At 43.6% G+C, this 142061-nt stretch overlaps 5 protein-coding genes, 1 long non-coding RNA gene and 1 other non-coding gene across 20 annotated transcripts in view; 3 read left to right on the top strand and 4 right to left on the bottom strand.

Annotated features, from left to right (window-relative positions):
- The window catches only part of KIAA0586 (KIAA0586 ortholog), a 71652-nt gene extending 24682 nt beyond the window's left edge, over window positions 1-46970 (bottom strand). Inside the window, exons 1-30 of one of the 8 annotated variants that reach the window (XM_053394249.1) lie at window positions 46952-46970; window positions 42367-42722; window positions 41523-41605; window positions 40706-40775; window positions 39762-39828; window positions 38040-38205; window positions 37403-37639; window positions 32398-32563; window positions 31115-31291; window positions 29756-29876; window positions 28319-28469; window positions 26744-26785; window positions 25663-25779; window positions 24511-24734; window positions 24267-24339; window positions 23906-24061; window positions 22355-22529; window positions 21303-21482; window positions 17647-17834; window positions 16787-16870; window positions 15913-15996; window positions 11925-12109; window positions 11356-11474; window positions 9025-9215; window positions 7804-7960; window positions 6476-6707; window positions 4130-4371; window positions 2144-2220; window positions 765-899; window positions 425-596 (exon numbers count right to left, since the gene is read on the bottom strand). In XM_053394249.1, the coding sequence (XP_053250224.1) occupies window positions 425-596; window positions 765-899; window positions 2144-2220; window positions 4130-4371; window positions 6476-6707; window positions 7804-7960; window positions 9025-9215; window positions 11356-11474; window positions 11925-12109; window positions 15913-15996; window positions 16787-16870; window positions 17647-17834; window positions 21303-21482; window positions 22355-22529; window positions 23906-24061; window positions 24267-24339; window positions 24511-24734; window positions 25663-25779; window positions 26744-26785; window positions 28319-28469; window positions 29756-29876; window positions 31115-31291; window positions 32398-32563; window positions 37403-37639; window positions 38040-38205; window positions 39762-39828; window positions 40706-40775; window positions 41523-41605; window positions 42367-42694 (4399 nt within the window). In that variant the 5' untranslated portion in view covers window positions 42695-42722; window positions 46952-46970. Of the gene's footprint in view, window positions 1-424; window positions 597-764; window positions 900-2143; window positions 2221-4129; window positions 4372-6475; window positions 6708-7803; window positions 7961-9024; window positions 9216-11355; window positions 11475-11924; window positions 12110-15912; window positions 15997-16786; window positions 16871-17646; window positions 17835-21302; window positions 21483-22354; window positions 22530-23905; window positions 24062-24266; window positions 24340-24510; window positions 24735-25662; window positions 25780-26743; window positions 26786-28318; window positions 28470-29755; window positions 29877-31114; window positions 31292-32397; window positions 32564-37402; window positions 37640-38039; window positions 38206-39761; window positions 39829-40705; window positions 40776-41522; window positions 41606-42366; window positions 42723-45540; window positions 45658-46951 lie in introns of those variants that run through there. The other 7 variants (XM_053394758.1, XM_053394429.1, XM_053394595.1 and 4 more) reach the window with 7 other exon arrangements.
- On the top strand, window positions 45834-50300 carry TIMM9 (translocase of inner mitochondrial membrane 9). 6 transcript variants are annotated; one of them, XM_053396261.1, is made up of 4 exons: window positions 45834-45940; window positions 47447-47510; window positions 48935-49030; window positions 49719-50300. In XM_053396261.1, the coding sequence occupies exons 2-4, from the start codon at window positions 47472-47474 to the stop codon at window positions 49851-49853; spliced, it is 270 nt and encodes an 89-aa protein (XP_053252236.1). In that variant the 5' UTR covers window positions 45834-45940; window positions 47447-47471; the 3' UTR covers window positions 49854-50300. The 6 variants fall into 6 exon arrangements, with proteins under 6 accessions (XP_053252236.1, XP_053252151.1, XP_053252499.1 ...); XM_053396176.1 differs by lacking the exon at window positions 45834-45940 and adding an exon at window positions 45965-46082; XM_053396524.1 differs by lacking the exon at window positions 45834-45940 and adding an exon at window positions 46002-46087.
- TOMM20L (translocase of outer mitochondrial membrane 20 like) lies at window positions 50238-55951 on the bottom strand. Its single transcript, XM_053396054.1, has 5 exons — window positions 55794-55951; window positions 54609-54652; window positions 53254-53335; window positions 51467-51609; window positions 50238-50424 (listed from the first exon to the last, which is right to left on the bottom strand). The coding sequence occupies exons 1-5, from the start codon at window positions 55924-55926 to the stop codon at window positions 50380-50382; spliced, it is 447 nt and encodes a 148-aa protein (XP_053252029.1). The 5' UTR covers window positions 55927-55951; the 3' UTR covers window positions 50238-50379.
- Window positions 55952-59740: 3789 nt separating this feature from the next.
- Window positions 59741-117206, bottom strand: ARID4A (AT-rich interaction domain 4A). Its single transcript, XM_053396736.1, has 25 exons — window positions 117017-117206; window positions 116692-116761; window positions 114825-114935; window positions 113311-113376; window positions 112316-112406; window positions 103514-103593; window positions 103327-103421; window positions 101531-101663; window positions 98107-98186; window positions 96435-96511; window positions 93448-93614; window positions 79266-79338; window positions 75903-75997; window positions 75685-75782; window positions 74012-74240; window positions 73183-73427; window positions 71147-71344; window positions 70057-70141; window positions 69704-69905; window positions 69166-69228; window positions 67290-68420; window positions 64993-65097; window positions 62984-63196; window positions 62683-62865; window positions 59741-61625 (listed from the first exon to the last, which is right to left on the bottom strand). The coding sequence occupies exons 2-25, from the start codon at window positions 116695-116697 to the stop codon at window positions 61522-61524; spliced, it is 3930 nt and encodes a 1309-aa protein (XP_053252711.1). The 5' UTR covers window positions 116698-116761; window positions 117017-117206; the 3' UTR covers window positions 59741-61521.
- A 2032-nt stretch (window positions 117207-119238) lies between these two features.
- LOC128417745 (uncharacterized) lies at window positions 119239-126191 on the top strand. 2 transcript variants are annotated; one of them, XR_008331550.1, is made up of 4 exons: window positions 119239-119342; window positions 122313-122585; window positions 124583-124665; window positions 125930-126191. It is a non-coding gene; the product is annotated as an uncharacterized LOC128417745 (long non-coding RNA). The 2 variants fall into 2 exon arrangements; XR_008331542.1 differs by having other exon boundaries at window positions 119240-119342; window positions 122310-122585.
- A 2757-nt stretch (window positions 126192-128948) lies between these two features.
- Window positions 128949-141069, bottom strand: PSMA3 (proteasome 20S subunit alpha 3). Its single transcript, XM_053395922.1, has 11 exons — window positions 140948-141069; window positions 136654-136736; window positions 134144-134267; window positions 133739-133840; window positions 133525-133598; window positions 131871-131946; window positions 131443-131508; window positions 131011-131057; window positions 130156-130223; window positions 129586-129650; window positions 128949-129123 (listed from the first exon to the last, which is right to left on the bottom strand). The coding sequence occupies exons 1-11, from the start codon at window positions 140966-140968 to the stop codon at window positions 129079-129081; spliced, it is 771 nt and encodes a 256-aa protein (XP_053251897.1). The 5' UTR covers window positions 140969-141069; the 3' UTR covers window positions 128949-129078.
- A 270-nt stretch (window positions 141070-141339) lies between these two features.
- TRNAK-CUU (transfer RNA lysine (anticodon CUU)) lies at window positions 141340-141412 on the top strand. Its single transcript has one exon. It is a non-coding gene; the product is annotated as a tRNA-Lys (tRNA).
- The last annotated feature ends 649 nt before the right edge of the window (window positions 141413-142061 follow it).

Here is a 142061-nt window from a genome sequence, read left to right as displayed (position 1 = left end):
GGGTCTTGGTGGACCACAAGCTTAACATGAGTCAACAGTGTGATGCAGAAGCAAAAAATGCTAGCGCTATTCTAGGCTGCATCAACAGAAGTATAGTGTCCAGCTCAAGGGAAGTAATAGCACCACTCCATTCTGCCTTAGTAAGACCACACTTGGAATACTGTGTCCAGTTTGTGGCACAACAATTTAAGAAAGATGTTGACAAGCTGGAACATGCACTGAGGAGGGAAACCAAGATGATCAAGGGTCTGGAAAGCAAGCCTTATGAGGAGTGGTTGAAAGAGTTGGGCACATTTAGCCTGGAAAAGAAGGGACTGAGAGGAGATATGCATTACACAGCTAATCAGTAGCCGGAGACGTTTTCAAGCAAATTCTGTACTCTATTTAGGAAACACCGAGAGAAAAAATATTTTTAAACTTGCACCTGCAACCCTGTCATATTGTCCCGGAGATGTTGCGCGCTGAGGTGGCTTTTTAGAAACCCGTCTGCTTGGCTGGTCCATGTAAACGCCACGTCCCATCAGGATGGTTTCTGCAGATTCCGTCAGCTTCGGCCGCTGCCCCTCGCTCAGTTCCCCAGCACTGTCACTTGTGTTCTGGAGTAAAAGGGAGAGAAACAGAGGTGAGGGAAGGGGGGGGCAATATTCCATCCTTCTAGCAATCATCCAGACACCCCACACCCCACCCACTCTAACAAACACCCCACACAGAGTGGAGCATGGGATCACAGGTGTGATCTGTTCTATTTTGAGAAATGAACATACCTCACTCCGACAGATCTCTTCCTGGGAAGCAAGTGGTGCTTGGTTTAGTCTTGAGAAAAGGGCGAGGACCGGGTCCTTGTGGTATCCTCTGTGAGGTCTGTGTAACACTTGTCCTTCGCTTGGAGGATCAAAATCCTGAAAGATGAACAATGGCATACTTTAAAAAAATAAATGCATAAAACATAGTCAAACCTCGGCTCCCAAACTCTGAAAACCCGTAAGTAAATGCTGCGGTTTTCGAATGTTTTTGGGAACCCGAACGTCCGACGTGACTTCCGCTTGAGTGCAGGAAGCTCTTGCAACCAATCGGAAGCTACACCTTGGTTGTCGAACATTTCGGAAGCCGAATGGTTCAGTTCAACAACCGAGGTTTGACTGTAAAAGCATTCATTACTGAGGTCAGTCACTCTTCTGAAGCCTTGGGAGACTCTTTCAGTGACACAGCAGCTTAGTGCATAGGGCCACCAACACACTTTGTGCTGCTACAATCATCATCATCATCATCATCATTAGTGTTCCACATATAGTCCAAGGTGATGTACAAAAATCCTGAAGGAGTGTTTCCACCCCCCATCGTTCAGCCCAGACGCTGAGGTCCAGCATCAAGGGCCTTCTGGCAGTTCCCTCATTGTGAGAAGTGAAGCTACAAGGAACCAGGTAGAGGGCCTTCTCGGTAGTGGTGCCACCCTGTGGAACGCCCTCCCGTCAGATGTTAAGGAGATGAGTAATTATATAACATTTAGGAAACATCTGTTCTTCTGTGGTGCCCCCGTCTGCAAAACTCCCCGCTCCAAGATGTTGAATCGCCTCTATCTTTATTTTGTGTTTCACCAGCAATTCACCTTTCTAAGCAAGTTTTTGACCCTGTTGATTCATTGTGTTGCTCTTTGTGCCATTGTTTTTAATTGTGGCAGTTTGTGTTTCAGTGATCACTGTTTGCTCCTCTATGTCTAATCCACTTTGAGTGGCGACTGTGTGAATGCAGCGACTCTGCCTCCCCGGCTCCTGTCTTGCTGCCGCTGCAATACTTAGAAGAGAGAATTATGTTTGAACCTGAGTTCATGGTTGGTCTCTCATCAACCCATGAGCAGCAAGCCAGAACAAGACAATGGGAGGAGCAGAGGAGGTGTGTTTTTTGATGATGAAGATGATGATGATTATTTGATGGGAGTACCAACAAACTCACTCATCCATTCACTCTTAGCTTTGGTTTGGCTTAGTGATATGCACAAAACTCAGCCACTGCCTCTGACCAAACCGGCCCATTTGTCTATCTGGACCAGTTAGAGGTGGCTACCTGGGGGGCACCCAGTTTTCTGTTGCCACCACCCTGAAGACCCCATCAATTTTGGCAGTGTCTAGTTAAATGATTTCATTACCATCTCATGGGCATCATGAAGAGTGCTAGTCATACTGTCACTTAGATTTGGAAGAGACAGTCCTCCTTCTGCAAAAGCTGGAAGGAAAAACATAACAAACATGCACTTACACACGGTAGGCAGACACACAAATCCATTCCACTTGCAAAATAACGAAATAGGAGGTTAAAAACAAGGACTGAAACAAGTTTTGGCACAGAGGGTTCCAAGCTTTCAGGTGGTAGTGGGGGAGGTTCTCCCTACCTTTCCCCCTCCTGCATTTATTTTCAGGCCACGGTGCAGTTCTTCCACCCCACAACTTCTCTGCTTTCCTTCGGGTGAGGTCACACCGTAAATGCAATGACACCACAGCATTACACAGCCAATCAGATCTGGAGGCATGAAGGGCTGGGCGACAGCGGTTTTTAAACATGGTGGTGTATCGTCAGCCAAACATCGCGGTTTGGCGATATACTGCGGTTTTGAAAAAAACAAGATGCATTGGTCTCTGCCTGCAAGACATCGGGTGAAACTGCCCCAGCTCTCACCTCAAGAGGTGAGACAGCTTCACCCAGGCTCACGGGCTGGGACAATGCACCTTGTTTGTGCCACTCAGCTGAGGGGAGGGAATGAAAGCTTACACCAAGAACAAACTTAGTTGGTCTCTAAGGTGCTGCTGGACAATTTTTTTAATATATTCCTCCCAGATGAGACAGCCCCAGCGCTCTTGCCGCTCGTGTACGAGTGAGCAGAGCATCAGGGTTCCTGTAAGTACTCACTATGGGGAACGGCAATCACGCTCCCCTCACCTGGGCAGTTTCACGGAGCCCCCACACTGCCGCCCATGGACTGGGGGCTCCTCTAACTGCTCGACTGAGGCAAGAGCAGCTGCACACTCCTCAGTTGGACAGTTTAAAGAGGGAGGAACAAGCTGCTATTGGCTTTCTCTCTGTGTGTCGTATGAGGGCAGAGTGGGATGGTGGTTCTACACTAGCAATATATCGCTGAGTGGAACCGCTACCGCTCTTGACTCCCTCCAGCAGACGCTGCTAGGAGAGGGACCCAGGAGCCCTGACGGTTTCACCAGCGATATACCACTGAGTGAAGCTAACATCCCGGTCAGCTCCTCATACCGGTCCTGGGCGATAAATTGATATATTGCCCAGGCCTAGTGGCATGAGAGTGTCACTGATGGCAAACAAGGCAAACTGTTTTGCTCCAGCTCTGAAATAGTCAGTGTTGTGGTGTAAGGGAAGAAATCATGCATCCCCATTGCAAAAAGATAATGCTTTGTTTTGCCAAGCTGAAAGAGTTTAATTAATTTAAAGCAGGGGAACATTTAAACAAGATAGGCTTCCTCTCCCTTGTAGTAAGGTAAAGGGACCCCTGACCATTAGGTCCAGTCGTGGCCTACTCTGGGGTAGCGGCGCTCATCTCACTTTACTGGCCGAGGGAGCTGACGTTTGTCCACAGACAGTTTTTCCGGGTCATGTGGCCAGCAGGACTAAGCCGCTTCTGGCGAAACCAGAGGAGCGCACGGAAACGCCGTTTACCTTCCCGCTGGAGCGGTACCTATTTATCTACTTGCACTTTGACATGCTTTCCAACTGCTAGGTTGGCAGGAGCAGGGACTGAGCAACGGGAGCTCACCCCGTCACTGGGATTCGAACCGCCGACCTTCTGATCGGCAAGTCCTAGGCTCTGTGGTTTAACCGACAGCGCCACCCGCGTCCCACAAAGGAAAGTGCTGGCTCCCAAATCAGACCAATGATGCGCCTAACTCAGCATTGTTTGAACTCTTTGGAAGAGGACAAAACATGGGACATTTCTGCAAGCAAATCAGATTCCCTGCCACTGAGCTATGGGCCCTTCCACATGTTCCATAAATCTTGCAAGGTCACCCTCGGAGCTCTCACACTATTAAGAGGGGATGTATTCGGTCTTGGAACAATTAGAAAATCAAAAACAAAATGCTAAAGAAAGACAAAGAGCTGGAAATAGCCTCACCTTTTGCCGCCAGCAGCTGTCCATAACTGTACAGAATTTCTCCTTCTGAGATCGGCCTTCCCGCAGTCTCAGTCTCCGTGGCGGTCAGACTGCTCTCCTCTGTGGAAAGGCCAGAACTGGGGGTGTGCACAGAAGGGGATGGAGCCCTGGGCTCCTGCAGGGGCGGTTCGTGGGGCTCAGTTGGCTCAGGAGCTGGCAAGACCAAAGTGTCCGGCTCTTCGTGTTTGGCCACAGACATTATGCTAAAAATGACAAATAATAATAATAATGCCACACATTACTAACATTGCTTAAACCTTCGCCAGTTTGTCAAAAATGTCTTTTCGGTCTTTAATTTTACTTGTCCACAAAATGGTGTTTTTTTATGATCACACTTGTTTGGGTGACATTAAAGGGTAATTTGTTAGGATATTGATGTTCCGTTCCACCTAAACAGATGTGTGGAGCTGTTGTATGTCGCATGTTGGTTTACATTCCAGCACAGTTTGCTGGGAACTTCCATTTGTGTATAGCTTTTGCCTTATGCTTCTTGCTCTTAGACATGAAGGAGAGCTGACATGTTTTCTTTGTCTTGATCTATGCTGAATAAACTGCTTGTAAATATGCTTTACATATGCCTCTGTCTGCCCTTCCGTTGCGAAGAGTTAATTACTCTGCTGATTAGAGTGTGCTCCAGCTTCTGAAGAGTTCTGAATAATAATAATAATAATAATAATAATAATAATAATTAATAATAATAATAATAAATTTTATTTATATCCCGCCCTCCCCAGCCGAAGCCGGGCTCAGGGCGGCTAACAACAATAAAACAATACAAAAGTACAACACAAACAACACTCTAAAATCATTCATTATAAAATTAATTAAATTCAAGCCACTGGCCACCATTGGGCCAGAGCTCCGCGAAGATTGCCGAGGGAGGGAGTCAGGCTGTGCCCTGGCCAAAGGCCTGGCGGAACAGCTCTGTCTTGCAGGCCCTGTGGAAAGATGTCAAGTCCCGCAGGGCCCTAGTCTCTTGTGACAGAGCGTTCCACCAGGTCGGAGCTGCCAGTTGCTGTCTGATGCTCTTCCAAGGACCGGAGATCGCCCGGCTACCGGCCAGTGGGGGCCTGCGAATTGCCCCCATTTCCTTGGATGCATCGAAACATAATCAACAGTCAATAAAATAATGCACAACCCACAGACACTCTGGCTGGATCGGGGCAATTCATCTCAGCTCTCTCTTCTGCTTCCTTGCCAACCATACCTGTTCCCTCTAAATAACAACTACTCACCACGCCCACTTCAGGTAATAGTGCCAAGAGGACAACTCCTTCCTTGGCAAAAAACCTAGCTAGCTAGCCTCACAGTGCTTTATGGGTGAATCACTGTTTAATTACGTACCAATATTTCACTGAATGTTTCTTGATAGACTCTCTTTTTTACTGATACGTTTCATTTTTATATAAGAATTTAATATTAATAATAGTAGCATTTGTTCATCAACTTTCCACAAAAAGGCGACTCAAAAGAGGACTTCTAGAGCCATAAAACGCACAAGGCTGACAAACATTTATAAGCAAACACAGTGGTAAAAAGGATAGAACCTAAACTGCCCAGGTGTGCACCACAAAAAGGCCTCTGAATGCCAGTTGCTGGGTATCACTAGCAGATCAGGTCCTGTTTGCGAGTTCCCAGCTGGGATCTGGCTGGCCATTGGGAGAACAGGATGCTGGACGAGATAGGCCATTGGTCTCATCCGGCAAGCTCTTCTTATGTTGTTAATCAACCCAAAGCCAGGGGAAACAAGAGTGTCTGGAAGTTGACAGTAATAATAATAATAATAATAATAATAATTTATTATTTGTACCCCGCCCATCTGGCTGGTCTTCCCCAGCCACTCTGGGCGGCTTCCAAAAAAATATTAAAATCCTCTAATACATCAAACATTAAAAGCTTCCCTAAATAGGGCTGCCTTCAGATGTCTTCTGAAAGTCTGATAGTTGTTGTTCTCTTTGACATCTGATGGGAGGGCGTTCCACAGGGTGGGTGCCACTACCGAGAAGGCCCTCTGCCTGGTTCCCTGTAACTTGGCTTCTCGCAGGGAGGGAACCGCCAGAAGGCCCTTGGCGCTGGATCTCAGTGTCCAGGCAGAACGATGGCTCCAGGAGTGTTAAAATGTTGTAGTCATAGATTTTTCTTTTTTAGCAATCTTATTGTGTTTTATGTAAACCACTACGGGATTTTGCATATTAAGTTGAATATAAATATTAGTAATAAATCAATACTTCTCTTTATTGCTGCAGCTAAGAAGCTTGTAAGAGGAAGATTAGGAGGTGATTTTTTGTCGAGTGTTACACGACTCACAGAGCTGCGGGGCGATAGCTCCCTTCTTCTTCACTCTGCAGGCTGGGCTTCTCTTCTTCCAGAGGAAGCTCTGCATCTCCCCAGGGGTTCGGAGGCGTCTGCCTTTCCACCACTCCTCTGCCTGGGACATGCTCGGATACAGGAGGGCTCGGCGTGGCTACTCTGGGCGGTGAAGCCACAGGGGTGACCGCAGGGGTAGCCACTGGGCTGATGGCGGCTCCAGCCTTGGATCCTACAAAAAGAAGGGATAAAGAAATGCCAAGCCAAGCTATGTTGCTGCAGCAAAAGAATGTATGACTTTTCCCTGCAAACATTCTGCTTGCTGCATGGAGCAAATATACACTTGACAGTCCAGACTGGTCAATAACAAATTAATAATAATAATAATAATAATAATAATAATAATAATAATAATTTATTTATACCCCGCCACTTTGGGCGGCTTCCAACCAAATATTAAAAAACAATACAGCATCAGACATAAAAAACTTCCCTAAACAGGGCTGCCTTCAGTTGTCTTTTAAAAGTAAAATAGTTGTTTATTGCCTTGATATCTGCTGGGAGGGCGTTCCACAGGGCGGGTGCCACTACCGAGAAGGCCCTCTGTCTGGTTCCCTTTAGGGCTTTAAAGGTCAGCACCAACACTTTGAATTGTGCTCGGAAACGTACTAGGAGCCAATGAAGATCTTTCAGGACTGGTGTTATATGGGCTCAGCGGCCACTCCCAGTCACCAGTCTAGCTGCCGCATTCTGGATTAACTGCAGTTTCCGAGTCACCTTTCAAAGGTAGCCCCACGTAGAGTGCATTGCAGTAGTCCAGACTAATTGCTTTCTGTTTCTATTCCCGATTGCTTTGAAGTTCTGAAAGTTCCCAGAGTGTGGTTCCAAAGTATGCCAAATCTGATTTCTGTTTTTGATGGAATTACAAACTTGGTGGATCAGAGAAATGCTGTGGACATGATGTATCTCGATTTCAGTAAGGCTTTTGACAATGTCCTCCATGATATTCTCGAGAGCAAGCTGGTAAAATGTGGGCTGAACATTTTCTGACTCTAAGATTCAATGATTCTACAATTCTATTATTCTATGATTGATCCCTTCCCCAAACCTAGATACACAGAAGAATTACTAGAATAATTTTGATAGTTCATAGCAGAAGAGGCTTGTGTTGTTGTTTTGGAGGGTGGGGTGATGACAACACAACTCCCAATATGCCAATCAATCAAGAAAGCTCTTTCTGGAAAATTAAAATACACCATGCTTGAAAACAAAGCTGATGAGTGTAATTAATTTAGCAACTTTTCTACTCTGATAACCTGTTTTGATACCTGCTGCTGTTAGCTGCCTCAGATCAGTATCTCCATCAATTTCAGCTACAGACAGAGAGGACTCTGGGGTTTTTACTGGAGACTGTTCTTTTGGAGGAGGGGGGGATGGAGGAGGTGTGGCTTCAGGTGTGGCTAGTGGAGTGGACAGTATTGTTTCCTGGAAAAAAAAACACACAAAGGCAATTGAAAGAAAGTAGTAAAGCTGTTAGAAAATATTCCCTCCACCTTATTTTAAATAATCAAATCTGACTGGGAGAGAAAGAGCCAGGAATTCAAAGCTTACAGGACGTAGGATTTCTGCGACAGTGAGAGCACAGTTCAAGGGGAAGTGAGATGGAATATTGATTGGACTTAGTCTAGCTTGCAAATGTTTCTGAATCTCAAGAAAACCCACAAGCAATAAATAAAGGACATGTGCTTATTCTTATGGTTAATAAAAGCTTACCCTTTAGAATCAAAACACAAACGGAGCATAAATGGTATTGGGCTACATGCAGAATGTGTATGGGTCAGCCTCAAGCTGTGCCAAGTATTTTCAGTCTGGGCTGATTCTGGGTGAATGCTATTTATTTTTTTCAGGAATTTTTCAGTCTGAAATTCTGGGTTTTAAACAACAGTGCACCGAGGGCCCTATATTTAGCAATTTAGTTGTCAACCGGTTGTCTATAGACCCACCTTGCAGCAAGTCCACTTGCCCAGACAACAATTTCTTCTGGTCAAACAAATGGCCAAACTTGTTGCTGAAGTCACTGTCTGACATAGGAAGTGTGCACCTTGGCTCTGGAGCACACACCAGTAATGCAAAGAGTGACTCTGGGAATGTGCAGAGTATATTTCTGCCTCGCTTAGTTCCCAGCCAAAAGAAAACTGCAGTGTCCAGGTCAGGAGATGTAACTTCCAGGCTCATTTCAGTGCTGGCAACAGATTCAGAAGTTGCACACCATCTTTGCCAAATAGGGTCAGGAAGACCAGAAAGCCTCTTATTTCAAACTTTTTGTCACTGTTGTTTACATGCTGCAAGAAGCAAAATGCCAAGGGTGGTATTCAGCTAAGTTTTACTCAAGAGTAGACCCACTGAAATGAATGAACTTGACTTGGGTCCATTAATTTGAATCAGTCTATTCTGAATAAAACTTAGTTGAATACCATCCAATTATTACAAATAAATAAATAAATTTCCAATTCCTAATCACAAATCCCAAACAAAAAGAAACAAGTCACCTTTTCTGGTAAGGGTGTTGTGGTTTGAGGAACAACAGCAGCAGAGGCTGCCTGCTGGCTTTCGCTGTCACCCAGCATGACGGCAACTGTCTCAGCAAGAGCTTCATTCACAAAATGTCTAATAATGTCCGAATCCACTGGGAGACCAGCGTCGACAAACAGCTGAAACCCCCCGGTACCTGCTGCTTCAACTAAAGATAAACCAGAACACAGGCAAGAACCAAATATTAAGGCTTGTATACTATTTTTTTTGACAAAGTAATAATCATAAATAAGTAATAATAAAAATGGGCACCCCACCACTAAGACCATTCCAGTGTAGCTATCCAACCTCCCAAAATTTCAACATAGCTTGTGATGGTTTGACCCCTTTCCGTTTTAACAGTATAAATTCTACAAACACCTTCCATAGCTCCTCAAAATGGTTTCTCCTGCGTATCCCCCATCTTACCTTAAAGGCACATGTTAAGTTATCATTAATAGCTATATCCCACACCTCTTTATCCCATTCTTCCATTTTATATTCTGCTTGAAAAATGGATCCACACGGTCAGGGGGTGGAGCAGACAGAAATCAAGACCCTCTGCATAAATTTTAAGTGTATTTTTCTGTTTGTGCTAGAGTGACATTTGGATCCAAGGTGACGTGCTTGTGTGGCAAAAGCAGGCCTTGATTTTCAGATTCCTGGCATGCAGAAAAACTTCCTTTTCTTTAAAAAGTATGCTACTTCAAGATAAGGCAAAATCATGTATGATATGGATAGAGAGAAGGAAGTTATTCTTCCTCTTCTATAATACTTGAACGTGGTGGTCACCCACTGAAATTGATTGGCAGTGCATTCTTTTCTAAAATCAGGAAGTACTTCTTTATACAATGCCTAACTCACTCACAGGGACGTGGGTGGCGCTGTGGGTTAAAGCCTCAGCGCCTAGGACTTGCTGATCGAAAGGTCGGCTGTTCAAATCCCCACAGCGGGGTGCGCTCCCGTCGCTCGGTCCCAGCGCCTGCCAACCTAGCAGTTCGAAAGCACCCCCGGGTGCAAGTAGATAAATAGGGACCGCTTACTAGCGGGAAGGTAAACGGCGTTCCGTGTGCTGCGCTGGCTCACCAGATGCAGCTTGTCACGCTGGCCACGTGACCCGGAAGTGTCTGCGGACAGCGCTGGCTCCCGGCCTCTAGAGTGAGATGAGCGCACAACCCTAGAGTCTGTCAAGACTGGCCCGTATGGGCAGGGGTACCTTACCTTTAACTCACTCACAATGCCTAGTTCACTACCAAGAGATATGCTGGTCTACCTAGGCCAAAGAGGGCCTTTGGAGGCCCACCAGCAGCATTCTGAATCTGACCAGGAAACTAACTCCCGTATTTTTTAGGACGTACCAGACCATAGGATGCACCTTGTTTTACAGGGGGAGAACAAGGGGAAAAAATTCTCCCCCTCTCTGTTCAGCGCCCCTTCAGCGAAGTGGCAGGAGAAGCAGAGCCCCTTCCATTTCTCCTCCCGCTTGGCTGAAGGGGCGCTGCGCAGCTCTCCCTCTCTGCTGAAGCCAGGAGAGTCTTGCTCTCCCGGCTTCAGTGAAAGGAACCCGAAGCCTGCAGAGCACAGCGGGAACTCGTGCTGCGCTCCGAAGGCTTCAGGCGGCTATCCCTGAAGCCTGGAGAGCGAGAGGGGTGGGTGCGCACCGACCCCTCTCGCTCTCCAGGCTTCAGCGAAAGCAACGCGAAGCCTCCGGAGCGCGGAGGGAGTGTTCCCTCTGCGCTTCGGAGGCTTCGCGTTGCTATTGCTGAAGCCAAGGAGCCTGCATTCGCTCCATAGGACGCACAAACATTTCCCCTTAACTTTTGGAGGGGAAAAAGTGCATTCTATAGAGCGAAAAATATGGTATATGTCAGCCAGTGGAGTTCTGTTAGTGCTGGAACAATATGAACCAACACCACGCTGCTGTGTTCCTGAAAGCAAACTCCAAGCACAGAGCACATGTTCAGTGGACCCTACAATTCCCGCTGGTATTCTTACATTATTATACATAATAAGAATACTTTGCTGCATTGAGTTTATCTAAGGGGTAGGGTAGGGTAATTACTTGAAACCTAAAAAAGGGGAGGGAGTGTTAAGGTCGAGAACTCTGTGGGTTATTTTTTTGACCCGGCTTGAGCAAGTGTCTTTAAACACCTTTCTCGGTTGAGCTAAACCAAAGCAAGGCTCTAATCTCAAATCAGGCTATGAAGAACATTCATTTTCCTTGGATCAGTCCACTTTCTGTAAATACTTCCCTCCATCGGGGGTTGGGGAAGCGACAAAGAGAGAGAAATATTGCAGCTTTTGCTTACCGATGTCTGAGGATACATCTTGGTTGTCCTCGCTCTCTGATGAGCTTATGTTGGGCACTGCCTCTTTCTGGGGTGGAAACATCCCACTGATGATTCGTGCCATTACTTCCTGCTCCACCCTGGTGGAATAATGATTTCTATATTTAATGCACCTGTCTTTACGCTTTTTATTCCAAATACAGAAGAGCAGAGTTAGAAGCCTTGGCCTGCAGGCTCCCAGCATCCAAATGAGGCAGCCACCTCCCTCTGCCTAATGGAAGGGCTGGCCCTGCTGCAGCCGATGGGAGTTGCAGGTCAACAACATCTGAATGGATTGTGGGGGACACCAGCTTAATCCCTTACGTTGTGTGGCTAACAAAAACCAAGGCCAAGTGCGTGTAACGGGGTTCACCCATTCCTCCCTCCATCACGGCCTTCACAGCCCAAATGCAAGACCATGAATTTCTAAGAGCAAGGATCTGTTTTGCACAGGTTGCTCTGTAAAACGCCACACACATGGATGGTCCTATAGAGCTAATGACATTCCATCAGCGCATCACCATTGAACAACGCCTGCTCTGGGAACTCACCAGCCAACCAGCTTGTTTTCCAGGGTCTCCCGTTTTTCTATGATCTCATCCAGAATGTCTGCTGTGGGCTGAGGAGCAGCAGGTGGAAAAGGAGGGCCACTGTATTTTGGAGAAGCGGTGTCTCCTTGTCTGTTGAAATGTAGGACCGGCTCGGAGAATTCCGGGACATCATCGTCTCCTTCGTCCTAATGACAACAAAGGCTAATTTAACACTGCGCAGCCAGGCAGTATTTCAGTACACCTCCATTAGCAATCAATTTCATTGAGTTCAGGGTCCAGCACGCTCGACATTCAGAAATGTTGGCAACAATGCTGTGTTTCAGAAGAAGTTATGCAAATTTCAAAAAATGGCATACGGACTTATTCTGCATAGCAAGGCACAACCACAACATTGTAGGCAGCTGAGTGGGTCTGGGGACTCTCTAAGTAGCACTGACGGCAATTTTTTAGAACCAGATTCCAAGATCCATAAAGGTTCTTTAGGCAGGGCCAGAAGAATTTTTGACTTCAACCTTTGACCAGAAGCCCCTTGAAAGCTAAAAGCACCTTAGAAACTCTTTGAAAATACTCATTTCAAAAAAAGTGGTTACCGCCTGGCTTTTAATACTCCTGTTCACCAAAACCAACCACCACCACAAGCAAAATCAAGGAACCAAGTCCTCCTGGGCACAGAAAACCAGGCATGTGGTTCTCTGAATCACTGACAAATATTTCTATCCAAATTTTCTGTTCTAACTATGCTTCGTTTACTTTTATTCTTTTTTTCGTCCTTTATCTTGATGCAGAGCCTGCCCTATCCCTCAAGCTCACAGCAGGTAATGTTTTTATACTACCTCTGCATTCACAAGCCCTGCAAGGTAGGGTTTCTTAGCAGCCCCATTTTGCAGATGAAAAATTGAGATGGCGGGCAACTTGCTCCAGGTCACAAATTATTCCATGTCAGAAGCAGAACTTCCACTGGCCTTGACCAAGTTCTGCCATCTCAAGCGTTGCTTCTAGAGAAAGCATCTATTCATATGCTGTGTTGGTGCACACCCTGCAACTCACCTGGATTTCTGCAACAAATTGTTTTCTGCACATTAAAATTTATGTTGCATGTGAATGTTCAAGTTCTAAAAAAGTGTGTACAGTATTTGTGTGTGTGTGTGTGTGTGTGTGTATTCACAGACATAAGTACAGTGGTACCTCGGTTAAGAACTTAATTCGTTCTGGAGGTCTGTTCTTAACCTGAAACTGTTTTTAACCTGAAACACCACTTTAGCTAATGGGGCCTCCTGCTGCCGCTGCACAATTTCTGTTCTCATCCTGAAGCAAAGTTCTTAACCCGAGGTACTATTTCTGGGTTAGCGGAGTCTGTAACCTGAAGTGTATGTACTGGCAAACATTTTCTCCCCACTGGAACAATGGTATTCATAGTTATCTTTCATTCTGACAGCAAATTCTACCCAATATCCAACTACTGGACAGCATTTCTCCCCATAGGTTTCGTTTGTGTTTCTGTTTCAATGAAACTGTCAGTGAAGAACTGAAAAAATAACACAGAGGGCTACTACCCTTAGTTTATATATTTTTCATAAATAAAAAGTGAGTATTCTGCCAAACACTTTGTGGGTATTTCCTTTGTGTGCATGTGCTCTCAACAAAGCTGTTATGAGGCTTTTCTTCTGATGTCTCAAGTATTTCTCCCTTCAAGTATTTATATGCTTTCAGATTAAAGTTAATCCTTCCACATCTTCAGGCTCATCGTTTAGGCAAACCCAAGCCAAACATGTGCTAGAGTTGGAATGTTTTTGTGGTCGAACATTAGGCCAAGACTTCCAAGGATGCAGGATGAAAGCAACGTCTGAGAAAATGGGAAAAAGGATAAGGGGCAGGAAAAACCCCCCGCCTCTTGCTCACATCTAAAAAAAAGAGAGACGATCCTGGTGTCTTTTATTGCTGCTTCATAAGCACAAGCTGGAAATAAATGACCAGGAGGATTCACTTTACTTATTAAAAAAGAAAGGAAGCATCTCAAATGAGAAGCGTTCTGGCTTCTGACACAGCTGCAGCTTAGGTAAAAGAGTAGGAAATATTACATCTCCTTCCCAATTAAGAAAATAAATGAAAAAAAGCAAACTGCAATAATTCAACACTGCAGTTATCCAAAGCTAATCTCCAATTGTGCATTGCTGAAACTGTTGTCACGACAATGATGATACAAAGTGAAATTGGATGGCCAATTGGATGATACACAATGAGGTTGGATAGACAGCATCTGTCATGGATGCTGTAGCTGAGATTCCTGCATTGCAGGGGGTGGACTAGATGACCCTTGGGGTTCCTTCCAACTCTATGAATCTATGAAATACAATTAAGATAGCTTTTTGCATTTATGAATAGCAGGATTACAGAAACAGTTTCATTAATAGGTGGCCCAGAATCTCACTAGCCAATGCACTTCTCTAAATCTTAACTCAGGGAACATATTTTGGGGAAAGGAACATGGAAATTCAATGGTGCACAGAAGTTAGGACATTCACAGGATTGTGATTAGTGATGCTTACATCACCTTGTCGACAAAGGTCTGTTTAGTTAAAGTTATGGTTTTCCCAGAAGTGATGGATGGAAGTGAGAGCTGGACCCTAAAGAAGGCTGGTCACTGAAGAATTGATGCTTTTGAATTATGGTGCTGGAGGAGACTCTTGAGAGCCCCATGGACTGCAAGAAGATCAAACCTCTCCATTCTGAAGGAAATCAGCCCTGAGTGCTCACTGGAAGGACAGATCCTGAAGCTGAGGCTCCAATACTTTGGCCACCTCATGAGAAGAGAAGACTCCCTGGAAAAGACCCTGATGCTGGGAAAGATGGAGGGCACAAGGAGAAGGGGACGACAGAGGACAAGATGGTGGGACAGTGTTCTCGAAGCTACCAGCATGAGTCTGACCAAACTGCGGGAGGCAGTGGAAGAAGAAGAAGAAGAAGAAGAAGAAGAAGAAGAAGAAGAAGAAGAAGAAGAAGAAGAATAATTTGGATTTGATATCCCGCCTTTCACTCCCTTTAAGGAGTCTCAAAGCGGCTAACATTCTCTTTTCCCTTCCTCCCCCACAACAAACACTCTGTGAGGTGAGTGGGGCTGAGACTTCAGAGAAGTGTGACTAGCCCAAGGTCACCCAGCAGCTGCATGTGGAGGAGCGGAGACGCGAACCCGGTTCCCCAGATTACGAGACTACCGCTCTTAACCACTACACCACACTGGAAGACAGGAGTGCCTGGCGTGCTCTGGTCCATGGGGTCACGAAGAGTCGGACACGACTAAACAACAACAATAATAACAAGGGGCTGTGAAAAAGCAGCCAAGAGAGAAGGAAAAATCAGGGATTGGATTGTGCTCAGCATTGGTAGCCTTCTTTACTCTCTCTTTTCACCCTTGATAGCAAACAGAAAGTGGAGGAGTCTATGCCATGCTTGGGGGCTTCCTCTTCCATTCCAGCCCCTCAAAAAGATCTCCAGATGCACGAATTGCTGGATTTCCAACTACTCTGTGGTTTTCTGCGATGCTTTTAAGCTCCATGTGGTGCAAAATTAAGTATGGTGGTTGCAAGCTGCCTGGTACAAGCAGAGTTTGGTCTTGCTGTGCAAATCCTGTGGATTTGGTTGCACAATACCTTTTGTCAAAGTCTCCTTGGCCTCTAATTTCCTTGTTCCCGCCTCAGCCTTAGCAGCAGTTTACACGGAGCGGCAGGCTTTTACAATAAGAGGGAAGCTATACAAAGAAGATTTGAGGTGAAACTCCAAAGAAGCAGGACAGAAATCAATAGGAGCATTGCCACCGGCTGCTATAAATGAGGGCTGATTGTTTCTTTAGAAGTAATTTTCATGTTAGTGAATTAAACATTTATCAAATCAGCTTACTAAGAAAAATTTCCAGCGGGTAACAATGGTGACTCTTAAAAAATAAATATCACATTTTCTCCCCTGCAAAGTGAGAAGCTATTGGAAAACCCACCTGACTGACACCAGTAACATCGATGAAGTCGGCACCAGGAAGTTTCAGTTCTTCGTCCTGGGACAGACTGCTTTCTGCAGTAGCCTAAAAAAATACAGATTAAGTGAACCTTGAGATTTAGTAGAGGAAAAGAATGCAAAAAGCCACAACGACCTTCTTGCGACACTGAAAGAGAGCAGGAAAGTAGAGTGGGGAGGCTTGTATCTTGGCACCAGTCACCATCCACCCACCCACCAATATAAATATGAATGGGTGCAAGAGGAGAGGTGCATTTGGAGTCACCACCGGGGTGGGAGACAAGCCTGCTTTCCCCAGCACTGGAGACCCCAACCACTAAGAATCAAGCCTTTCTTGGTCATGCAGGATTGAATGTTGGAACAAGAGATGGCAATCAAGTTTGCATCCTGCCCTTCCTCTATAGAGTTCTCCCATCCCAACAGCCAATGGGACTTAATATTGACTTTAGAGACTTCCAATCAAGCCTTCATCAAAGTATGTTCTGAGGGACTGGCAGTGAGAGGAGTGTCGGCATATAAAAAAGAACCAAATGACAAAGTGCCTTGCATAGGTGCCCACAAAATATAAACCAAGTTCTTCAAGTTTAGCCAGCTACAAAATTTACTGTGCTATCCTTCAAATTTAGCCAGTTACAACATTTACTGTGCTATCCTTATTCCTGGTTTCTCAGCTTCCAAGCAAAGCAGCCGTGTGAGGAACTGTCTTGGGGCAGTGCTCGCTTCGCAAGAAATTTGCCGCATGTGAAGCGGCCATTCGATGCTAAATGTTCTCAACAGCAGCCATTCCAGACCTGTTTCCTGTGATAATAAACTGGTATATTTATGTATCAGAAACTAGCAAGGGTGAATTCAAATACCTGTATCACCTCCTTTGGAAAGGAAATCTGGTTGACGCTGGTGCTGTCGCTTGAAATACTGTCAATGTCAACATTAGGCAGCACCTGGAAAGTAAAAGCCCACAGATTCAATGTAGTTTCCCATCTTCTGAAGTATCAGGAGGACATGAACCAAGCTTCCGATGCAGTCTTTGTCCTCTCTATGCCATGAAATGCTCAGCCTGTGGCATTCACCTGATTTATTATTTACTCAGTTTCTGGACTGCCCTTCATCAGATTCTGGGGAAACCCAGCCAGATGGGCAGGGTATAAATAATAAAAAAATAATTATCACCATCATCATCATCATTACTGCTTTAACCTATTTTTTTAAAGAAAAGGATGGAGCCAAACTACTGGGTGTGTGGAAGTAGTACATATTCCAATATTCTTATTTAAGTTGCTGACCCCCTAGCACAAGGCTGGGGAACCTGAGCTCCCCCCCTTTGTTGCGGGACTTCCAACTCTCATCAGTCCCAACCAACCACCATGGTGAATGGTGGGGAAAGATGGGAACTGTGTAGCCTATGCCTGCTGTACCAGTTTCAGTTTGCAGTCATGAGGACTAGAGCCTTCGAGTTGCAAACTGGATTGTCAGGAAACCAACAAGCTCCCAGCAGTTACTTTAAAAGGTGCACCTGAGGTTCTGCTTGGCCCTTTGAACCTCATAAGCCGCTGACTTTTAAGCTCTGATTTAAACAAAAACCCACAATCTATACAAACACACATTTTTCTGACCACGAAATAAAACAGATCTCAATGCTGAAGTAACCAGACACAGAAGATGGAGGAGGATCAGGGTTAAATTCATAAAGGCAGCTCTTGCCCTTCTTGTTCCATACCTGGACAGTCAGTTTGGGAGGGTCTTTTTTCTCCGATTTCATCTCTATTATGCCAATGTTGGGCTTCTTTGCCTTTGGCTGTGGTTTCAGGGGAGCAGGAGGAACAGAGGATGTCACAGTAAGAGGGTGAAATTCGCCTATGCTTATTCCTGTAGGCTGAGAAGAGATGCTGTTGATTTGTTTTTGACCTAATGTAAGTGCAAAACAAAAGGAAGGAGAGAACCACCTTTAACAAATCCTGAGCCAGGACGCAAATTATAAACAAAAGAGAAAACTGAACATGTGTAATGATCTATAAATCCAGCCAGCCAGACATAGACATCCAAATACACACCCTTCTAGTAACTGCAATGCTGTATTTCATACCAGACCAACAGTAAACTGCCTGTAACACCTACCCAACCTGTTACTTTCCTCATTTCTGTCATAAAGATCACACACACATATGCATGTAGCCTTGGAAAAAATGTGTGAAGTTTTACGGGCCGCCTGCTCATTTACTACAGAGCCAAGCTCAATATCCTTGTATTTATTTGCAAAGCCCTGAACCACGATCTGAACCCTTATGTTCCAGCTTGATCTCTTATATCATCTGTAGGAGCACTGCGGTCATCCCCAGTTGGTGGGGCTCACTTAACACTGACACAAAAACGAGACAGTAGCGTTGTCAGCCCTGTCCTGTGAAATGCCTTGCCAACAGAGATTTGGCAGGCACTTTCTGTCTTAACCTTTCAACATTTGCTGAAAACATTTCTGTGCTGCCAGACATTTCCTGTAACAGTTAGATGATGATATGTAATCTTAAATATTCATGTGGTTTTTATTGTGTACTATATGTATGTAATTACTATAAACTGCTTTGGTTTTTTAAAAATGAAGTTTCAGAATACAGTGGACCCTTGAGTTACGTTACCTTCGGGTAACGTAACTTTTGGGTTGCGAACGCGGCAAACCCGGAAGTGTATACTTCCAGGTTTTGCCGTGCATGCATGTGCAGAAGTGCTCCATTGCGCTGCGCATGCAGAAGCGGTGCCTCTAGATGTGGACTTTTCGGGGTACGTACGGACCGTTGGAACAAATTAAGTTCATATCCGGAGGGTCCACTGTACAACCATTTTTTATAAATAAAAATATAGGCACAGGATGTGGGGGGAAGCATACAAAAGGAATCAGAGACTCCCTCTCTCAGACCACTGCATATACAGTCATACCTCTTGTTACGTTCAGTTCAGGTTACGTCTTTTCAGGTTGCGTCCCATGGCAACCCGGAAGTACCGGAAAGGGTTACTTCCAGGTTTCGCCACTTGCTCATGCGCAGACGCTCAAAATGACGTCACATGCATGCGCAGAAGCGGCGAATCGCCACCCGCACAGTCGCAGGTTGCGTTCTGCTCATGTTGTGAATGGGGCTCCGGAACGGATCCTGTTCGCAACCAGAGGTACCAGTGTAGAATCGTAGAATTGTAGAGTTGGAAGGGATCTAACCTCCTGCAATGCAGGAATATGCAGCTCTCCCATATGGGGGATCAAACCTGCAACCTTTGCATTGTCAGCACCACACTCTAAGCAACTGAGCTATCCAAGCATGCCTATACACTAGGAAAAAGGGTGAACCAGCTATAGTTTGACTTTAGAACCTAAGAAGAGCCCTGCAGGATCAGACTGAAGGCTCATTTCCCTGAGCAACTTTGTGGGAAGCCAAAAATCAGGACCTGAGCGCAACAGCACTCTCTCACCCATGCTGCCCTGCAACTGTCTCTGAACCCTGGAGGTACTAAATAACATCCTGGTACTGCGCCTTAAGCGTGATTTACCGAACCAAGCATGTTCAGGACTGGGTCTACTATTCTTTCACAAACAGTTTAACAGGCTTCAAACCTGCTGCAGTTTTCCTAGACCTGATTTCTCCTAAAAGCACGAGCCTGAATATCAAACTTCCCCACTGTTTTGTGAGAATTTCTTTACTACAGTGACATCTAGGGATGGTAAAAATAACTACAGTGAAAATAATAAAAGTTACATAGGGGGCGGGGACTCCATATCTGTATGTACACACATCCCAGTGAAACAGCCTCAAATGAAGGTAACAAGTTCATATATACCCTGATGAAATCTGAATTGGAAGCAACTGACCAGGGAAGAGATCTTAAGATTAAGATGGAAAGTTTGGCGATAACATCTGTTTTTACAGCATTTCGCCGCCCCCCACAAAAGGTGGTGGGGAGGAAAAATCCATGATAGAAATTATGAGGAAAAGGAGTTGAAAATAGCAATAGTACTGTAATAGCCTCAGACAAACCTATGATGCAGTTACATTTGGAATATGGTCTCTGCATCTCAAAAAAAGAGAGAGAAGACACTGGAGTTGAAAAGGGTGCAGAAAGAGTTTAACCAAAATTATCAGAGTGATGGAGCAAGACTCCTAACTAGGAATGGCTGCAACAGTCTTCACCAAAGCTGGTGCTTTGGGCTACAACTCCCATCAGCCCCACTCCCCATGGCCATGCTTGTGGAAGCTGGCGAGAGCTGTACAGTGGATGCTCGGGTTGCAAACGTGATCCGTGCGGGATGCATGTTTGCAACCCGCAGCGTTCGCAACCTGCAGCGGCGTGTCTGAACACGCACAGGTTGCAATTCGATGCTTCTGCGCATGCACGGCCGCTGAAACACGGAAGTAACCCGTTCCAGTACTTCTGGGTTTTGGTGGTCCGCAATCTGAAGCGGCTGTAACCCGAGGTATGACTGTAGTCTGAAACATCTGGAAGGCATCGGCTTGGGGGAGGCTAAGATACAAGATCTGGAGTAAAAAGAACCCACTGATGCATCATAACCAAGTAATCATATGCAGAACACACACGCAAATGACTGGCCTCTTTAATTTACGAAAAGGGTGAGGAAGGCAACATACTATGAACAGCATAAGGGAAAAAATGTTTTCTGTCTCCTATTAATGCTAGAATGTGGGGTGCTCTGGTGAAGCCCAAAAGCAGGAGATTCAGGAAAGACTGAAGGAAGTGCCTCTGTGCAACACACATCTCTCTCTCTCTCTCTCTCTCTCTCACACACACACACACACGTATAGAATTCATAGGTGGCAGAACTAAAATGGGATTAGACAAGTTCATGGCAGAGAAAGCCATCAATGGCTTTTGATATGGTATCAGGACCAGTATCAGCTGCTGGAGAAACAGCAAGGGAGGGCTACTCCCTTTTGTCCTGCTTATGGGCTTCCAAGGGGCATCTGACTGGCTGCCATGGGAAACGGGATGCTTCACTCAATAGGCTTTCATCTGATAAATTCAGAAGAGCAGCAGCCCTGCTGTACTTTTACCTAGCCTAACCATTTACTAAGAAAGGGTTCCGATTCCTTGGAGTTCATTTTTCTAATAGATCCTCTGCACCTCTCACTTGCAGTATTTTTTTCCTCATTAGGATAATCAGACACACACATGAATACATTCTGGGGCTAAGAATATAATTAGGGACATAAAGCCTCCCCCAAATCATGAGCTGCCTTGCTCCTGCATCCAGAAAAATCCCATGTGAACCTCTACACGGACAAACGAGGAAGAACAATTTGGGGTGTGGCAGCAGACTTTTTTCCCTGAGTGAAGGTGGCTCATGTAAGTTGAGCCTCTCTTTTTTCTTTTCCATACCTAATGGAATAGCCATTGGGATGAGATGCCCTTCAAGAGCACCTGAGAGTTCGGAGGTCTCTCTGGTGGGGCTGAAGAGATACTGGAGCTCCTGGTGAGAAACAGATCCCGGAGGTGGCTTCCTAGGACTGCTGCGCATGTAGGGACCAGTCTGCGTCCTTGCCGATTTCACTTTCGTACCTGGAAAGAACGTCAGATAAATCGCGAGTCTCCGGCAGCTCAGTGCAAGAGCATCTGGTGCCAGCTTCAGTCCTGGGCATCTTCAGGGAGGAAGAGAAAAATCTCCTGCCGGAAATCCCGGACAGCCACTGCCATTCAGTGTAGAAATGGTCTGACTTGCTATAAGACAAGTTATTTATTTACAGCATTTATACCTCACCCTTGAGTCAAACAGTCTCTTAGAGCAGCTTACAAAAATTAACTCTAAACTCAATGCATCTTTCTCTTTGTTCGCTTAAAGAAGGTAGATTTCCAGGGAGGTGCCAAGTAATTTTTTTTTTCCTGAAAAGGAGGTGCTAGGCCAATTAAGTTTGGGAACCTCTGCCTTAAGCAAGCTTCAGAGGTCTAAAGCATGGAACCTAAAAACATAATTTCTCTGGTTGTCACACTGTGGTTTTCTTTACATCTGAGCTTAAAGCATGGAGGGCTGTCAGCTTCCCATTCATCCAGCTGTGGGGGGGGGGAGCATGCACAGGGCACAAGCACCACTGGCCCCTGGGCTCAGACCCTACATGTTAGGAACTGGTTCAGTGCCATGACCTGCCTAAGTGGAGCTGTCCTTTCATGGAACCAAAGGAAGCTTGCTCTTCTGAAATTCTGGGAGAATGGATGCCTCAACCGCGTCTCTCAATCCCATAAACATCCTCAAAATGGAGAGCAGGGCCCACGCTAATGAGCCCCACCAACCTGCCGCTTACCCCAAGCAATGCCAATGAAACTGCCTTAAAGAATTCTTACAAGATCAAGGAGAAATAATGTTTAAATAGGAAATGAAGGCAGACCCTTTGAAACATTGGTTTTTAGGGTGCGGGTGGAGAAGGCGTTTTACCTACCCTTAACACTCTCTATCAGTTTAGGTCTTGGTGGCTTTGATTTGGGAGAAGGCGAGTTGAACCTCAGGTACGGGGATTTCTTAAGTGTGCTCCTGTGACCCTGGTAAATCGGCCGGCCGTATATCTGAGAGAGATAATCTTCATTTCGTGCCCCCGTCCATCTTTTCGGAGGCCCCTGCAAAAAACCAGAAAATGACTCTGAAACTTTTTAATAAAAAAGGCAACATGCTGGCGTAGAGAGAGAGAGAGAGAGTAGGATGTGGATGGCAGAGGTATGGGCTGAAATACCTGATGGGATGGCCTTGGTCAACTTACTCTCTCAACCTAACCACCTCTCAGTGCTGTTGCTAGAATAAAACGGGATTAACTATTTCAAGCATTTTGGAAAAAAGGTGGGGTGCAAACGTAGGATACAATTACTGCTATTTATTTGTGAAGCACCGTTGGCAGACATGGTGCTTGAGCAAAAGGGCACCAGCAAATGATACAAGCGACGCCGCATTTGTTTATAGGGATTTACACCTAGATCTTCAACAAAGCTCTCAGGGTAGCTTACACCACCAGTGGCTTTGTACTTGGCGTTGCTTGGGAATTCAAAAAAACAAAAAACCCTACATGGAGATGGCGGAACTGACTTGCAGAATCCGTGACCAGGGAGAAGAATTGATGGAAGAGGACTGGAAAAAGTTCAAGAACTATCTACAAAAATATTGTAAAATGTTTGAGTGTTAAAATGATGTGGGATGTGAAGGTAACATGGCATTTGGGATATGGTTAAAAGAGCTATGAAAAGAAGAATTTTAAAAAAAGAGAAGGGGGTATGACTAGAATAATATTATGTCAAAGTATATAAGGTGGAGTAAAGGATCAAGATAAGGGAAATTAGAGACATAATAAGTTGAAATATATAATTATAAACGAGGTTGGAAAAAGGGTTAGAATTTGCTGAAATTGACGGAATAAAGAGGAACACAAAAAAGGGAGATGAGAGGAGGTCAGGAAAGAGGGATATGGAATGTTGAAATTTAAAAGTGGAATTTTTTTTTTCTTTCATTCTTGTTAAGTGTGTATTTTTTGTCTGTTGTTATTGTTTTGTTATATGTGGTGTGATTTTTGGTTTTTTATGTTTTTAAAACTTTAATAAACATTTATTTTAAAAAAACAAAAAAACAAAAAACCACCAGTGCATTTCTGAAATCGATGATTAAAATCAGTGCAGTTTCAAAAGGTTCAGCCTGCCTCCTTGATCCAAAAAGGAACCATCATGCAAATTTGGTTACAACAACTTAAGAGGTATCCAAGTGCATAACCAAAAAAGAAAAGCTCGGCTATATGAGAATCCAGACCTGGAGAATGTGTTCCTCTACCCAAGGTCCCTGACATCAGTTGCCCTGAGCTACGGCAGGGAAAATATACTATTTATTTATTTTTTAGAGAGGGAGGAGAGCATAATTTCTAGCATTTATACTATGGTTGGTCCAAACCTCGGTCCATGGAGGTTGCTGGGCATAGCTAAGAATCCCTGACTGTTCCCAAACTCTGCAGTCTCACCTTATCTGCTAGCACTGGAGTGGGCTTTGCTGCAGGCAAATGCCTTTTAGCTGGGATTCCCGTGGGGTACTGAGATTTTGCATGTGTTTCTCTGCTGGCTTTCATTGTCTTGACAGCCCGTTGTGCCTCCAGGACATCATTCCTTGCCATTTCATCCTAAAGGCAAAATGTAAAAGCAGCTGGTAAGGTTAGAGGACAGCAAGGGAGCAGCTTTCGACCAAAATCACTAATGGACTCTTTCAACTATCTGGCCTTCTGTTTTGAAACGACATGCACTTTCTCTTTTGTATAATTTTTCCTTCAATATAGCTTTTAAAAAATGAAGACTTAAGTATCAATAGGTGGGTCTTAAAAGCCATACCTGGATTTCCATGCTGATTGTCTTAATCCACTCATCTACAGACTTTCTGATTCGTATCTCTTCTAGGACATCTCTAGATGAGAGAAGAAAGTGATCTAATTTAGGATGGGTTTGTTTGTTTTTACTTGCATCTAGTGAACAAAACTAAAAACTTTGAAACTACCAAGCTTGCCTAATACAGTATTTGCTGCTGGCATTTAGGTATATCAACACAGGATTAAAAACAACTGCCACAGAGCTCTACCTGTCTGCTGTCAACTCATCAATGAAGGCGTGCAGAGCATTCCCATCCTTGGCACGGATAATGGCTTCCAGGTTTTCTTCAAGGAGCTTCTTGTTCTTGCGGACTGCTCTCAGGATCTTTTCAGCATCCCTCAGTATGGATTTGGAAGCCATGGTTGACTGAAGAATGGCTGACTTCGAAAGCTCCTGGAGTTCTGGAAGGCTTGGGGCAACAGGGTATTTTTGCTAAAATCCAAACAAAATGGGATCAGAGGTTCAAATATTCAGGACTGTCCTCAGCCAGATACCCTGATAAGGTCAGCAGCGCTTAATGGAAGCAACTGCCCTCCGTTCGACACCAGTATTGTCAACTCCAGTTAAAACCAAAACAAAGCCTAGGGTATTATTTTGGGGAGACCGGAGGGACATTGCTATGCCTGACAACAAATCCTAATTATTGGATTCTTTTGCCCCATCTTTTTGTGCCTACCAAACAGCCATGTCGTGCTTATATTTTATTCTCTTGGTAAGTATGCTGTTTTAAATTTGCATTTCATATTTGGCTTCACTTAGTAATGTTTTCTTTTGAAATGTTTAAGATTTTGTTTTTGTTAACTTTGTTTGTGTTAAATATGTATTCTGTAATTGACCTCCTTTGTAATGTTTTATTTTGAAATCCTTGAGATGGTATTTTGGTTTCTTGTTAATTGTGTTGCTTTGACTGTGTACTTTATATTTGACTTTTTTCGGAAATGTTTGATTCTGCATTGTTTTATTGATGTTTAATATGCTGTGAACCACTTTGAGATTTTTCTTAATAATATAAAACAGTTTAGAAATGTAATAATAATAATAATAATAATAATAATAATAATAATAATAATAATAATATTTTGCCTTTTCATTTATTGTCAATCTGAACACCCTGGAAAGTGGCCACAGAACCGGAAATTTTGGCTAGGCCAAATCAAGTTACTAAAATAATCGTGAGCATGGAATATAATAACTACCCACTATAAAGACAACATGGCAGAAATTTAGAAGCGGCACAAAAAGCCCTCAGCCCAGGATCAGAAAGTCTGGGGAGATGAGATCTTTGCCTGGTGCCAGGGACACAGCCCTTGTGGGTACCAGGAGAGCATTCCGCAGACAGGGCACCCCGATCATCACCCACCGCAGTTGCGGGAACCTGTAGAAGCACCTCCGATGGCGACGGCCACAGCGAACAGGCAGACTGATGTGGAGGCAGGTGATCCTTCTGTCGGGCGATGTCTCTGCAGTGCGAGGTTGCCTAAAAATTAAAAGGAGAAAGTGCGGCCCTTTGACTCCCAAGGCAAGCCACATAAGTAAATAAAACTACCGTATTTTTTGCACCATAACACTCACTTTTTTCCTCCTAGGAAGTAAGGGGAAATGTCTGTGCGTGTTATGGAGGGAATGCCTACCGGTGGCATGCCTACGGATTTTCCTCCTCTAAAAACTACGTGCGTGTTATGGTCGGGTGCGTGTTATAGAGTGAAAAATGGTACTCAGCCATGAAATACGTGTCTGCAACAGGCAAACGCTAGAGGCCATTTGTGGTAGGAGAACCCACCCACACCACCTCCAGCTTCCAAGCCCTTTTGGAGAATCTTAGTTCTCATCGTATAGGGAACTGGTACACAAGTTTCTTCAGTAGAGGTGGCGGGAGCTTCATAGCACTGCATTGCTGCCAGGCCCTAGACAAACTACAGAACAGGGACATTTAAATGCCTGTAGTTTTACTGCAGGTGCACCCAGGCTGTTGCAGTCTGGAGACAGACTGGCTAGCTTGACGCTAGTGCATGAAGCCAGATGCTGGAGCCACAGACCAGGAGTGTTGACGGCTTCAAAAACAGAATGAACTACGTGGCAATGAACGCCTGGCAGATGCAAGCATCAGGTCTGCCTTTCTAGTTGTACATGGTCCAGCCCTGCTTTTAAAACCCCACTTTTAAGGTTATGGCAGAATCAAGGCAGGCAGCTGGGCGCTATGGTTTTTAGTGATTTAATTGCTCACATGTCCTGCAGTGGAATGTTTAAAGGAGCCTTTCGCCAACCCTCCAGAAATTACGGACTACAACCTTTATCAGCCCCAGTGTCGTACGTAGATCAAAACCCCTGGGGGCCAGCAGGTTGCCGTAAGCTGGATTAGAGGTATTTGGTTTTAGGGTATTTTATTGCTCCAAGGCACTGTCTCCATAATTTAAGAACAAACAAACAAATTGACACAGAACCTTCATAATACTATTCATGTCCGACTTCCACTCCTTTGCATCCTGTAAGGCAAGCGGGGAGAAAGAATCTGTTACACTTAAGATAAAGTTCCCTACACAGATATAAAGTACAGTATACCAGAATCATGAGGCATCTTAAAGGCTAACAGATTTATTATGACATGAGCTTGTACGGACTCAAGCCCACTTTGTCAGATGCTTGACGTGAAGATGGGCTAAGCTGTTTTTGCTGCAAGAGACGAGCGCAGCAACTTGTCTGGAAAGAAAGTATGCTAGAACTCTCAGTTAAAATCTCACCAAGACTATCTGTATGGAGTACTAATATACACTTGTGTCTTCCTACTGCAGGCCAAAACATCACCACCACCTCTGTGACCCTCAAGTAACGCCCTTATTCATCATGCTAGAAGGCCTAATTTTATCATGCGTTGGGAGAGAGAAAATGTTCTCCTCTTGATTCCGTCCTTTAGGTTGCCCTCCATGCCTACCGAAGTTCAACTCGACAGGACAGCTGAACAGTTACGAAAGCATACTGTACTGCAATAAAATGTGGATCCAACTTTTAATAATTAACAATCCAGGAAAGGAGCAAAAAGAGCTCAGGGCAGGAGTGCACTCAGGCTATTCCACATTGCTCCCTCACATCAGTGCTGTATGGCTCCAAAGAACTATATAGGCTAGCAGAGTGCTGACACCAGGTGCCCCTGGCCCAAATTCAACACTACACTGTATGTGGAGTGAAACACCCAGTTTCCTCCAGAAGGCAAGCCCTCTCCCCTAAACCCCAAGTAACAAAGACTGCTTTTAAGCCAACATGCATCAGGAGTTGTAAGGCGCTCGCTTAATTACAGCCATTGCATGCTATTTGCATGATTTATTCAGCTGAGGAGAGTCTGAAAACTGGACTTCCTGGCTGCTACATTTTCATTTGCAGAAACCACCTCCGCAAGTTCAAATTTCAGGCTCCTGCTTGCAAGTATTTCAACTTCACCCACTATTAAGTTGTTAAGTTGTTGTTAAGCAGCTGGAGGAGAGGACAGAGGGTGAAGAAAGAGCTGTGAGTGGAGAAGGGCCCTCTTCCCATCCTTTGGACCCCCTGGGAAACTCAGCAAACCTGCTGCACCTGGAACTGGGTGGAGAGAGGACAGCTGAATGGGACACAGGTGTGGGCAGCCAGAAGAAGGACCGTGCATCTTGGGACTGCCCAGAACAAGAAAGTCTAGAATGAGAGACTAGGGCAATATCCACTGTTTGCAGGATCTCTTCTCATTGTGGGACTTTTGTGGGTGAGCTGAGAGTTTGTTTGGACCTGGGGTTAGAACCCGGAGGCTGGGAGGGAGGTAGTGTCAGAAGGAAAGTGAATTGATTTATGTATATTAGTAACTTTGTATTAATGTAACATTTTTACATGTGACTGTGTATTTTTTGTAGTATTTAAGCTGGCTGATGTTGCTTCAGTTTTTTGTACACTGCTTAGAGATATTTTAAAATATATTAAGCAGCATAGAAATTAACTAGTCAATCAATCAATAATTAATCAAATTATTTCAGCAACCTGGTCATATTTTGCTTTACCTGCAAGATGTCATGCATGTCCCGTTTCAGTTGCCCGAGATCGTGAAGCACAGCATCTGCTTTCTTAACTGTTCTCTCAACCGGATTGTGATCTTGAAGTGTGCTTTTAGACGCAGGAAAGGGCTCAGTCTGCTGAATGTTCGATCTGCTACTAAGAAATATTTCAAAGTTCTCATTACTCCTGCATTTCTTCTTCAAGTGCTGAATCAAGACTGAATGAAACAGCAGTTGGCCTTCACCACCTACTATTGAGAATCTGGGGAAATCCCAACCAAATTGTGGGCGTTTATGAATCAAGTTACACAACTCTGGAGAGGGACACATATTCCTACAAGAACAAAAAGGTCCAGAAAGGCAGGGAAACAGATGCTTAAGCAAAGCCATGTTATTGGCCACCAAAGCTGCCATATGTTGGCAGAGCTGGTGTGGGTAAAAACTATTTTTTTTTACCCAATTTGCTACTTAGCCCTTTTATTTTATATATTAGACATATGGCCCTTCATCATAAGATTTCAGGGTGGTTCACAAGATAAAAGTTTTGCCCAATCTGAGAATTTCACACTTATCACTTAAAATAAAGACAAGACAATAAAATATCCATTATCCAAGAGGCAAAAATAAAGCAAAACACCTGACCATTGGATGGAACTGAGAACAAATGTTTACCCCAGGTTTTGCCTGTATGCACTGGTTAACGGATGCAGACACAGCATCACACCTTGTAACGGGAAACTCAGGTGGTGAGTGGATTGTAGCCAAACAAGGGCCACTGAGAAGTAAGAGGAAGTATCAACATGCTTGGGGTTACCCCAAGATTTGCAGAAGTAGTTTTTTAAAAAAAACAACCATAAGGGAGAAGGGCAGCCCTCTCAACAGTCGAATGAGGACTGAGACTGCTCAGAAGCCATGGACTGTTGACTGTCACCTGGAAAAGGAAAATAGAAGGAGGTGCAAGGGGATGGAACGAGGACAAAAATGCCCTGCCAGGATCAAATGGTGGGGGAAATCATACAAGTGCTCCTTTTAGGAGGGAATACACACAGCCACTCTTTCCTGCGGGTTCCACTTGTCTGATTCTAATTCAGTAGTTCAGGCTAGGTACAAAAGAGGTGGACAAAGTTCAAGGGTCAGTTTGCCCTGTTTAGCACAGTTAAGCTCAAACACAGTATGCAAGTGTACTTTTCAACCTCATGCCTATGCAAACAAAGTTTTTAAAGAAAACAGTCTCTTCCATGAAACACACGTCTCAAGCATGTACAGAGTTCAGCTAGGAATTATGGGAGCAGTGTTATATAAATCACCAAAAATGGAAACCTCTTAATTTTCTATTATTTCCGTTATTTGAACTGAGATTATGATATCGCTGCAGGTCAAATTTAGTTTCTAGGATATCAAGTATCTACAAGCTGTTCACTTTTTAACAAGGGAGATGCTTACTGCTCTCTTCCAAAACACCACGGCATCACATTGTCACTTCTGGGGTCGTTCCAAGAAGATGCACTCTGGCTTAATGGGGTTTCTTGAGAATTCAAGATGTGCTCTAGAAGTCTCCCTCCACCTAGATGAGAAAAAAGAGCATGCCATATTATAGCGGAATAGGGCAGAGCATTGTGTGTGCGCACGTTCAAATGTGTGTGTGTGTGTGCCCACACAGAGACACATATATGAGATAGTTACATTCCTGGTTTCCTTCCCAGAATGAATAGCATTTATGTATTTATAAATTATATCTATGCACATGTGCAAGCAGACATCATATGCTGCCCACTGATTTTTAAAGATAGGTGTGTAGCAAATTGGCTGTAATAATGTTACTTGTCTGAGCATTAGTAAAATACTGAAGCAACATGATGAATACTAGAGAATTGTAAAATTCACATATGGGATTGTAAATAATAATAATAATAATAATTTATTTATACCCCGCCCTTCCCTGCTCAGAAAACTGGGCTCAGGGCGGCTAACAACAAATTTAAAACACTTAATTGATGCAACAAAAACCAGCATAAAATACAGTATAAAACATGAATAACATTAAATTAAAAATTAAAAATCAATTTAGGGGGGAAATCCATCCAATAAACATTAGATGATCACCAGGGCTAGCTGGCTAAATTAGTCCTATTTGGGCCAGCGAGGAGACCAGGGGAGAATTAGCTGTGGGATCCCAGAGCGGGTAATCTTCATAAAAAGGGGAAGGGGAGGGAAGGAAGGGGAATAAAAGATCAGGCTAAGTTCAAATTGAAAGCCAGGCGGAATAGCTCTGTCTTACAGGCCCTGTGGAAGGAAGTTAAAACCTGCGGGGCCCTGGTCTCATGGGACAGAGCATTCCACCAGGTTGGAGCCATCACTGAGAAGGCCCTGGCCCTGGTGGAGGATAATCTGACTTCCTTAGGGCCTGGGACCTCTAAACTATGATTATTCATGGACCTTAATGTCCTCTGCGGGGAATACCAGGAGAGGCGGTCCCGTAAATACAAGGGCCCTAAGTCACAAAGGGCTTTAAAGGTCAAAACCAACACCTTAAACCTGACCCAATACTCTTTTTTGATACTCTTTTTGAGCTGTAATGGACAAGCTGGAAGGCTTATTTAGAATAAAAGCCTAATACACATTCAAAGAGTGTGAAATGCTTGAAAACTGTGAAGTCTTGAGTGATGCTGATAAAAAACAACAATACATCTAATGCCAACCAGATGTAGGCAAGAATAGTCATGGTTGTGGAAAAATAACAGCAAGTGGGCAGATCCACATCAACAAGGAGAAAGAGAAGCTTTGAAGCTTCCTGGAGCTCACCCAAAGTTCTTCCACAAGTTGACTGTTGCACATTTTCTTTTTCTCCAACCGGTTGTTCTCTCTTTGCCAGTTTCTGTGAGATTTTAGTATCTTTAGATACAGGCACAGGAGCGTATCTGCGTGGTGCTGGTGTCTTCTGCGAACTAATACCGCGGCTTTCATGTTTCCGGGAACATGCTGGAATGTGGGAAGATAGGTTTGCCCAATTAGAAAAAGGCATATTAAAGAGAGTGAGCAGTGAAAAGCAAATCACCCAAATTATGCCAGCGGTTAAAACAACTTCCTCAAGATAGAACAGTCTCAACTTGTCATATAAAGAGAACACACATTTTGCAAAACAGAGCTGGATATCTGGAAGGAAGGAAGTGGCAGATTATAGTCATGCCCATCTGTTTCATAAGTACTTAAAACACATGTCATGAGCTACAATACGTGCTTGGTGACTGCTCCAGAGTTATGGACTTGTGGAGGTCTGCCCCAACCTGAATATGTTTCAGAAGCAATCTTTCAATTTAAGAAACCTTTCAGTAGTCAGTAGTAACCAACAGAAGGAAGGGGGGATGGAAGAAAGAGGAGGTTGCTGAAATTATTCCCTTTTGTCTCTCCTGTCTTCCAGCTGGGACATTTAACCTATTCACAGGCAGAATATTCACAATTCACTATTCTGTTCGTACTAGAACCCAGCTACTATTCAGTAGCTGCAGCTACACAAACCTCTCCATTACTTTTTTCACTACTATGCATTTCAACACAGGGACTCTGATCCAGAAGCCACAGCAACCCTTGGTTAAGGAGGCATAATATTGAGATGTCTCAACTGAAAAACCGTCATTTATGATTGCTGGCAAACCACAAACCGCGATATGAAGTGGGTTTGGTGTTAGGATCGTGGCCATTGCTCTGCCACCATAGGCTGCTACATCGTGACGTGAATTTAGGAATCTGAGAAGACTGAAGATAAGAGGAGACAATCATGGTTTAGCCATTCCATGGCTGGAAGCTCACATCATAGTTTGGGTTCTGAACTATGATTAATTTTAACCATGATTTGGTGTGGTCTTAACTGAGCTGAACAGGCCTCTAAAGTCAAGAACTAGTTTTGCCATTATTGCTTTGGGGCATTAAGCAATCCTAATCTTATGCCTGGTCTACTTTTTATGGAGTCTTAAATTGAAGATGACAAACTCTAGAAAACACACAATTTTAACTGAAAGGAGATGCACACTATCAGCCTTTGCTGCTTTGAAGTTCTATACAAATCAGAGCAACCTAATCCCTCTCACCTTGCGCAGGTATGGCGTTGGAAGGAAAAAAACCATGCTGGTGAGCAGAGATAGGGTCAGTAAGAGGCTTGCCTGCATTCATGGCATGTGTTGCCGTTCTTTTGGAAGCTGCTGTGTTGACATCTTGGAAGCCACCCGAGTTCAGTGCAGAGTTAATCAAACGGGACTAGGAGAAAGAGGTTTCAGTTCAAACACAGGAATAGCTTGGCAAGAACTTCCGTGCACAAAAAAGACAGTATCAGTTGCAGAGAAAATATCATAAATACTCGCCTGTAGCTCAGGGGCTCTGCGCACCTCTATGGGCTGCCCACATGCCCTCCAGCCTAGCCCTAGACTCCAAAGACCTCCCTCCCTTTAATCAAGGGTCTTCTTGGAAACAGTTCCCCATTTGCGGAATGTCTTCCCTGGTGAGGTGCCTCTGTTTACCACGTTGACATTCAAGAGGAATTTTTAAACATCCCTGTTCATCCCATTTGATGGGTGAAAGGTACCGTTCCTGGCAATCTTGAGAATATTAGTTGCGTGGAAATTTGACCATTTCCAAATGTTTTATTTATTTATTTATAATGTGCTGTTGGCCTGTTATGCTGCTTGGCACCCCAGACTCCTTTGGGAGGAAAGTCAAGAAGCTTATTTATTAAGGGTTGCAGTCAATGTACTGCTAAGCCTAAGGTTCTGTCAGTGCAAGGATTTCTCTTTGCGTAAGGGAACATTCTCCCCCTCTGCTTCCTTACCCCATATCTGCTCCGGGGGTAAAGGTAAAGGTACCCCTGCCCGTACGGGCCAGTCGTGTCCGACTCTAGGGTTGCGCGCTCATCTCACTTAAGAGGCCGGGAGCCAGCGCTGTCCGCAGACACTTCCGGGTCACGTGGCCAGCGTGACTAAGCGGCATCTGGCGAGCCAGCACCAGCGCTGCACACGGAAATGCCGTTTACCTTCCCGCTAGAAAGCGGTACCTATTTATCTACTTGCACTTAGGGGTGCTTTCGAACTGCTAGGTGGGCAGGAGCTGGGACTGAACGACGGGAGCTCACCCCGCCACGGGGATTCGAACCGCCGACCATACGATCGGCAAGTCCTAGGCACTGAGGTTTTACCCACAGCACCACCCGCTCCGGGGGTACCTTCCCCGAACGCTATGGAGCATATACAGGAACAGTATATCTCCTCCTAAAGGGTGCCATTCTGTGTGTTTTTGTGGGTTGAATCTTGAGAAGAGCATGCAGAGGTGGGCTTGCAAAAGCTGCTTCCCCCTTTCCCCACCAGAGCCTGCTGAATCGGGTGGGACCAGCTAAGTTGGCCTTTCCTTGGGATCCAACCATGGATTGTTAATATGCATAGGTTATAACAACAGCAGCATAAGGTGAGCAACATAAAGGCACAGTAAACCAAAATAAGTTCCCTTAATGCAGTTACATTTAAAAATTGTAGCCACGGGTGATGTGTCGGAATTCAAGCGAGCAGAGCCTCCAGCTCTTAGGAATTTGGCCACCCTCCAGGTGCCCGGCTTGAATCCTTGTGACCTCCTGTCTGCCAGCGTCTGCCGGCAAGATCAAGGGAGGTCTCTTCGGCGATCCTTTTCAAACGTGAAAAGAACACACCACTCCTCCCCCTCCCATCTCCAGGGGGGGGGAATGAGACAGACAGAAATGTATCTACATGTCTTTATTTCTGTCTTTCAGCAGTACAGAGAAAACATGTCTGCACACTCTGCTTCCCAACTGCAGAGAGAGAATAAACTCCACCCATGTACTTCCAGTACAGGGTCATGTGCTGCTCTGAGCTAACATCCGGCGCTCAGAGCAGTGAATAGACTGTTCCTGGTTCCCACGGTACAATCCAATAACATCCACATCCTGTTTACCATTCCAGCCACCTGGTGCTTGCTTCTGCATTGCTCCTTTTTCGTAACATCCTCCCCCAAAAGAATCAATGTGTGTTGCAGCAAGCAAAGCATGATCCAGAGAAGAAAACAAACAGTTGTTATACACATAACACTCCCTTGTTGTTTCAGTTCCACCCTTGGAACTCCCCGCCACTGGTTTCCCCAGTGTACCTCTCTGGTTGTCTGGTTTCCAAGGAATGAGTGCATCTGCATTACCTTGGCTAGCAACTCTCTGTTGTGTCTTTGTCTCTGACTTAGACACAGCTCCAACCTGTCCTCGGTTGTTTACAACAGCAACACATGCAACAGCTAAGTTAGCAAACTCTTTTGAGTACCTCTTGGGTGGTTGACCCTTTGTAACCCTCTCAGACCTACGTATGAGGTGCTGATCCTCTCTGCTCACTGGTCCAGTCTCAGGACTCTTTGGAGAACTGGTTCCAATGGTAAACAGTGGTTCATCCTTCAGTTGTGAAGGCCTATCTATTGTGTGAGACTTCCTCTCAATGACTGTGACAACTGAGCTCTCCGAGCTATCAGTGTCATCACTTTCTGTACAGCTGAAATCAGTGAAATCATCATCATCTGAATCGTCCTCAGTGGGAAATGTGTGTACTATCACTCTCTCCTGTTCAGGAGCACTCTCTAGAAATTTTGTGAGAATCACCTGACCAGATTCAGACAAAATTACTCTGTAGAGACCCTTTTCATACCCCACAAAAATGCCTCTGGCATTCTTTACTCCACCTGGAGCTTCTGTTCTCACATGAGACCCAAAAACCTTGAAATGGGCAACAGAAGGTTTTCTGTGGAACAGTTTCTCAAAAGGAGAACTTCCCAACTCTTTTGAAACCTTTCTCACTTTCGTATAACAGAACGACATTAGAGACTCGGCCCAGTACTCATGTGGCAGATGTGAACTTAGCAATTGCGCTTCCATCCCCTTTTGCAATTCTCTGTTCACCCGTACACAGACACCCCTGTTCCACGCTTCCGCTGAAACAGCAATCTTGTGTTTGATCCCCTTCTTCTGCAGGAACCTTTGGAAATCCTGTAAAAGAAAAATCTGCTTCTCATCTGTGAATAGACAATCAATGTTAGCATCATGCATACTCTTAACTTTGTCACAAAACTCCTGAAACCTCTCCAAGGCTTCCTTTGGCTTTCTCAACACATAAACCCAGACATAGTTAGAGAAATGATCCACACACACAAGATAATATCTTGCATTGCCTCTAGATGGTTCTAGAGGACCAATCACATCAGCATACACCCGCTGAAATGCCCTGTTGACCCCGGTCTTCTTCTTGCTCACACCTGCAAGAGAAACTAGGTTAGACACAGATGAATTACATTCCATGTAATCACTTTGTGCAAAAGTCAACAAATATAGTCCATCCTTCTGTTTGGCAGAAAGATATAGCTCTCCATCTTTGTAGATCTCGCAGCTCTCAGCATCGTAGGACAGTTTCAGTCCTCTCTTTGCAATCTGCGAAACACTTAGCAGATTGAACTTTAATTCAGGAACCAAGTAAACATTGTTTATTGTCAAGTCCAGACTCTTAAGATAGACAGTCCCCACGCCGGCCGCTTCCAGCTCCTGACCGTTGGCCTGTGTCACAGTGAAGCTTTGCTTCTTAAACGTTGAAAAGAGTCCTCTGTGTGGGGACATATGAACCGTCGCTGCAGTGTCGATAATAAACGCGTTCCCAACATCTGGCGTGGTTCCTTTCGCCATCAATGCCTTTCCAGGTTTCACCGAAGTCTTGGTATGACCTTTGCCTGACGCCTCAGGCTTTGCTGAGCGGCCCTTCGCTCCTTTTGGCTGACGTGGCTTCTTGCAGTTCCGCTGAAGATGCCCAGCCTGTCCACAATTGTAACATCGGACAACGCTCAAAGCTACAGCATCCTTTCCAGTAGCTTCATCTGCGGGGGAATTAGAACTCCGTTCCTCCCTCCCCCTGTCCTTTTCTTCCAGTGCAGCATGCCGGCTGTGTTCATCCTGAACCACGGCACTCAGGGGAGGTGGACAAGGTAACGCTCCCCCCTTCCTGGCATCCATGCTGAATCCAAGGGTCAGCTTTACACTCAACCTCAAGCCAGCTTTCACTTTTCAAGCCAGTAAACTCCAAAAGTCTTTGTTTACTGCTTCACTGGCAGGCAAACCTTTGGGCTGTTTTTTTTCAAAACCCTTGCACAGCTGCGCAGATACACTTTCGATTTCCCAGGCTCTTTTTAGCCATTCTTTAACTGGCAGACGTTGCCTAGCAACCTGCTCAGGACGGAATTCCGGCTCTGGTACAGAATATTCTCATGAAATGAAACAGCAGGGTTCTACATTTTGACCTTGCCATGGTGATCCATGCGACGGTCACCTCCAGGCTTGACTACTGTAACTAGCTCTATGCAGGGCTGCCCTTGAAACTGACCCCAAAACTCCAGCGGGTGCAGAATGCTACGGCGAGACTCATTCATCCGGTGCTATACCAGCTGCACTGGCTCCCGGTGGAGTACAGGATCAGGTTTAAGGTGCTGGTTTTAACCTTTAAAGCCCTATATGGCCTAGGACCCTCGTACCTATGGGACCTCCTCTCCTGGTATTCCCCACGGAGGACCTTAAGGTCTGCAAATATTAACACCCTGAAGATCCCAGGCCCCAGGGAGATTAGACTGGCCTCGACCAGAGCCAGGGCCTTTTCGGCCGTGGCCCCAGCCTGGTGGAACGCTCTCTCACAAGAGACTAGGGCCCTGCAGGATTTGACATCTTTCCGCAGGGCCTGCAAGACGGAGCTGTTCCGCCAGGCCTTTGGTCGGGGTTCAGTCTGATTCTTTTCTTTCTGTATAAGAACAAGCATTAAAGAGGCTTCCTAGCCCGCTCACAGGTCCTTTATAAGACCAGTGGTAACAGCTGGCTCTGGAGAATATTAACCACTCTCAATTTTACCCATGGACCATCATCTGTCCAGATTTTGCTCTGAACTAATTTCAAGATGTATTTTAACTAATTGATTGCCTGTTTTTATGTTCTTATGCTCTTTGTATACTGTCTTAGTTTCATGATGTTAGCCACCCTGAGCCCGGCTCTGGTACAAATAAAATAAATAATAATAATAATGCCAGTACCTGAATATTCATTTGCTGCTGCTGCAAATTTTCCAGATGCTGAATTCGCTGTTCCATGAACTGATTCATCTGCTTTTCAAGTTCGCCGACTCTCTGATGGCAAGAGGGCCCCTCAGGCTGTTGGGCTTTCAAGATGGCTTGCTGGTCTGCAACACGCTGCAGCTGTTTGTCTGTCTCCTGCAACTTGGTAAGCATTTCGGACACAGAGCTCACTTTTGCTTCCAAGTCGCTCTGGACCTGGAGGGAAAGACGCAAGCTAAAAGTTGTGAAGGCCAGAACTTCTCTCCCCCGAGCCTAGATGGTTGTCCTTGGGTTGCAAGAAAAGCTGCCCTTTAACATGGCTGAGCCTGGTCTAAGGAACTGGAAGGCTACCCACCAATTTCTAAGCGGTCTGTTGGTTAAAAAGGGAATTCAGGTTTTCTGAAAACAAGATCTAAATTCCATTTCCAGCACACACACATGCATGCACCTTTCAACACCCACCCACACCCCCCAGAAAAAATCTTCGAGAGTTTAGTTTTCACAGGGAGCTTACGAAAGTTTGTTTACATTTTTTAAAATATTTGCAAGTTGTTTCATGGAGGGGAAAGGCAGGGAATATTTTCTAAACAAATAAATAATGAAGCCAGTTACTTACTTTGAAAAGTGGGGCTGTAGAAGCTATAGCTGCTGCTGTGGCAGCTGCGATGGTTGTAGCTGACTCTATCTCGCTTTGTGTTGACTTGGTACTGTCCTTTTTGTCAGAGCATACATCATCCAGCAGTTGGACCTTCACCTCTTTAAATACAGGAACAGTCTGAATTCTAAATATACAAAACAGGCACGGAAAAGTGTTTTTATTTTCTTTTGTAAGAGCCATCCCCCCCCCCTAAAAGTATTTTCAGTGAACTAATGTCACTTCAACCCTGGAACATGAAGAGGCATCAAGTAAGATGTTTTACACCAGGACATACTACTTGTTCGTCTTAGTTGGGATTCCTGCATTGCAGGGGTTGGACTAGATGATCCTTGGGGTGCTTTCGAACTCTACAATCTGTCTACTTCTTGACGCCTCAAAGTACACCCCTGCCTTTTTTAAAAATTCTGAGTCTGGAGATTGCCTGCTCTTTTTGGCTGTGTTTTATTTTATTTTGAGTGTGTCTGGGCTTCTGTTTGGGGGATGGTTCCTAATATCACAAATTTGACTTCAGTAAAATGGGTATTTTGTAGTGCTCATGCAGTAACCCGCTGCCTTGCAGGACAACTTTGGAAGAAAAAGGGCTCAGGAGTAAACCACGCACAAATACAGAATGGAGCCCATAAGGCAGTTGGGTGACGCCTTGTATACCGCCCTCTGGCAACTCCTGCAACCAAGCTGGCACCAAACAACTTGCTTTCCTTTCCTTTGGACCACATCAGCGAGGCTGAGAAGGGGGGTCTGGTCATCAGGGCACCTCAGGACCTCCAGACACACTGCCCAGGCTTGCACCCTGGAGAGGCCACTTCATTTTTTAAAAATACAGTGGTGCCTCACAAGACGAAATTAATTTGTTCCGCGAGTTTTGTTGTCTTGCGATTTTTTCGTCTTGAGAAGCCCGGTGTCGGAAAAGTTTTGGAAAAGCTTCAAAAATCACCAAAGTCTTCAAAAACCTCAAAAAAGGCTACCATACCGCGTGCTGTGAGTTGCTCCTCGAAGTCAAGTCGCAACTGTATTAACGGTTTTAAGAAAAAGGAAACAAACTTGCAAGACGTTTCCGTCTTGCGAAGCAAGCCCATAGGGAAAATCGTCTTGCGAAGCAGCTCAAAAAACAAAAAACCCTTTCGTCTTGCGAGTTTTCCGTCTTGCGAGGCATTCGTCTTGCGAGGTACCACTGTACAGTGGTACCTCTAGTTGCAGACACGATCCATTCCGGGGTGCGAAAAGTCCGCAACTAGAGCGGCGCTTCTGCGCAAGCGCGGAGCGCAATAGACTGCTTCTGCACATGTGCGAAGCACACAGAACGCTTCTGCGCGTGCGGTGAAAGCTGGAAGTATACACTTCTGGGTTTGCCGTGTTTGCAGACCGAAAAGACGCAACACGCACCTAACGCAACACGAGGTGTGACTGTATTTCCAAATGTGCCCCGGGCTGCTGCAAACTGGCAGGAGCTCTCCAGGGTTCTAGGCAGAAAATTAATTCCCACCACCTGCATACAAAGCTCAGTGGTACAGCACATAAGAAGATCCCTACATAAGCAGCTTTCAATGCTGCCAGTTTTCTCCAGCGATTCTACCCACTGTGTCCCCAGCATATTAGTAGACAGCAGTAACACTTTTGAGCCATTAAGGAATTCATAGATGGAATCAAGTAAACAGAAGCATTCAACATTTGCTTCCTTACCTCTGCTTGAATACAGCTCTTACAGCCTCCTTCTGCCCAGTATCATACTGGGAAATAAACATGTCAGCTAATGTGGAAGAAAAAAACAGAAACTATACTCATTAGAATCTAAACAAAGCACAACCTTACAAAAAGAAAACAAAGGCCTGTTCGGATACCACTTATCATCAGAATCTCTACAAAGATGGAGATCAGATCTTGGGCTCACTTGTCACCTTATCACAACCTCGCACAGAACATAACATTTTGCTGTACGCTGCCCTGGGCAACTTTGGGAGGAAGGGCGGGATTTAAAATTCCCATCATCATCATAATAACAGAATTTATGGAGACCAGGCTTTATTTTGAATCTGGAATTTCTCTAACATTGTAACCGAAACCCTGCTTTCAAGCAGATTCCGGACAACTACTGTTAGGCACACAACATTGCAGCACAATCAGAACACTAAGATTTTAACTGTTAACAGCTCAAGTCACACCTAAAAGTTATGGACAAAAATATCACATGAAGCCATTGAATTTTTGCCGCATTGATCGATTATGAAACTTAATTTACATTGTGCCTGAGCGACTGTGGTGTCCATTATGCTGTGTCCCCCCCCCCCCACCGACATCTGCCCTCCCTCTCTGCCAGCTTCTATAGTAGGGAAAGATGGAAAGAACCCAGAAGTTGCCTCAAAAGAACCCGGAAGGGTTGACTTCTTCCTTTCCCTCATTCACGTCCCCAACACTGCTACCATTGTCTACCTTTTGTGTACTTGACTACTTCGATAAATGCTCGTTTTCATCTTCAGTATTTAAAATATACCCCGAAATATGGGGGAAATTGTCCCCAAAGGACAAATAAAACCAGGAACAAAAGTTGCACTCCTATGCACTTTTACCTAGTAATAAACACCATTGCTAGTTTCAGAGAGCATTTGCAAAGGAGTGAGTTGCATTACCTTTTTGTTTGCTGCCATCCTCTTTTACTTGTGAAGGAATGTGTACTCCAGTGTCGTGTGAATAAGCCTGCTTGGGGGGGGGAGGGAGGGATGAGAAGGTAAAAGAGAAATATAAAATAAGCTTTCATGTATTTTATATTTCTCAAATAAAATCACACTGTTATTTAATTCCAGAGCATTGTGACATCTTAACAACTCAGAAATTTATTATGCCATCTGCTTAAATCACAATAAATCTGTTCATTTTTAAGGTCCTAAGGTCTGTTCATTTTTAAGGTCTGGTTTTATTACTATATAACTGTTCCTTATGTGCCAAATATATAGAATATATAGCAGATATACTGAATAGGTACATTTAAAGCAGCAATCGACAATATTTGACCTGCAAAGCCTCCAGTACAATTGCCAGGCTGCAAACATCTTAACAGCTCAGTTGTTGCTGTTTTTAAAAGCTTCTAAACATGGTTTGCAGAGAAGTTTAAGAAAATGAAACACTAAGGTTATAAAAGGAGAGGGAAACAATGAAGTAAAAAGAAAGGCAGAACAATTTTGTCTCAGCTATCACAAATTACAAGTCCTTAAAAGCACCCAGAAACATTTTCAACATATTTCAGTTTGACAGCAGTAACTTCAGAATTACAATACTGTGAAGCTGATAAAACTCATCTTGGGTGGTGGTTGCAATACAGACACAAAGGCAATATGCAAAAGAGAAATACAAATGGACAGTCTTCTGATATTTAGTGAGCAAGGCGTATGGGAACAAGCATATGAAATATCCTCTGTAGACCGAAGAACAGAATACCACTGTGCTTACCTCTGGAGGTAACTCTGAGGGCTCGCTATCTTTTTTAGTTGACAATAGTTCTGAATGTCTACCGGTATACCTGCTTCCAACACCTAGAAGAAATGTCAATTCACTGGGTTATATCTCGATTGACTATCTTGCTTATAGCGCTCATACTTGCAGAGCACTGATCAATCAATCAAACCTTTATTATGGTCATAGAGCAGCATACGTAGGGTGGGGTACAATCATTTAAAATCTGTAAAACATATTGGAAAGCTAAAATTATTAAAAGAGAAGGTATATATAAAAGACGATAAGAATCTAAAAGAAGCTAAAAGAAGGGTTAGGAGCATTAAACGGATGCGAAGTTCTTAACCCGAGGTACTATTTCTCGGTTAGCAAAGTCTGTAACCTGAAGCGTCTGTAACCTGAAGCATCTGTAACCCAAGGTACCACTGTAAAGGTGGTCAGAGTGGCTGTGAATCTGTCGCCACTCTGACAATGCAAAGGCAAAGTAAGAGAAGACAAAACCAGATGTGATCAAATAGATATGATAGATTTGTTTGTTTGTATTTATGTAAGCCCAAGGTTAGGGGCGCCTTGTTTTGATTTCACGTAAGCCACTCTGGAAGCCTTTTTGGATGAAGAGAGGGGTACAAATACTCTGAATAAATAAATGTGATGGGGAGTTGAGGACCGACATTCCTAATTTACTGGACATTTTCCTCGTCAGCTAAATTAACATATTTGACAGAGTCTCTACTAGTTATGGCCTATAGAGACAACAGCCTCAGACAAACCACAACTGATAACAAATGAAGTTTTTGACTAACTTCAAAAAAATAAAAACTGCGCAGGGCGACAGACATACCCTCCGTTACATCTCCAGAGGTTGCTGCTGTTGGCTTATGAGATGCAGGTTTGTTGGCCAACAGTGCTGGTGGAATATCAGCTGCACCATCAACCGTCAACACAGCACATTCTGGACGACGGGGTGGAGGCACTTCCCGAAGCTTCTTCACAGAAATGCATATTCTTTTCTTGGTGCAAGCAGCAGGCTTGCTGTCAGCGGACACAGCTGTCCGAGGGTCAATGGGCTTCTTTTTCATGGGGAAGCTGGTGGTGCGGATGAGAATGTCACCAGCAGTGAGGCTATCAGAATAACTCTTGTTCACACCAGACGTCTCTTCCACTTCCATTAACAGCTCACGGCACAGGTGTCAGTTTCTATGAAACAAAACACAAGATGACCCACAATTTCACACATAGGAAATGGAGAAAAGGGGATCACAGGTGCAAGGATTAGGATATCAATCACTTATTGCTGTGATTATGACAAAATTAAAGAAAAGGAAAAGGACCTTTGGAAAATTAAGTCCAGTCAAAAGGGACTATGGGCTGCGGCACTCATCTCACTTCAGGCCAAAAGAGCCAGCGTTTGTCCAGCATGACTAAACTGCTTCTGGCGCAACGGAACACCGTGACATTTTATGTACATTTTATGACAAAATGTACAAGATGCTCAAAAGATAACCCCCTTCACCCATTGAAACAAAGGGGTACTGCATGTCATCCTCGTGTGCCAAGGGAGGTTTTGTTTACAGATGATCTGAGAAGAAAAACATGCACAGTAGGCAACTGTTAAGTCTATCTGAAATGACATCCTACAGAGAAGAAACTAAACCGTGATCCAAACAACTTGTATGGAGGGATCGTAAGACTCTTGTTCAGAGACACAATTCCCTCTCTGCCATATCCCTATACGGCAAAGGTTAAGGGGTTAACAGAGATTCTGAAATGGGATGTGGATAGAGGTGCAAGAGTCTTATGTTCCTCTACTTCTACATGGGTTACGACAATTTCAGATGGCTTCACAGAAGGCAATAATTACCTCCAAGTTCCTTGGGGAAGGAAGACATGGTACTCGTCTATAAAGGCACTCAACCCCTTGAACCACAAGGAAAATGTCATCTCCCCAAGATGAACACAAGGGCTCCTAGGCATGCAAACACTTTAGAATTAAAGAACTGTTCTAGGCTTCACCGGACCTAGGTCTGTCAAATGCAAAATTCTGTTTCTGCCTGTCCACACTGCCGTAAATCCAGTGCTGGCTGTATCCAGAGGTATGCCATCTGAAAGTTCGCCTAATTTGTTTGTTTGACTGTCAAATGTACACTTGAAGGAGCATCTCCATCCCCATCGTCCAGCCCAGACACTGAGGTCCAGCTCCCAGGGCCTTCTGGCAGTTCCTTCACTGCGAGAAGTGAAGCTACCAAGAACCAGGGCCCATCCTGTGGAACACTCTCCCATCAGATGTCAAGGAAATAAGTAACTATCTGATTTTTAGAAGGCATCTGAAAGCAGCCCTGTTAAAAAAGGTAAAGGGACCCCTGACCATTAGGTCCAGTCGTGACCGACTCTGGGGTTGCGGCGCTCATCTCGCTTTATTGGCCGAGGGAGCCGGCATACAGCTTCCGGGTCATGTGGCCAGCATGACTAAGCCGCTTCTGGCGAACCAGAGCAGCGCACGGAAACGCCGTTTACCTTCCCACCAGAGCAGTACCTATTTATCTATTTGCACTTTTGTGCTTTCAAACTGCTAGGTTGGCAGGAGATGGGACCGAACAATGGGAGCTCACCCCGTCGCGGGGATTCGAACCGCCGACCTTCTGATCGGCAAGTCCTAGGCTCTGTGGTTTAACCCACAGCACCACCCGCGGCCCTGTTTAGGGAAGTTTTTAATGTTTGATGCTTTATTATGCTTTGATATTTGTCCGAAGCTGCCCAGGGTGGCTGGGTACAAATAATAAGATGATGATAAGCGGGTTGGTGTGGGGGATTCCCTGGTCTTGAATGGGGTAACTGTGCCCCTGAAGGACCAGGTGCGCAGCCTGGGAGTCATTTTGGACTCACAGCTGTCCATGGAGGCGCAGGTTAACTCTGTGTCCAGGGCAGCTGTCTACCAGCTCCACCTGGTACGCAGGCTAAGACCCTACCTGCCCGCGAACTGTCTCGCCAGAGTGGTGCATGCTCTAGTTATCTCACGCTTGGACTACTGCAACGCGCTCTACGTGGGGCTACCTTTGAAGGTGACCCGGAAACTGCAATTAATCCAGAATGCGGCAGCTAGACTGGTGACTGGGAGTGGCCGCCGGGACTACATAACACCGGTTCTGAGAGATCTGCATTGGCTCCCAGTACGTTTCCGAGCACGATTCAAAGTGTTGGTGCTGACCTTTAAAGCCCTAAACGGCCTCGGTCCTGTATACCTGAAGGAGCGTCTCCACCCCCATCATTCTGCCCGGACACTGAGATCCAGCGCCGAGGGCCTTCTGGCGGTTCCCTCATTGCGAGAAGTGAGGCTACAGGGAACCAGACAGAGGGCCTTCTCGGTAGTGGCGCCTGCCCTGTGGAACGCCCTCCCATCAGATGTCAAAGAGATAAATAATTACCTGACATTCAGAAGACATCTTAAGGCAGCCCTGTTCAGGGAAGTTTTTAATATGTAACGCTGTACTGTTTTTAACACTGATTGGGAGCCGCCCAGAGTGGCTGGTTGAAACTCAGCCAGATGGGCGGGGTATAAATAATAAATTATTATTATTATTATTATTATTATGATTCAGGGCTTTTTTCCCCCCAGCCAGAACTCGCTGGAACTTAGTTCCGGACGGCCTGTCAGGTGCGTGCTGTTGCCTTTCTAAGAGAAAAAGAAGGAGGTGTTCAATGGTGAGTTCTGGCACCTCATTTTCTAGAAAAAAATAGATTATAGATTTGCACACTGCCCCTTCACCCGAGGATCACAGGGAAAGTCAGCTTGCGGTATAACAGCACAAAGAAGCACACAAAGAACACAAAACAATAACCTCCCCCCCCCCGGTGCCCCATTTATACTACATTTATTTAAAAGCGGGTGCAGGGAAAGAGGTGGAGAAGGGGGGTCCCCCCCCTCAAAGCTCTGCCTCTCTCGAGCTCACCTTCCATCCTCCTCCCCCCCCCGAAGACCCCCCTCCCTTTCCCTTCCTCCCCCCTCACAGCCACCCACCGGGAAGCACCGCCTGTTGCCATGGTAACAGCAGCCCCGCCAACCGGGGCTCCCGCCGCTCCCAAACGGACACATTGAGCCCAGCCCCTTCCTGCGCCTTCAAAACAAATCAGAGAGCCGGACGCTAAGCGCGCGTGCGCCGCTTATTTAAAAGGCGAAGGGAAAGCACGCATGCGCACAACCCACACCCATCATCCACACGCGGGCACCTCCCTCTCGCGCCTCTTTCCCCGCCCGACCGCGCTTGGTCTGTGCCACGGGAAGAAGTGTCCGGGTAGAAACTAACCCCACTGCGCAAGCGGCCCCACCCTCCTAAGCTCTCTCTCGTTATCGCGCCTAACCTGCCGAAGCCCTCAGGCCCCGCCCGCTCTCTCGCGTTTGTCAGGCTCGCGTCGCTGGGGTAGGACTTGGGTGTGTGTGGAGGGGGGGGCTGTCTAAAGGGGAGGGCGCGGGGGACCCTTTAGGGCAACGCACCCCGCGCGGCAGATGGAAGGTAAAGCTATCCTAGAGTCCGCCGGCGCTGATTCGTCTCCAGCACGAGGGTAATGTAAGATGGGGCGAAGGAGCATTGGGGAGCCCGGGGAGGGGAGACGGTGCTTGCGGTAAGCGCAGGCTGTGGGGGGAGATGAGTTTGTGGGGAAAGGAAGGGCGTGGGAGACCCTAGGGCCCTAGGCGCTGAACAGGGTTGCCATCTCCTTCAATCAGGACTGCGCCTGTGCCTTTAATAGCGGCTTCCCCATGGTAAATCTGCCAGGTGGAGCTTCTCTTAACAGGGAGAGGAAATCCCGCGCGAGAGCTCTGGTTGCATGGATTTCCAAAGGGACCCGGGGCAGGGTTCTTCTTAGGGGCGTAGTTGGACCCAGGGGTAGGTGGCAACCCTGGGGGGAAAGGGAGAGGGAGAAAGAAGCCAGGAGGGGGCGCCTATGGGTTCCCTGCTTATGAGTTCCCTGCTGACTTCCAGCGCTGCTCCTCTAAGGAGGAGGGAAGGTTGGAAGCATGACCTTGGCTGGCTCAAAAACTGACACTACATGCCCTTCACTTTGGGGAGGGGCCTAAGCAGCCGTGGGGTCGGGGCCTTGCATCTGGGAAGCCTGAACTCAAATCCCACCTTGGGTACGCTGCATATCTCTGTATTTCAAAGCCTCTGCCTTAAAAATAATGTCAAACATGAGATCACTGATTCAGACAATTATGGGTTCAAAATGTGTACCACCTGCCATATCATAGCTGTGGTTAGGGAGTGTGTGGTGTTGCACGTGTGTATTACATTTTTTACATGTAAAGGGAACCCCCCCCCCAACTTGTGAAAGAACCCATACAGGGCTGCCAGAAGATAAACTTGATAAAGATGATAAGCATTCCCATTTATTTGGCACTTTAAAAATGTATCAATATTTATTTGATATCTCACCTATTTTCATCATGGAACCCAAGGCAGTATGCATGTGGATCCCAGGTAGTTACTCATCCAAGCCCGAACCTGCTTTGCTTCAGGAAGGTGGTGGCCTCACATGCCTTGAGGCCACACCCTGAGACCTGACTGACAATTGCTGTCCCACAATTGCACATACTTTTCTTTCTGTGCATAACCGTATATTGCAGCAGAGTTCTCCCATCGTATTTCTTAGTTCATTTGGGGTATTTATATTCAATATTTGTATACTGCCTTCCATATATAATAACCAAATTGTGCACAAGAATACAAGAGGATTACAAAATTTGGAATAAAACAGCAGTTGCTAGGTGGGTAGTTAAAATAATTCAAATGGTATTAGTAGCCAGCAAAGGCTTCCAAGAACATATATTCCCCCCCAAAAATGAACAAGATTTAGGCTGCTGTGTATTACATTTCAGGCATAAACATTTCTGAATGATTGTTGATGTATACATCTTGTGTTCACTTTAGGTGGCAGTTATCTGAGCGCTAAAATATGGCTGGACAAATATCAGAATCTGATCAGATCAAGCAGGTAAATGCTGTAGCTCCAAAGGATGCTTTTAAAATATCGGTGTACCTAACACTTTGGCAATTTGCATGGTTCTAATAGCTGTATGTAATAATGTATTTATCAGCACAGAGCTGATGCTCATTATATGCTATGTTAAGTTCCTTTCCCTCGGATGCATGTGGCCCCTGCCTACCCCTTGTGGGCTAATTCTTCAAATAAAGCAGGAGTGGGGAACCTTTTGGGCTCCACAGGCCAGATCTTTATCAGGATCGGCCTGTCAGACCAAATTTGACATGTGGTTATGACTACCCAACTGTCAGTCACATGATATCATTATGCCAGCAAATGATTGACAGGTAGACAGCCCTTGTACACCTGTCAGAATACCTTGCACCTACTGCTGCTGTGGGGAAAGTGGGAATAAAGTTCTGGTGCTTTGCCAAGTAGCAGAAGGTGCTTGGGAACCCTGCTGGCTTCCTTTTCTACCTTATAAAGTGGGGACAAGACCAGACGCTTTCTCTCTCCCCTTAACCCCTGTTGGGAGACAAGAGAGGTAGCTACACCCCGTGGAGGAAGGGAAAGAAAGGCTTTTTCAAGTCTTGCTCCTTCCTCCATTAATAATAATAATAATAATAATAATATATCCCGCCCTCCCCAGCCGAAGTTCCCCAATACAGTGGTACCTCGGGTTAAGTACTTAATTCGTTCCGGAGGTCTGTTCTTAACCTGAAACTGTTCTTAACCTGAAGCACCACTTTAGCAAATGGGGCCTCCTGCTGCTGCCACGCCGCCGGAGCACGATTTCTGTTCTCATCCTGAAGCAAAGTTCTTAACCTGAAGCACTATTTCTGGGTTAGCAGAGTCTGTAACCTGAAGCGTATGTAACCTGAAGCGTATGTAACCCGAGGTACCACTGTATCAGGGACTTGAAGCTGGAGGGGGCAGATGGGGAAAAGGCTTTGCGAGCCTCCCCCTCTTCCCACTTTTAAGTTTCCAGCATTGGGGACTTAAAGGAGAAGATGAGGAGACTTGTGAAGGCTTTTCTAAATCTCTCCCTTCCTTGTTTGTGTCCAGTTTGTGTTATGAGCTGTGTTAATGACTCTGCAAAAGCCTTTTTGAAGTATCTCTCATGCATGAGCTGCTACAAAAGGTGCTTTTGCAGAGGGCTTGAATCACCATTCAGTTGATGAGTAGGGATTAAATCCTTCTGCCTTGGCTGTGCAAACCTGTTCCTTGCCAAAAATACTATCAAGCAGCCAATGCAGGATTAAACCTGGTTCTCACGCTCATCTGCTGATGTCACCAGTGATGTCAGCTAAAGGGCAAATGTATATGGTATAAAGAAAATGGCATCCCAGGCCACAATTGGCCCAGAGAAAGAGATTCCCCACCCGTAAAAGAAAGGATCTGCCTAGTTCTGAAGATCTCTCTTGATTTATTAACAGTTCAAGGAATTTCTTGGGACATATAACAAATTGACAGAAACCTGCTTCCTGGATTGTGTGAAAGATTTCACCAGCCGAGAAGTCAAGCCAGAAGAGGTATGCAGCTATTCTATGCCCTTTGGACTTGTACCTGGTAGAACTTCAGTGTAAATTTGCACGTTAATCAAGAAAGCTAGCTAAACCAAACATTTCAAAAGAGATGTAGCTCTTCTGTTTGTGTGGCTCTCAGGTCAGATATTAATTGGATTGAATAACAATAAAAGGGCCCTGCTGGATCAGTCCAAGGGTCCATGATATTCACTCACACAGCTCCCTTATTTGTTAAATGCTAGAGTGAATGACAAAAAAGATTCAAAAGATTGAAGCCCTACAAAATTGTTAATGGCACATTGTCATCAAACACTGGAAGGCGAAGAAAGCACTGAACGACAGAGACAGATAAACGTTATGTATTTCCCTAATGTGGGTTTGTTTCGAAACTGAGTCAATGTTGTGTTAAAATTCCAGCTCAGTGGTAAACTAAAAAGGGGAGCTTTGGCAAAGTGGTACATATTTGTGTTCAGTTTTCCCATTTTCCCAGAGAAGCAGTGTATTTAACCCTCAAAGTTTATTATACATTTTCATTATGTTATTAGTATGTCTTAAAATTGCCATGGGAAGATAACTTCATATAGGGTAAGGTTCAAATGTGAAAACGCAAATGATTTCCATGTTCAAATTACTGAATTTTTTAAAAAATGTGAGTGACTACAGGGTTCTTCCCATCTCTCCCTTCTTGATATAGATGACTTGCTCAGAGCACTGCTTACAGAAGTATTTAAAAATGACCCAGAGGATATCTATGAGGTTTCAGGAGTACCACATTCAGCAGAATGAGGCGCTGGCTGCCAAAGCAGGACTTCTTGGCCAGCCTCGCTAAAAGGCAGGGGCTGCCTTTGTGAAGGAGTGCCAACGTTGATTGCATTGCACACGAAGGTGCATTGGTCTCCACCGCTGCTGCGGCAACATCCACCAGCTCGGAACAGAAGAGCTCAGGAAACAACTGAACTGTGGAAACCACCAGGAGCTGCAGTTGGGGTTGGCAGTGGCTGCAGAGCTGATGGAGTCTGTTCCGAGATTGTCTTCTATTGTGCATTGAAATAATGTTGATACCACCTTTTTTCTGGAGGCTTACAGATTTGCTTCTGACCGTCACTAGGTTAAAGATGGGGAGGGAACAACCACATTTTAGTTTTTGTTGTTTCTTATACAATGACTTAATTTTTAATACACAAGCGTGTCGCCCAAAAATTATATCCCAAAGTGTCTAAAGCAAGGTTTATTTTTTATTTAATCAAAGTAAAATAAATTGAAATTACTGTTTTCACCGAGAGTCTTTCGAAATGAAGTCTCATAGGCTGTCATAAGGTCCTGCCTTAAGAGTAGCCTCGTGTGACGCCACATTCTCATTCAACAGTAGGATCCTGGTCACTCAGGGCTGTCTCAAGCCGCTAGCAGAGGGGGGGAAACATGTCAATGGCATGGGTACTTATGTGCTTAAACTTTTGAGTTCCAAAACTTTTAAAATGTTCTCATTTCCCCCCCAAGGACAGATTTATGTCCTTCATCTTTCTTCTCACATTTGCAGCCCCAAGGTGTTGGTACCCTTTGTCTTTTAGCTTATGGGTGATGGTGGACCACTCACAGTAGACTAATGGAAGCAATATACTTGGATTTAAGCAAGAAGTTCCAAATGGACAACATTCTAATTTATTTAAAGTCGTGGCAGTGTGGGCCCAGTGAATGACTTGGGAACATCGGAAGCTGGAACAAAGTTGAAGCTAAGCAAGTGTGCACCTGCTTAACACCTCAAAAGAGTAGGATTTTAATACTAAAAAATAAGTAAATTGCAGTGCAAAGTATGGGGCAAAGTTCAGTTCTGAATCACACAATACAGTGGTACCTCAGTTTACAAACTTAATCCATTCCGGAAGTCTGTTCTAAAACCGAATCCATTCTTAAACCAAGGCACACTTTCCCTATTGAGGCCTCCTGCCGCCGGTGTCCTTCCACCGTTTGGATTCCGTTCTTAGACCGAGATAAAAGTTCGCAAACCGGGACACTACTTCCGGTTTTGTGGAGTTCATAAATCGAATAGTTCGTAAACAGGGCTGTTCTTAAACCGAGGTACCACTGTACTAGTTTTAGCACACAATGCCCTAAAACAGCATTTTTAAACACTTTTGCCACAGTGCAGAGAATGGTAAGTCACATTGCATTTCTCCCCAAGCTGAGCCAAGGCCTTGCTACTGGGTATGAGTCCCTTCCTGCCAAATTCTTTTTTTAAATAAAAAATAATAAAGCTGAGCCTTTAATTAGCTGCCTGCCTCTGGTAATAATTAAACAAGTCACAGCATGGCAACGTACAGAAATCTCAAGGTTCTGTACAAGCCACGAATGGCAAATTCTCTTATGTCTGAACACCATTCGGGTTAGACAGTGCCTCCTGTACAACATTCACCTGCGTTTCAAAAGTGAACAAAGTCTACCTACTTGCACTGCGTATGGAATGTTGTGCAGAAGCATCTCAAATATATGGGGGGGTAGAGTGTGCTTCAAGACGTGCATTAGCTGGTTTGGATGTGTGCACACGGCAATGGCATTGGAAAGGTGTTCGATGCTCTTGTTGTGTTCTCCTGTAATTGATTCAGACTCCTAAAACTCAGGTATTTGTGATCCTTGGAACTACAGTAAGCATTTGCACTCCATGAACCATCAACCTCTTAGTGCTATCTGAACCTCTCAAATATTCTGAGGCACAAGATGCTGCTGCCTACCCTCCTCTGCTCCCTTCATCCACCCCATCTACTATGGGACAAAAACATATTCCCTCGTAGGGTTGCCATGTTTCAAAAAGGGAAAATCTGGACACAAAAGTTGTTGAGCTTTGAGACATTTAAGTGATTTTCGTTCGGATGCTGTTTGTGGGGGCCAAATCCCGGCTATGTCCAGGAAATTCCGGAGGTATGGCTGCCCTATTCCTACATATTGTAGCAGGTGAAAGGATCAGTGGAAGGAAAAAGCACCCTCTTTTTGCTCAGGGTTTTTAAAAATTGTACCAATTTCAGTAAAGGCTTTACTCCAAGTATCAGTAACTGGATGCAACTCACAAGTGGCAGAGGTCATTGGAAATCAAGATTGTCCCAAGCTATGTATTATATGCAATTGGAGTTTGCCCTTCACCAAGCAGTCCCAGGATGGATTACATAAATGCAACAAATAAAGGCATTGTCTTTTCTGTAATTCAGAGCTACTTCTGAAGGGAAAGGTCAATTCTCTTGGTTGTGATTTCATGTACATTTAAATTCTTTATTCTGTACTGTCAAGCCTTGAGGGGAAACCAATGACATCGTAGCAGATCACTTTTGCTCAGTATTCAGTTTTCAGGAACAGAAACTTTCAATTCAGTTTTGTATGGGTAATACATTCCACGAGATGCCTTTCGCAAACAGCAACAGCAGACAGCTATGAATTTGCCTGAAGTGCGCTAAAAAGATCATCAGGCTCATCTGTGCTAATGGTGTAAACCACTGAGCCTCTTGGGCTGGATGATTAGAAGGTCGGCAGTTCAAATCCCTGTGATGGGGTGAGCTCCCATTGCTCTGTCCCAGCTTCTGCCAACCTTGCAGTTCGAAAGCACACCAGTGCAAGTAGATAAATAGGTACCGCTGTGGCGGGAAGGTAAACAGTGTTTCCATGTGCTCTGGCACCTGTCACGGTGTCCCATTGCGCCAGAAGCAGTTTAGTCATGTTGGCCACATGATCTGGAAAGCTGTCTGTGGACAAACACCGGCTTTCTCAGCCTGAAGCAAAATGCGTAGCACCCCATAGCTGCCTTTGACTGGACTTAACCATCCAGGAGTCCTTTACCTTTTTTATTTTATTTTTTACTACTGCCTACCTAAGTGTCAATACACAGTTACAGATAGGTAGCCGTGTTGGTCTGCCATAGTCAAAACAAAAAAATTTTTTTCCTTCCAGTAGCACCTTAAAGACCAACTAAGTTAGTTCTTGGTATGAGCTTTCGTGTGCATGCACACTTCTTCAGATACACGTGTACATGTGTATCTGTACATGTGTATCTGAAGAAGTGTGCATGCACACGAAAGCTCATACCAAGAACTAACTTAGTTGGTCTTTAAGGTGCTACTGGAAGGAAATTTTTTTTTTGTTTTGACTAAGTGTCAATAGAAATGGATAATTTTCAAGCAATTTATAGTCTCTCTGTGTGTCTACACATATATGCATATTCCACAAAAACCAGTTCCTCTTGTCCTTACCTCTTGCCAGCCACTCCTGTCCCAACTGTATCTCTTCCAGAAAGAACTCTTGTAGCTTTGCAGAATCTTTCATTTCACGTAACTAAGGGTGTCACAAACATATTTTCAGCTTAACAAAATGGAGCATTGGCTAGTTAGTTTGAGGGCTAATGAGAATGAAGGCTCTAATGTAAAATAAAACAAAAATGTATTTTTCTAAGATTAAGCGTTGAGTACTGGGAATCATTTATGCAGAAGCCCCTATTTTTCTAAGTATGTAAACCCACTGAGTATAATAGGGCTTCAGTCTTGGAAGACTCCATGTGCACCGGCATGTAAACAGCCTATGCAGTTGCAGAACTATTTCCAGATTATTCAACCAATATTTCAACATTTAGGAAAAATTAATAACGTTATCTGAAACTGTGTCATATGAAACTGAAATATCTACAGGACCAGCCACCGTTACAGAAGCACTGCTGCTAGAAGCACTTGCCATGTATTTGTGACGTGGCCTTCAGAGATGAATACATTTCCCACCCCTGACTTAGAGAATGGGTCAGGATTGGAATTTTTAAAAGCTGTGTAAGACTTTCATTCTTAGCTGAAGGATCCCAACTAATCTGCATGTTCATTACTTGCATGTCATTGTCAACGAAAACTACAGTGCAAGCCAATGCAAGTCTAATCAGAATTAAAACCCTCCCTTAATTAAGGGAGACTTATTCCTAGGTGTGCAGCCTTATTGTATTTCATAGATCTAAGGGGAATCGATTCCAACCCCCTGCAATGCAGGAATCTTTTGCCCAACCTTGGACTTGAACCCATAACCTTGAGATCACAAGTCTCATGCTCTACTGACTGAGCTATCTTTACCCAGTACTTTCTATTTCATTTCTATTCCAATACTGCTCCCCAAAATCTGGCTGTTTCTGAAAAACTGCTATAGAAATTATGAAAATTGACAAAATGATTCAGACTTCAAATTATCTGCAGTCAAATACAATGTGTCTAAAAATCCTCTACCCCAATTTTCCATTCCCTACCATATTATCAAACCACAAAGGCTATCACTTTATTTAAAAAATTAAATGCAAAAAGATTCCCAAGGATCTGCTAAGATTCTGCAAAATAAATCCTGTAGCTACTGGCTGCTATTGTCATATTGAAAATAAAAATGACAGTATACTTTTTATAAAATGGGTTCCCATCCTGTGGCTGGTGGAATTATTTTGATCATACTAGAGTCCAATTTTCACAAGCAATTTTTGTTTTTCAAAAATTAAACTTTTTGAGAGATTTGGGGGGGGGGCGTGTCTGAGAGTGCCGTGGTGCCTACAGGTGCCATGTTGGGGAAACCAAACATAATTTTTCACCTCTGCATCCTGCTTTTTTGCCTTTTCACACTCTTTTCTTCTTTCTGTAAGAGTAACATGGAATAGTCAGTATCCACAATTAACAGCCCGGAGCTGTGACATGTTTAAACTCGACTAGCATCATTGCGGCTGCCTGCCTGCCAACCACTGCAAACGTTAAAGCTGATTGGTGCAATTCCGCAGTGCTAAAAACCTTCTAGGACAATTATGTGTGGCTTCACTGTAGCATACTGCTGACCAACAAAGCAAAGCAAACACTCCCCTTGCTTTACAACCACTGAAAGGTGAACATGGTGATTAGATTAATATGCAAGTCATAGAATGCACCCTTGCATGCAGAATATCCTGGGATCTCCGGGTATATCGTGAAAAGACTCTTGCCTGAAACCCTAGAACAGTGGTTCTCAAAGTGCATGGCAGGAGAGCGTGGCCAGTGAGGCAGGAAGATTCAAGGACACTGGAAACATTTAAACATTTCAGGGTATTGAAATAAAAAATTTAAGGTCTTGAAAACGCACAACCTGAAGCGTCTGTAACCTGAGGTATGACTATATATATATATATATATATATATATATATATATATATATAAAATAATAATAAATGTTCATAAATGTACCAACCAAGCACATACATGGATGTGTGGACCAAATGTGTGGAGCAGCACAGGAGGACCACCATGAAACCCACCACCCATATGGGGAAAGGAGTATCTCTTCCACCTCAAATTCCTTGGAGGAAAAGATGTGCTAGGAAATGGATCCGTAGGGAGGGTTTTTTTTTAAAAAATTGTTGATTAAGACCACGCATAGACAACCTCGGCCCTCCAAAAGTTTTTTGGCCTACAACTCCCATGATCCCTAGCTAACAGGACCAGTGGCCAGGGATGATGGGAATTGTAGTCCCAAAACATCTGGAGGGCCGAGGTTGCCTATACCTGATTAAGACGGTTGCCTAAACGGGCCAGGAAGGGTATCTGCGTAAGGCCCAACGCCATCGCAAGCCCAATTCTCTCCCGAGCCTCTGGACTACAACTCCCACCTCCTCCTCCGCTGGCCACGCCGGCTGGGGCTGATGGGAGTTGTAGTCCGGCAGCCTCCTCGTCGGGGATGGGCCTAGTTCCCGGTCGCGCCTCCTCCTCCCTCTTTCCCCTGAGGCGAAGGCGAGGCCTCCCCCGCCACTCACTCTCCCTCAGCCTCCGCTTGAAGTCGGGCGCGCTGCGGCGCCGGTGGTCGAAGTAGAGGCAGTAGCCCAGCACGGCCAGGCCGCAGGCGCCCGCCACCAGCCACGGCAGCGCCCGCCACGCCCAGCGCTCCATGGCCGCCCAGGCGCCCGTTGCCGACCGCAGGGGAGAGAGGGAAGGCGAGGCGGCGGCGGCGGCGGCGTGTCTCTCTCTTCTTCTCTCACACAATTAAGTCTCCTCAGTAGCTTTAAGGCGCTGCGAACGGCTTCGAGGTTCCCCCTTAATATAGAAAGCGGTTGGTATAGAAAGGAAAGATGAATAATGGTAATAGCCTTGGGTGATTGATTGATTGATTGATTGATTGGCATTTATGTCCCACCTTCCCTCCAGTCCTGCCCCATTTTACCTTCACAACAACCCTGTGAAGTAGGTCCTCACAGGTCTCGGTCTGCAACTTCTGACCACTAAACTGCACAGGCTTCTCCTTGTGAAAACTACACTCATTTTCCCTTTCAGGAGTTTATTAATTATGGCATTCATAATCTACCCTTCCCCCCCCCCAATCTGAGCTCAAGGCATTTCACTTAATTTCACACAACCCTGTGAGGCTGGGCCGGATTTAGGTTTGATGAGGCCCTCAGCTACTGAAGGAAATGGGGCCCTTTATATGTCCAGCTGTCCTTTGTCAACAACAAATTGTCGCTTTTTTGTGTTGAATATATGCTATATGGTCATTTATGGACCTAATACAGTGATGGCTGAACTTGGCCCTCCAGCTGTTTTGGGACTACAGCTCCTATCTCCCTGGCTAACAGGACCAGTGGTCAGGGATGATGGGAATTGTAGTCTGAAAACAGCTGGAGGGCCAAGTTTGGCCATCACTGACCTAATAGGTATGTATCTAAAGCCATTTGCACATGTTGTTCATGCAGAATGTAGGCACCCTATATATAGAAATTAGCAAACCAGTGATATTTTAGGAATCAGGTTAGCAGGTGGGGACCATGACTTACATCATAGGAGCCTACACAACTCAAAACACTGTTGCTGTATGTAGGTTTTATTTTAGTCATACCTCATGTTACGTTTGCTTCATGTTTTTTCAGGTTGCATCCCGTGGCGACCCGGAAGTACCGGAAAGGGTTACTTCCGGGTTTCGCCGCATGCACAGAAGTGCTAAAGCATGCTTTGCGTATGCGCACAAGTGTCAAATCACGCTGCGCACCTGCAGATATGGCGCTTCAGGTTGCGGGATTTTCATGTTGCGAACGGGCCTCCGGAACGGATCCCGTTCACAACCAGAGGTACCACTGTATTTGTTTTGTACCTTATATTTGGGAAATGTACATCCAGGTTTTTTTTCCTTTTTTGGGGGGCCCCCAAGAGACTAGGGCCCTGAGCTATAGCTTGTTTAGCTTGTATGTAAATCCGGCACGAGTTAGGTTAGACTGTGACTGGCCCCCATCGCCAGTGAGCTTTGTGGGGTAGGATTTGAACCCTGGACTCTGTCTCAGGTCCCAGTCCGGCGCTCTACAACCACTGCACACCACCACTGGCTCTCAACATGTGGGGCACAACTTTGCCCCTTTTGCACCCCACAAATCATTATTTTTCTGGAGCCACCACTGATTTGACAAACTTTTGGAAGCGGTGCCTGGACTTCTGGCTGGGGGACAGGGAAGGAGGAGAGAGAAGTGTCAGAGCAGGAAGGAAAGCAAGCGTATGAAATAGATTGAACATTTCAGTTTGCTTTGCGCTTCTGGAAGATGGGGGCTTCTGATGGGCTGATAGGCCCCTGCAACCTTGCCAAAGTAAATGGCAAGGGGCAGAGGCAGTATACTACTGACTACCAGGGGTTGGGTGGGGAGAAGGGAGCACCCACACCAAAGGGCTCTCTGGAGACAATCCGGTGCACGGATGCTTGGACGGGACGGATTCTCCAGGTGCACAAGCCTTTTAGTCCCAATATAGAATTTTAAGCGCTTTGTGACAAGATAGTATTTAGGCACCGCTGCAGAACTAAACCACCACCTTGCAGAGATGGGGTTGCCAAGAGGGACACTTTTGCTCCATTCGTCTTTATCCCTTACGAACCTGGCGAAGTCAAAAGAGCAAGCATTTCCCTCTTTTGCCTTTGTGTTTTCTCTCTGGGCTTCCTGGAAGCTTCCAGCTGGAATTAAGCACTTGGAGCCACTCTCCACATTGTGTTTGATGGATGCAGGCTGCTCTCTGGTCTATGCTTCCCTCTCCAATTGTTTATCAGTGACTAAACTGAAGTGGGGATCCTGACCAGATGGGCGCTGTAACCTGCTGGTTCCTGGATCTGGTTATTTGTTGCACAGGCTGTTCCGAGTTGCATTGCACACTCCCCCTAAAGTATCCAAAGTATCCAGTTTAGGAAACGTTCTGGATCCCACCTTGTCAAAGGAGTCTCAGGTGGCCTCTGTGACACGAGTGCCTCTTGCCAGCTCTATCTGCTACACCAGCTGCAGCCGTTCCTGGACAGGGAAAGCTTGGCTGGCTAGTTATTCAAGCCCAGGTCGCGTCTCAATTTGACAGCTGTCATGTGCTCTACCTGAATGTGAAAGCAGGGTACTAACAGGCCGGCAGCCCAGGTACGTTCAACACTAATTCTGAATCATCTGCCATGTCACAGAGACCAATTTAAGGTACAGTGGTACCTCAGGTTACATACGCTTCAGGTTACAGACTCCGGTAACCCAGAAATAGTGCTTCAGGTTAAAAACTTTGCTTCAGGTTGAGAACAGAAATCGTGCTCCAGCGGTGCAGCAGCAGCAGGAGGCCCCATTAGCTAAAGTGGTGCTTCAGGTTAAGAACAGTTTCAGGTTAAGGACCTCCAGAACGAATTAAGTACTTAACCCGAGGTACCACTGTACTGATTTTAATGCAACTTGGGACCCAGCTATTAGTTTTTTTGCATAGTAGTTTTTGTCTGTGCTGAATATTTTGAATTTTAAACCATATTTTAGTTTGGGTATACTGAGTTGTGCTCTTTATATTTTACTTGGCTTGCTATAACCCACCTGGGATGAAGGGCAGGATAAAAATCTTTTAAACAAGGTTTCTGCCCAACACCTTCTCACTCCAACTTAGACTTTTAACTGCAGACTTGGAGGCCTTAATATGATATCCAGTGTTTTTCCCCTCCTCTATTTTATTTAACACTGATCCTGAAGAGTAGTTTTAAATGATTTTGTAGCTTACTATGGTTTTGGGCTATTCAGCTAGTTTTTCTTAAAAAGCCAGTTTCAGAAGCACAAAATTACAGCATTAAAAAAATATATCTATATAGCTACCCTGCTTTATCTAGTCCCACAACTGGAGCTTTGTTCAACGTCTAATTGTTTTGAGAAGCAAATTTTTGTAGAGTAATACCATCCTATTAAAGCTGTTCACCCAGCTTTGGATAAACTACACACATTAGTAGCGATCCCCAGAGAGGATAAACCTTTTCAGCCTTTTTAGTTGGACTACAACTGTTCAGTTTTACCCAACTTCATTTTCATAATATTTTCACAACAGCTAAGGTCAATCTCTTGTTGAGTGTTCTAATGAATTGCTATAATCCAAAGTGTTCGCCAGCACTTTAAAGCATTTTGCAATTTAAATGCATCTAGCTTGCTCAAGGTATCCGATAAAGGGTAAATATTTGAGAATGTGTCTATGTTTCTTGGCCACTGAAGAACAGGGTATTAATTTTACAACAAAGTAAAATGGTTTAAGGCTCAGATTAATAGTTGCTGAAAGCAATATTAAGCATGATTACATCTGACCAAGTTTTTATCATAATGATAACTTCTTTTATTATTAAAATATATGATCCAAGTTTGCTTTGAAGAATCTTTACAGCACATTATGAAGCCATTATCTATTGTTTGGACATGATGGCAGTTTTACAAAATCAGTTAAAAATAAAATAAAGCCTATGTTTAAAAACATAACCTTTATTAATGCTCTTCATTGAGCTTCATTTGTATCATACATTGAAATAGCTCTGCTTAAGAAAAAGACAGAAAAAGTGCATTTTTACAAGAGTACTTTTTCCTTTAGATCTCTGTGAAAATGGAAGGAACTGGAATCATAAGTTTGAGAAACTGATAAAATGGAACTGGAAGAGACACCAGGCTTTAGCTACATGACCATTTCACTGGAGTCTCTCACTCAAGACCTTCAGGTTTTGTGAACCTTTAATATCCTGACAGTCTAGAGAATCTGAGTTATAACTCTACAGTATATTAACATGGAAAAGGCAGAAAACCCCTTTTCAATGTACAAAGGTGAATTTTAAAAAATTGATTAAAAAATCACTTTATACACAATGTATATGCAAACTGTCTTAAATACATGATTTTGGGAAAGTTATTTACAAACTGTTTTCAGTCTGTGGGACAATCCACAGCCGAAACAGTCATTTTAACTCTTCTCAATTATGCTCATCAACTTTGGCAGATAGAAAACTGATTTCAACAGTACAGCAAATAAGAAAGTGTGACAAAAGCATTGTAAGGGTAACCAAAGGTTTGTTCCTCAAAAGCAACAGAAGTACTAGGATTGCCAAAGTTTTCAAGACAGGATAGAGTTTAATCCAGATGCCAGATTATAGTTTTACACTGTGGAAGATTGAACAGACAAAACCACTTCACATACAGGTATGGTACATGAAGCCACCTGTATATGATTTTAAGTGACAGGTATATTTTATTGAAAGAGTGAACCTAACTTAGACTTTTTCTCCCCAATTTTATTAATATTTTTTTAAAAATACATAAAAATACAACATCCAATGTCTGAATAAATATATTTAACAAGTTGCAAGATACCTTATTTTACACAAAAAAATTCAGCTTTAGAAATCTTGTTAAATAACTTCATTGTTATATATTTTATTTTTTGCCTTTTTGTAACAAAATAAAAACTCTGAAATTACATAGAAAAAAAGACAAAATACTTTTGTCAAGGGATAAGATAGTCCACTGAAAACCTATTCACGATTCCACTGTAAACATTAAACATTAAAATATTTGCATAATCGTGTGCTCAAAAATCCTATAAAAAGTGGAAGACTCATTACAACGGTAGTTTCCAGTCAACTACGCTTCCTTTCACAATTTATTTTGTCCAATTTACACCATTAAAATTGGGAACATTGCTGAATACACACTTTGGCAGGTCTGTACAGCAAGTGCTTCTCCAAAAAGAAAAGAAAGGGGGGGGGGAAGGGACTCTCACTCAGGATTAAGATACAGCTTGGTGAAAAAAGTGCAGCAATAATTCCATTTTCTGATTAACCTATTTTGATGACTGTTTGGTGCACTTGCTCCTTTAAAAAAAAAAATTCCTAATAGCACTCAAATGCTTCATTGGCTATCCAAGTTTCCAAATTTGATTAAGTGCCCTTTTCTGTTTTAACCAAAACAAAAAACAAAAACAAAAAATAAGCACAAAGACAGAGGTGTCCAAGTGCACCCACAAACCTTCAGTTGCCAATTAGCTTAATTAATATCCACAATAAAGTTTTTTTAAAAATAAAAAAAATCCACAATGACAAGATGGAGGGAGGGGTATGAGGAGAAGAGACAGACACAGTCCAGCAGTGGAAGAGTATACAGAATATACTTGGCAATGTCAAACCAGTTGAGTGCTTTCTATGGTATTTCGGGATTTCTGTCCATGACAGCAACTTGCTGCACAAGGCAGAGGAGACCAGTATCACCTGCATTCAACAGCAAGCACGTTCTGTGGAGGAGAGGAGGACGAAGGGCTCATTCCAGTGTCTGAAGAGGCAGAGGACATGGAAGCTCCTGTGTGAGACACTGTTAAAAAAAATAAATACAAAAAGCATTAACGCACCCTTTTACCAATATACGTAGGTGATCACTGTGCTTTTTGTGATCCCCAGGGTCATCCAGTCCAACCGGCTGCAATGCAGGAATCTCAGCTAAAGCATCCATGACAGGTGGCCATCCAACCTCTGCTTAAAAACCTCCAAGGAAGGGGAGTTCACCACCTTCCAAGGGAGACCGTTCCACTGTCAAACAGCTTGGACTGTCAGAGAGTTCTTCCTGATGTTTAGTCGTAATCTCCTTGTAACCTGAAGCCATTAGTTCAAGTCCTACTTTCCAGAGCAGGAGAAAACAAGCTATCCCCCCAAAGTCACTCATTTGAATACTGCCAGGTACTGCCAACTCTTGAACCAGCTTTTCTCACTGTTAATTGGGATCTAGGCCTGTTAATGCTGAATCACTAAAGGAGATGTGGGGAACCTGTTTGGCCTTCCAGCTGTGTACTCCAAACTCCCATCAGCCCCAACCAGTATTACCAACGGACAGCAGTGGATGTTGTTTTCCAACATCGTCTGGAAGACTGTAGGACCCTCTGCTCTAAAGCAAGCCCCAAAACTATGACAAACTAAGTTGTGCCAAATGGGGCACACATGCAGAGCAGGGGCTGGGAACAACCTAGTGGGCGAAAAAGTCAAAAAAATATCCAAAACTAAAGAAGAAACATGGAAGAAAAAGTTAAGAGGGTACAAATACGTTGTGCTACAAGAGGTGGGGGGTGTCACCTGCACATTTTGGCTTTTTAGCCCCAACTTTCCCTGAGCAGCCACCAATATTACCCAAAAAGCAGCTCCCGTGAGGTGCTGCCAGTCTCTTTGTGCTCAGATCTTAAGAGCACATCCAGTTCAGCCCCTTCACACATTTCAGTTTCACCCTTCCTTGTTGCAGATATGCCCTTTTTTAAAAACTGACAATGGCCTTGGTCACAATTCCACAATTAAAATGTTATATAAACACTCCAAACACGGAGAGCGCGCATGACAATGTCTGGAAAGAGAAACTGCACAAGCCTTCTGACAACACCACTCACCCAAAAGCTTGTATGTCTGACAAAGACTGAACTTGCCTTCTCTGTCTTTCTTTTTTAATCGTTTTCTTCTCCTGTCTATGGTGGCTACTTCAGACTTCAGAGACATGTAGTATTTTCTGATTTCCTGCAGTTTTTCTTGTAGGAAAGAGATCCTCTCTGCACTGCTCATGTTGTCCAATTCATCTTTGGAAATAAAATAATTGAAAAGGCTTTGACGATCCAGAAGGACCATCCATGTACTGTTGTAACCCTATTTCCCACCCAAATTATCTACTGTACAAAAAGGGGGGGGAGCACTTACTGAGTTGGACACTCCACTTATACACCCTTGGAGAAATGTTTTGATGGTTCTTGTCCCTCTGCTTGTCCTTATCCCCATCTTTGATATTGGGGGATAATACTCTAGCAGGCGACCTAGTGAGCTTCTGCGGCTTGGAGAGACCAATGTGTTTTACTGGAGTACATTTGCTTGAGCTATCCAGTGCAGGAAGATCTTCGCTATCACTGCTTTGCCCTGCAACAACATGACACAGTATATTGGGTTGTCCCATTCCGACACAGCACTCTTTTAGACAACAGTATGCATTCAATATAAAAAAGTATGCATTCAATAGCATCTATATACCACATTTTAATAGTTCAAAAGTGCTTCAATACATTATTTCAATAAACTTCACAACGGCTCTGCAGAAAGTGGGTGGGGAGGCGAACACAAGAGAAGTCCACCTATGACACACAAGCAATACAGCCAGATAGGCAGGGTATTAAAAAATAAATTATTATTATTTATTATTAAGTAGGGCAAACATGGTTGTGCCCAAGTCTTTTACAGGCTTTTCACAGGTATCTGGTTGGCCACTGTGAGAACATGATGTTGAACTAAGTGGGCCTTTGGATTGATCCAGCAGAGCTCTTGTGATGTTCTCAGAATGCAGCAATGTGGGACGCCCTTCTCTGCACGTCTAAGCAACCTCAGTTTCCCCTTCCCCGCCCCGCTTTTTTGCAGACACTCAACATATGCATGACTGCAAAAGGCAAGCTGTCTTTAAGGACATAAGGTTACTACACAATTCAGTTGAGCAGAGAACATTTCCATCTGATTATTAAAACTCATACGGCACAAAAATGCTACCATTTAAACCATACGGTATTTCCAAATTGGAGTTCTTACGTTTCCTTCTCTAGAGAGAAAATAGCCCTCCACAGGATGTCTTACAAAGTGATAACATGTTTAAGATTAAAATTTTGAAGCCTATGTTAGCAAAACAACAGGTCTTTGTATTGCTAGTTCTAATTCTATTGGAAGGCAATCAGGTGAAAAAAGTATTTCATAGAATCAGAGAGTTGGAAGGGACCAAGGGGCTCATCTAGTCTAACCCCCTACAATGCAGAAATCTCAACTAAAGTATCCCTGACAGGTGGCCATCCAACCACTGCTTTAAAACCTCCACGGAAGGAGAGTCCACCACCTCTTGAGGGAGACCGCTCCACTGCAGAAAAGCTCTTTTACCACCCGAAAGTTCTTCCTAATGTTTAGTTAGAATCTCCTTTCTTGTAATTTGAATCCATTGGTTCAGGTTTGCCCTCTGGAGCAGCAGAAAACAAGCATGCTCCATCTTCCATGTGACAACCCTTCAGGTATTTAAAGTTCACCTTTACAATTAGATGAGCTGCTTTGTAGCCATACTGTGGAAGAGCAGCCCCCATCTAGACTCTCTACTTAAAGGTAAAGGTACCCCTGCCCGTACGGGCCAGTCGTGTCCGACTCTAGGGTTGTGTGCTCATCTCGCTCAAGAGGCCGTGAGCCGGCGCCGTCCGAAGACACTTCCAGGTCACGTGGCCAGCGTGACGAAGCTGCATCTGGCGAGCCAGCACCAGCGCCGCACACTGAAACGCTGTTTACCTTCCCTGACAACTTTTCCACTATTGCTAGGGAAAGGTTTCCTCTCCACTTTCTGAGTGGAGATCTTTGCCTTAGGCCTGCATATATATTAGAACTATTTTAACTGATTTGAATACGTGGGACTGTATTAAATATTTTTTACACTTCACTTGTTTTCTGGCTGTAAATGTTTCATTTGTTTTATAACTATGTATTTTATCGTTCTAACCCATCCTGGTAAGGGACAGTAAGAAATCTAATAAAGAAAGGTTGCAACTTAGCATGTTCTGGGTTCAAAAGTAGCTCCTTCTGGGGAAAATAGGCAACGCAGCCCTCCCTAAATCATCTCCCTAACCACAACATAAACGAGAAGGCTGGACTAAGCAAACAGAGCAAAATCCCTTCCAGAGAAAGATTATGAAACGTACCTGTCCCATTCTTCTCATTTTTGGCTACAGTGCTTGCTCGTTTTGGAGTACGCTTTTGCTTTTTGGCCAGTGAGCTGCTGCTGTTGTCACCAGGCCTTTTTTGACCTGAAAATAAAATGAAAGGTACCTTTTCATTTTATAGTCTTTAATGGTACAACTGAACCGCCACTAAGCTCTTTTAAGTCATAGGACTGGAAGGAACAACCATCCCCATAACGCAAGCCAGACCATCAGGGATGACAAAACACAGTGTGCTGCAAACAGAAACAAAACACGCCCAGTATATTCTTGGGAAGGAATGGAAGTGAGAATGGTATGGAGAGAGAAAACAACCAGGAAGAGACCAGCAACAATAAGCAGCCAATGAGAATATTAATGCTACTGCTAATTTATATCCTGCCCTTCCTCTCAAAGAAGCCCAGGGTGCCAAACATGTCACTGGTAAAATACAATTAAAACATACAATTCCAGTAACAGAAGCAGAATCAAGAGGTAGCATTCAGCAATTACAGCTGCAGCAGCCAATTCAACTTCTCTCCCCAGTCCCTCACCATTCTAGTTCTTTTCTTTGTGGCCTTCCTGCCTGAGGAGGTTTAAGGGCTCTTCACTGCACTAGTAACCTCTAAGGATGCATTTCTGTAAAAAAAAACCCCAGTAGATTTCTATAGATCTTTTTGGGCACTCCAGGGCCAAACACCTTTAAATAAATAATAATAATAATAATAATAACAATAACAAATAGCAATAAATTATTCTGACTTGCAACTCATCAGGCTAAACAAGAGGGAGCACCAACTGTCATTTTGGCAATCGTGGTGCTACAGAAGTCACGATTTGGCTAGCTCCTCTCCCCGATATATTTCACCCCTCAAATACAGAATTCTGGCCCCCTGATGTGCATGCCTTAGCTGCCTTTTAAATAACCTCCAGCTGCATGCCTCAGACTGTGGCTGCATTACTCCCACAAGGGAGCAAGGCTGCAGTTCTAAAGAAGCACGTCCACACAACTCTTGAAATGTACTTGCGTCATATGCGAATTCAGGGGCAAACAAGCTGGGCACCGAAGCCTCTGCTTCATCTATGTGAACCAGCTTAGCATAATCTGCTTATTTTTCACAAACATAACAGATTGAGACCCACACATTTTGGCCAGCTTTTGTGGCTGCCCAGGAAGCCACTCCTCCCCCACCCAGAAGGTCTTGAACCTGACCTTGATCCCGGGGCTCCAAAATTTGGTGCAAGGTCAAGGACACCCCCCTGCTTCCCCTTCTCTGGCTTCTGGGGACTGGCACAGGGACAGAGATGAGTGCTGCCACAATTGCACTATGGAGATGACACAAGCCTGGTGCAACTGGGGTGATGATCCCCGTGGGCTAGGGATCAATATTTTTTTTTTTTGCAATGCACCTCTAAGAAACTGTATGAAAAGGACAGGCCCTTGCTCCCTTCTCCAGCTTTGAACTGGGGAGTCATCTCCTCAAGTTGTGTTGAACTTCCAGCTGCTCTGAGCATCACTGAAATGCAGGCTGGGCAATGGGGAACACTTGCCATGGCTAGAAGAATTGGGGACTCTGGTGATGGATATCGAAGTGCTGCTAGTTTACAAACAGCAGCCAATTTCAATACTTCTGCTCCCAAACCCCTATTTTATTGTTAGCTGCCTCGATGAGATAAAAATGAACGACTAAGCAACAAAAACGGAATGGCAGGATAAATTACTAAATTATATCGAATCGGCTAGATTAACAAGAGGCAATTAGGGGACTCCCCAGACAAGAATTCCAAAAAGAATGTAAAGAATACTTGTAAATGTAAAGAATACTTTACAAAACAGTGCCCTAAAATACACACCTGGACTTGTTTCAAAAGTCATAATTTGAAAAAAAAAATCATAATAATAATTCATAAAGGAAACAGTTTATAAGAAGTAAATAAGGAGGCCATGTACAAGATAAAGGAAGATTTTTATTTTGTCGTTTGTTTTATTTTATGTTTATTTTATGTTATGTTCATGTCTAACGGTGGTGGATTTGTTTATCTGAGTTGTGGTGGATTTATGTTGTAAATAAAATTAGAATAATAAATGAATGAATGACTAAGCAAAATGTGACTCCTTGCTTCTAATCCTTCAGGGTTTTTGCAAGTCATGCTTTCAGCATGTTTACGAAGAGAGGGAATTTTACTTTATTTAACAAAATTTATATTCTGCTTGATTGTAAGCAAACCTCCATGTAGATTACAAAAACCACTTTATGGAAGCATCAAAATGAAGTTTCCATTTAGAAGTTGGCACTTACCCCTCTCCCCGATCTCCCTTTCTGGGATGGCGATGCTACAGTTGCTGGAAGTAGTAGTGAAAGCCTCAAAGCCATTGGCAGACTCGCTCTCACAGAGACCTTCCTGAGACTCTTCAGCCACGCTGTCCACTTCAATGGTGATGTCACTTTCACTCTTGATGCTCCGTGATTCATCCTGACTTAAGGTGAGAGGAGAGGCCACAGAGAAGTTGGGCTGGACCACGGGAGGTAAGGCAGGCGGGTTCGAAGTGGGGTGGTTGGAGTCCGGCTTCTCTGCTATGAACTTTTCAGGCCCGATCTTGTCCTTTTCGTCCACGTCGTCCAAGTCCACTTCGTGGCAGAGGAGAGTTTCGGGCCCGATCTGAGGCATGGAATCGTCCTCGTCTTTCAGTGCGGGGTTGCGGTTTTCTTCGGAACAATCGAAGTCATCACCTCCCCGACCCTGAAGACGCTGATCGGATTCTGCCACCAGTGATGGCATTTCTTCGTTCTCGTTTCTGAGCGAATCATCTGCACCAAAGTCCTTACATTCTTCTGTCCCAGAACATTCATTTGTCCTCCCCTCGGACACGATATTTGGCACTTCCATCTCGCCCACCAGCCGGACCCGTTTGTCGGGGGATGGCTGTTCCGTTGTCTTCCTTTTCGAAAGCTTCTTATCTTTTGCACAAGGATCTGTTTCATTCTCAGAAGGGGTGCTCAATCCTTTACTGTCCAATGACGACGTGTCTAATCTTTCAGAATCCGAGAGATGTTCGCTTGCTGCCTCTTCCTGGTTTAGTGGCGTGCTCTTTACATTCTCCAGGGAGGAGTCTCTTGTTCTGTTCCGCCGTCCTTTCGCTCTAGGTGATTTTTCCATCTCTCTCTTGATATCTTCTACTTGGTCACTTTTGTTTCCAAAAATCTGAACCACTTGTTCGTTTTCTTCAACTTCGAGTTTCAAAGGTTCCAAAGGGTGGATCTGATTCCTGTCATTCTCTTTCAGCACAAGTGAGATCTTTGGGATTTCTTCATCAGGTTTTTCAACTGTTCGTTTCTCATCTTTTTCTGGGTCAGAATTGGCTGGAGAAAACTCTTCATTCACATTCTTTTCAGAAGCTTCATCCGCATCACTGTCAGATGAAATCGAGTCTACAAAAAAATACATGCACAGAACAAGTAGTCAAGGCACAACTTCATATGAAAGTTGGTATCAGCACTTAAGTCATTCAAAGCCCATTGATTTCAATCATTCTATTCTTGAGTATGACTGAGGCCAATTCCCAGAGTAGTTTAGCAATCCCTCTTACACAGGGAATTCTGGAAAATGTAGCTCTGTGAAGGGAATACGACTCCACTCAGAACTCTTAACGAACTATGGCTCCCAGAATGGCTGCTTAAATTGGTATCATAGTGCTTTAAACGTATTGTGTGAATGTCACCTTAGTTGGATACCCCCCCATACGGTAAAGAGAAATATTATTTTAATAAAGCTACAAAGAAAGTAGGCTAGAACAAAGGTATAGTTTGAAAGTGTCTATAAATAAAGTACAGCTCCTCTCTCATTGCTAATGATGACTGGGGAGATGGGAGCATTCAGAAGGTTAAACTTCTGTAAAGTGCAAGTATTTCATACCTAATGACGCAGCTGCATTTCACCCTCTGCTCTGTCTCAAGAGTACAATAGGTCTCATTAGAAGCATGAAGAATCTGTTTATGAGATTCACACTGTTTTACACCATGAAAGGCTGCAATCAAGAGCCAACGGAAGCAATAGGTATTGCTCCTCTCCCCAACTGCAGGTAGTGTCCTGTCTCAATCCTCTTCACATACATTCCCCCCTCCCCAGATTTCATAATACATCTTCCCACAACATATGAAAAAAAAATCTACTCACCATTTGACCCTCTGTCAGAATCCAACATTCCTGAGCTACGTCTTGTTTGCCTGCGAGACATTCCTAAAAATTAAAGGAAGAGGGTGTATCAGTGATTGGGAGCAAGAACATTACAAAGAAAAGGTTTTATTTATTTTCCAAGAGTGTGTTTGTGTGTGTCCATTATTTGTGGAACGCCCTCCCATCAGATGTCAAAGAGATAAACAACTACCTGACATTTAGAAGAAATCTGAAGGCAGCCCTGTTCAGTGAAGTTTTTAATGTGTGACATTTTAATGTATTCTTAATCTTTGTTGGAGGCCACCCAGAGTGGCTGGGGAAACCCAGCCAGATGGGCGGGGTACAAATAATAAATTATTATTAATTATTATTATTAATTATTATTATTATTATTATTATTATTAGCACATTATGCTTTACACCTCATGCCTTTTAAATCAGAAAAGATTTGCCATCCTAAAAAGCATCATTAGCTGCTTGTTCAAGAGCCTTTGTAAAACACCATGCACCAAAAATCCCAGTCCTGAACTGGAAATACCTTCAGTCCCGTTAGGCAAGGGTGAGCAATCCGGCAGGCTGCCGCGCGAGCTTCGGGCTCCTGGTTTACTTTCGCTATTAGGAGTTTTGGGCAGACCACACGACAGGTTTGAAAGAAGAGTCGATTTCAGAGGAGGGCGCCCCCGTTTCACCTTTTGCTTCTCCTCTTCTCTCTTTTCATCTTTTTCACTCTCTTCTTTACTCTGAACACAGATACATACGAATGGTCATTTTACTACTGTGCAACATATCTTAAAGGATTTACAGAAAGAAAGGGTAATCAGAAAGGGAAAAGTCCCCTTTTTGAAAATAAAAAGGTTTAGAAAAATAAGGCTACTGAATAATGCTACATACTTTTGCTTTTTTCTTTTGCTTCTTCTTTGAGCCTCCCTTCTCCACAGGCCAAATAATCCTATCAGCTTTCACCCATTCATCGTATCTACGGAAAACATACCATGCAGAATTATTACTCCTGTTAAAAATGGCTTTAGAGCAAAGGCTAATTGTAAAAAGAACCTCACCCGAAAAAGCATCCCCACCCCTAGATTTCAAGCCTACAAAGGAAGTCTTGCACCATACCCCCCCAATGTTTTAAATTTTAAAAGGTTAGTTAGTAGGTGAACTATAAACAGCACATCCCAACATTTCCAGTAAGTCAGTAGTCATTTCAGATATTGAATGCTTCTAGGTGTAAAATAAAATTCTTTTTTTCCAAAATAAAGAAACTGTCCAATGACTTGTTATATATATATATTTTTAATGTATCTCAACTTCTTTCTTGCTTTACAGTTTTTCCCTCTCTCTGTGCCCCATACCTTCCCAAATCTGCTCCAGAGGGTTGGAGAACACTCCAGAACAGTGGGTGTGTGGCAGAAAGAGAGGGGGAATTCCACTGTGCTAGCAGAAACCCTTGCACCGATAATAGAATTATAGAATTGTACAGTAGATAACCCCAAAGGGATTCTGCCACAGCTGTCCCTAGGTGGGCTCAAACCACCAACCTTCTGGTTAACAACCAGACCCACTGACCCACTGTGTCACCTGCTCCTGGATATTGCCCTTAGTGTTCAATTGTGTCCATAAAGAAAAGGAAACCATCAAAGGTTTGCCATGTCTTCATTTAACATTGCTGAGTAAACAAGAGGCTGTCCATCAAATCTTACCATGGGCACTCCTGACAGTATCATTTTCCTAAGCGAACATTTTTGAGGCACATTGACTCATCCCAAGTTGACTTTTTAAAATGGCTGCACGAAGCAGCTCCTAATACAGCCCAGGCAAAACACTTGATGATGCTCACGCCTGATCAAAGCACACCAGGATAAAAGAGGAGGAGGGACAGGACTGAAGGCACCTGTCTGCAGGGCCTCAGGTAGTCCACCTGAACGTTTATTTGCCACTACAATATGACTGCAAAACAAGCTTGACTTTCTTCTCTCCTCACCTTACATTCCAGCCATAATAATGCACCAAATACAAAACCTCTCCGTCATCATTCTCTGTACTTTTAATACTGGCTTCGTAAATTTTCTGAGTTTTGCCACGACCGTATTTTACTTTCACTTTGGTTCCCGTTAGACAAGGCTCTGTGTCTTCGTCGCCCTCCTCTCCTTCCGATTCTCCTCGGTTTTCAAGTTCTTCCCTGCAGCAAGACAGGTAACAGGATGCAAACTAATTAGAGGCCAGACGTGGGCAGCAGCTGTGATCCTCCTCACTTACATTATGCTTGCACGGCAGCAATGCAGCACTGCCAACCTCTGCCTTGAATGAAAGTGACTCAGCAACTGAATCCAGGCAAAAGTGCACTTTTCCAAGTAATGAATCTTGTGCAAGCGCCTAATCAATCCCACAGAGCCACAGTGGAGCTGAGGGAAAGCGCTCAAGTCAATCCCAATGCAAGTCGCGATTAGCCTTTCATGACATTCATTTTAATTTGTTACTGCTGAGTACTTTTCTCAAGTGACTGCCTACTAGTTAAAGAAAGGCCTTTCACGAACAAGTGCACAACTGCATGGTGCTCTAATGCCAGCTTGAATTTGTACCCAAACAATTATCTGAGAAGCCAAAGGATGCATAGGAATTAGCAACCCACTCAAATCAAATCATCATGAGTTTTAGTCAATCAATTAAAACCTGAATATAGGTAAAACAGTGTTTCTGAAGCAAGAAGTATATTTTCTTAGAAGAGTTCTTTCTTCTGTGCATGCGGGGAAGAACAAATGGCTCATTAGGTAGTGCTTGCCACCTTCAGTTTTTATTACGTATTTTGTAAATAAATAAATCCCAATAAAACCAGGCGTACCTTTTTATCAACTCAAGGTTTTAAAAATAAAATAAATCTAACTGGATTAAACAGGGCAATCCTAATAGCTACATCAACTTGAATATTACATGATACAGAACCCTGCACACAAATATATCACTGTTATACAAGCTCTTTCAAAGTGCCTTCTGTAAATGCCTAGTACAGCCCAGCACCACAACAGCACTTCTTATCCATATTCTAAAAAAAGTTCCCTTCTGATGGAACTCATGAATAAGCTGTGCTCAAGCACACATTATGCTGTCGGAAGTCACCTTAGATAGGGATTTTTTTTTTTTGCTAAAGCTGAACACCCCAGGATTTTGCTTTAAGGCAGCCTAGATTCATGCTTTTGAATCATGGTGCTGGAGACGACTATGGACTGCAAGAAGATCCAAGCTATCCATTCTGAAGGAAATCAGCCCTGAGTGCTCACTGGAAGGACAGATCCTGAAGCTGAGGCTCCAATACTTTGGCCAACTCATGAGAAGAGAAGACTTCCTGGAAAAGACCCTGATGTTGGGAAAGATGGGACGGCACAAGGAGAAGGGGACGACAGAGGATGAGATGGTTGGACAGTGTTCTCGAAGCTACTAACATGAATTTGACCAAGCTGCAAGAGGCAGTGGAAGACAGGAGTGCCTGGCATGCTCTGGTCCATGGGGTCATGAAGAGTCGGACATGACTAAACAACAACAAAGATTCATAGGCTACAGGTAATGAGAAACTATGGAAATTGGCATATATTTATTTCGCCAAAGAAAAGGCAGGAATTTTGTGTAGAGCTACTGCAGGAACTTGTGGCCCCTTCAGGTATTGCTGGACTCCAACTCCCACTGGTCCCAGCTGGCATGGCCAATATTCAGGGATGATAGGAGTTGTAGTCCAACATCTTGAGGTGCACAGATTCCCCAACCCTGGCACTGAAGCCTCCTATAACCTTCTTCCTCTTGGAGTCATCATACTACCAAGCTCTTTGTTAGCTGCCAGCATTTTAAAAAGGATGAAGACTTTGTCCATTTACGTTCTAATACTGAGCCTGCCCTATAAAACGACACCTTTTGAGATGCAATTTAACATGGATTAAGGGTCATTTTCACTGGGAGTCCAATTTCAAGACTTTACACTCGTGTGCTACAGCATCAGACAAAAAGTAGAAGTAAAGACATATTTCTTGCCTCCTGTCCTCCTCTTCATCTGACTCCTTGTCAGATTCCTCTTCCTTTTTTGCTTTCTTTTCCTTCTGCTTTGGTGTGGTCTTTCTGCTTCCAAGTGGCAGCTCATTTTCCCTTTTTTCTGCATTACTGGACACGTCTTCTACATCTTTGTTCTCCTTGTTGCTGTCTCTTAGTTTGTCCGGCATTTTATCATCTTCGCCTTCCTTTTTAGCGACAGTGACATCACGAACAAGTCTCCTTCGTCCCTATGATAGTTGGGGGGTTTGGGGGGGGGAGAGGGAGGGAGAAGAAAGCATGCTGTTTAAACTGCATTGCTGCCTTCAAGGCAGGTTAGGATTACACAATATATTGCTGCAGTATTAAGTTAAACCTTTTTTCCTTGACTAGCGGCGCATCAGGGAATTCACGGACAAGCAAAATATATATCTGAAAGCCACCATCACAGCTTTATGAATAGGTATCTAAAAAGATGGATTCTGTTACCACATAAGCAGCGTGAGCAGCAACAGATACAACCATGAGGAAAACAGGACTGAGAAAACGCAGGAGGAAATGAGCTGCCAGCTTTTTCCAGAATAAACATTACCTTACTCTCATTGGCCTATAGCTGGTTAATTAAACCCCTGCTGGGGAAGCAAGAGTAGGATCCTCCCTTTTTACTGTACTTTTCCTTTCTTTCCATTTATTTATAACCAAGCAAGGTATAACAGATGTCAGATAAAATAAAAGTAGAAAGAGATCTCTAGAACTAATCATATAGGATTACATTTCCATTCCAAAGCGGAACATAATAAATTAGTATCACAAGGCTCTAAGTGATGGACCTTACCCTAGGAGACCTCTGCTCAGTTTCTTCTTTTTCACTTTCACTGCTGCAATCGTTTCCATCCTCCTCATTGCGAACCTCTATGGGGAACATCTCTGGCTCTTCTTTTACACTTTCCTCCATCGGCTCTTCTGGTTTCTGTACTGCTTCTATTATTTTTGGTTCATTGTGGTGGATGGTTCTAAACTGAATGTTCGCAGACCGGCAGTACTCTTCGAAACCATAAAGATACCTACAGGTTTCAGAAAAGGAATTTATTGACAAGGTAAAAATAAAATAAGGCTCTTTCCATCACCTAGGCAGCACAGAGGGAGAACGCGAACTCCTTTTACACCCTCAAGTTCTGCTCTAACACAAGAGGAGGTTCTGATCTACAGAACAATTCTTCCAACAATTGCAGCGCTATCGTTCCCCCACGCCACCCTCCAATTTTAATCCTCAGTCACAGTGGGGAGAAGGTTTCTCTCTGACTTCCTGGTGTCCTGACATATGGCTGCTCAGTGCACAGAGGACTCTTGGAAATGTGATTTTTATTAGGCTGGCTCGGGTGGCCGTATCCTAGGGTAATAAGCAGAGATATGAATGAGCCTTGTGGTCACACATGCAGCTCCTTCACTTGATATGACAAATAAGGACTGCCTCTCCCAGTACAAACCGATCCAGACCCTGTGCTTGTCACCTGAGGCCCTTCTGTGTCTGTCCCCCCTCCCTGAGAGGTGCAGAGGGCGACAACAAGAAAAAGAGCTTTTTCTGAGGTGGCTCCTGGACTGTGGGATGCTCTCTCTAGAGGTCAGCCTGGCACCATCCTTGCATGTCTTTAGGTGCTAGGCAAAAACATTCCTCTTTACACAATCTATAGCATTTTAAATGTGGGGAGAATTGTTGAGGATACGTTTTTTCTGCAATTGTTTTAAAGTTTTTATTTTATTTTATTAAGCTATGCATTTTATGTTTTTAATGTTGTGCACTGCCCTGGGATCGTCGGATAAAGGGCGGTTTATGAATAAATAAATCCAGAGGAAGTCTTCAGTTAGCTACAATTTCCCCATGTCATTCGTACTGACTTCCTTATTTCCACAATCTATATCTCACTTAATTACAATAGTTTCTAAGCAGGGTACAAGAAGCTCAACACTTAAAAAAAGAGAAAAAGGCCAAGCTATAAAATTTCAAACCATGGCTTAATATCCCGTTTTGTCCTGAAGCCATTTAATCACCATTTCCCAGTATGGACATAATGCAAAACTCTAAGTTAAGTTAAGTCTCTCTCCTAGTTTGCTTGCTCGCTTCTGTAAAGGGAGGAGCAGAGGAATTATAGGAGGAGTTGCAAGGCTTGTTTGTACTTAGGGCTTAACTAAGCAGAAATATGATTGCCCAAATGAGGCCATAAATTCCAGCTGCCGCCGACTTACCATTTTGCTTTTAAATGTAGTATTACATTTGGAAGTTTAAGTTGTTAGCCACAGCAGACAGCAGTTGGGACTGCTGAGTTAGCAAGACAGAAAAATGTACAGTAGCTAAAAACCTGTACAGCACCGTGAAGTTATTGTTAGTGATATTCCCCCTTGCTATTGTCTATATTGCCTCCCCACCCTGCCAAATCCTGCTTATGATTTCCTTCGGGTCTAAGTAAGTTTTGAGTAGTTGTACCTTAAATAAAAAGAGAGACTACTTACTTTCTATAAGCAGTTTTTACATTGTAGGAAGCAGCGGAGTTCAAAATAGGAATGCCAAGGTCCATATAAATTTGCTTCCATACGGCTCCACTATCAATCTGTGCGGGAGGTAGAGAAGTATTTTAGGAGTGCAGTAGTGCACATATATAGATTAAATAGAAAACTAAAACAATGTTAGCTTGAAATTAAAGGCTAGCTTTAAGAAATGCCATACTTACATTGTCACACCCACCCTGCTGATATACCAGTCTGAAAAGTTTGAAGAGGTTAAGATCCTTATAGCCCAGAACAGGTGGCTTATTGATAGGAGTTCCTAATTAATATAAGAGAGATATCAAAAGAAGCATTTATTACACAGGCTTTGCACTTTTACTCTAAAGCACGTATCTACACTTTACAGCTTATAAATAGCCACTTGCCAGATTTCATCTCTAGGCACCCAGGCTGGTCCCATTATTCCCCTCCAGACCACAATCAAGCAACAAATGTTGGCAAGTGAATTATTATTATTTGGCTGGTAAGTTATTTGCATGGCTACATTATAGGCTTCTTCTTCTAACTGCTTGGCTGTGAGCATCTTGAAGCGGAAGTTGATACCTGGTGCCTGCTTTGGTAAAACAGATTCTTCTAAATAGGATACAGACTGGCTTTAAGATAATGATGTGTCAAGTTAAATGTCACCTTTAAAGGTAATGGAAATTCCAACCTCTTCTCCCTTCCGGAGTGGGGCATAAATAGACTCAACAATCAATTAGTAATTTGACAGAATCATTTTTTTGCAAATAAGGAATAATTTTTTTTAAGAGTTGAGGATAAAAGCAGCAAAAAATGGAGGGTGAAATGACCATTAAGAGCTTAAAAGCACAATCTTAACAGTCTACTCAGAACCAAATCCTCCTGAACTCAATGGGGCTTACTTCTAGGAAAGTGGAATCAGGATTGCAGCCTAGAATTTTATTAGGACCAAGGCTCAACTATAGAAAACCACTCAAATTGGTGGAAAACACTGTGGATGGTAGATTGGGACAGGCAATCCCCAGCACTGAGTCCTTCAGGACTCAGAAGGTCACACTGGTTGCCCATTTGATTCTGGGCCAGGTTCAAAGTCTTGCAATAACTTACAAGGCCCTAAATAAGGCCCTTGTATCTCTGCTTGATCACCAAAGTCTTCAGTGGAGTCACTGTTGGTGGTCAGAGAATCGTACAGTAAGGTGGGACCCAAAGGGTCATCTAGGGTCCAACCTCCTGCAATGCGGGAATCTCAGCATGGTCCCCCAGGGCTCATATCCATAAGGATCTGCATGACCAGTATTTTGTGGAACACTCTATTAGCTGGTGCCAGACAGGCCTTCTTCCTAATGAACTTCCAGAACTTCTTTTAAAAAAGAATTTTAGAAGGCATTTTCATTCAATTCTTATTTTATGTTTTAACTCATTTTTAGTCTCATTGCATTGGGTCTCCTGTATGCTGCTTAGAGACAACTGCAATTAGCAGTATACAAACTGAAAAAATAAATACAGTCGTCCCCCCCACTGCAAAAATATAATCTGCAATCCAGGATTTATTATAGAAAATGAAAATATGCAGTGGCCCCATGAAGTCAACCACCCTTTAATATGTGCATGCTGTTATTATGGATGGTTACTGGTAATTGAGATTTTAAGATTTTCAGAGCACAATGCCAGGAAATTAAATGTCAAATCCAAATGAGAAATCTCCAGAAGTCATTTTCATTTCCATCATTTACCAGCAGAGAGCATCCAAAGCAAGCATTCCTAGACATATCCTGTTCTGTAGCAGGGATCTCTCTAGGCAGTTGATCTATGCTACCCACAGCAAGACATTAATATATGAGCATACAGGAAATAGCCTTATACACAGAGCACAGATTCATCTAGTCCAGCACTGTGTTACCAGAAATCTTTTTAACAGAAGCTGCTACGGATTGAACCAGGAACTGCCCACAAACAAAAATGAACTGGCGCTTCTCCTCCCATGAGGTATTAGATTAGTTCAGCAACAGTAATTAGTTGCCCAGTATTTTACACTGTATTGGAGACAGATGTTACATGAGACAGCAACATCAGCCAAGCACTGTTGCCAAGGATTAAAAATGATCAATTTTATGCATTTCAGAATTTGTAGCTGCGCAAGGCAAGAGATTTTTGAAGCCTTGGCTAATGCTAAAAAGTTAACTTCTACCAGCCTGGAAATACAAGCAAGCTTCTCTTCATCATCCTGGTGATGAACAGACAACAATTTGCACTGAGGAAGGCAATTCAATGTCTTATCTGTCCTTTTCAACCAACCTTAAGATGGTTTAGTTGCAAACCCACCAACCAACCTCAGAATCCCAGACAAACTGAAACACTAATATTGTAAACCGCCCAGTGATCCTCAGATGAAGGGCAGTAGAAATTTAAATAAAAACAATTTTAATAATAATAATAAAATGATAATAATATCCCTTTTTCAATGTGGGAACATTCATGCGAATTAAAGATCAGCTCAACGCAAACATATGACAACAGGTTTAAATTGGCTAACAACATGATTGCAAACAATCATGCTCGCTTGCTGCTTTCACAGCATATAGCGCTTCAGTTTGCTATCACTCTGCCGGGCACTTCGAGTTGCAGTGAATATAAGGAGTATTTCATTGATACTGCAATGGATTAGGACCTGACAAGCCAGCTTTTAATCTTTTGTATTCTTGAACCTAGACTACCCACAGCAAACATGATGGAAGCCTGGCCCTTGAAAAGGTGCAGACCACAACATGCACCAAGCACAATGGATCAAGTTTGGAAGAATTGGTCACTGGGAGCACATTACAGTGTGTGCGTTTTTGTTTTAATCCAAATAATTTGTATTGGTTTTCATGTAAATACAAGAACAACATATAACTACAGTATCAACACGTTTCTATACTTGGCTTTCTAGAACCTTCTGGGTATACTTCAAGATGTTGGTGCACACATATAGGGGGTTTTCAGATGCTTGCTATTATCAGGTGGGACTCTGTCAGATACAGGCAAATTCAGGTTGTGCAATTATAGTTGGTTGAGAGGTCCTGCACAACAAACCCACTTCCCCCCAAAGATTGAAATTTTGCAATAAGGAAAGACACGGGAAAATGTGGGATAACACTTGCTTTGATGCAATGTCTTGTAACCTCCCCGCAAACAAGTCAGGATGAATGCTCAATAAATTGGTCATCTGGCAGTGCCCATATTCCACCCAAAAAAAGGTCCCACATACCTGCAGATCCCTATGCCTCGCTTCTCTCACATGCTGCTGCAAACTCATTACTGCAGCAAGATTGCTTAAGAGGATTCGTTTTAGGTGATGGTGATGCTTAATGTTTGTAAACACCAGCCCAAATGCCTTGCACATTTACTCTGAAGTAAATGTCTCCAAGTTCAATGGGACTTCCCCTCGAATGCACAGGAATGTGGTCTCAACAGCATTCAGAGCACATCACAAGCATTCGGCACAATCAGTAAATATAGCACTGTTAAAATGCACTTCCACACTAGGTTCAGAGCTTCCATCATTCTAAAAGGCAGTCAAGTCTTACCTCTGTCTTCCATAAACTTGTAAAGCTGTTGGAGGAAATTGTCCCTCTCTTCAGGATCAAGCTCTTCCTCAGGCTGCCAAAAGAAAAGAAAAAAGGAGACACATTTTTTTTTAAAAAAAGTATATGCTTTTGCCTTAATTGCAGCATCATAAGCATTTGCATACGGAGAGCCGAGTTCGACAAATTTCAGATCTGCAAAAAAACAGTATTATAAAATTGGCAAGAGGGAACTATTCACCAAAATACGTTATATGGTATCCAAGCAACTTGATAGAAAGTGTCTTGCATGTTGACGTCTGATGGAGATTTGACAGGATCTGGAGCTGCCGTTAAATGCAAGTGGTCAGTCTTCATTTTGAAGGGACCCTGATGCCGGGCCTCATCCCCAAGAGACCACTGCCCCTGAAAATATACAGGGATTGGCTTATTAACCTGAAAAGCAGCTGAAGTTAGGTCTCTATTAGAGTCACTAATCTCTGTTCAGTTTCAGCTGGAAAGTCATGGAACCACAAGCAGCATTACTTCAAATCTCAACTCACAAAGTATACCCTTCTCTCTTAGCAGAAGTGCTCTGGGTTCAGGGTTCTTTCCAGCCAACTACACCCTTCTGCAGGATTTTGTGAGCTGTCAGGAAGCAGCAGGGAGCCCTCTGCACAACAAGGGCCACGTTTCCTTCCAGACAATCTTCTGAGGGCCACAGGCCAGCGGAAGGAGGGGCCAGAATAAAAGTAAACAGAGCAAAGAATGTGAATTTTACCTTTGCACAGCAGGCTGGTTTCTTCACACACACCCATCTCTCCTCTATCCAGACAAGGAAGAGGAACGATCAAAGTTCAAGTGAAACAGGGCCAATAAGGGATGTGGCCTGGGAAGTGTTCCAAGGGCCAGATAAAAGGCCTGGAGGGCCACTTCCTCACCCCTGCTTTAAGAGGCCCCAGCAGGACCACTGCCTCCTTCTCCCACCCCCAGGTTTCAACTGACAAGACACATTCTCTGGCTACTGAACATGCTCAGTCCCCGCTGGGCTCTCAGCCTCTGCATAGTTTAAGGTACTCCTGAAAACCTTGGGGTTCCCCCCAAAATGCCAAAACCTCTCTCATGTTTCCGCTCAATTTCTGGTGGCCGAGTTCCCTATTAAGCGATCTATGCCAAGAATGAAGCTTTCCCTCCTGCAGCACGTTTGCTGACAGATTTTTAAATCTCATCCAAGCACGGGAAACGCATGACTCTGCTGCAGCATCACACCTCTTGCGGGACAGCTACCAATCCCCGTCTCCCTCCAAGGAACGCAGGACCAGAATACATTGTTCCCACCCCACTGTGTCCTTATAGCTACCCTGCGGTAGCAGGCGACGCTGGAAGAGGGCTGTTGGCCCAAGGTCACCAAGAAGGGTTCTAGGCTGAATGGGAACTTAGTCTGGTCTCCCTGTTCCTAGCCTGGGATTCCAACGACTACAGCACTCTCTCAAGCAGGTGGCTTCATTCAGCAGAATGCGACCACTAGTCTGAAGTGGACCTTGTGATCAGCTACCACATCCTGGGACAGTTGCATCTGAGATACATAGGTAACTCCTCTCCATAAGTGACTCTTGCATCTATCTACATGCCCATGGGGGGGCGGGATGGATGGCAGAGAATCCCAGATAACACCATTAATGACAGAAATATTCCTGGAAAGGATATTTCCATGGGGGAGTTATTCTACAAACACCCTACAAACCATGATCTTGAAAAAAACCATTTCTACTGACAATCATAATTATTCTTGAGTATTTATCGTGGTATTTTCTCTAAAGGAGCTTTTTGTTCTGAACAAAAAACTAAGTTGTGTCATCCAAGTGCTTATTTGGAGAGTATTTGGGGGCTGACATTATTAGAGTCACTTAGTGTTCATATTCTTTCACTTTTTGTGGTAGGAGAGGGAAGGAAAGCCAAATATATCTATTCCACAGTGCTGCAGGGGCCATTCTGTTCAATGTTTATTTCTCAGACAGGCTCCAGTAGCATCACATGAATCCTTAAGACTTTGCAATTTCTTGTTTTCTGACAGACTGTGTGCACCAGCCTTTATGTTAAATTTTACAGCATCACAATAAAATGCTTCAGAAGTACTTCAGGAGTTTAACGCATGTGTGTCAGGTGTAACTGAGCAAAATGTTAAATATTACACCAAGGTGATCCTGTTACAGCAAAACGGTTAAAAGTAATCTTAGGGTTTCTTTTGTGCACACTTACTTTTACTGGGAGCGAAGTGCTGAATGGAGTTCTGAATATGCACCATTTGATTTAACCTGATTCATAGAAATGGGGATTGGACTGGAAAGGGTGGATGATGTTTGGTGTCAAATCATATGCTTTATGCATACAGGGACAGAAGTTCAATCCCAAAATCCCTCAGGAGCACTGGGAAAACACCTCAGCCTTAAACCTACTAATCTGTAAACAAAGCTATAAGCCCCTATAAGATTTCTCTTTGGAAGCAGGACTCTTATTTTTTCATATTTGATGATTGCCAAATTCATTCAGTGATGCTATGGGATATAGTTTTAAATAAAATGGGAGAGTCGTTTTCCCCAAACTCATGAGCCTGACTTGCACTTTTTCAGCTTGGAAAAAGAAATATAATGAAAGTTCATCACAGTTTTCTTACTTTAATCATTTAGTATTGCGGGCCATGCTCTGCACAGAATAAAATATTGAAACCTCAAATGCACAGAAGAAGAAGAAGAGTTTGGATTTGATATCCCGCCTTTCACTCCCTTTAAGAAGTCTCAAAGCGGCTAACATTCTCCTTTCCCTTCCTCCCCCACAACAAACACTCTGTGAGGTGAGTGGGGCTGAGAGACTTCAAAGAAGTGTGACTAGCCCAAGGTCACCCAGCAGCTGCATGTGGAAGAGCGGAGACGCGAACCCGGTTCCCCAGATTACAAGACTACCGCTCTTAACCACTACACCACACTGGCTCTCAGGGCAATCTTATGCATGTCTACCCAAGGTTTAAGCCCCACGGTGTAGATTGGGTGTTACTCCCAAGTAACATGGACTAAATTGCAGGCACTGTGTGCTACTAAGGAACTTGTGGAATATTACGGGCTCTCTTGAGTAACTACAATCTTTTAAAATGGTTTTATCAGTGATAAAGGAAGTACAGCAAGTGACCCAAGTTTGATTTGTTGCCAGAGAAGTAAACAGGAGCCCTTGTTCAGGTTGGTGAGGAGTGGTTCCTCCTCCACACATATAGCTGGCACCTGCAGAAATCAACAACCAAATCAAGTGTTCGTTTGCGCTGACCTTTAAAGCCCGTTTCCGAGCACGTTTCCGAGCACGATTCAAAGTGTTGGTGCTGACCTTTAAAGCCCTAAACGGCCTCGGTCCTGTATTCCTGAAGGAGCGTCTCCACCCCCATCGTTCAGCCCGGACACTGAGATCCAGCGCCGAGGGCCTTCTGGCGGTTCCCTCATCGCGAGAAGTGAGGCTACAGGGAACCAGACAGAGTGCCTTCTCGGTAGTGGCGCCTGCCCTGTGGAACGCCCTCCCATCAGATGTCAAAGAGATAAATAATTACCTGACATTCAGAAGACACCTTAAGGCAGCCCTGTTCAGGGAAGTTTTTAATATGTAACGCTGTACTGTTTTTAACACTGATTGGGAGCCGCCCAGAATGGCTGGGGAAACTCAGCCAGATGGGCGGGGTATAAATAATAAATTATTATTATTATTATTATTATTATTATTATTATTATTATTAAGCCCTAAAGGCCTCGGTCCAGTATACCTGAAGGAGCGTCTCTACCCCCATCGTTCTGCCCAGACCCTGAGATCCAGTGCCGAGGGCCTTCTGGTGGTTCCCTCACTGCAAGAAGTCAAGTTACAGGGAACCAGGCAGAGGGCCTTCTCGGTAGTGGCGCCCGCCCTGTGAAACGCCCTCCCACCAGATGTCAAAGAGAAAAACAACTACCAGACTTTTAGAAGACATCTGAAGGCAGCCCTGTCTAGGGAAGCTTTTGATGTTTAATAGACTATTGTATTTTAATATTTTGTTGGAAGCTGCCCATAGTGGCTGGGGAAACTTAGCCAGATGGGCTGGGTATAAATAACAAATTATTATTATTATAAATACTAAGGAAATGTTAATGGCACTGGGGAAGACCTCTCATTCCTAGTTTTGCCTTAAATATTAAAAGAGTTTTAAATAGCAAGAAAATTTAATAGTTTGTTATTCTTCAAAAGGAGATAAACACAGAATTTGCCTCCGATGTGCAATTTCTAGAACCTCCCAACCATCTTTTTTATAGCTTCAGAGGAATGTCTATATTTAGTGAGAATTCTAAATATGAGTATAGAGGATTTATGCAAAACGTTTATAATGGTAGCAGAAGTTACCACACTGTGTCAGTATCAAGGTGTTGAAACATGCTGCAAAGGTTTTAATTAGGTTTTTGCATTCCAAATAAACAAGAGCACCACTAATGTCTATTTTCTTTCACTGCATTATTTTATCAAAGTACTACGAAATTGCTGGAAAGAGAGTCAAGTCCATTCTGCGCAGGAAACGTTATGCGCCTTCCAACAAGGACACAGGAGTCAAATGGCTATTGTAATTATTATGCTGCAGTAGGTATAGATGTTGTCAGTCACACGGGCGCTGAATATGTTCAGCCGAAAGGAAATTTATGTTTACAAGGTTAAGGAATTTCAGAACACGAAAGTCCTGCACACTTTCAAACAAACGTGTATTTTTTTGCAGACGCAGCTGTCTCCAAGCTTTGGGGAGCAATCTGATCTCCCAATAAAATTCTGTAATAATATGAATGAAGAACAGCTACCAATTGTCTACAGGAACCCTGGTTTCAAACTTAATCTAGGGGTTTCATCAGATTCTATGATCACCTCCACCCCACTTTCCAAACTCTTTGAAGTGAATGCATGTAGTGTGTGTAAGCCCAGTTTAGAACTAAATTTAGCATGGAGACCGGGGTAATCCATATGGTGCCCCCTCTGGGTGTTGGGACTCCGAACTCCCTCCAGACCTATCAATCATGGTCAATGGTCAGGGATTCTGGGAGCTGGTCCAACAACACTTGGAGAACCAAAGGTTAGCCAATCCTGATCTAGGCTCTTGACTAAGGCAGATCTCCAATAACCATAAAAAGCAAGAAAAAGAGAAAACAAAAATCTGAAGAAAGTCAAAATGGCGGCTTTTGGTGTTTCTGCCTCCTCTGAGATAAACCCTCTGAACCTCTGTAGAGGTCCTTCAAGATCACGAAGGCCAGAGGACACGGTCCCCATTTTTGGACACACCAGAGGATCCAAGAGGTACAATGTCTGAGGAAAGAAAGTGCCTTCTGCTATTTTACTGAGTTGCATACGGATTTGGCCTTCTTGGCCAAATCTGAAATCAGCTCCTCACCTGCTGGGGAATGGGATAGGTATGGATCTGAGCTAAGTGAAAAAGAGCAAGAGAATAATAACTGTAATAGCTTTCAACCTGATAAAATCTCAATACAAAAGCTTTCAATTGTAACTCAAGAGCAACTCATTAAAGCTCAGGATTAACAAGCAGTATTTGGGGACAACTGCAAAAAAAGAAAAAAAGAACCTGATCACCTGGATAATGGTACCTTGACGCACCGTTGCACATGGCGGTAATAACCAAGCCAGAAACTAGGCTTTGGGAAGAAGAGGTAATGGCAAAGCCACATCACACCCACCATTTCTACAAGTCACTTCAGATAAATTGCCAACTTGCTACAAGGGCTAGGAAGACATTTCCTGGGTCGAAACTCAGTACTTGAATGGTTCAAGGGACTTATAGTACTGTCAGGGAAAGAAATCAGAGGATAAATAAATATGTAAGATTAAGAATAGTTGACGTATTAACATATCCATGTGGGAAAGGGGTAGTACAGGGGTCGGCAACCTAAGGCCCATGGGCCACAAGCGGCCCATGGGGGTCGTTTAACCGGCCCATGAGCCGCCCCCAAACAGAGCTGCCCGTTCGGCGAGTCCCTGCATGCTGCGCTAAACCAGCGCAGTGCAGGGACTCGCTTCCCTGATGTCGGAAATCGCGTCTGCGCATGCTCAGATGCAGAAAATCGCATCTGCGCAGGTGCAGGAAATCATGAACCGCGCGATCCGACCCACAGAGGGATCTCCGCTGGAGTTAACCAGCCCAGGCGAGGTAAACCTTGCTGACCCCTGGGGTAGTATGTTGCAATGGGGGAACTGGTTTCTTTTCACTGAGTTCTGGGTTCAAATTCCTACACAGGTACAGTGAAAACTGCATGCAGAAAAGGGGAGGCACAACAATAAGCAGCACACCAAGCACTGCTGAGGCTACACAGGCACCATACATTTCAATAGGACATGGGTTTGAGCCTCAAACAATCTCCACTGGAGCAAGTGAAGCAGTGACTGGTGGATTGGACCCAGCGTGTCCTTTATCCAGAGGTGGCTTACCAGTCCCAAGGCCCATTCCACTGCCAGAACTGCAAGAAAAACCACCAGGTGACAAAATCTCAGCACAAAAGCAGGTTTATAAAAAATCGCAGCCCGTTTCGAACAGAGCTCCACCCCAGTTATTTTAAATATTACATTATTTTAAATGTAAAAGATTTTACATAGCAGGAAGAGAAGCCGGATGAAGTGCCCCTTCTTAGGACTGCGTTTTACTTCTGAATCAAACCACTAAAGAAAAGAAAAAACCTGACATAATAACATAATATGCTTGAATATTTCCTTGTGGGGGGACTGGGGGGGGGAGGAGGAAAGGACTGGACTAGGTTTTAAGGAGATACGTATATAACACTTTGACTTAATGATCCAGTAAGAATGATTTCTGCTGACAATATAAAAAGCAAATGCCAGTGTTCCACCAGCCAGACTGATCTCCATATCTTCACTTTTATATAAAGGTTCTCTCCTGCCACATGAAACAATAGATTCTGCATTTCCCCCCTATGCTAATCTCTCTTTCTGGTGTACTTTACCTTCCAGTCTCTACCAACATTTTAATTCCAAGTTAGGTCTAAAAAGAAATGCACAGGAATGCAGTTTTTATTTAAAAAAAGAAAAACAAAGCTCCCCCTCCCTCCTCTTTTGTTTGAAAGGCAGAAGCTCTTTAGGAGCCAAGTATCAGTTGTAAGCAACCACATATAAAAATATTACCCAGGGGTTAAAAGAAGGGGGATCGCCCTTCATTCACTTACCTGCGACAACGGTGTATTTACAAATGCTAACACACAGAGTCACACACAAAAAAACCCCTAGCGCAGATTGCAACAGTTCACACCCTGCAAAATGTGGCCTATTCACTCTGTATAACAACATGAGGGAGGGGGAGGGGGGAGGAGGAGAGAGAATCCACATTCCACAAACGATCAAGCCCTTACACTTTGCTCAGTATTAAGGCATGTTTGCATGGAAAGTGACTCCATTTTGTTTAAAAAGCCATTCTTTTTTCTGGCACAGGAACAAAAAATATCTATACATGCATTTTTTAATTTATTTTATTTTGCAAGGGGGGAGAGTGGGAAAAAGAGAGGATTACATGCATGCATTGCTGGAAAGATCAGAAAACTTAAAAAAAAGTAAACCCCACCCCTCACCAAAAAAAGAAAGGAAAAAGAAAAAGCCACCCCCCACCCACAGGGGCCGAAATGGATTAATGCTACACCTACTGAACGCGCGAGGAGTCCTTACCCGGGTGCTGCGTTTTCCTCCCAAGTGCAAACTGGTTTTTTTTAATATATATATATGTGTGTTTGCTTTTTCTACCTAATCTGCTCGCGGTGCCTCGCTGTACTTCAGCCTAACTTGCAAATATTTGCGTCCCTTTCTCTCGCTGCACCGAAGCCGCCGCCGCTGCTCTGCAGCATTGCTCCTCACATCCTCTCCCCCGGTCCGTTCAAATAAATAGGTAAATAAATAGATAAATAAATAGGTAAATGCAAGGAAAGGGAGGAATCGGACATTACATGAGAGGAGGAGGAGGAGGAGAAGAAAGGAGACAGCCCATTTCAAAGCATCTGGTAAGCCTCCCCGGGCAGCCTGCCAAAAGCCTCGGCTCAATCGTCCCCTCGCCCCCGAGCATGCGCACTCGCAGCCAACAGTGCGTCGCCATGGCAACCCCGCAGGCAGCCTCGAAGCATGAACAGCCATTCTGTTCGCAGCCTCGCAAGGCCGCAGACGACGAGGGGGAAGCGAAAGGGAAACACGGCCGCGGCGCCGCGCTTTCAGCCCGGCCAAGTTTCCTCCTCGTCCAACAGGCTCAAGGGCCGACCCCCCCCCTGTGTTGGGGGGGGGGATTTGCAAAGTCCACATTGCTTATCCTACATAAAAACCCCCCACAAAGAACGACCCATTAAAAAGCAAACAAACCACCACCACCCTCACCCTGTGCTTGGATTTAAAACAAACACACACCCAAAAGCAGGTAACTGCAGGATTTTGGCCAGGCGAAGTAAAACAGGCTCTTCCTCAGGGGCGGTGCAATGCTTTGCCGCTGCTTCCCTCGGAAAAACGATGCACTGACGGCTCTCGGCGTTTCCTAACTTTCTTTTAAAGGAAACTTAAATCGAGAAATTAAGAAGCACCTACGAGTTTTCTACGAACCTCTGGGGCTTCTCTTGCATTAAACAAAGACAAATGGGGTTAGGCCCCAAAAGGGCACGACAATGCTTGCCTGCCATGTGCTTTTAAGGCCCACCGAGAATGGGACATGGAAGAACGCCGTGAAAAACGGGTCTCACAAACCATTGTTTCCTCCGAAATACAGTGGTACCTCAGGTTACAGACGCTTCAGGTTACAGATGCTTCAGGTTACAGACTCCGCTAACCCAGAAATAGTACCTCGGGTTAAGAACTTTGCTTTAGGACGAGAACAGAAATCGTGCAGCGGTGGCGCAGCAGCAGTGGGAAGCCCCATTAGCTAAAGTGGTGCTTCAGGTTAAGAACAGTTTCAGGTTAGGAACAGACCTACGAAACAAATTAAGTACTTAACCCGAGATACCACTGTAGTCCCCACCCCCCCATCCACAAAAGGCAGTCAGGCCAGGGATTCGGGCTGCTAACCTGTGTTTATAAACTGGGCCCACTCCTATGCCAGATGTGCCCATTTGTAGCAGGAGAAGCCACACATCTGCTCACTCTCCAAACTGCCTCCTCAGAAATCCCACTTCAGGCTTGATGCCCTAAAAGCAGGACCCACAAGCTACAGAAAAAGACTGGAGAATGAATGTGTTGCTCTCCAGATGCAGCTGGACCTCCATCTCCCATCAACCTCAGTAAGGATGGCCGACAGTTATGGTCCAAGTTAGAGGAGGAGACCCAAGAGAGCAGCAGAACCGTCAAGAGAGACACTTGATTGGCAAGCTGAATGAAGCCTTAATTTGTTCTTCCAGTTTTTATTAAAATCACTTAATGCCCTTGAAGGGTGGACTTTGTGAAGGGAGGCCAAACATTGCTACTTATTTCTAAGGAAATAAAAAAATTCCTTCCAGTAGCATCTTAGAGACCAACTAAGTTTGTTCTTGGTATGAGCTTTCGTGTGCATGGTATCTGAAGAAGTGTGCATGCAACATGAGCAGAACGCAACCCACAGTGGCGTGTCTGCGCATGCGCGAGCGGCGAAACCTGGAAGTAACCCTTCCTGAAAAAATGTATCATGAAGCAAACGTAACATGAGGTATGACTGTATCATTTTTCTATATGATTTATACAAACGATTTGTATAATTCACTGGCATCTATGTTTATATCTGTGTTCTTAATTTTGGGTGTGCGGTAATATTAGTTCTTGTTGTATTTATGCAGCTACTTTGTATCTTTTATCATATATTTACATTGTTTTTTTGTTTACTGTAAACCACAGAGAGACCTTTGTTATGGGACAGCATACAAATGACAGAAACAAGCAACTAATAAATCACCTCCTCTCGCATCTCTCTCTCCAAACCTTAAGAGAGAAGTGAAGAGAGGGAGGTGGCTGCAAAGGAGCAGACCTTCTCAGTACTGGTACCGTTATGAAATCACTTTCCAAGGGAAGCTCACCTGACGTCTTCTTATACCCACAGAGGCCTTCCTTGGCACCTGCAGAGTGTTCCCTCCCTGCTTAAATTAGACTTGAAAGAAGCATTTATTGCTGCCCATAGAAAAGATTGTGGTGTGTGCTTGATATCCACAATGGTTTCTCTGGGTTGCAAATGTGCCCACTGGCCCCAAAAGGTTGGTGACCCCCGTGGTAACTATCCCATTTACTCCACCAGTCAGCTCCTCCACTGCACTTTTCAAAAAATCAGAGGGGGTGTGAGGAGAGATCTCTCAATGAAAACTTTTTTCTTTTTGCTTGCATCTTTCTATCTCATTCATCCTGAACTGCTGTGTGCTGCTGTTTTGTAACTCCGATATTGGTTGTCTTGTAGTTTTATTTTAGGATCTAAACATTGTGCACTGTATTCCTTTTAATTGTAATTTTTTTGTAACCCACCCTGGGACCCTGTGGTGAAGAGTGGGCTAAAAGTATGTACAAAAAACAAGGGAAATAAAAAAAAATCTGTGAAAAGGAGATCAAGAACACAGTGGTACATTTAAGTTGCATATACACAATAAATTTAAAGTATTTCCCTTCCATCTAGGAACCATCCCTCTTAAAATATAGTTCCCATAATTCTTTTTTGGGGGGGGGGCGTCAGGGGAGAATGTGCTTTAAATGTATTATGCGGATGCAGCCTTAAAGAGCTCTTCTAAGCCATGGTATAAGAGCAACATTATGATTTGCTGGGGGGAAAACCCAAGCAGCTTTATTTGAAGATGCCAAGTCCACTCTTCATGGATTCAGAAAGAAAGAGTTAGAGGAACTCAAGTTTACCCTGAAGTTTATACCTTCAGTATACCCTGAAGATTGATTCATTCACTGCTGGAAAGAGTACTGAGAGAAACCACAATTGCTTGGAGTCCTGAGGCTTCATCACCGATGGCTGGGATAGACGATAATGTAAATATAACCACATAAAATTAAGAGGAACAATAGCTATAACTGGTGAAGTGGGGGACAGCTGATTCTGAACTTGAGTATGGAAATGCCTGCCTCCTTTTTGAAGCACAATGACTATTGAGCATATCAGGATAGAAATTCTGCCTCAATTGTCTGCAATATTTGTATTTTAGCTCTTCAGACTACACGTATTTTAAATTAATGTGAAAATAATCTGCATCTCGTCTGCAGTAACCTCAGTGATGCGCAGCTGAGAGTTAGTTAAGTAGCCTTCAAGTGTTCTAATGCTGTCCCAAACTAAAATGAGGTTCAACTAAAAAGCCACAGACATCTCCTAGGATTCCACCCGGTTGGAAGATTCAGGAAAGACAAAAGAAAGTACATTGTACATTGTAAAACTATGGAATTCGTTCCCACAGTGATGGTTTTAAAAGATTAGCCAAATTCATGGGTCAGGCTACCAAAGACTACTTGCCGCAATGGCTCTGTAGCTGGGGATCATGAGAGAGTGCTGTTTCACTCAGGTCCTGCTTTCAGACTTCACGTAGGGATCGAGGTGGCCATTGTGAGAAAAAGATGCTAGACTAGATGAACCATTGGCCTGATCCAGCAGGCTGTTCTTATGTACCATCATTATTACATGCAGAAGAAACATTTTAAAAAGTCTATCTCCACCCCCCCAATCCTGTTGCCATTGTCTACTACCTATAACACAGGGGTGACAAACTCCCAAGAGACTGCAATCTACTCACAGAGTTAAAAACTAGCAGTGATCTAGTGATACATTTTGGCGGGTCGAGGTCAAAGTAGTTGAGCTTCTTCAGGGGGAGCCAGTGATCTACCAGTGATCTACCACAGATGTCCAATAATAATAATTTATTATTTATACCCCGCCCATCTGGCTGGGCCTCCCCAGCCACTCTGGGTGGCTTCCATAAAAACCAAAAATACAGTAAAATATCACACGTTAAAAACTTCCCTGAACAGGGCTGCCTTAAGATGTCTTCTGAATGTCAGGTAGTTGTTTATCGCTTTGACATCTGCTGGAAGGGCGTTCCACAGGGCGGGCGCCACTACCGAGAAGGCCCTCTGCCTGGTTCCCTGTAGCTTTGCTTCTCGCAATGAGGGAACCGCCAGAAGGCCCTCGGCGCTGGACCTCAGCGTCCGGGCAGAATGATGGGGGTGGAGACGCTCCTTCAGGTATACTGGACCGAGGCCGTTTAGGGCTTTAAAGGTCAGCACCAACACTTTGAATTGTGCTCGGAAACGTACTGGGAGCCAATGTAGGTCTTTCAAGGCCGGTGTTATATGGTCTCGGTGGCCGCCCCCAGTCACCAGTCTAGCTGCCGCATTCTGGATTAGTTGTAGTTTCCGAGTCACCTTCAAAGGTAGCCCCACGTAGAGTGCATTGCAGTAGTCCAAGCGGGAGATAACCAGAGCATGCACCACTCTGGCGAGACAGTCCGCAGGCAGATAGGGTCTCAGCCTACGTACCAGATGGAGCTGGTAAACAGCTGCCCTGGACACAGATTTGACCTGTGCCTCCATGGACAGCTGTGAGTCCAAAATGACTCCCAGGCTGCGCACCTGGTCCTTCAGGGGCACAGTTACCCCATTCAGGACCAGGGAATCCTCCACACCTGCCCGCCTCCTGTCCCCCAAAAACAGTACTTCTGTCTTGTCAGGATTCAACCTCAATCTGTTAGCCGCCATCCATCCTCCAACCGCCTCCAGACACTCACACGGGACCTTCACCGCCCTCACTGGTTCTGATTTAAAAGAGAGGTAGAGCTGGGTATCATCCGCATACTGATGAACACCCAGCCCAAACCTTCTGATGATCTCTCCCAGCAGCTGCATGTAAATGTTGAAAAGCATGGGGGAGAGGACAGAACCCTGAGGCACCCCACAAGTGAGAGTCCAGGGGTCTGAACACTCATCCCCCACCACCACTTTCTGAACACGGCCCAGGAGGAAGGAGCGGAACCACTGTATGACAGTGCCTCCAGCTCCCAGCCCCTGAAGACGGTCCAGAAGGATGTTATGGTTGATGGTATCAAACGCCGCTGAGAGATCCAGCAGAACTAGGAAACGGCTCTCACCTTTGTCCCTAGCCCGCCGGAGATCATCAACCAGTGCGACCAAGGCAGTTTCAGTCCCATGATGAGGCCTGAATCCCGACTGGAAGGGATCCAAATGATCTACCAGTAGATCACGATCTATCTACCTGTTGGAAATGCCTGCTATAACACACACATGCATTTTCCACCTGGTTCTGCATCCCAGGAGTGCAAAATAACGCAACTCTTAAGAAAATTATGTGCAGTATAATAATAATATGCCACAGGAAAAAGCATGCTTCAGTGTTGCTCACTCAAAATGGCCTTCAGTGTTTTTTGAAAGGATTTTTAATTTCCTGAAATAGTAACTCTCTGAAATTAAGATTTTCAAGCCTAGTATGTGCCCTCATCTAACCTACATTAATGTTCCTATGGAAAGTAACCTGGAAAGAAATTGCTCAAAGTAACAAATGGAATCCTCTTTCGCAGGAACATGTGAAAAAGCTAAGAACATTCCTCTTGTGTTCAGTATCTGTTAGGTCAGTTTCTACAGTTTCCAGTTGCAGTGGGGACACCATCCAAAGATGGTCTGAAATCTTCCCCTGCTACTCTCTCTGCATCTCTCGCACATGTTCAGATAGGATACTATTTGCTTTTTATTCCTGCTAGCTAGGCTGCACTTACTCCCCAAAACAGTTTTGGGTCAGGGAGAAGTCACACACCTCACAGCTCTTAAAAGACAGAAACAGCCAGCCACCAGAAGGAGACATGCTTCTTAGAGTGGGGGCATGGGAATGTGGAGCTTTCACTGGCTCCTTCCACTGTGTCACCAGCCATTCTGTAGCTCCGTCTAGGAGCAAATGCAGCAGAAAATGTTGGTATTTGCTTCCATTTAAGTATCTATAGCTGGAACAGGAAACTTGTGGTCCTCCAGATGTTGCTAGACTGTAAATCCCTTATCCCTGACAACTGGCCACGCTAGCTGTCACATCTGGAGGACCACAGGATCAATCTGTAGGATCAAGCTATTTTTTTTCTTGAAATTATTTTCAAACATGACATTTGAGGAGCTCTGTTATATGTGGAGCATATTAAGTTACACGTGTACAAAGGAAAGCCAACCCACTCACCACTACTTCTTCCTCCTTATGTTCTCTTTTGTCTTCCTCTTCATCACTCCCAGGCTCCCCGCCATCTTCTTCATCACTGCTGGAGGATTCCAAGATTTCCCGCATATCCATCTTCCAATTCAAAGGTATAACTTTCAGACTGAAGAAGGAGCTCGCCTCTTGTAACCCTTCGGAGGAAAACGTCCCGTGCTTACTCATTCAAGGTACTAAGAATCAAAACTGCATTATTACCAATTGGCGCTATCCTTGCTCCTTTTTCAGCTATACGTTAAGGTCACAAATTCAATATTGGGTTATCAAGAGGAAGGTGAGAAACTAATGCCAAAATAAAATAATAAAATAAAGGGGCACTTCCAAGGGGCATATACCAAATTAAGACACGATTACCTTTCTAACAACTACTAGTAGCACAGAATTCACAACCTTCATTTATGTGTAAATTCTTCAGTTCCTACAAAGTGGAATATTTAACCCTCAGCATTCCTTTAATCATCTTGATGTTTACAAGGTTTCGTTAAAACACAACCAAAGTTCTCACACCATAATGCGAGTTTATGCTTATTCCAGACTAGAAGAACATATTCCACACCATATAAAGCTGCCTCAAATGAAGATTGACTATTGGTTCGGAAATGCCGATTTTGAATGGCAGCATTCCTCCATATTTTGGGGTGCAGATATTTTCAAGGCCCAAAACGAAGATTCTTTCAACTGGAGATACTAGAGATTGAAATTACGACTTTCTACATGCAACAAGTGAGCTCTGCCACTAAGCCATAGCCTTCCTAACCAGATGGAATCAACTCTCCGCTGACTTTCGCCCGCAAAGAGCAGGATTTGTCTTCCCCGCATCACACATCAACTAAAATGTGGGAATAGTTACATCAATATTTGACAAAGTAGCCCTGGACCTGAAAGCTAATACTAGAATAAATATTTGTCCTTGGCAGTGGCGTAGCGTGGGTTGTCAGCACCCGGGGCAAGTCAAGTAATTTGCGCCCCCTAACCCGTGGATTTGCGCCCCCTAACCCTAACCCCCAGATGTTGCGCCTGGTGCGGCCGCCCCCCCTGCACCCCCCACGCTATGCCACTGGTCCTTGGAGTTCCAAAAGCCTGTCATGTTCTTTAGAGCATCCTATTAATTGTGTCACTGTACAAACTTGGCTCGCATGCATATAGATACATACATCTCTGCCCTATAAGCCCCTACAGTATTTTAACACTTCTATCTGATTTCACTCATAACATGCCGCTTTCATTATATGACATCCAAGATGTCAATACACCCTAAGCCTAGGCATTTGTTTACCAGGGTATCTACTGGTAATACTAGCCTAACATCTTAAATAATGCTCACCTTCTGCAAAGAGTCAAACTAATAGTATCCCACTATAACGTTCATTATCCTAGAAGTATAATGCTCTGAAATTGCAAATCAAGTACCTGTGATAACCAGAAAATTGTACAGTGGTACCTTGGTTCTTGAACGCAATCCATTCTGAAAGACTGTTCAAGTTCCGAAACGTTTGAAAACTGAGGCGCAAAGGGCTGTTTGCAAATTCAGCTGAGAAAATTGAAAAACACACAGTGGAAGCCATTCAACTTATGAGGCACGTTCGAAAACGGAAGCATTTACTTCCAGGTTTTCAGTGTTCGGGTTCCGAAATGTTCGTCAATGGAGATGTTCGAGAACCAAGGTACCACTGTATATTGCTTGACAGGGAAGATTCCTTTAGAAAATCTACTGCAAGAATGGCCACATTCCTGCATTTTCCTTTTCAGCTGTTTCAATGTGGGCTGGAAACAGAAATATATGCAGCTTAACTCTTATGGCCAGATTTATGGGCTCTGCTGCTCACACCCAGGTGTGCCACAAATCCTTGACTCTTGGGACACTTCTCCTGCACACTGGCCACCAAATAGTCACATGGACATTTCCATTCTTTTAGGAATTCTACTCCTTGCAATCTATATGAACTGCCTACAACACTTATGTGCTTCATTATCCTGAATAGAACCTAACTACAGATTAGATGCAAACACTTTTTAATAAAACAGACATGGCCCATTATCAAGAAAAGCAGCTGTGAGTGGGGACAGATAAGCAGGGTCAGGTGGGAGGAGCTTTTCACTGGATATCATTTTTCAGCTGCAACTATCCTTTTTGTTTTCACAACACACATGCTTCCTGACATCCGTTTCCCCCTTGCCAACACACCAGAGAAAGGCTGCTGGGCAAGGGGAATAAAAAGGGGAAAGTAGCAAGTGGAGAAAGTATTGAGCACCTGCCCCTCACTGCTTCAACCCTTCAGATGTCTCCCTACCCAGGCTGCTTTTCATGTCAGAAATTGTCCGTTAGGGTACACATGTTTGTGTGTCATTAAACCCATAGGGACGTGAGTGGCGCTGTGGTGTAAACCACCGAGCCTTGGGCTTGCAGATCGGAAGGTCGGCGGTTTGAATCCCCACGACAGGGTGAGCTCCCGTTGCTCGGTCTCAGCTCCTGCCAACCTAGCAGTTCGAAAGCACGTCCAAGTGCAAATAGATCAATAGGAAGGTAAACGGCGTTTCCTTGCACTGCTCTGGTTTCGCCAGAAGCGGCTTAGACATGCTGGCCACATGACCCGGAAGCTGTCTGCACACAAACACCGGCTCCCTCGGCCTATAGAGCGAGATGAGCACTGCAACCCCAGAGTCGTTCGCGACTGGACTTAACTGTCAGGGGTCCTTTACCTTTACCTTTAAACCCATAATCAATAACCTGTACTTTGTGGACAGGCCTGCCTACTGGTCTCTGCCTCCCTTCTGCAAGTGCATTACCAGTTTATGTTCCATTTCTAAGCTTGTACAAGACTATTGTCCACGTAACACTGCATGGACCTGCCCTGGGACCATGTGGATTCCGTCTCTATGACTAGTTGCATAACTATAATTGCATAACTAATTTGCTTTCGTAAACAGTTTATACAGTAACTTTTGAAATTTACCTTTTCTAGAAGACAACTCGGATTTTGTAACATTTAGGATGTCTAATTCCTCAATGTCCTTTCTTGCTACTGAATAACTGCAAGAGAATTGTTTAATTGGATTAAATATGCCACATTCATTTTCCCGAAGCTTCTCATTTTAAAAAAGTATACCTCTGTGTATACTCTTTCTTTGATACCATGCATTTGCACCAATCATCATTTTTAAACAGCTGAACAAGGTATCCCAATGCTTAAATTTATTAAAGTTAACCTATGGGCAGGGACCATCCATCTATATGAAGATGTTTCTGCATGAATTAATGCAGGTGATGCAGTGCTTCTGTCTGAATAATCTGAAATACATGCCATACTACTGTATGGCTCTCTTGCACCACTAATTAATGAGTTATAGGGATACATATTATAGTTGCAAGCCTTATCAGTAAAGGAACTAGAACTAGGTGAACAGTCCATGAGGTTGCAAGTTAAGAACACTGTATTTTCCAATGCAATCTTGTATCTGGTATGCAATAATTAAATACAGAAAGTAAAATATTATTCATTTTGTTTTCATTTGTGCCCTTTTTTCTGCCAAAAGGAAATCCAAAGCAGCAGACAGTAAGTGCAAAGCAATCAATGGAAAAACTTTGATACAGATACAAAAATGTCAATTATAATCTGTCATTCTAACAAGCAGTAGCTTTTATTGAACTGTAACTTATCTTCACTGATGAACTCAAAGGGCAGCTGTATTTAACTTTTGGTGACATGCATTTTTAAAAATTAAAAACAAAAATAAATCATTTGATAAAAAGCCAAGTACTGAAACAAAATTTTTACATGTGTCTCTATAAAGGACAGCATCCTTCAATGTATTTCCTTTCTTTACTTGCAGTCTCACAGTACGGAAGAGTTCAGATGTTCAGGCCAGGGAAATAACTGTTCACCTGAAGGCAGCTTCACCAAGCTAAGTACCCAAATACCAACAAGGAAGTAATAAGGTGCTCTGAGCATGGAAGTCAGCATCAATGTAACTTAATCTGACATAGCTAATCATCATCATCTTCTTCATCAGCATAGTTCTTAAAAATTTTGTTGTTTTAAAAATAAGGCAAAAAGACAAATGTGAAATATCTTGTAACTGTCTTGGTAAGTCTGTACTCTTAATTGGTTCTTTTCCAATGGAAAGCCTTTCTGAATGAGGGGTTGGGGCAAGAAGTCTTGCGAAAATTCCATCGCATATTGTATGAAGTAGGAAAAATATAAGCAGGAAATGGATTGTGAGTTTTAAACACACTTCCAAAATTATTTTGGTAGCTCCACAGCTAATAGCTTGCAGCTGAAAATTTGCATGCCACAAAGGCAAGATAGTGTTTTATATTAAACTTTAACACAAAATTGATCATCCTAGTGAAGAATGAAAGTCTTCCACAAGATTCATGCTTACCTTTTGGAATACCCTAATTAAGAATATCCTGTTAAATTTCATGATCACTGGTGGAATTTAGTCTGCTACCTTAATTATGTCCTTCCTGCATTTACTCTTGACAATAGGATTATGTAGAAAAGGTTCTGACTTTGGAGGAGGGCTAAGTTAAACCACTGAACTTTAACTTGTCAGTTGATTATGTATTTATTTTGCAACACACCAAACCTGAGAGATAGAGAGATGTCTAGAAAAACTACTCACAATTTGGAATCTGAAAAAGATCTCACTAAACACTGGTCCTTTTTCACTGCAATGTCATCGCTGCAGCTGGGAGATAAGACCTGAAGTTTCAAAAAGAACACATGGCATTGAGGATTTTTTAAAATTGCTCCTACTAAGGGGGTGGGGGGAAAGGTTTCATACATCATGTTTCAGCTCTGTTATGGCAACTCCTAATAGCAGCATTTTATTTTCCAGAACAAATCCACTAGGTAATGACACTGTTGGGAGGTAATTTTTTCTTTCATCTCTCATAATGCTGGAGATCACCCAGTTAAAATAGCAGTAAGCTCAGGACAGAAAAAGCATTTCACACCATGAGCCATAAAGATACAAGAGGAAATAACAGCCTCAATATTAGTTCTCTAAAAATTAGCAAATTCCTGGAGGATAGATGCCACATTGGTTATAATCTATGATGGCTAAATATAATCAGAGACCATATGCAATATATCAGATGCTGCCAACAAACTTGAGGAAAGGCCACCAGCTGTACAATTTATGTGGCATTTCGTTAGTTACTGTCAGAAAGGCAATGAGACCAAAAGGAGCCTGATCTGATCCCTAAAGGCAATTATTATGTTATTAAAGTATTGCAAACTTCCCACAAAACAAGACAGACAATCCAGTAAGTTTCCATCGTTAAAATCATGTGTATATAACAGCTGCAGCCAAAATCTCTGCCTTTCCCTCCGCACAACAAGCCCAACTATGAGATTACATATGCGTATGTACTCCCAAGATCAAACTTGCTCAGGTTCACACTTAAAAGAGGTTTGATTGGGGAAGGGTCATAGCTCAGTGGCAGAGGACCTGCTCTGCATGCATCAGGTCTAATCCCAGCACTTCCAGGTAGGGCACGGAAAGACTGCCTGCATTAAACCCTTATGAGTCACTGCCAGTCAGTGTTGACAATACAGGGCTAGATAGGACAGCAACTTTCTATATTCTTGGTTATCCTGGTCAGCTTCTTCAGTGCCAAGCTCTTCATCAGAAATAATTTGTTAACCTTAAAATGTGCACCAGTAGATTCAAGCCTATAAGTCTGAAAAGTGAAGCTTATTCATAAGAGTAAAATCTTCCTACTTTATTGAGGGTGTTGTTGTTTGCCAGTCATGCATTCTAAATGCACACCAGCACCACATGATCGGGCAGCTCATTCCCACTGTTTTGAGAGGCTGAAAGGACTGTACTAAGTAAACCCTCGTCTCAGAAGAGGGGATGCATGCATGTTAAACAACACCGGGGGCTTTGGGAACTACTAAATATAGCTGCTTCCTGTGACAATGCCACAGAACCCTACTGCTTTTAAATCTTTAACTTCCTCCGATTTTGCGCACATTAGACATGCTCCTCCTCCTGCCGCCATCTTGAGGAACTCCATGCATTCCAGAGCATTTTCCCAATTAGGAAAGTTACACCAATAAGAAAAATTTCACTGCCATAAAGGCAGGAGCTCCAGGGATTAGCAATGCGCTATTGACAGTGATCCCTAAATCCTCACGCTTGTCTATTAATATACATATTTATATACAAATCCAGATATTTAACTAAAAGACTGACTCCCATTTGGCTCCCCTTCTCCTCAACTATCATCAGGCTGCAGCAGAAGGAGAGATAGAGAGTGGGTCCATTCCTTCAGGCTGCTCTAGTTCCTGAACTATTTCTACTCAAACTGAGCACTTTAATAACAACTCTGTATATTTAAGAAATGGTGCCCAGGTTGGCTTGTTTTCCCTCCCCATCCCTTTCTTGCCTATTGTATTGTGGCTTGCAAGCCTCCAGGTAGGACTTTTTTATAAAGCAATTATATTCTGCTCTTCAGCTGAATAGGTTCTGTCTTGTTTTTAATCTGCCGCAAGTGACATAAATCATGATGATGATTAAAAAACCCAGCCCAAATGACTGCATAGTGAGCTCTGCAAACGCAAAAAAGGAAAATCCTAGTGCATGCATGCGTATTTTACATGTACCTAAAAGAGGAATAGGTACATGTAAAATACGCATGCATGCACTAGGATTTTCCTTTTTTTACATGTACCTAAAAGAGGAATACGGGACGCGGGTGGCGCTGTGGGTAAAAGCCTCAGCGCCTAGGGCTTGCCGATCGAAAGGTCGGCAGTTCGAATCCCCGCGGCGGGGTGTGCTCCCGTTGTTCGGTCCCAGCGCCTGCCAACCTAGCAGTTCGAAATTACTCCCGGGTGCAAGTAGATAAATAGGGACCGCTTAATAGCGGGAAGGTAAACGGCGTTTCCGTGTGCGGCTCTGGCTCGCCAGAGCAGCAATGTCACGCTGGCCACGTGACCCGGAAGTGTCTCCGGACAGGGCTGGTCCCCGGCCTCTTGAGTGAGATGGGCGCACAACCCTAGAGTCTGTCAAGACTGGCCCGTACGGGCAGGGGTACCTTTGTACTGTTTTATTGTTGTTAGCCGCCCTGAGCCCGGCTTCGGCTGGGGAGGGCGGGATATAAATAAATTATTTTATAAATTATTATTATTATTATTACCTTAAAAAGAGGAATAATAGTAAATCTAAATAAAAAAGGCTTTCACACAAAAAACCCACCTATGAAAAGAATGACCATGGCAAATCAAATGAGTAACACAATAAGATTTCATCTAAAGCTACATTTTCTCCAAGTTAATCATGAGTCCGAAGGCTCAACCTAAACAGGTATATCTTCCTTCTGAAACATGCTAAGAAATGAAAGTGTTTGGGTGCCCACAATGCATGCTTGTTTTAGCTAAAAATAATTTATATGTCGCATTTGACGCGAACAGCATTCAAACCACATGGGCATGCACACACAGAAACCACAATTGGGTTTCATCATGCTGAACTTTGTAGTATGCAGGAGGAGCAAAAGCTACGGAATTTTCCTTCAGAATCAGGTGGGAAAGATGAATCTCCCACTGGGTTGAGCAGGGTTCCCATCAGCCAAGTGGGATTTCAGGGACTTCTATTCAAAGTACTTAAATCTCAGTGATGATGCAGATGTCATAAAAACAAGTTCCATAGGAAACTACGTTTTCCCCACCGAACGTATTTACCAGGAAGGTTTATATTCTATGTAGTCAGGTAGCAGAACCTGCCTTTGTGCAGGAACTGATTGAGCAAGAGTTGAACTACCAAGAATGTAAAAAAAAAACATTTTCACTATGGACTTAATGCATTAATTTTTCTCCCCCCCCCCAAAAAAAGAAGCATTTCCTTAAACTTGGAGACCTAGGAGCATTATTTATTTATTGCTTTATTTATTGTCACCTTTCTTTGAACAAGATCTCAAAGCCGTTTTACACTCAAATCTGGTTTCAAAAGGCGTTTTGCCCCGTTGAAGTTCCTCCCCTTTGAAAAGCACCTGGCTTTTGTGCCCTATTATAAAAGCCCCTAAATATTTCTCACTCACCAAAGCTGGATACCACTCAGCCTCCTCAGAGCTGGGAGTCACGCTGACAACTTTACCAAGCAATTCATCGTTAAGACGCCTCTTATCATCATCATCCTCTTCACTACTTTCTTCCTCTTTTTCATCTTCATTACTAGAGAGTTAAACATACAGTGATTTTAGACAGCCCAAATGTGGAGATTAACAGGAGCACATAACCTCGTCGCAGCCTTGATACCTCAACAACTCTTGCTTTGCAACCTTCTTCCTTTTTGCGGGAAATGGCTTAACACAAAGCAGAATGCAGCAGGCTAAATATTCGCCCTGTGCTGGCATACGTGCATTGTGCCGTCGAGAGGTGCTGGGGCTAGAATCAAGAACTCTTGCATGTGTGGTGCTGCCATGGCTGCAAGCCAGAGGACTCATGGGGCTGGGCTCTGCTGTTATTCTCAAAAGTGTCTCAACCAACCCACGTAGCCTACCGGTCTCCTTACACCCGGAAGGATTCCAAGTCAGCATGGGCTTTACTTGGTGACCCTGCAAAGACAGCTTCTCTGTGTCCACAGTTAGTTCTGAAATTCAGCACTTCCAAGAATAAACCGCCAATATTTATTGTTGCCAGGGAAGCTTGAATCAAGGCTTGAATGGAGCTCGTTAAAACACTAGTCCTTCTTTTAAAGCACTTATGTGCTTCAACCTTATCTCCTCCTTGTCCTCTCTTATGCCCTTATTCTTGTTCTTTCCACTCAAGCTTATATTCTGCCAATTTTTGTCTTTGCCTTTTCTATTCTCGAAACAGCCTCCTCCCCTCTAACAAGCAAGCTAAAACAAGGCATGAATCTATCTAATTTTAATAAGGAAGATTTAAATGCAGCTTGGCTTCCATTGCCTGTTACTTTAGGCATGCTTCTTCACATACATGCTTCTATATACTTCAGAACATTTTTATGTTGTTATTTTAGGCTTTGTCCTGAAATACAGCGTGTACGTGTATGTGTGTGTGCACATTTTAAAATTTACTGAGATTTAAAAACTGAAAGCCCTGTGTACCAAAAATAGTCCAAGTCCTACACCAAGACAAGCCAGTATGCATACAAATTATTAAAAAGTGTGAAATAGTTTTGTATAATTAATTCAGCTTCTGTTAGTCCCTAAATGGCAAGGAGCTTTTGCAGGGTCCTGTCCTCTGATAACTCCAGCACATTTTCAAGTCTGACTTCACAGCAATAGAAGGAAGAAAGTTAAAGAAGAAATGGCTTCCAGGATGCAGAATTCCATGCAGCACCACACTTCTGCAGAATCCTAAAACCCAAGTTCCAGATGCTTCCTGTCACTGCGTTTCTCAGCCACTTCTGCAACCAAACAGCGAGATCCTCAAGGATATTTCAGTGGGAAGTGTGCTTTCCATTTCAGAAGAGAGACAGGAAGCCCAAGACACTTCTCCACCTCAGAAGCCATTTATGCACTTTGTCCAAAGGCTGTCACCTTCTGGACTGCATCAGAAGAAATGGGTAGCCTATCCTTCTGAGGAAACGTTGTCCTCTGAGTGGGGCATTTCTTGTGTTTTGTATGGTGAAAGGCAAATCTCTTGAAAATTAGGGGATTTCTGGAAACAGTGTGTGGTATGATTGTGGGTGGAAAGAAGTAAAGTAAAGTGTAATTGCACAACATTATGTTCCTTGCAAGGGAGGCACACTTCTTCTAAGCTCATCACTGAAGACCAAACCTGCCTTCCTCGTTCCAATGCAAGGGAAAGATTAGGTCTGAGAAAAGCCCAGTAATACTATTAGCAAAATAAGGCATCACAAAACACTCACACAGGAAGAGAGGATCTCCTTCCTCTGTTGGATTTCTTCCCAATCACCGGCGTTCCAAAGTGCTCTGGGTTTGTTAGTGGCAGTTGGTCAAGTGTCTGTGAGAGGAAGGGGAAAATATGACAACTTGCTAATTTTCCAGTTAAAACAAGAGTGTTAAGTTTACAGCTTCAGAGTGAAACAGCCTTACCTCACTTTCTGCAAAGTGCCTCTCTCCCTTCAGACACAACGATGTCCGTCTCAAAGTCCTTTCATCACCGTCATCAAAAACTAAACAAAACCAAACCAATAAAATCACATAAAGGAAAAACCACTTTATTTGCGAAGGCAAGTAAATGGCAAGTGCAAATTATTCTTGTTATGTGAATATATTTAGTGCCCCCAATAGTCTCACTTTTGAGCTGCTGTTACACCATTGTTTGCATTCCATCTTACACATTTTTTGCTCATTTTTTCTTATGGAATATTCCGACTAGTGATGAAAGCTTTCTTGCAGTGGAACAGCATGTGAAGGACATATGCTTAGATGTTGTAAAGCCAGAAAGCATGCATGTACAAACTGAAGATAAATATGCAACGATCACCTCAAGCAGCCAATTGGAAGCAATGCTTCACCATTCCAGCATAGTGCGACAGATCAATGCAATACAAATTTACAGCCAGCCAGTGTGGTATAGTGTTTAGAGTGTAGACTAGGACCTGGGAGACCAGTTTTCAAATCCCCACTTCCCCATGACATTCACTGTGTGGCCTTGGGTCAGTCACTGACTTTCAGCCTAACCTACCTAATAGGGTTGTTGTGGCATTAAATGAGGAGGTGGAGAACTGTGTATGCCACCTTGAAGTTCTTGGAGGAAACAGTGAAATATAAAAACTATAAATAAATAAACATTAATTCTCCCAAGCATGCTGGGGTCAAAAATACCTAAGCTGCAATGCATAATCATTTTTTAAAAAAATGTTGCCAGCATAAAATTGCTTGATGCATTTTTTATTCAACCACTCAGAGTGGACCTACTGAAAATAACTGACATCACTAAATTAGGTCCATTAATTTCAATGGACCTACTCTGAGGAGAACTTGTTGGGATAAACTGCGTATCTATCTTGAGCTGAGCCAAGTACTGCATCTCTTACATAATTGTACATAGGGAATATAGGAGAGTGAATGTCAACTATCCAACTGTTGGAATCGCCTTTCCATCTTGACAGCCCCTAGAACAAGCATTTCAATTCCTAACTGAGCCCCTAACCAAATTCTACAACCTAAATGTTGCACTTTAAAACACACAGGCACCTCCTTTAAAAGCACAGGAATGCTCTTTACCAGAAAACCAGCAACATGAACAAATCCACCACAGCCTAGGCTGCCGGAGGTGGGGGAAGAGGAGAATGTGAACTGCAAGTAGCAAAGAATGCCCACAATAAGGGCAACAGGGAAAAAAGAATGGGGTGGGTGCTGAGGGTCAGGAACTTGGTTATGATCCAGTGGAAGAAACAGTGAAAAAACTGAGCCCTCTGGGCATTTCCTCAGTATTGCTGCACATTTGTTCAGGACTGAACAGAAACCACTTCCAGTTTCTAAGTTGTAGCAGCCAAGGCAATTGGCTTAAAGGTTAAGCAAGGATGGAAAATCTCTCTTCAGCAGCCACATGGGATTTTTATTTCTGCCTAGGGGCAGAGGAAATACACCACTGATCTTGGAATTGCATGATCCCTTCATTTAATCAAAGTCCCGAATTTTGACACGTGAAGAGCTGCTGGGGTGAAGTGTTATGTCACTGATGTTCTGAGTTGGTGCAGGGCTAAGTCTTCAAATCAGAAAGATTAGTTAAATGAAAGATAAGCCAAGCAATGTGTTAAATCTGCTTTGATCCTGCCTTGAAGGAGCTGCAGTCTACTTTTGGATCTCAAGGCTACTTCACACACTGAAATTGGAATCCGCACTATGAGTAAGCTGTGTGTTGCCAGGTAAATAACTTTCTCCCTATGCAGGCGTGACTCTTGGGAATGCCTCATAAGATGGAAGTGTTTGGCTAGTGACCCTCCTGCAGCAGCACCCCAGACAAACAACTCCCTGCTGCCACAAACTAACTTTCTAAGCAAAATTGGGTGTATCAAAAACCACTGATTTTTCTAAGGGCACAGGAAAGGATAATGGTGCATTATGATCAAGTCATAGAATCATAGAACTGTAGAGTTGGAAAGGGACACTGAGGGTCATCAAGTCTAACCCCCTCTAGACTAGAATGTTTCCTTACAGGGTAAACAAGAAAGTATGTCAATGCAAATTCAACTTTTTTTAAATAAAGGATCAAAGTTGTTGGACTCTCAGCTCCCATCATCCTTGATCACTGGCTGTGCCGACTGCAGCCGACAGGACTTGGAGATCAACAACATCTGGAGAGCCACTGGATCCCCACCCCTGGTGCAGGTTATGAGGGCAAGGAGCCAAAAGGTAACCAAGCACCACCACTATATTCGAGCCAACATTTATTCAAAAACTGGCTCTCATTTCGCCTGAAAGCTTGTTCCCAGCTTGTTTCCCTCGTCTCAGCTGACAGCACAACACACCATACTAAACAACAAAAAATACAGAATTGGAACACTTAGTTCTTCGAATATATGACTTTTAGATTTTTTTTAAAAATTAAGGTTTGGTTCTTTTTATGAATTAGAATAGTAAAGGATGAATGATGAGAAATACTGCCATTTCCTGAGTCAGACATATATGGAAAAAGCAACAGATCTAATCCTTTATCAGAAAGGATTTGAAATGGGGAGAGACATTCCTTTGATCACGGCTCCCATTGCTGGCTGTTTCTTTATGTGGGGTCCACACTGAGCAATGAGGAAAGGAAGAGGTGCTGGACCACTGGCTATCTGAATATGTGAATCTGGAGTCACTTCACACTTGGTCCCTCTATGTGCAGTTTATGGGCGACAGTGTTCCATGCCACACACAGAACACAACATGCAGGGCCTGTTCCCTTGATCTGCCCATTACTACTGGAGACAGGTCACATGCCTGGGCTATTTTCAAACGTTACGCTTTGAGGAGAGGCAAGGACTGCACATATACAGCAGGGGTCATGTGTGTAGTAAAAACTGCTTCCGCACAGCCCTCCTTCTGCTGCAAGGAACTACAGGGTAGGAACCCATCACTCTTCTACTGCATCAGTTTTCCCTATTCCAGCCAACACTCCAGAGACACTGCAGTAGAGAAAAGGAGTGCTTTTCAATGGTATTTAATCCACTTCTGTTTTAAAAAGGAAGTTCTACTTCTATCGGACATAGTGAAATCAAGCGACAGAAATTTAGTAATTTAGCATTATGTCACAGATATAGTATCTTCCACCCAATTAAATGTTCTGCTTCTACCAGTCTCACTGGTACTGCGAAGAGGGTGTTCAAGCATCTGGTTCAAGCATTTTATTAAAAAAACACCGCACTTCCATTGTATCACCACCCACTCTTTCCTCCCAGCTAAGTATTCCTTGCTGTTCTAAATCTCCTTTCTTTTTAATCTACTTCACATGCAGCCTACTTCAAATTAAAGCCTCCCTGAGCATGACCTTTTCAATACACTTAACTGTTCTTAAAAGAGTACATTGTCAAGGAGCCATGAAAATTAAAGATTCCTAGAAGAACAACTGACAAGAGCTCAGCGCCGCTGTTTTGCTCTCTTATTAACTGCTAGTGCAGATCCAGCAGAATCCGGACATATTTTTCCCACCAAAAAAACACACATCAAAGATAGTAAATGCTACTCTGCTTCCAGGCTGCATCTTTACAATTTGCAAAGCACTTCATACCTATACACCTGCAAGTCAGCTCAGTATCCAGTAGCATCGACATTTCTACAACATTTCCCTTACTGAAACATGCAAAATGGAAAGTGCAACAAAACACAGGAGAACAAGAAATGAGAGAACTTAATAAGCATTCTTATTAAACTTAATTGGTTCCCTTGTTTAGAAGTTTTATGATTAGAGCAAGAGTGGACAACGTAGTCCTCAACTAAAATTCCCATCATCCCTGACCACTGACCATGCTGGCTAGGGCTAATAATAATAATAATAATAATAATAATTTATACCCCGCCCATCTGGCTGGGTTTCCCCAGCCACTCTGGGCGGCTCCCAACCGAATATTAAAAACAACACAGCGTCAGACATTAAAAATTCCCTAAACAGGGCCGCCTTCAGTTGTCTTTTAAAAGTAAAATAGTTGTTTATTGCCTTGACATCTGCTGGGAGGGCGTTCCACGGGACAGGCGACACTACCAAGAAGGCCCTCTGCCTGGTTCCCTGTAACCTCACTTCTCGCAGCGAGGGAACCACCAGAAGGCCCCCGGCGCTGGACCTCAGTGATGGGAGCCAGTGCCCAAGGACACCTGGAGGGCACCAAGTTGGCAAGCCGTGAGATCTCAAAAGGACATTTTATTCTTATCACCATTTCTATACTGTACCACCAAGGCGCTCAAGGCTGTATAAAAGGCCCATGGCACAAAAACACACACAAAACCAAACAAACCCTCACACAATGACACACAAAATCCCCGCAGCAATGCTTTAAAGTAAGCTAGTCTAAGAGACAGCAACTGGATCATAGTTAACACATTGAGCTTTACGGTTAAGCGGGGTTTTAAACACAAATCTCCCTATTCCCAATTCAGCCTTCTAACCACTACAACACTCTGGTTTATGTGCAACCATTAGGGGACATGGATACACATTTCAGAAAAAGTACACTCCTGACTACAACTATCAGTCCCATATAACAGATGATGGGACTGAGAGACTGAGGAGACACCTTTCATGTTCATGGTTAAGGGAAGAACTGAACTCAATCTCTTCGAGTCTGAATCTGTTGCCTTCCAGAGGTTGTTGGGCTCCAGCTCCCATCTTTCCTGACTGTTGGCCATTCTGGCTGGTGCTGATGCAAGTTGGGAGTCACCAACATCTGGGGGGGGGGGATGGACGACAGCTTCCCCCTTCCTCTCCCATAGCGCTCACTTCAGACAAGCTTGCAGCTGTAGCCAGTTATGCCTTCTAACAATCAGCAACGATTTTCCCCAAAGGATAAAAAGTTGGATACGGCAAATTCATGTTGCAGAGAGAGGAGAGCTCCAAAATTGAAGCCCACTAACACAACTACCTCCTTAACAAGGAAGAAACAATCCAATTGCCACACAGAGTCTGAGGGCCGGTCTCTGGCAAAATTAAAAGACGTTTATCAATGTATGATAACACTGGTGCCCTGATAACAACAGCTGGCTTAAATGCTGGCTCCAGCTACCTGCAGTTAACAAATGAAGGTTTGTTCTTAGTAAGGAACAAGCACTACCTTCGCACCAGTCCAGTGTGAGGCAGGCCCAGAGGAGTTAACAGGGAAGGCCTAAGATTTTCTTTTCCTTTAACAGTATTTGCAGACTGAGAAAAAAGCAATTGACACGAATCTGCAACACTGAGTTAAAGGTGCTTAAGGTGTCAATAGCTCACTCCATATTTTGTAGCTTTCCCCCATCCCTAACCGTATGTAGTTTGACTGACTTATACTATGCAGCAGTTGCATCTGGTCAATACACTAACCCATGTTTTAAGGAAGGGTAAGCAAGATGGAGCCATCCGGGTGTTGTATGACTCCTAACTCCTCTCAGCCGCAGGCAGCGTGGCTAAAGGTCAGGGATTATAGGAGCTGTACCATCACATCTGGAAGGCACTATATTGGCTACCCGTATTTTGAGAGATAGCAGCTTAAATTTCCATTCAGTTACTGTATAGAACTGCTTTCTGTCTGTCAGCAATCAGGAGACCTGTCAAATCTTTGACCAGTGGTCCTTATGGCTTTTATTCTCTCTTTCGATAATAAGGAACTATAAACAGCTTGCCTCCCTATCTGTCTTCCATTTCGGAGATTTTGCCACCCAAGTGCTCACAAGCAGGGCATGAAGATGATCAATCACCCCTTATTTGGTATTTAAAGGTATATTGCTGCTGTACATGGAGGTCCCTTTTCAGCTGACCATCTTGTGGTCATGAATTCCATTTGAACTATGTAAACGTTACTCCAAGTCAAGTGAGAGTGACCCAAATGTCAGCATCTCTTGCAGTGTGGAGGCTGGGCTGTGGCTAAAATAGAAAATTTAAGTTCCACAGATCTTGCAGCATTCATCTTTGGCCACAGCCAATATTTTTTAGAACTTGCTTACCAGAAGGAATGATTCTGGCTTGGATCCTAAGTTAGCCTTTCCCCCCAACCTTCTAAAACAGGTTTTCGGAGAGTACAAGAGACTGCAGGCAGAAATCGAGGAAAGTCTCCTCCCACTACTGCCTGCAGAAGCATCACCTGAGCAGAACTCCATTCGGGGGAAGATCCCACCAGCCACAACAAACTCTGAGACACTGATTTCCCCTTGCATACATGTGTCACCACAAAAAGGGTGCATTCATTCCTCAATGCTTTCCTTAGCATTTTCTTACTCTCACTACAACCAAACCACCTTTGTTCAGGTGAAGACAATTATTCATTGAGGCATAAGGCTACAATTCTATCCACGTGTATTCCAGCTTAGGACAAGAACCTAGGTATCCACCTGGAAACCAGAGACCAGCTGTTAAATAGAGAAAATGCTGGTCTATTCAAGAAGCTGCTGGCCCTGCTCAATATGACAGCAAACATGGACCAGAGTGAAATTAACCAAACCAGAACCTTCATATTCCACATAAAGCAGTGTCAGTATCTGCTTAAAGGCACACACACAAGCTATTTCCAGAGGCAGGTAATATTTTAATGCATATCCCTGCAGCCAGGCAAAGTACAGATACACTTTCCTGGAGCTTTTGTAAAGGGGGACAAAAGCCAAACAATTTAACACCTGAAAACCCTGTGAAGTTTAGTTAATACATTAAGGCTTACCAAAACAAACTTTCCAGTTATAAGTCAATTTTCAATTCTTAATGCAGTGCTGGAAGCCGAAATTTGACTGCCACTACATTCTTGTCCTTGACACTTGCATGAAACAGCCCTAGAACACTTTTAAGCCATTCTTCCAGAGAATAATATTTACTCAAGAATTAAGTATGCAAAGGACTTGCAGAACTTCTTGAAAGAAGCAACTTACAAATAAGCCTTTGTTCAAATGGGATAAAGTTTGTTTAAAATCCATGCAGTTATCTCAACAACAATATGTCGGGCATTCTAAACTTACAAATCCTCCTTATTAAAAACAACAACATTACAACTTAATTTAAAGTCCAGTGACAAATATTTAAAATTCTGTTATGTTTTATTTTACAAGACACTGTTAACAATTCTCAGGTGGCAGAGGGCAATATGAATAAGTAAAGTTATCCAGTACCAGATCAGACCACGGACCCATCTAACTCAGTATGATCTACCATAACTGGCAGTAGTTCTCCAAAATCTTGGTCTCTTTGGCTGAGAACTGTTTATTCCTTCATCTCTCCACAAATAAGAAATGCTAGAGAAGGCATTTAGGGTCCCTCAAACAATTTCCAAGCTCCTGGGCCACAATTATCAGTCCAAAGGCACAGAAATGCAAACATACCAAAACCAATTCTGCAATTTCTTTAAACTTTAGGAGTGATGCTCAGGGCAGCCAAAGGAATTATGTTCTCCAATATTTTGTTGCTATGTAAACACAATTACACTTGAAAAACACTGTCATACAGCAAACTGTTCTCAGCTTGTTAACTTATTTTAACACAGAAGTTAAAAGAAAATCCACTGCCTTGGCCTTTATCCCTTCCAGAAGCCCTGCTAGTGCCACACAAATTACTAGTCTCTCTGCTCATACATACGTATGTTTATTATTTGTGACCTACAAGGGGGAATCCCAAAAGCAATCCTTAGCCCCAATGACAAGAAGGCAAATGTTTATGAGGCTAAGCCATATCAGGAAAGACAAAACTCGCAACAATCCATCCCTTCTCTTGTCTCTCCTATTCAAAAGTATCTCCTACAGTATGAAGGTACAGCCATTAAGCATGACACTAATGGAGGTGCTTAGTGTAGCTGGTAAAGATGAGCCCTAGGGAAGTAGTTTACACTTAACTTTTCTAAACTTGTGTGCTCACTTTATACACACAGCCTGGTTTTTCCTAAGAGGCTGAGCTGCTAAGTCAAAGCCTGGCATCCCCAGGCCAGGGGTGGGGAACCTGTAGTCCTCCAAATGCCGGGAATGATGGGAATAGTACTCTAGCAACATCTGGAGGACCAGAGGTTCTCCATCCCTTACAAAACAGAGCGGCTCCACATGAAGCATCCGTTGCTTAACCACACCATTTCAGTCTGCAGGCAGGAGAAATCTAAAAATTTGATAGTCTGGTACATTTCAGGGAGCTGTTTTTAGCATAATTGGGCATTTGTACAACAGACCCACAAGTACAATCTGAAGTAGTACAGTCCATCTACTGATCATGGATTAACTCAACAACCCAGCAGACACTTTTGATGTGTTGCTTTCTAATGCTGAAGAGACCACTATGTAAGCAGCCCTTTTTTTAGCCCAAGGGTCACATTCCCCTCTGGGCAACCTTATGGGAGCCACATGGCAGTGACAGGCAGAGCGGAGGCAATACTAGGTGCAGCAATAAATGTGTTTTTTTTGCTTCTGCAGAGTTGGTTAGTGTCTTCACACTCACACATCCCTCTCTCTATCCAAGAAAGCAAGTATTACTATCACCATCAGAGTTCAAGGACACATTACAGCCAGGCAAAAGGACTCATGCAGGGCTGGTGAGGGGTGTGGCTTGAGGTATTTTAATTGGCTCCATGCCCCCCCCCCAACTTCTAAATCATTGTTAAACATTTGGCAATATTCCTTCTATACAGACGCCCTATTTTATTGGGAAGTTTAAAAAGTCATAAGAGATCTGCTCAAAAACCACAGTGCATCTGGGACAGAGAAGAAATTATGTATATCTTAGTGCCAGTGAAATCTACTTTGGCACAGAAATCTACTTACCTACAGTATACCAGCTTGCATCTGTCAGTTTACTGACAGTGGCCTCTTGAAACGATCCATCAGACATCTTAGTTTCAACAGCTGCACCAACCTATAATGTTAGAAATCACATTCAGTTCCTCGTACAGATCAACACCCTAAATTTAAACCCAACGGTGCACAAGTGTTCCCCAACCTTTTGACAACCAAGGCACTAGTTTTGCTCCCCTGGATTTGAATTTGGGGTATGCTTACATGTACTTCTTTTCGATTTGCTTTCAGAACGATAGCTGCCTGCATACTTGCCTTCCTTTTGCCCATTCAGTCACAGTTAGGGGTGTGGCGCTTGCTGTGTGGGATTATCAGCTGCTGTGCAGTTTGTGCCTCCTTATGCTCTCCATCAGGATGATACCACTGCTCATCGAGCAGCAGAGGGAACAATAGTTTTTTGGGGCCTTTCCACTTCACACAGAGCAATGGATGCATCCAGCACACTTTTTTCTTAACAGACTTTGACTCTCCTCTCAGCAGTAAAGTCTTTCAAGACTAAAGAAGCTAATGCCCTTAGATGTTGCACTTAAAGGCTTTTTATTTCAATGGCACTTAAGTGTGTAATGACTGTCCTCTGAAGTGGGACCTGGATGTGTTTCATTGTCAGCTGAATAGTCTGTACTATCATGGAACCAAGACTGAAAATTATCCCATGGAAGGTCAAGCGTTTGGATTCAGAAACTTTGTATCAAGTTTCTGAAGTGAGGAATGGTTACATAAACATTGCACTGAAATATTCTACTTTATGCAGTTTTCCTTTCGTAGATAATTTCTTCCTCCGTTTTTTGATTGAACTATTTATAGATCTTCACTTTAATATTTCAGTGAAAAAATATATATGCATGAACGTGAGAACTAAAGTCAAACAGGAATGCTGCTGTCATTTGGCTTACTCTGAATCAGGCATTTAAATGCACAGTTTTTTGAATTTACTGATAACTTTTGAAGAAAACATGCATACATACCCTTAAAGGTCCTTTCACTTGGTCATCTTGCACCAACTGTGTTGAATTATCCTGTTTTAAGATCACCTGCATATTTTGAGAGGGATTTTAAAGAAAACGATTTTACTTGCAAAGAGGTTAAAAAATGCATTTCATTTACTGTGAGATTCAACATCAGCCCACTTGAGCAATGGACTTTCATGTGTGCACACAAGGCTTTTATGCGCCAGTAGGTTGCTCCCTAAAGTATGCCCCAGCAGGTATGGGGACTTTCCAGATCCAAACAGGGGGTGAGAGCAGAAGGGGAGGAAGTGCACATTGCTGTGACATCGGATCTCACCCTATATGCCAGCATGCAGAGTAGAACATAATTCTAAGTAAGATTTTTCAAAAATGGAAGTTTGCTTTTATTAAAAGCATTCAAATAAAATGGCAGCACAACTATGGAAGAAATTGCAATAAATTTAATTTCACGTTATCAATTGAGTATATGGTATTTGTCTGGTTGCCAAGTCAGGTCAATAAATGATCTGGGCACGGGGGACTCTAGTGATGTTTCCTTAGTAAATCCATTTTTTACATACAGTGCAGTACACTGAAACTCTTGACACGAATCAAAGAAGAACAGGTTTTAGCTGACTGAGGTTTATGCCACAATAACAGGACAATCATACACAGGATGTCCCATTATGGTCACTGGGACTTGAAAGTGGGCACAAGACTGCAGTCTAAATCTGTGCGTCTTTTGAAAGGTGCCATGAGACTATTAATTGTGAGGCAAAATACCAACATGATCATGGCTTCACATGCAACTGATCCATTAACTCAGATCCATTAGAGATTTGCTTTCTCTTGATCAATGACTGAGCAAATCACAATTCCTGCTACACCAGCAACTTAGCCATAAGTCTGTGTCTTTGATAACACAGCAGATTACACCAATTAGAAAGCTCTCTTAACGATCCAGCAACTGTAGACCCGTGCACTCCATTGCTAGAAGATACCCCTAATGGATATCTTCAGAAATGAATGTATTTTTAAAGCTGAATTTCTAGATATCATACAGGTGAAGCCTATGAAGGGCTCGCCTTAATCCTTACCCATTTCAGCACTTACAAAAAAAGCCCCATCAAATTTATAGTAAGCGCAAATTGTTATTGATTTTTCTTTTTTAAAACAAAAACAAAAACCCTGCTCTTCAGCAAAGATAGACTCCTAAAATGAACCTGCACACATCCAAGGAGAAATGCAGGGTATTCCCGATTCTCTCCTCGACCCCAATGCCGTAACACTTATTTGGACCAGAAGAGAGAAAACAAGTGGGGTTTCTTACTGCTTGAAAATAAATGATGCTACCTTACATTTTGGCAAGCTTTTTATTTCAGCAGGGTGCCCTACTGGTCTGGGCTTCCTTAGCAGCAGGATGCATGCACTTTCATGCAGAAGTTCCCCAGGTCTCTAGCTAAAAGTATCTATGGAAATAGGTGATGTGAAAGACCTGTGGCTAATGCACTGGCATTAGTGTTCTCTCTTACCTTGACTTTCACCAGCCTTTTTACTGTCTTAATTTTTGCCTCACAGAAGGCACCCCGGTATTTGGCACTGACATCAGTCCCAACTGTCAGGTAGGCAGGCTCATCTGCTGCCTGAAGAGAGAGCAAAAAATGGTCAAAGGGTGGAAGCATTCAAGCACATTTATCAAGGTTCAGATGGCACAATTTTAAGCTTAATCGTAACAAAACCACGATGAAAACCTTTTAAGTCTCCAGGAAGTAACTGACAGACTAAGACCTGCCCCTGGCAATCAGTGGAGTTGCATATACACACAGGTTTACTCTTACCCAACAAGTCTTTAGAATCTATTGCGATTTATTTAGTTTATCCATTCAAAAAAACCTCTAGTCACCAAAAAGAGAAAGGATTTGGTTCTTGTGTTTTGCTTTTACTAAGATAGCATATAGATTAATCCAAAACTTTTTACCATTTGTAATCTACTATTTGGACAGCAGCTTACAGTGACCAATACTTAACAGTACACACTGGAAACACTAAAAATAATCCTACAAGAATGTGTATTTCTGCAAGATGGACTGTATGCTCTGAAGTCTTTGAAGAAGTGCATGGTACTCCAACACTGCAGTTGTAAACAAAAAATTTGACAGCTGCTGCTTCAGCCAATGGATTTTAAGTCTTACTGGCCACAAGTGGTTTCTCAGGCAGACATACCAACAGTCAAACTTTTCGTTTCGGAATACATTTCTCATATACAGTTGAAAGAAAAAGAAACAAGCCCAATTGTTGTTTAATGAGGATAGAATGCAACACTAATTTTCCTTAGTTTTCTGTTCACTTTTTCCAAAAGCTGCACCCCCCCCAAAGCACCTGGGTACAGAACAGCAGAGGTTAACAAAGTTTTAACTGCTGATACAACACTGGATCATTTGCCAGCTTAACAGCCCATTTATTAGAAAATACTTTAACAGCACATTTCAACAGGGTAGTTCCCAGGTAGGTGTGCATTAGATTGCAGCCTTATTCCAACAATTAGGACTTAATTCATTAGAAAATAAGTACTGTATAAGACAGTGTCTTATGTACTTTCACTTTAATCAACTTTGACCATACTTCTGTTCAATGAATTAGCATCATTGAGTAGTGACCTTTTTAATGACAAGTAATAACTATCGAACAAGTAGCACTGAATAGTGATGTTTTTAACAGCAAGTAATAACTAGCGAACAATCTTACAACCCAGCAAATGAGTGGGCAGGGATACAATTTCACTTCTCATACCCAATACACCATAGTGGAAAACAGCAATTTCAACTTTTCAGAGAAACATTTGAAATACAATGTAAGAAAGAATTTTAGCACTGATATTACTGATATATAAGTTCTTGAATGTAAAGAACCAGAAGAGGAATGCCTCATTTCTTTCCAGAGCTGGAAAGTAGCTTCCCAGCGAGTACACATAAGTAAAACAAAATTCTTGCCACCATTTTGGAACTGCAAAGCCTATGTAAGTTATAAGCATTTTCTTCCATGCTTTGCAACTTCAATTTCCAGCATCAGGTAGCATGAAACAGAAATGATCTTTGCCTGAGATAGTGGAGAGCCAGTACTAGCCTAGATGAATCAATAATTTGACCTGGTAAGAGGCAGCATCCTATTTTATGCTATTGTATTTCTATACTGTAATAAATTGTTCACTGGGTTTGCAGACATATGTGGCTGTTTAGCAAAAGGCAAGCTCCCTTAGCAGTGGACTATGAACCATATTTCACTAAATATGTATTCAACAGGATGATGTACTTTTAACATTGAAGGAAAATAATACACAATCATTAGCAGGCTAGAGAACAGAAGAGAAAGGAAAACTGAGAAGTTGAGAAACAGATTTACCTTCATCTTTGAAGGTTATTTGAGGGATTCCAGCTCAAAAGTTTTCTTTTTACCACAGTTGAAGAAAAATCTAGAAAACAAGGAGAAAATGGTAATATTCATATATGTAATTATTAAAAAGTGACAGAACTCAAGAGCAAGAAATTAAACTATGAAGTCAGTGGTCAATTGAAAACACAATCCTCTCCTTAGTGTACACAACGAAGAACTTCTGCATCTGTAGAACACTCACTCCAGGCCTCATACTGGCAAGGAGAAGGAAAGTGCTGAAAAGTAGTAAGTGGGCAATTTGGAGTTCTGGTTGAGAAGTAGCTGATGCTGCTACCTTCTCTCTATTTCAGCTCCCTCTTGCTCATCTCTGCATCCCCCGTCAGTAACTGTCATCCATCCTTTTCTCTTCAGCCTGTCAAGACAAGAAACTCTAAGGCCACGGAGAAGACATTCACTTAAAGGAAGCAAGAGGATGATCAAGAAACAGGAGCAATCCCAAGAAGGCAGGATCTTCAGCCCCCCTCTCTTAGCTTTCTTAAATCTGAAAAGACAGACAAGAATATATCTGAAGGTAAAAATGCTGCCTGGCAAAGGGGAGGCTGACAGGCCAGTCAAATGCAGACACACCCTCCATTTACGACTTCCAGCTTGATCCTCTGTATGTTTACTCAAAAGTATGTACTCAAGTGGGACTTGCACCCAAGGGTGCACAGGGTTGCAGCGAGTTGTCGGCAACATCCCCTCGACCGCTTAGCAAAACCAGTCTTTTGCTTTTCCTGGCTGAAAAGCTCCTCAGACCTTCTTTCCCCCACCCCCTGCACTTAGTTCCCACTCCGATTCACATCCAGGCCTCGCTCGAAACAAGCCCCATTCCTTTTAAACGCACTTCCCCATATGCCGAAGCCCTCCTCCTTCCGCCCCCAAGAGTGAAAACAAAATTCGTGCTGTGTTTTGGGAAACCTTCTCGACTCCGAAAGGAAAGACATTCCCCCCTTTCCCACCCACCCGATTAAAAAACCCTCACCCCTCTTCGAGGCCTTGGCCTCTGTGAAGCCCCCTCGCCTCCCGGCCCACCCCGGCTGCCCCCCAACACACAAGCCCCTCGGACCCCCAACCAAGGCGATGGCAAGCGGGGGGGGGCAAGAACCCCTCCAACCCCCCCTCTGAGGAAGGCCAAGGCAACTGACGAAGGGCTTTCTTTCTGAGGGGGGAGAAGGGGAAAGAGAAGTAATGGGAAGGAGGCCCGCCCCGAGCTGAAGGGGGCCTCGTCCAGATGTGGCGGGGAAAGAGAGCCTGCTCAAAGTGTGGCAAGAGGAAGGAGGACTTGGCGGCCGGTGTGTTGTGGCTCCTCCGTGAGGGGAAGGAGGCAGCGCTTCTCCGCCTCCCCGCTCAGGCGTTAGAGAAGCAGGATCCCGCCCGGGCCCTCCCGCAACCTCCGGAGGGGATCCCGAGTTCCAGCGCAGGGTCCCCTGCCTTCCCTCCCAGCCCGGCCAGGCCCCCTCAGCCCCGCCACCAACTAACCGCCGACGAGGATCCGGCGGCTGCCCCGTTTCCTTCCTCCGGTGTAAGACGTGGGCGCGTCTCCGCCGTCCGACCCCGAGCAGGAAAGAAGCGGCGGCTGCGGCGGCGGCTGAGGCGGCGAAGGACGACGACGACGACGACGGAGCGAGCGAGCGAGCGGCGGCGGCAGCGGGGAGGGAGGGAGGGAGGGAGGTGGGGAAGGAGGACGGGCCTGTGCTCTCGCGCCTCAGCTCCGCCTCTTCCCCGCCCCCGGCAGCCCGGGCTGCCTCTGGCTCGCGCGCTCTGGCTCCCTGACGGGCGGCGGGCGGGACTCCCTCGCCCAGCGCTGCTGCTGCTGCTGCCTTGCGCGGCTCAACACCCAAATAACAAGCTGTTGAGCAGGATCTGCGCGGCGCGGCCTCCCATTGGCTCCTCCCCTCGCGGGGCCCCCTCCCCGCCCGTGACGCTCGAGGGGGCGCTCTGCCCCGCCCTGAGCGGGCGCCGCGCGCAGCTCCCGCCTTTCATTGGACTGCGGAAGGGCAGCTCTCCGCGACGCGATTGGGCGGCCGCTTTCCTCCGCCCCCGCCCGCCCCCGACTTCTTCTTCTTCTTCGTTTCCCCGCCCCCCCACCATCATCAAAGACTTTTCATTGGTCCAAATCGAGGAAGGGCGAAGCGCCGTTGGACGGCCGGCGGCTTAAAAAAGGGAGTTAAGTCAAAGTTTCCACCCGCCCCGCCTCCCTAGGCTGAGAAGGGGAAGCGAGCGAGAGGCCTGCAGGGGCCGGATGTGAAGCGCTGCGAGGCGATTGGAGGAGGACTTGGCGGGGCAGGAATCTGAGGAGCGGGTGGGCGGGGCGGGGGAAAATGAGGAGGAGGAATGGCGAGAGGTGATTGGCTGCCCGCGCCTGTCTCATGGAAACGGAAAGGTGGAGGGCGGGGCCCACAGAAGCTTGCGGAGGCGGCGAAGGGAAAGCCGAGTCCTAACGCGCATGCGTCCTCCGGCCGTCAGGGTTTCATTATTTTTTTCCTCCCCATCGCCTTCGCCCGGCGCCATTTTGTGCGCTCTTCAGTCACGTCTCGGTCCCATTTCGTTGAGAGGGCTGGAGGTGAAGGGGTGCTGAGGACCGGCTCCGGCGGAGGCCTGAAATAAACGAAGCCGAGGTAGGTGTGGGTGCGGTGAGGCCCTTTAATGTGTGTGGCGGGGGAGAATGAGACCTCCGTCCGTTGGCTTAAAAACAGCCGTATTTTGTGTGGAGAACGTCGAGGGGCGAGGAGGGCCGCGAGCCCCGCGACCGTTACCGCGGAAAACTGCTTCAACGGCCCGAGGTAAACGTTGCGTAGTGGGGCGGGGCTGCGGACCGGAAGTCGAGTGTGACGTCAGGACTTGCGCAGCCGCCAATAAGTGGGCGGGGCTTCCTCTTCCGGGTTTCCCTCCTCGCTCTTCCTTTTGATAGACCAGGGGAGTGAAGTTTACCCCCGCGAGGGTCTGGGACGCGCGATATTTTTCTCCCACCCTCGTATTTCTTGAAAGTGCTTAATGGCTGTACCTTCCTCGTGAAAAGGGCCTTGTCGTAGCCCTACTTGGCTTCGTTTTCTTATTTTTTTTTTGCTCCAGTAGCTACCCGCAAATGCCCAACTATCCTGCGGCGCCTCAAGGGCGCTTTTTATGGAGAGGGATATGCATTTGTGGATCAGGGGCGCCGTCGTGAGATCTGCCCAGAGATCTGCGCGTGGAGGCTCTCCATAAAGCAGCTGGGCCCTGCTCTATTGTGCTTAAACCCCCGCTGGCTGTTAGCTTACGGTCAGCAATCCATGTATGTCTGCACCTTTCAACCTAGAATAATAATAATAATAATAATAATAATAATAATAATAATAATTTTTTATTTATACCCCGCCCACCCCAGCCAAGGGCGGGCTCAGTACTTCTGTTGTCTGATGAAGAGGGGCTCTAGCCCACAAAAAGCTTCGGCTGTTGCCTTTCTTCAACTGTGCAGAATTAAAACATTTTCTATTAAAGACTAGCTTGACTTCCTCTTCAGGATTAATGTTGTGTAATAGTTTTAATAGCACTCTCCTAGTCATGTTTACTCATAAGTATGTATGGTTAGCCCTGCAGCCGAAAAATTGTCCCAAGCAAAGGACTACTCTCAAGTCTAAATGCTGTATGCTCCTCTCTCCCTGCCCTCCCATACAAATAGATATATAGGTATCCATATCTAATACCTTCAATATGCCATGTGTGAGCCACTGCTCAATGTGGATTAAGAGATGTTTGTGCTGCAAGGGGCAGCAAGCTGCGCTTTCTTGTAGTGCAGACTTTTTGTGCCTGTCTTCTATTTCTAGTAAATGCCAGTTGATCAGACATCCTTGTTTTTTTAAAATAAGTAGTTTCTGGTAGTCCGAACAGAAGATCTGCAAAGTCCTCCCACCTTGTCAAAAGGACCATTCTTTATAAACGTGAAGAAGAATTAGGAATTTTGTGCTCTCCATCAACTTGCCAAGAGATGAAAAGAAGGTAGCTTCATAAGAGAGTGCTTTTTTGTCATCAGTAGAGTGGAAACCTCTGCCATGATTATGAGTAGAGCTTTTTACTGAGGATTATAAGAGAATAAAATAAAATTTCACAAGGGTCTTGTAAGTACTAACTCTTGTCTTAGGATTCTTGCTTCTTAAATCACTTCAGCCCATCTTTTATGTGCTTGTACGCTCTGCACTCCAGATGTCCTTATGAATGCACTGGTTGTTCAGGGTGGTAATTATGGAACTAGGGGCAGTGTTCGAAACTCCCATGTTCTAGGCACATTTTGCAACAGAGAATTTCATAAGCACAAGCAGGCTCTGACCTCTTGGCCCAGTACTGTGCCTAAGTTTTCAGATTAAAACTTTGTACTTCCAGCAGTTTGAACTCCATCTTGTACCCCACTTTCAAGAAGCACTTGTTTGATATTTGCAGGGGAAAGTATGCCGGCACCTCCTTCACAGTATTTAAATAGTTTCAGTTAAGAAGGATTTGCATATTTGCAAGCAACATAATTTTACACCAGTTTTCAAATCAGCACAAAAAAACAGTTGTGACATTTACAGAGCATGAGGTAGATATTCATCATGCTTTAGGCCGCATAGTCATCTTGTCATCTGTGACACACAAGTTGGAATGGGGTGGGGAGAGGATGTCCTTCCTCCTTTGCAATTTATCTTAATTTTGCCACCTGTGGCTAACTTGCTAGGTGTTTCTTTCTGTAGGTTGGATACAGAAAATACAGGACTGTTCATGAAAATTTTAGGCAGGGCTCCACAAATTATTGCTGGCCTTAGTAGTGAGCCATTTGTATTGGCCACTGGCTCCTCTCCTACACAGAATCCTATGGCACACATGGGGAGGAGCTGGGTCAGCTTTTCACTTACCCTGGGCTTTCAACACACTAGGAAACAGCAAGAGAGATGCTTGGTATATCTTCTAAATGAGGTACTAAAAGAGGCAGGCTCCTTCTTTGTGTGTGTCAGAGAACTTGGAGAGAGAGAGAGTAGTCTCTCTTTCCAACCCGTTATGAAGAAAGAGCCCTCCCCTCGGGTTGCCTGCAAATCATGCAATGATTTGAGAAATGAGGTACTGTATCTTGCTTTGTCCAGGACACCTAGGAATTGCCAGAAAGAGACCATTAGTAACTGTTGGTCACGCCTGACTGTATTTATGGATGCTTGCACTTAACTACCCAGTACAGTGGTTTTCAAACAGTAGGGCAGTCTCCCTTTAACACGTGGAAAGAGAATTCAAAGTCAAAAAGAGATCGAACCTTAAGCCATGTAGAACCTTCCTCCCTAGCAGGCTAAGACATGATGGACTGAACACCCCAGCAGAAAATCTTCATTGATTCATACTGAGTTTAAGTGGATGAGTGAGCTCCCACTAAATTTGGCAGGAGCGTCTCCCATTTTCTAAAACTGTTACCTTGTTGGAATAGTGTCCCAAATGCAAAGACTTTCGCATGCCATGAGCAGACTGTTCTGATTTGACAAGGGGGATAATAGGACAGAATTGATTGAGAAGGGGGTGACAATCCCATACTGAGCTGGGGCCTATAATCTCTTGCACAAAATGCTGACACTTTGTATCGCTTACTCCAGCAGCAATTTCTTTCTTTGAAACTTAACCCAATGAGGCATCAGAGGGACGCGTTCAGTATGGTGATGACAAATAAACTTGGAGCACTTTGCAAAGGAACCTGTGGCGCCAAAAGCCATGGGGTGGAGGATGCTGCTGCTGTTGTGAAGCTGGGCTATCTAACTCAAGAGGAAGATAATTCGCACAGAACATAGGATGAGTGGGACAGCTGAGCCACAGCTGCTGCACTTCATATGTTGATGCCGGAGACAAGATGGCTGTAAACTACGACTGAGACGGTGGGTCTTAACACTGGCTCTGAATAGTTGATCCTGACGCACATAGTACAGTGTATTTTTTGCATTGTGATTGCAGTTGGGAGAGGAAACACAGCTGAACTGTAGGTAGATCAAATACTCCAGCCATAGACGTTGCCTGCTAGTAGACTGCTGTTATTAAAGTGATCCTGCTAGGGTGATGGGTGGGAATGGGGTGTGAACTTCAATCCTTAAAGATATGTAAATAATAAAGACCAAACTATCACAAGATCGTTCTGTGTCTTTGTAAAATAAACTTGGCCATGTACGGGTATTGTGATGATGACCATTAACTATGTATCACATACCAAATTAGTACTTCATATCGTAGCTCACCTGCTGTCCTGTTTGATGTCTCTGTTCGAAGACTCAGTTCTGATGCTTTTGGTTTTGTTACGCATGAGCTGTTAAGCAATTAGGGCTTGACTTAGTGAGGTTATTTGTTCTAGCATGTATCTGAATAGGTCTTCATAAACCTGGGAACCAAGAAGGGAAGGAAATGAATGTAGCTGCATTTTTATTTTCCTCTTCTGTTTTGCCTTTTGTCCCAGTTCTTAAATGAAACAAGGTGTGAGTGTCTGATTTTATTTTAGGGAGGGGGAAGCTAGCTGGGTTGTACACTTCAAAGGAAGTAATTATCCTTAGAAGCTCAGATGTTCAGCTTGGGCAGTTGCCACTGTAGGTTTATTAGAAAGAAACCTTGGACATTGTCCTAACTCACAGAGTTTGTGGTACAGAAAGTGGCTACAGCTGAATACACAAATCCATGCTATTAACATATGTGTAAAGGTCCTTTTTTTTAAAGAAACACAGTGAACACAATGGGAGGAATGAATGGCTTGGTTCACATGTTGGGTTGAATTTTTGTTTGATGTTATGTGAATGAGGCTTGAGCTTGTGTGCTGCCCCCTAACCTTGCAGGCTTTGAGTTCAACCTCCTTATGTCAAACCTTGATTTACTGTTACATTCAGATCAGCAAACTAGTACATGTGCTTTCCCTCGTATTCAAACCACAATGCCTGAGAGCCCAATAATCTCTCACAATGCAAAAGCATTAACTTCTGTTGTGTTAGAGGTGAGCCAATTCAATGTGAATCAGCTCCCATGCTGCATTTCATCACAAGACTGCTTTTATTATCATAGATTGAAAGTAATATCCAAGAGTAAGCTACAGTTCTTGCTGCTTTGTGGCACAATATATTGGGAAAGGCTGCTAAAACTTCAGAGTAACACTTTTAATCTGCAAAACTTGAGTGTGTCCCACTGTGTGCTAAGCCCATAAGAACTACTAACAATGACGTTTCCAAAGAAAGGAAAAGCAGTTCAGCTTTATAGCAGCTGTTAAATCTTTTTTGTCATACCAGGCTCTCCATGGCTACTTGAGATGGAGATGAACAGTGATTAGAGAAACCTGGAAAAGCTATGGGTGTTCTTCCAGTTACTGATCTGGCTAAACTGGGTATTACAATTTTTAGAAACTTGGAAGTGTGGTTTGATCAGATACCTGCTTTTAAAATGCATTTTAAATTAATACATCATAAATAATTTACATGCTGCTGTTAATGTTTGGATTATGATAATGTCAAAGGTATAATACTTGTTCCAGCCTGAGCATTCCCCCCCCCCCCCCGGCAAAACAGTCTGTCTTGCAAACAGTGATTCAGGCACCTTCCTCCTGTTTCCCCCCAGGTTCTGGTCTCTCAGTTGCTGCTGCCTCTCCAGAGCAGTATTCTAAGATCTAAGATTAAGAGCCTCACACTCTACCAACTAAGCTATGAGGGTCTAGACTGGTAATGACAGCGGTATAGACAAGGAATAGGCACTGTCACCTGGAGTATTTTACTATAATTTATTGAACCAGGCAACGTAGAATACAGATATTGCCATTTGTGCAGAAGTGTTGGAGCAGAGGGAATGCCTGGGGGCGGGGAAACAGCCTGGCTTTCTAGAAATGTAACTTCTTTTTGGTATTTGCCAGGTGCCTTTCAAGTTGCTTACCGTCCCATTCCAGAGAGCATTTGGAAATCAGTGCTTTGTTTAATCACCAAGCCACCTGGAAAGGTAAGACAGTTTCTCAATATTTGCTAGCTATGTAGTGTGAAGGTTTTTCCCTCCTCTTAATTTTCATGTTGCCTTTTGTGCTTTGTGGTGTCAGAATTGCATAATCATATATGCTGATAGTGAACTCATTCTCCAGGTGCTAATCCTTATGGAGCTAGTCCAACGCACAAATAAAATCCAATCATAGGCATCCCAGTGTGTTTTTCCTCTGTAAAGCTCTGCCTGTGTAGAATAAAGACACTTACTCTTCCATCTTCACCGCAAGTAGCAGCAAATGAAAATGCAGCTGGACTGATTTTCATTGCTGGTTTTTTGTTTTGTTTTTTTGCTTGTTGGCTGAAACTGGTCTGCTCACCTGGCTTCCTGCTTTCATTGTTGGAGTCTAAGGAAGCAGTTTTCTATGCATGGTAATAAGCTTTAGCAATGTAGAATGGTCTTTGTAAGGAGGTCCCTGGATGCCTGTCAGTGGAATGCATAGCTAAGAGCCTGGTCAGGCAAAGTTGCTAATATTTTTCTGCTTAAAGGAGAAACCAGGCATTTTGCACAGAAAAAGAATGCGATCTCAGAAGTAGCTCTGCATAGGGTGATTTAAGTTTCGTTGTCATCCTTCTGGAGGGAGATGTGACTGCTTAATCCCATGCTGCTTGGGAAACACTTAAAAATACTGCATTGTATAGCTTTGTCTACTGCCTTGGTTCAGCTGATTCCTTCCTACACTCATATCTATACAGGACAACCACCAATGGGGAGGGGGGGCAGAAGGGCAGAGAAAAGTTATGACAGCTGGTTCTGTTCATACAGCCCTTTGCTGTCTACTTGGGTATTTGTATGTAAAATATGCAATTTGCTAGTTTTCACCTCCCTGGATATAATTACTATTTTAGGATGACAACTTGTTTCACTTTGATGTTACAAGTCAATATAGCCTTTATTCTTTTTAACTCATGTTAAGATTACAAATAGTAATGGTGTATTGCAGAAGCAAATGTTTACTTTTGGCTTCCACCCAAGCTCAGTAACTCTTTTCTGTATTCTCAGCTTATCCATTCTATTATGTGCAAATAATTCCTTTAATTGTATGGTGCTAGCTATGTACTCTTTGATTTCTCTCTCTCTAAAGGTAACAGGGTTTTTTATTTTATTTGTCAGTTGAACACAGTATCTTCAAAACACTTGTGTGATTTGCCTCTTCCCCTTGGATGAAAACATATAGCTTTCCCCAATATTTGTATGTTTGTGTCATTTTAATCTTTTCCTTCAACAGAATTGTGACTGTGAACGTAGAGATCCCTGCAGAAAATACTTCCCAAGGCACAGAACGGTGTGAGCTTGTGTGTATGGCCGGAAACATAATGAAACATCAGCTATCTTGCTTGTGGGATTCAGTACATTTGTGTTAACTGCTTATAATCTATTCCGAGTCATCTTCGTTAAGCAGAGAACTTTCATTGTATCTGACAAAATGTCTCAAGATGAACAGATACTTTAAACACTGATTTATGGAATAAAAGCCTATTTTACGATTACATTTGGCATCTTTTGTTTACCTTGCACTAGCTAGGAGCTTGGACAAACATGCTTTGTGGATGTTTTAAGACTCTCTTCTAAGGGTTGTGCATTTGGGTCCTAGTGTGAGCACCACAGCTTCTTCTGGTCTTGGTTGCGGCTGAGGAGCTGTTTATGGATAAACAAGAGAGTACCCATTGAAAGGAGACTAATTGTCTGCTGCGCATGTAGAAGACCCCTGGCTCCCAATATAAAACCTGTGCATTGCATCTTAAGTCCTAATAAGAAAGTTCTGTCTTGCCTGTTTTACTCGCTGAAGGGCCACTATTGATAATAGTTGCACCTCTTAATTTAGGAGAACTAGAGCTCCTCCTTTTTTGAATGAGACCTTTGGTCTCCAGCTGTTTTTGGACTACAGTTCCCATCCCTGACCACTGGTCCTGCAAGCTAGGAATGATGGGAGTTGCAGTCCAAAAACAGTTGGAGACCCAAGTTTGGGAAACGCTGGCCTAGACCATCATTCACTGGCCCTGCTCAGCTTTTGCCTGTTTGGAAGGTATCACTGAATTGTGCTGATGCTGCTTATTGTCTGGCTGTGTGTAAATCTGAAGAATATAGTCTACTCTACAAAAATTGCTGCGACTATTTTACTGCTGATCTCTACTACCGGCATGTGACTCCTGCACTTGAGTGAATGTGGGCTCTTGGGGTGAAGGTTCCCCATTCAAGAGGTAGGAGAAGCTTGCCCTACATTTGTAAAGAGGTTTCTCATACCTGCTGGATTGCACCTACTAACTCCTGTCCTTTACAACATATTGCGTACAAATTATCTGTAGCACATATATTAAGTGCATTGTGCTGTGAATCACACAGTGCTGGTTTGCATGTGTTTGCTTCCTGCTTAGTCACACTAATTTATGACGTAAGCAGGGCTGTGGTTTGGGGATGCCATGACTGACATGAGAAAGTGGAAACATGGTCTTGAGTACAGCACTGTAAATGCACTAAGAAACTTTTTTTTTTTTTTAAAGGAACAGGAAGTAGTAGTGAGTCAAGTGACACTGCCACTGGTCAGCTGAAGCATATTGTGTGGTTCAGTTCAGCATCTTCCCAGTAGGAAGCTGCAATCATGATTATACCATAAATTCATAAGTAGAAGTATGATGACTCTTAATTGGTGAAAATGTTTCCTTTCACCTTCCTTTTTTATCAATAGAAAGTAGGCAAAAATATCCCACTACTGGCAACTCTTTCAAAACTAGTGCTCATTCAAGAACTTCAGTACTAAATTATTCAACACTAAACAGGATCATGTAAGAAATGCTCCAGTTCATGTACTGATTTGTGTAAATGGTGGCAGAAAGCTGCTGTGGGAGAGGAGAATGTTAAAATAATCCTGTTATTCACAGGGGCAGCTGAGTACACAAGTTGGCTTTGACTGTAGACAAAGTAGATGGAAGAACGTGAGGAGATACTTAGCATCCCATGCCCCACTTATGGCCTCAAAGGCATGTGGCTGACTGCTGGACCACCTGCATCTATGGTCAGTGTAAGCAATTGGCTAAGTATCTGAAATATTCATGAATGCCAAGATTGTCACAAAATAGTGAGCAAGCTTTCATATTTTGTGCAGATGTTAATCAAAAGTAGGTAAGTGGGTGAAATGGTGGCTTAATGTGCTGAAAACAACTTTTTGGACAGGAAATGCTAGGCTTTTCCCAAATTTGCCCTGGAGGGTTTCTCAGGCAAAAAATTATGTTTTTCATACTAGCATCCTTGTGTAAGCATTGCCATCTAAACAAGTACAGTAAATTGGAAAGTTAAGTAGTTTTTGAACAGCAGCAATCTCATTGGAGCACAAAGTTCTGGTTTCTCTCTTAAGAAAATCTCACTGTCAAATCATAGCATTTTCCAGCAACTGCAAAAATTAGTTGAAAGTGATCACCACACTAAAGCACAGCACTACACAAAATACTGCCACAATTTTCTTCTTCCAACTAGGGCTCAGATTATGTTTTCACAACCACCACTCTGTTACATGAAGCCACAAATCAATATCCAACAGCATTAGTCAGATCCCTTCTATTCAAGTATGACCAAGCTTCAGGCTCACTATTTGCCCTCAAGCCACCCCACCTGCTGAATTGGAAGAGGAAAGATAAAGCTTGAGTGTGACACCTTACTATATATATTACTTTTCAGGCAGATACATATTGTTCATGATTTACACAAGCTTTTTACAAACTGCATCTCAAAGCAGCAGTAGTCATATTTACTATAATCCTATCCAGACAACAGGAAAACTGGACTGCTAGGTAGGGAGGTTGAATCATAAACTTGTCCAATTGTAGGATACAGCCGATGTTCTTTGTATGACCAGGTATCTGGGCTGCTACCTTCTGACAGGAGGGAGCAGGTGTTTTACCATTTCTTTAAGGCCTGGATTCAACAGGGCTGGAGAGTGTAGTTCTCTTAGTAGTGGGTGAAATCTAGCATGCTACATCAGGGTGCTCAATGTGATTTTAAACTTTTTTCCTTCAACAACATGCTTTCTCCACACCACCACCCATGCAACAACCAATTTGTTTTTGGAAATTTCAAAAGGGTTTGCTATGTAGCACCGAGGAGGGAAAAGATCCTTATCAGTGCACAAAGTTTCTTTGGCTCCTAGTCAGGAATATCTTCCTGTTTTTGTTACATTCCTCCATCAAGCCCTTGCTCCCATTGCACAGAGTTACCTTGTCCTAGCCTTTGGAAAAATAATTGATACTCAAATATAAACAGTAATTGGAAAATTTTTTAGTGCAAGTTGGTCACTCAAAATAGTCTTCCAGCACATACATCATGTCAAATACATACACAGGCCTGTGGTACAGATTAAAACATTTGTTTTAAAGTAACAATGTGTTACATATTTTCATCATCTGATTCATCATCTTCTTTCAGAGATTCCTGTAGAAATAAAGAGAAAAGATCAGGTCCTGCTGCTTCCGTGCTAACAGACGCACCCCACATGTTATACATACACCAGGAATCTAGCTGTCTGCACAATTTGTGGAATTAAATAGCTGACATTTTATACCTACTTTACATAAAAGTACACAAATTCTACAGCAGCCTGCATCATTACTTCTCCACTTAAAGGTAACTGGTATTTTAAGATTTATGGACCAGATTATCTTTTGTAAACCAAAATTACTTAAGAGGAATTGGAAGAGATGTTTTCCTCCCAGGAATGTAAGCAGAAGGTCCCCATTTCAATCCCTGGCACCTCCAGGCAGGGCTGGGACCATTCCCCGCCTGAAATCTGGACAGCTACTGCCAGCAGGAATAGACTACTAAACAAGATGTACCAATGTATGATGTCTAATGCAGCTTCCTATGTACAACAGACAGTGAAGTTCCAGCACTTACCTTAGCGTATTTCTCTGCTTCTTCCTTAATGTCTTTTGGGACAATTTCATGTTTTCCCTTGGTTACTATGAATTAAAGAGGAATTTTTTTATTTTTTTGGAATGCAAACCTATCTTCTAAGTTTGAAGCAAAGGCAACGTCATATACAAATGTGCCACAAACTCATTTTGTGGTACTGTTTTCTGAAAAACAGTATGGGCTATACTCATACAGTAGACTCATTAAAACCAACAGACTTGAGTCACGGCTTCTGATTTCAATGGATCTACTCCTGAGCAGATTTGTTGTATGCAGCCATGGTAATTAGATTATGTACCCCCATACAAGGGCACATGTCTTCAATGTTAAGTCAAGGGTGGGGAACCAGAGACCCGAAAGATGTTGTTGGCCTCCAACAATCCCTGCCAATAGTCAGGGATGATGTGAGTCGGAGGCTGGAAGCATCTGGAGGGACACAGGTTCTTTTAGATATGCTGTTAATTAAGGATAAATCACAGCAAGTTACAAAATTAACTTTTCATAAAGCAGCAAACAGTAATGAAGGAAGAGAAGATTTGAACGATACATTACTTTCTCCAACCCAACTGAGTTCAAGTTCAAAAGCTTTGTCTTTTACTTCATCATGGACTATGTAGATTCTAGAAAAAATAAACACAGAAAAAGTAGTTATTCCAAGTATCTATCAAGAAGTATAGTAGGAACCCACTTACAGCTTTGGGACGGGAGGAGCTCAATAGTAAACAGTTTTTACATACATTCAGAAGAAAGCATATACTCAGAAACATGCATGTCACAATTTCAGGACACCTAAAAATCACATGAAAACTGGCTCTTCTGTTACTTACTGGAGATAAAATGCTTCTAAAAGGGTCCTCTTTTAGAATTATTTGACATGATTTAATTTGATGTTAGTGTTTAAAGAAAGCTGCACACAATTCCATCATTTCCTGCATCTTCATTCCTCCCTTTGCACAAGCAGTAAAATAAGCCAGGATTCAGCCCTTGAAACATAGCTTCCCATGGCTTGTAAACAAGTCAGGATTAGATGGGAGCTTTCAGCAAGGAAGGAGTGAAGCTGAATGCACAACACTCACACAATAAGCCAGGATTTTTGGTTTAACATTACACGTGAAATCGATCACCTATCAAAAGTTGGATCCACCCTCCAAATAGAAAGTTCACTCAAAATTTCAACATCTAAATAATTTATCCCTTAGCTATGTAGACTTTAACACAAAAATATGAAATTATGAGTATGAAATGCATAGCCTTAAAGTAGTTTGAAATCAAATAGGGTCATAATCTGGATGTAAACAGAAAGTCCATTTTATCTGAACTGCTAGATCCCAGCCCATCATCCAAAGACAATTCAATATAAGAACTGCCCCAGTGAATCAACCCAAACCAACATTTTAAGAAACTTACATTTTTGCAACTTCTTTAACAACATCACGGCAAGTCATATCTTTCATCTGTGGATATACAAATACAGCGAGCATTTTAATCATATACTATTGTGTTTACTGTGTTCTGAAATAAAGCTCACAAACCCAATGCACTATAGTTAAGTGTGAAATAAAGTCTATCTAGATTCTCAGGAAGCTCATTTCTGCACCAATCTAATTCCTGAAGAACCAAGATTATATCTACACACATCCTTGTTATTCACAAAGCTCTTGGAAGGTCAAGTTTGAACTGGTGACAGCAGTCCAGTATTTTACTGAGAACGCAACACTTCTGGATACCTGGATTAATAAACCCAGAAAATTCCTGCCCTGTGGAATAAATGTTTCAGAGACACCTGGGATGTTTGTTTAGAAGCATTTGTTTGTTTAGAAGCACAAGGCAATGCCTTACCTGGAGCTTTTCAATCTCTGTCTTTGCAGCTTGTCTTGCTTTTCCAATGGCACATCCCCAATAACCCTGTAAATGCAACAGGAACAACTTTAAACCAAACAATATCTGTAATTATTGCAAACGTTTTACATAGTGTTGTAACGTCACAAACAAATGCATGCATGCATGTGCCTTATCAAACAGCAGCGCAGTCCTAACCTTAATTCAGACAAAGTTCATACTGTGTCCGTCCCATTCCAGAGACCTGCACAAGTATACTAAACATCTAGTGATCTTCTGGACTAGGGATCAGTAAGCAGCCCAATACCAACCGCCAGCTGCTCCCCGCTGCCCCAATCACTTTAAACTAAAGGACTTCAGTGGATGAGCAAGAGTCATACAACTGCCTATCTAACTAACTGTTCCCCACCTATGAAAATTTAACTCACGTATGAAACGCCTGATGGGTCTATCATGTATAGCTGAGCACCTTCATCATCACCATCATAGGAACCCAACATGAAACTGGAAATGTAAAAGATTTTGTTGAAGAACTGCCAGACAGAGAATAAATGACAAAAGGTCTGCAATCCTACAAACACTTAACGAGAAGTACCACTGAGCTCAATGAGGCCTACTTCCAAGTAAGCAATTTGGGAAAGTTTCACTGAAATCAGCTGCACAAGCCACAGCCCATGACTCACATAGAGATGTTTCTATTGGGATGGGAAACTTCTGTACTTGCTGCCCTATTTTGTAATGTACCATTGGGTTCATATTTAACTACTATAACTTGCCTACCATAGGCATCACCTTGCCAAATGGTAAATATAGTTCTGCCACACTTCTCTTCACTCAGATAACACTTACTGGAAAAGCTCTGTTTGTAGCAGAACAGCACAAATAAATATCTTCCCAAATTATTACATGTGGACTATGTCAAGCTGAGAATGGTTGCTTAAGAACGTGGGGTGTTCTTAAGGTACGTTTTGCTGACCCATGGATACTTGTTAAGATTCCCAATATTTTTTTAGCTTCTAGCATACCCATAATTTTAATAGAAAGGTTAAGATGTCCAACATCTGTTATTCCAAATCAGAAATTATAAGGGCAACCCTTTTTATTCAGCTGATTTAAATAAGGTATGCATATACTTCTAGGTCACATACTGAGAGAATAGGATTTAACCTATTCTTACTAGTGAACTGTGGGTATATTGGGTTGGACTTGGATCCAGAATTGCATGGAGTGGAACTCTGCTAACTGGATGCTACCTTGGGCAGAGGAAAGACAGGCATTTTCTGAAAATTCCTCTCACCATGCAGTCCCTCAATGCCTCCAAAAGTTCGCTCTGGAAGGTTGGCAAGCCCTCAAAAATAATGTGAGAGAAGAAACTGGGCAGAAATCATTTTTAAAGCCTTGGAAAAAACCCCGCTCTTCAGCCAAGAGACTTTCAGAGATGCTTCAGAAGAGGAGCAGTTTCAGTTGGATCCAATACACACAAACAGAAAGAGTGGAACAGCAGGTCTGGATCCAAGCCATTGAATATTCTTAGTAATGCTGATAGGAAAGAATTTGGATAAAACACACCGCGACACATTTTGAATATAATCCAACAGAACCCAGAGGACGCACCTTTTTGAAAGCAGAACTTAATTATTTCCCCTTGAGGAAGGGCTCTGTCAAAACATGCCTGGCTAAACTCTCCATCTAGCACCAGGTTGTGTTTTTTCCTGCCTTCCTCCTTGCCCCTCCCCTTTTGGCTGATGCCTTCCTTTTCTTTTTCACTCTTAAGCAGTCTTGGTGGATTGTTTAAGAGGTTGTGTTAAGTAAGCAATCCAGATTTCCAAGTTCAAGCAGCAAGAGTGCATTCCTTAGATCTGGAGATCTTGCCTTCTGAAACTTGCAAGAATCCAGCAGAGCATCTTCACTTGATTATTACCCTTGTTTGTGCATTTAGCGCTCAGAGATAAAGGCTTTTAAATTGTGTTTTACAAATGTATTTTTCTCATATACAAACACACATTTTAAGTTACTATCTGGTCTGAACTCTGGTTGGCAAATGTGTTGTGAATTGCAGTATAAATGAATAAAAGCTCTTACCTGCAACCAAAAGGTCTGACAGCACTGTACAGAGTATAGGCGTGTACATACATAGCCACTCTGTCTGCAAGATGCTGTTAGGGAGGAGGGAAGAAAGAAGAATAGTAAGAGCACTGGAAATATTTTTAATAAGTTTCCTGCAAAGCATCTGAAGCATGCTGTGCTTTTCATAAGTTGCATACGGATAGAAGCAAAAAGAAACAAAGCTCCTTACTTTCAATGGAATATTATAACCATAGTTGGATCTGAAGTTAGAAGCTTCTTCCCTTGCTATGTCAGCCAAAGAACGGGCATCAGCCAGGAGTCCTGCGACTGCCTGAAATAAACATCAGCCATCTTACAACAAAAATCAAAACAGAAATTTGAGTCAACATACCACACTCCCCGTGTATCTCTCTGGTATTATCCTTTACAACAGACACATGATTGCCAGGCACATGTTTCCAGAACTGGTCAAACTAGCATTTCCACACTTGCAAGTTGACGCCTCCAGCTTTCCTTCCTGGTTACAAGCTAAATGTTACCACTGGCTTATCCAAGAGGCCATTTGACAGGAGGAATAAGCCTCAGCACGTGCTAAATGGCAATGAATGCTCCAAGATACTGAGGACCAACTCACCATTCCAACATGTCGATCGACATTAAAGAGGCGTTTGTTGGATCCTTCTTCGTACAGTTTGGACAGAACTAATTTTTCGACTCCAAAGACTACACCATCTTTACATCGTATCCCAATTGCTGTACTGAAAAAAAAGTTGCGATACAGTGATCAGATCAGTTAAAAGTATTTCTTGCTAGGATTTTTCAGTTGAATTTTCAATCAGAAGGTGCTCAAGGAAAAACAGGTTAACAGTTCTTTTAAAAACATCAATAAAAACTAACCTAATTAATTTAAAAAACAAACAACATGACTAATCTACAATAAACGCTATCTGCAAGTGATGAAAATGAGCCCAGTTCAGGAAAGCCCTGCACATGATGCTTATAAGAGAACCACATGGTATATATGGCTTTGGAACTAAAATATTACGGTTTTAGTATTTATTCAAATTTTCATCTTTTTAGGACAGTACTGGATCAAGATAAAAAGCTACTACTAGCAAATACAGTCAAGAAAACATACACATGTACTGTGGGAGGAATTCAACATCAAGCTAAGGCAATTGTTCTGTTAGGTCACACATGTTGACTTTCCCGTCGGAACACCCAGCCCTCTCATTACCCCCCCCCCGCCTCCGTTCTGGGGGTTCCATCAACTCCCACAGAGCTAAAAGGGTGGGGGCACAAGCAGAGGAAAGAGGGAAAGCCTGGTTAAACAAGTTGAAGTCCTGGAGCAGGGCTTCCACTGATGGGACACATTACTTGAATCCTATCCATTTTGACAGAACTTCAACTTAGTACTGTATAGCACTAACATTTTGAACCACCCATGCAGCATGTGTTAGCTTCCCTACTATGTACAACCTACTGCACTGTTTTAAAAAAGCTTCCTCCTTATGGCATGAAAATATAGCCAAATGAAACAATACATTTCAAAGACATTGATTTCCTAAGAAAATCATATGTGTATACACTGATTTCAACAATATCCAAACTTTTTAAAGCTAAAGTTTTACACCATCATGCAACTTTTTAAAAAATCATCAAACCAAATGAATTTTATAGCTGTCAGCTGCAGTCCTAGGCACACTTCCATGTGAGTAAGTATCTCTGAGGAAACATGCACAGACTGGGCTTTAGATGAAAGTAGGTTCAACTGAAATTAGTTTGACTAGCTGCTATCACATCATGTATCTGCCAAGGTGGAACAATGAAAAAGCAGCAATCCTGTTCCTGCAGAGGTTCAGAGCAAAACATTGGTTGATTTTAATGAAAACAGAGGCTTCACATTGTGACTTACCTCTGAGTAAAAATGCATGATGGCAGGCTGTAAGGCTAAAACCCAACTTCACTTAATGATGTCACCTCCAAATGGGACTTACTCCCAAGTAAGCAAGGTACAAGAATGAGTTCACAGAATTCAAGAGGTCAGAACACATACAAATAAAAGCAGGTAAAGGTAGGTAAAGAACCACTGGATGGTGTAGTCCAGTTAAAGGTGACTATGGGGGACACAGGTGGCACTGTGGTCAAAACCACTGAGCCTCTTGGGTAAATAAAAGGACCTGCAGTTCTGTGGAGAAACCCATACTTTGCATGCAGAAACAGGTAGCAGCATTTAATAGAAAATATATTTGTCTGACGCTATACAACCAGGAGTGGGGAAGTGTACATGGCTAGTGGGCTGGATCCTTCAGTACTGCACGCCCCGTAGATCACCTTTGACCTATCAATCACATGTCAGATGACAACTTCAGAGGGGCTCAGTGTAATTGCCAATCAGCTGCTGCAGCAAGCCCTTCTGAAGTCCATTTGTGGGTGCAGTTAAAGTTCAAAATGCGCTGCGAACAAAGCAGGGCTTGCACAAATAGCACTCATTTTCAAGAAGAAGAAGAAGAAGAAGAAGAAGAAGAAGAAGAAGAAGAAGAAGAAGAAGAAGAGTTTGGATTTGATATCCCGCCTTTCACTCCCCTTCAGGAGTCTCAAAGCGGCTAACATTCTCCTTTCCCTTCCTCCCCCACAACAAACACTCTGTGAGGTGAGTGGGGCTGAGAGACTTCAAAGAAGTGTGACTGGCCCAAGGTCACCCAGCAGCTGCATGTGGAGGAGCGGAGACTCGAACCCAGTTTCCCAGATTATGAGACTACCGCTCTTAACCACTACACCACACTGGCTCTCAGCCAATTATTGCCTTGGATCTGTGTTCTTACCTGCTTATACCCATTATACATGATAGCAGAGGGTCACCATTTGTGGACGATTGTCTCAGGGACCACATGCCAGGCCTAATTAGGCCTGTGAACTGGAAACTTCCCAACCCACTGAAGAGAATCCACTGCCAGTCAAAGGAGGCTATACTGGGGTATATTGTCTAGTGATATGATGCAGTATAAAGCAATTTCATTTTTAAGTTCTACTGTTTAATCTCTGCAAAAGTATTCTTTTTAACATTAAGTTGTATATCAGGTTTTTGGTCATTTTAAAATTGGGTTTTAAAATAAATAAATAAATACCAGGTCTTACTCTTACCTGCTATTCTCCACAGCTTTCATAGCATATTCTACTTGAAACACTCTGCCATCTGGAGAAAATGTAGATGCCGACAAGTCATACTGCAAAAGAGAAGCATACATTTGTAGCTTTTTTTCAAAGAACAGCAAGAGGCAGTGGAACTGGGATTCCTTAGTCAATTTCACTGCATACCCTGCTGTATAAATAAGGTGGTTGCTCTCCTACTATAAAAACAATCTCTAAATTTGCACATTTCTCAAACTATGAATATTTGTTTTATTTAATTTAAACAACATATATACCACTTAACTGCAATAGATAGAATACAAAATAAAAATCAGTTAAAACTATGTATTTTATGATTTACACATGAAACAATTGCAATAATGGAAGAAATCATTCTGCCCAATAATTGAAAATCTAGGGGCAACGGCCTATAGAAAGCCAACTTCTAATTCCAAGCATATTTACTGAGCACTGAGTCCCACACAGTTCAAAATAAGGGTTGCAGCCTTAGAGAACTAAGCTTCTATGTAGCTAACAATTGCTGGGTCTGACCATCAGTTTAACATTTGTAGGCTCTCTTATATGGAAAGGGAAAGAAAAAGATGTTTGAAATATATGCATAGTGAACCAAATAAATATTCATGTTTGACATAAAAATAGAACGTATGTTTTGTGTAATTAATTTTTTGTTGTAACTCTCACATAAATTAAGAGCAAGAAATAATTATTAAGTGCACATACCGTGCACTATTTTCTGAAACTGCAAAGCATTATATATATAGATATATATATAGATATATATATATATATATATATACACACACACACACACACACTCACACCCCCTTAGAAGTGGCACAATATATAATTCAAGCAATTCATTACAAACTTTGTATATTTAGGAAATATCTGAAAATGCCAATTAAAAAAAATGATTTAAGTTGTGTCTTCTCATGTTGTCATTTATAAACTATGTTGATCTTATTAGAACAATCCACAATGTACTATAACTAATAGCCTTCCAGAACAGCCAGGGAAGCACAACAAGCTGTTCTACAATAACATCTAGTCACATTGGACAGTTTTCACCTCATGCTTCAAGAACACCATCACCACAAAAGTGAGTTCCTGAAGCAGAGTGAAGGTAGGAAAACTTGCAGTGCAATAACACAAGTCTGCATCTAACAGTACAGGGAAGAAAAGCAGGCAGTATGGGGCTGCTGTTTTCTGCTGCAGCCCAAGTATCATGAAGGCCTAATTTCAGTCTTAAGAGAATCACGGAGGCAATGACCTCAATTGTCATCTTAGACACTTCACAGTATAGTACAGAAATCAGGCATTTGTTTGGAGGGTGTTTATTCCTCCTTTGTTTGAGACCTATCAATTATTGGGTGACAAAATAAATATATTGTCTGTTTACCCATCTTCAGCAAGCATGATAGCAGACCACCAACATTTTACCAACAAGCCATTGTGGTTTAAACCACAATGCATACGAACACAGGGTTTTCAGGTGAGTAAGGCTGCCTCCTGGGTTTTGGTATTTGGAAATAAATGCACTTTGTTTTAATTAATTATATTTATAATATGCATGTATTGTTGCCTTTGTGAGCTCCATTCTCTTTTTCTTCTGCTAATTTGGTTCTTGGTACCAGGTGTAGAAACTTCATAGTGACTTGGACGAGTCAACAGCTACCTCTCCTGGCCAACCAAAAACTGCAGTGACTTTCTTCCATTTCAACTTTTCATCTTAAAAGACCATTTCACACATTACACAATGGAAAATCTAGGTCATTATTTCAGATGTTGGGTGTGTATGTTAATTCATATATTTTTTCTTAAGTTCATAGGCTTCTGGCTGGCCCAGCCTAAAAGCTAATGTATAAGCTTCTCAGAAGGAATTGCAGTGCTAAACATTGAAGTTTGCAGCAGTAGACAAAGTCTGTTCTAATGAAAGCTTGCTTAAAGTTTGAGACAGTGGCAGAGTTTGCACGTGACACCATGACATAGATTGGTCCTCATGACTTTATAGCTCAATGGGGTGGGGAGACCAAAAAAATCTTAGTGCCAGAGCGCATGAAAACACCGTTTACCTTCCCACTGCAGCAGTACATATTTATCTGCTTGCACAGGTATGCTTTCGAACTGCTAGGTTGGCATGAGCTGGGGCAGAGCAAAGGAGCTCACCAAGAAGCTCAATGGTTTAGACCAGTGTTCCCCAACCTTGGGCCTCCAGCTGTTTTTGGACTACAACTCCCATCATCCCTCGCTAGCAAGACCAGTGGTCAAGGATGATAGGAATTGTAGTCCAAAAACAGCTGGAGGCCCAAGGTTGGGGAACACTGGTTTAGACCACAGCGCCACCCACTCCCTTCAAACAACCCATGTGTAGACCACCCCATAGTTTGGTACGTTTCCACCCACTTCAAGAAAGCCAGATCCTTAACGATCCTTTAATGTTATATAAAATACAAAAATATACTTAACAGGTTAGCCATCTACTTTTCTATTCTTAAAACAATTCCAGGTAAGGGTTGCGCCAGCACTGCTCAGCACCAAAGGCAACCCCTGTTTTTGGCCAGGATAGACTGCACTCCAGGACCCTTGATTAGGAACTCTGCCGAAGTGACCATTCCCAGGTGTTATAGTTGATGTTGCCACTTGCAACCTACATTTTCTGCAGGGATCAGGTTGTACTTTGAGGTGCCCAATCGGAACTTAAAAGGCACCTGGCTTGCCAGGAAACAATCAAATGAACACTTAAAGTCTCCTGGTTGATGTCAGACAGGCCCCCTCCCTGTTGAACTTCCCAAATACTTAAATTTAAAAAAAAAAATCCAGGGCAGGGAAGTTTTACCTGACTTCTGATTTTTATGTTCATCAAGGGTTTTTTTTGGTACACCATTTAGAGACATTTGTGATTAAGCGGTTTATAAATTGATGACGAGAATAGTAATTTTAATTACTCAACACAAGGTCTTGTGCATACAAGTTTGATTATATTTCTGCGCCTCTTTCCGAAGACATGAATCCCAAAGCAGCTTACAAACAAGCAACAACATAACAAAACATCACAAGAACAGCATAAATCATAATCAACGAAACACCAATAAAACAATTACAATCTATAAAACACTTAGCAAAGCAGCAACTAAGAAATAGGCTAAACATCTCAATTATAGCGTTAAGCCCTATGATATAAACATTTATAATCCATAAAACGATATGACATTTTGTATGGAGCAGGTTGGCGTTTGGTGGGGGGGATGGTCTTAGCGGGCCAAATTAGACCCTTGCCAGGGGAACACTGGCCCACAGACCAGTGTTTAAAGCACGGGTGGCGCTGTGGGTTAAAACACAGAGCCTAGGACTTGCCAATCAGAAGGTCGGTGGTTCGAATCCCTGCGATGGGGTGAGCTCCCGTTGTTCGGTCCCTGCTCCTGCCAACCCAGCAGTTCGAAATCACGTCAAAGTGCAAGTAGATAAATAGGTATCGCTCCAGTGGGAAGGTAAACTGTGTTTCTATGCGCTGCTCTGGTTCGCCAGAAGCGGCTTAGTCATGCTGGCCACATGACCTGGAAGCTGTACGCCGGCTCCCTCGGCCAGTAAAGCGAGATGAGCGCCGCAACCCCAGTGTCATCCGCGACTGGACCTAATGGTCAGGGGTCCCTTTACCTTGGCAAACTAAGGCCCGGGGGCTGGATCCGGCCCAATCGGCTTCTCAGTCCGGCTCATGGAGTGTTTTTACTTGAGTAGAATGTGTCCTTTTATTTAAAATGCATCTCTGGGTTATTTGTGGGTCCTGCCTGGTGTTTTTACATGAGTATGATGTGTATTTTTATTTAATATGCATCTCTGGAATATTTGTTGGGTATAGGAATTCCTTCTTTTTTCAAAATATAGTCCGGCCCCCCACAAGGTCTGAGGGACAGTGGACTGGTCCCCTGCTGAAAAAGTTTTCTGACCCTTGATTTAAAGGATGCACATCTTCTAATCCCGTTCCATGTTTCCCCTCCTCTCCCAGCTTCTCCCCAAAAGGCCTTTTGCTTTCGGTTTCCCCAAAGTGACTCAGCAGCAGCAGTAGCACAGTGTCTCCCACCCCCCGCGCGCGCGTGTGACGTCACACGCCTCTCCTCACAGACCCCCTTCCTCGATAGAGTCCGCTGAGGGGAAAGAAGGCCGCCCTTTCTTCCTGCCTCGCCCGCATTCCGAGCCCCCCGAGCCCCTCAGGGGCTTCGCCCAGAGACAGCGCTCCCCCGCCGCCGCCGCCTGCTGCTGCTTCCCTTTCCCCTCAGGGGACACTCACCCCGGTGCCGATGGAACTCATGGCGGCGGAGAGCCGAAAGCCGAAACAACCGTTTCCTCCGCCTCCTCGCCAGCCGGCCTGCTTGCCTTCGCCTCCCCAGACCCCCTCAGGCAGCCACCCGCTCGCGCTTCTCACCCACCGCTCAACAACGCGCCCGCCCGTTGGACGGGCACTCCGCGCTCCTGGCCAATGGCCTTTCACGCTGGTCTTTTGCGGCCGGAGGGCGGAGCCACGGACCCGTTGCGTGCGCGCTCGTGGAGAGACCGCCGAGTCACTGCAGGAAAGGGCGGGGCGCGCACGCTCGTCAGAAGCGGGGGAGAGAGAAACAGATGGAGCACGCACGCGTAGCTCAAGTAGACCAACAAACCTTCTAGGAAGCAGTTTTACGTAGTGCCCGGCTAGCTCAGTCGGTAGAGCATGGGACTCTTAATCCCAGGGTCGTGGGTTCGAGCCCCACGTTGGGCGCAGTTGGTTTTTTTTCTTTTGCGGTGGTTTGTGAGTTTATCTACAAAATAAATGCATGCAAAATAAAACCCCTACAGCAAAACGAATCGCTTCTTCTCTCAAGAGTTAAGAGTCAAACTGTTGGAATCTCTCTCTCTCTCTCTCTCTCTCTCACACACACACACACACACACAGTGTACTCCCTGGGGACTGCATCTATTCGTTTCTACAGCTGGGATTCATCCATCCAAGGGTGTGTTGTAAATGTACTCAGCTCATTATACCCCGAAACCGATTGCAGAGCAGCTTAATCAGTTGACGAGTTATTTCTGCACAATTTTTCAGTTTAGCCTAAAAAATGAGGAAAATGACAGGCATTGCAATAGGTGTCCCCCCAAGAAAGCTGTTCTTGCTACTGAGAATCTCTCTGATAAAACAGAACTTGACGACTACTCCTACTCCCAGGTTTGCCTACATAGGATTGCCACCTTAAAAGAGAAGCACATGGGGTGAAAGAGATTAAGTAAAATGTGTTTTGAATCAATAACGATTTGAATTTATAGGAATTCATAGGGAGAGAAGGGAAAACCAACATATATACTTCATGCACACCAAACTGTGCTATAAAGGATGGGTACTGTTCTTCAATATACCTTATTATTTGTATAAT

This window comes from Podarcis raffonei, chromosome 1, assembly GCF_027172205.1.
Source record: "Podarcis raffonei isolate rPodRaf1 chromosome 1, rPodRaf1.pri, whole genome shotgun sequence".
Classification (NCBI taxonomy): Eukaryota; Metazoa; Chordata; class Lepidosauria; order Squamata; family Lacertidae; genus Podarcis; species Podarcis raffonei.
Note: the sequence above shows the minus strand (reverse complement) of the source record. Positions and strands in the feature narration are given on the sequence as shown.

Coding starts and splice junctions, on each gene's coding strand:
- PSMA3 (XM_053395922.1), bottom strand. CDS start 140,968: ATGAGTTCCATCGGCACCGGG. Junction 131,509..131,870: donor ACCCATCAGGCGTTTCATAC/GTGAGTTAAATT, acceptor TTGCATTTACAG/GGTTATTGGGGATGTGCCAT. Junction 129,651..130,155: donor ACTCAGTTGGGTTGGAGAAA/GTAATGTATCGT, acceptor TTTAATTCATAG/TAACCAAGGGAAAACATGAA.
- TIMM9 (XM_053396261.1), top strand. CDS start 47,472: ATGGCTGGACAAATATCAGAATCTGATCAGATCAAGCAG. Junction 47,511..48,934: donor AATCTGATCAGATCAAGCAG/GTAAATGCTGTA, acceptor ATTTATTAACAG/TTCAAGGAATTTCTTGGGAC. Junction 49,031..49,718: donor GAGAAGTCAAGCCAGAAGAG/GTATGCAGCTAT, acceptor TTCTTGATATAG/ATGACTTGCTCAGAGCACTG.
- TOMM20L (XM_053396054.1), bottom strand. CDS start 55,926: ATGGAGCGCTGGGCGTGGCGGGCGCTGCCGTGGCTGGTGGCGGGCGCC. Junction 53,336..54,608: donor CAAAAAAGCAGGATGCAGAG/GTGAAAAATTAT, acceptor TGACACCCTTAG/TTACGTGAAATGAAAGATTC. Junction 50,425..51,466: donor ACATTCCATACGCAGTGCAA/GTAGGTAGACTT, acceptor CCCCTCTGCTAG/CGGCTTGAGACAGCCCTGAG.
- ARID4A (XM_053396736.1), bottom strand. Junction 73,428..74,011: donor CTGAGCAGAGGTCTCCTAGG/GTAAGGTCCATC, acceptor CAACTATCATAG/GGACGAAGGAGACTTGTTCG. Junction 70,142..71,146: donor TATTATGGCTGGAATGTAAG/GTGAGGAGAGAA, acceptor TGTTTTCCGTAG/ATACGATGAATGGGTGAAAG.